Source organism: Ischnura elegans, chromosome 12 (assembly GCF_921293095.1).
Source record: "Ischnura elegans chromosome 12, ioIscEleg1.1, whole genome shotgun sequence".
Lineage (NCBI taxonomy): Eukaryota > Metazoa > Arthropoda > Insecta > Odonata > Coenagrionidae > Ischnura > Ischnura elegans.
In genome coordinates, this window is record NC_060257.1 from 56490383 (window position 1) to 56634561 (window position 144179).

The 144179-nt window shown below is 37.8% G+C and overlaps 6 protein-coding genes and 1 non-coding gene across 10 annotated transcripts; 5 read left to right on the forward strand and 2 right to left on the reverse strand.

Moving 5' to 3' along the window:
- The first annotated feature begins 5103 nt into the window (after positions 1-5103).
- On the forward strand, positions 5104-20230 carry LOC124168691 (CLIP domain-containing serine protease 2-like). Its single transcript, XM_046546958.1, has 7 exons — positions 5104-5460; positions 9123-9458; positions 13559-13869; positions 16380-16547; positions 16912-17069; positions 17447-17586; positions 19413-20230. The coding sequence occupies exons 1-7, from the start codon at positions 5104-5106 to the stop codon at positions 19731-19733; spliced, it is 1791 nt and encodes a 596-aa protein (XP_046402914.1). The 3' UTR covers positions 19734-20230.
- A 7771-nt stretch (positions 20231-28001) lies between these two features.
- Positions 28002-40658, reverse strand: LOC124168762 (ankyrin repeat domain-containing protein 54). Of its 3 annotated transcripts, none has more exons than XM_046547045.1 (8): positions 40567-40658; positions 40187-40423; positions 39932-40109; positions 35022-35099; positions 34754-34904; positions 34286-34401; positions 32437-32576; positions 28002-30343 (listed from the first exon to the last, which is right to left on the reverse strand). In XM_046547045.1, exons 2-8 carry the CDS (start codon positions 40382-40384, stop codon positions 29861-29863), a joined length of 1344 nt encoding a protein of 447 aa, XP_046403001.1. In that variant the 5' UTR covers positions 40385-40423; positions 40567-40658; the 3' UTR covers positions 28002-29860. The 3 variants fall into 3 exon arrangements, with proteins under 3 accessions (XP_046403001.1, XP_046402999.1, XP_046403000.1); XM_046547043.1 differs by having other exon boundaries at positions 35022-35132; positions 40567-40653; XM_046547044.1 differs by having other exon boundaries at positions 35022-35132; positions 40187-40405; positions 40567-40643.
- Positions 40659-40732: 74 nt separating this feature from the next.
- Positions 40733-57409, forward strand: LOC124168761 (chitobiosyldiphosphodolichol beta-mannosyltransferase). The gene is made up of 7 exons (XM_046547042.1): positions 40733-41041; positions 41277-41522; positions 45477-45615; positions 46543-46955; positions 48339-48515; positions 50559-50673; positions 54004-57409. The coding sequence occupies exons 1-7, from the start codon at positions 40837-40839 to the stop codon at positions 54242-54244; spliced, it is 1536 nt and encodes a 511-aa protein (XP_046402998.1). The 5' UTR covers positions 40733-40836; the 3' UTR covers positions 54245-57409.
- A 2601-nt stretch (positions 57410-60010) lies between these two features.
- On the reverse strand, positions 60011-61214 carry LOC124169481 (NHP2-like protein 1). Its single transcript, XM_046548106.1, has 4 exons — positions 61073-61214; positions 60872-60989; positions 60623-60760; positions 60011-60538 (listed from the first exon to the last, which is right to left on the reverse strand). Exons 1-4 carry the CDS (start codon positions 61073-61075, stop codon positions 60414-60416), a joined length of 384 nt encoding a protein of 127 aa, XP_046404062.1. The 5' UTR covers positions 61076-61214; the 3' UTR covers positions 60011-60413.
- A 163-nt stretch (positions 61215-61377) lies between these two features.
- Positions 61378-70850, forward strand: LOC124169118 (meiotic recombination protein DMC1/LIM15 homolog). The gene is made up of 8 exons (XM_046547611.1): positions 61378-61465; positions 61576-61679; positions 66502-66743; positions 67383-67550; positions 68296-68461; positions 69471-69653; positions 70391-70500; positions 70597-70850. The coding sequence occupies exons 2-8, from the start codon at positions 61587-61589 to the stop codon at positions 70664-70666; spliced, it is 1032 nt and encodes a 343-aa protein (XP_046403567.1). The 5' UTR covers positions 61378-61465; positions 61576-61586; the 3' UTR covers positions 70667-70850.
- Positions 70851-71072: 222 nt separating this feature from the next.
- On the forward strand, positions 71073-99944 carry LOC124168784 (ethanolamine-phosphate cytidylyltransferase). 2 transcript variants are annotated; one of them, XM_046547088.1, is made up of 9 exons: positions 71073-71199; positions 71982-72119; positions 73607-73719; positions 82416-82482; positions 87291-87516; positions 87926-88126; positions 90741-90958; positions 92319-92487; positions 97165-99944. In XM_046547088.1, the coding sequence occupies exons 1-8, from the start codon at positions 71123-71125 to the stop codon at positions 92464-92466; spliced, it is 1188 nt and encodes a 395-aa protein (XP_046403044.1). In that variant the 5' UTR covers positions 71073-71122; the 3' UTR covers positions 92467-92487; positions 97165-99944. The 2 variants fall into 2 exon arrangements, with proteins under 2 accessions (XP_046403044.1, XP_046403045.1); XM_046547089.1 differs by lacking the exon at positions 71073-71199 and adding an exon at positions 71290-71312.
- A 4885-nt stretch (positions 99945-104829) lies between these two features.
- Trnar-ucg lies at positions 104830-104902 on the forward strand. The gene has a single exon. It is a non-coding gene; the product is annotated as a tRNA-Arg (tRNA).
- The last annotated feature ends 39277 nt before the right edge of the window (positions 104903-144179 follow it).

Below are 144179 nucleotides of genomic sequence, written 5' to 3' on the forward strand. Positions count from 1 at the left end.
CTTAGAGAGATCTAAACTATATAGTTGTGCCTCTCGAACTAGGGATCCGCCTCGACATCAACCGACTGAACGTCGTACATTTTAAAACAGAAAGTTTGTCGCCGCACCCTGTAGCTACAAATTTAGCCAGTCATAATTTCTCGCTCATTTTCTCCGAGAACCAACATTACTGAATGAATAGATAGCATTAAAATGAAAAAAATGCATTGATTTCATGCTGAAATTCAATGTTCGGAGAAATACTGAGTGCAGCTATAAGCGAAGACAAAATGGATAATTTAAAATATTCACTTAGATTTTTCGGTCTAAATACAAGATATGTGAACCGCCAAAATCTGTCCGAAGAAAGCAATACTTTTGTTTTATTCTTCAAAAATAAGGTTGAACTTGGTAACTTTGGATGCTACCATGAAAGACATCAAATTATCAAAGACATGAAAGACATTGTAGAAATATGCCACAGTGGAATTTGCGCGGAATTGATTTGAATCGTCCAAATTTGCCAGCATATGGAAGATCTCGGTTCCAAACCTTGTAATGAAATGTATTACCTCACGTTCAATATCACCCTCCACACGTATAATTTTATGAACCACTGTGTGCTATCTTTTATTTAATTTGAATCTAAAATTCCTCTTATTTAAACATTGAAATGCAATTAATATTGAGATTTTTGCAAGCCATATTTTCGTAAATCGCGCTAATTTTTTAAATTATTGATATTTCTCCATCTCCAATAAATTCAAGATATATATTCAGAGGTGACTTGGGGTCAGGGTTGTTCTTCGCCCTTATCTAGAGCCTCGTGACAGTTCATCGGCTCTCTGTTGTGGCCAGGCCAAGGTATTTGATGGTCGTTCTGGAACGCGGTGAACGTGAGGTGATCTTTAAGGGTGGGCCAAGGCTGGGAACGTTTGACACACATCTCAGGCCAACCTGGAGGACACTTACACTATCGCTCTGAAGTCGCGTGGAAAGCAAAGCGTGTTTGTCTTAATGGGGGGGAAGGAGTTAACGATTTGACACATAGCTAATTGAGTCGGACAGCAGAGCAGCAAAAAAAGACGACCTTTACTGTTTATCTGTAAGAACAGCAATGATGAAATGTGGACCACAGAAAATGGAAAGAGTTTATAATAAATTACCATATAAATTTTTAAAATTCCGAAGTTCCAGCCTCCTCCAGGCAATTTGTGCTGTGCATTGCTAGTGTTGGTACCCTCGTTGTAAAAGCTGTTATGTGATGTTTACGGGGAAACTAGAAATAAATAACAAATTTTATCAGTTTGATTTTTTGTGCTTCTATTTCTAAAATATACGGGGCACATGTATATCCAGTAAAAATGGCCATTGCAATCACTTCGCTAAGAATAAATTTAACCTATTCAGGCGTGGTAAAGTGGAAGTTCGACATATTAAAGTATAAGGTAGGTGCAATTTTCCGCAGTCGTTTTAATGCATACAACGCCATCTTGTCTGTGGCAACGTGTCTTGTACCACGTGGCCAATTATTGTCGTGATGGCTTGTGGGCCAAAACGCGTCATACGTATTAAAATAACTGGAAAGGTGCATCTATATTTTATTTATTAAATTTTTCTAAGTGAAATTTTTATTCACCATTAATCGTCAGTTATATTATATTTGTTTATTCGATTTTAATTTTCGTGCATTTCTATTCTTTAATCTGATTTTTGAAAATATCAGCCAACTTTATGGTCCATGAATTAGTGGGTGAATATTAATACAGATGCCTTGTTGGCACTGAAATATTATTTTTCCGTTTACATCAGATTAAGAAAAATATATATTGCATAGCAATTTAAAAAAATATGTTAGACCATAATTGTGGAATAAAATTGGGTGATAAGTGTACACCATGTTTCACCTTGACTATTTTTGCTGCAGAAACATTGAAAGAGTTCTCAATTGGTTTTTGTACCTATAGATTGTTTCCATTTGTTATCCAGGTCACATTGATCACAAATTTTCTGAAAAAAATGCTTTCCCTCACTTATTTCATCATTGTGTGTAGTACAACAGTTTTTTTCCTACCGTGGACCTGGAAAATTCAGGCCGCCTTGCTTTCTCATGTACGTATAGATTTTTTCCCGCTAAATTTGTTAGGACGTACCTTTTCCCGTGGCTGAAATTCTTGGGATAGGAAGGGGGTATGCTCTCATTTGCGTCTGTGCAATTATTAACGAGGCATCTACTTACTCCGGCTGTGCGGGTCGTAACCTCGATAACCCAGGCCTTCTGTCCTCTTTTCCAGTTCCAAACATACTCCCTCATCCTCACCGAAGAAAGACGGGCGAAGAAAACACCCCTTTGCACAGACAAAATGGATACAAAAGAATGAAATATTGTTTTCCGATGGGCGCCATTTTGTATCGGCTTCAGACGTAGATAAAAAGGGTGACACGTCTCCTCTCCTTCGCAGTCTTGTCTCTTTCCGGGGAAACTCTCCACTACACACCTGTTCTGTTTCACCAGCCAGTAAGACCTTGAAGGTAACAGCAAGTTAGTTCTTTAGTTCTTTCAGGGTATACTTCAATACATTCAGACTGAGGTTTCTTGGTTAGTTAACTGTTTTATTTATTTATTTTAGATAAACTCGGATGGGAATCTCTGTCAAACCGTATACTGAAAAATAGACTAAACCTATTACATAAATTCAAGAGCAGTGTATTTTCTGACGAAGTTAGGTACATCTTACGAGCGCCAACGTACTACGGTAGATCAGATTATATAAATAAAATAAGAGAGATAGACTGTAGGACAGATATATTCAGAATTTCTTTTTTTCCATGATCAATAAGAGATTATAACGGCAGCGTTATGACTCACAAGTATATTAAATGACTAGTATTGTAGCCTTCTAAATTATGTATAATTTAATGCATGTTTCTGAATTTTTTATTTATTTATATTTTGTAACTCATTCTTAACTGTGTAGGATTCCATTATAAGTGTTTTTGGTTAGTTAACTGTTACTTACACCACTGCTTTTTTATATAAAGCGACCCGGTTTTCGATCATTAATCATCATCATCAGGTTTAAATTATTATATATTGATAATAATAAGTCCTTTGAGTCCTTTTCCTAACTGTGAGGAAGATGGAAGGTTCCACAGAAAATTTAGTTTTGTTAGTTTTTTGTGTCTTTTACTGTGTGTACCCTACCTGGGATATTTTCGTAATAATGATAAGAAAATATAATGTGTAGTATAATTTAATATAATTACATAATAGTATATGTATAAATAATAATTGAAGCTTGATGATGATGACTACTCATCGAAACTCTGGTCGCTTTATGTAAAATAAAGTTGTGATATTAGTAACAGTTAACTAATCAAGAAAAGTTAAATGAAATAACACACAAATCAGAATCAGTTAGTAAATTATATTCCGACTGATTGTGCGGTTAACAGTGTCAATTCCGTTTTAATATAGGTTTTATTGTTAATATTCGAGTCTTTCATTAAATATAAACTCATCGTAGCTAATTAATAGATAAAGAAAGGGTCTCCAACACTCGTCAAAGCAAACGTCTTTGCTTTGACGAGTGTTGGAGACCTTTTGACGAGTGTTGGAGACCCTTTGACGAGTGTTGGAGACCCAAACGTCTTTGCTTTGACGAGTGTTGCAAAGTTTTACGTCCATTGGAGACCCTCTTTTTATCTGTTAATCTATAGAGGCCGCAGAGCTCAATTATCTTTATTTATTTGTATTAATTTTGCATGTACGGATAATACTGTCAATTTCGTTACAATATAGGTGGAGTTCGAATCTTTTATACAACATAACCTCATCTTCGGGGATATTTCCGGAATTTATTTTCATAGGAAACTTATTGTAATATTATATAATTAATATTTTTTGTGTGTTTAATGCGTTATGATCCACATTTCCCATCGAATTTCCTAATTTATTGTACTTTGTTCACCTCAATTTCTCATAAGTCAGATGGAAACAATAATTTTTTACTGTTATTATTTATCCAATGTTTCTAATCTACGATGGTGCTGAAAGAGACTCCGGTAATGAATATGCTTACCATCATATTCCTAAGAATAGAATATTTTCCACTTTCTAAGCCGCCAATTGAATTTATTTGCGTGTGTAATTTTTATTTTCTTGCATTTTCGTTCTACTTACCGTTACTTTAGTTCTTTCAGGGTATAATTCAATACTAATTTAGTAATTTCAGGGTGTTTGGCAGGGGATAATCACTCACCAGCATGCCATTGGATTCCCACATGTACACCACACGGTCCAAAAAACGTTACGCATACTAACAAATTATACTACCACATTCATGCAAAGGCATAAACTTGGGAACTACTCATTCAGGTTATCCGTCAATAAAGCTAGAACACACAAAACATGCTTTTAGAAATAATAAGAAAATTCAGAAACGCGCATTAAGTTATACATAAGTTAGTTCACTACAATACTGGTGATCTAATCTACTTGTGAGTTCTAAAAAAGAAATTATTAATCAATCTGTTCTACTGTCTATCTCTCTTCTTTATTTATATGATCTGATCTACCGTAGTATGTTGACGCTCGTAAGATATTCCTAACTTCGTCAGAAAATACACTGCTCTGGAATTTATCTTATAGGTTTGGTCTCTTTTTCAGTCTACGGTCTGACAGAGATTCCCATCCGAGTATACCTAAGAGGTCAGATACAATAAGAAGACTATCGTAACGACTTTTCACATACATGGCAGCTCTTCTTTGCTCGAGTTCTAACTCTGTTTTTAAGTCTATTTAATGAGGGTCCCAAAAATTGGCAGCGTATTCTAAATGAGGTCTAAAGAGGGAGAAGTAGCTAATTTATCTCACTTTGTCGTTGCACTTTCCTAATATTCTTTTAACAAAACCCAATTTACGATTAGCTTGACCTGTTATTTCCCGAATATGTTTATTCCACCATAGATCATAATTGAGTCTAACTCCTAGATATTTCACGGATTCAACAGTCTCTAATTGGGTACCCCGAATGATGTAGCTGTGTTGTGGGGAGAAACATCCCGTAAACCACTCTGCAAAATAAAGCTAATATTACCTCAAACTTAAATTCTTTTTCCAGGATGCATTGGCTTCTGGTCCTTGTGTCTTACCTTAGCGCCCTCTTTGTGGTCACGTCGGGAACTCCAGTAAGCAGCGGTAACCCCACCTGGTGGTTGTGGCCGGACGTGAACGCCACGAGCACTTCTGGGACTGGTTCTTCCCAATACGTCAGATATCCTTTGCAACACCAGAACCGGCCGCAGAAACACCCGTGGGGCTCCAACCCGGGCTCACAGGCTTGGGGCCCGGGACACCCGCCGCCTTGGGCCTCTGGACACCCGCCGCCTTGGGCCTCTGGACCCCACCTCCGTCCTCCGCTGTTCTTGCCGTCGAACCAGCACAGACCACAGTACCCGGATTACGGGCATCACTATCAGGTTCGTGTCCTTTGCTCGGCACATAGGTACTCTAAACATTTTACCTGCCTCGGTAATAAGAACGTCAGTAAGGGGTGGTGTTCGGTGATTTTGAACCCTCGGTTGAGGCTTATGATGGGATCTTCCTTACCGCGGGGGTGGGGATTCGGGGGTTCTCCCCCGGAAAATTTAAGGAAATCACATGCCCGGAAATGGGTTTCGACGCCATTTTGACTCTTAAAACTATGAGAAATGAAAAAGAAGAAACTATGTGCTTTCACGTGAAATATTTATTCCCACATTTACTCAACCATGGTTTCAACGTAAGACGTCATCATCAGGTGAACTCTACAGAGGTCCGTCACATCAATTTATATCAGACTTGGAGGGGTTATCTTCCTACCTCCCCCTCCAAGCCTTGTATAAATTGATGTAATGGACCTCTGTAGAGTTCACCTGATGATGACGTCTTACGTTGAAACCATGGACCTCTATAGAGTTCACCTGATGATGACGTCTTACGTTGAAACCATGGTCGTGTAAATGTGTGAATAAATATTTCATGCGAAGGCACAAAGTTTCTTTTTTTTCCTTTTTCACAATGAATCGCTTTCACAAAGTTACGCCTCAAACCATCAATCTTAAAAACTAAATAAAAATAGCGATTTCGTAAGAAAAAATACAATGAAAAGTGAGAATTTCACAGGCTTTACAATTTAATTAAGGAATATGATTCTGTTATCTATTCAGAGAGCTTGTTCCTTGAAAATGAACTGAAATCTAAAAAAAATCCAAAATGACCTTTTCGAATAACCTTTTCAAATAAGAATCAGATTATCGTTTATCTTCCGACAACTAAACTTTGTTTATTTTTATGTAATATTTTTACACTGAGTATGTTGTAAATAAAGTAACTATTATAAATGTAGATTTTTATAATTGCTAAATACATTTGGTTAAAGCAAGCTGAGTTATTTTACTACACCTCTCATATACGCTTCACGATAGACGTCAAGCTTCGTGGGGCCCTCGGCCAACGCCGACCAGCCGACCCGGCCAGACCGACTCTGACGTCCGTTTTCCGCACAGTACCCAAAGCTACCTTGACCTTAAATGTCCATATTCCCCATATTACATTTACATCCATGAACACATAAGGAATATTTGCGATAGAAATCTGAAAAAGTCAGGATTCGTCAAGTGTATTGTGAGGAGTAGATTTTCGGATGAGAAAGTAAAAGAACAGTGCTATTTCGCACTCGTCTGACCGCACCTTGAATATGCAGCGAGCATATGGGATCCGGTGCAGGAAGAATTAATCCGTGAACTTAATGAAATACAAAGGAGAGCCGGGCGATTCGTCAAAAACTGCTACGGGCGTACAGACAACGTCACCCAGATGTTAAGCGAATTAGTTTGGAAGCCGCTGGAGACTCGGAAGCTGCTTAAATTGCTTGAGCAATTGAGTATAAGATATCTTTAAGAGCGACAAGGAGAACATCATATTAGAGCCAGTGGCGCCGACCCCATGAGGCCTGAGGGGGCCCGAGCCCCCTCAAAAATTCGTTATGGGTGCGAGGAAAAAATGTGTCAGGCTTGTCGATTTTCCCCGGAGTGTCCAGATATTGAGATTCGAGTCATCAGGGTTCTAATGTTGATCATATGACTCTTCTAAAATGCTTAAAAAACTTAAAACTCACTACTTATAATATTTTCCGGGGCAAGATTTCCGGTTTGGCCCCCCCAATATTTTTTGTAAGTCGGCATCCCTGAATAGAACCCCACCATATTTCCAGGTCCCACAGAAGCGATAAATTAATAGATATATTTTGCCGTGATGTGGGTAACAAATGGTTTTCTAATTAAAAATCAACGGAAAATTTAAACACACTTTTCTGCTCTCCCCTGGAAGTTAGCGTTTTCGCGAATCCTAACCACACGGCTTCTCCAATCAACCGCCTCTTTCGTTTTCTTGCTCCTGTTTTCTGTGTCGTATGCAAGGCGCACATGTCGTAAAGTCTCAGCTCACCCGCGAAGTAGTTAGTTGCTTGTCGATTTTTCGTGAACACGACTCGCGAGTGTTTCGTGAGTTGGGATCGTAACTCGGAAACTTGGCTTAACTAGGCCTCTCGCCACTCTTCCTTTACTATCTTTGGATAATTGCACCTTTTCATTGCAACGCGTGTTAACGGCCATCTTTTTTTACCTCTTCCGAGTGCCCCGTATAACCTCTTCTCTCTTCAATCGAGGTTGAGTTTATCAAATTTCTTCGTTAGAAAAAAAAATTGGAACCATTTAAAAAGATGCCTACTCACAACAACAATTAATCTTTTTCGCTAGTGTAAGAAGACTTTCTTTTTGATACTCACCTTTGGAATGCATTGTATATGTTGAAAATGATTGTGATTTATGAGCTTATTTTTATACTTGGTTTTTTAAATTATACTTACATAATTTATTTTGTTTGTAATACCCTTTGTTAAGGCCTTAGTGCTGTTTTTGTGTTAAATAAATAAATATCACAAGTCCGACAGAAACGATAAATTAAGAGAGGTATTTTTCACCGAATGGGTTGGTATGGGGATTCATTTTTCTCACGCACGATAAAAGGCTTTAATAAATGCTAGGCGTAATTTCTTTAGTGTATTTCCTTTTTATGTGTAAACGGCTGGAGTCCTAACATTCCCCGCCTCATGCCTATTGAGATGGCTTGAGGGTTAGTATGTATGTATTGTATTATTTCGCTGGAACTGTCTCTTTTTGCTATATTCTGACGTCTCCTGAACCCTTTGTTGTAATGTAGCAACTTAGTATGCCTATGATATTGTGTGGCGCTATAAGAAATGTCATCATTCTTTTGTTATTGGCTCGATGTGCGATCTTTCAACTTGTAATTTTTTGCTACGAGGTGAATTAATAAGTAATGCAACAAATTTGTTTTCTGAAACAAGTGTTGGTTTATTCAGTACTAAAATATACCAAGTTATTCCCAATATTCCATAAATTTTTACAAAGTTCCAATATCATTTTTATAATTAATATATATAATAAATTTCCAATATCATTTTGTATGATTCCATAATCATTTTTATTTTCTCATATTTAGTGAGAATATAAATGTGATTTATAAATTATTTTTTAATTTATTTTAATATTATTTTCATAGTTTTATAGAAGTGAGGCCAATACGGCTACCAAAAACTTAATCATAAAAAGGGCGAGATAGCAAGGCCTAAAACGATGCAAGACGCGCAAAGTCAAATTATAAACATTTTTTAAAATTTAAGGAAAACAATCACGTATTCCTGATTACGAACCTATAATATTTTGTTCACTATGCAGACGCATTAACCGTTACGCATGGTGACCAGTATAACTTGTTAGAGATCATTGAGGTGTCATCCGTGCAATCCTTTTTATGCCCATATTTTTATATTTCCATTTAACTGAACGGTACTTGTTTTGGTTGTTCTGTAGGAAGTGCTATTTTTTAAGTTTAATGGTGTTAAGTTAAGTCATCAAAATTGAGGTCAAGAGATAGAAAAAAAACAATGAAAATTGTCAGCATATACCATTGTATTATGCAGAATCGAACTGCTTGATTTATCATAAATAATATTTCTAGCCTATGTTTATTTCTATTGCAATTATAATTATGATTACTATTACTAACCGGCCCGCAGGGTCACCATGGAGGCGGTCAATCCCACTACGTTCCCTATCCCTATTGGCCTACACCTTTGACAAATCCCACCAGTACGACGTCCACTACCACTTCAACGTCCACTACCACTGCACCCACGACCTCCACCTCGACGAGCAGCACCACTAGTACGTCCACGACCACACCTCCTTCGACCACCACCAACCGCTACAACTGCACCTGCGTGCCTTTCTACCAGTGCAGGGAAAGCGACGTGGTCTCCGACGGCACGGCCATGTTCGGAGGTCACCACCATCACCACTACCCTTACTCAGTCACCAGTCCCGTCGGGGTCAATTGCATGTACGTCGTACAGGTAGGTCACGTAGGCATGAGAGAAAAAGTTGTCTTTTTTTAAGGTGGTTTCAATCGGCGAAATTCAAGAAATTTACTTTTTCTCCACTTCGACCATACTCGAAATTATAGTTGTATAATTTGTATATGTATAGTATAGTTTTACGTTGGGAGGCCAGAAACCCTTCCGGTGGTTTAGGGGCTATGAAATTTTATTTAAAAAATGGTAATTTGTCCGAAATGCCCAAAAATAACAATATTTCAAAACTTTAAGTGCGATGCGGCATGTTTTCCCGGCGTCTGACTGCAAAAATAATTTTCATGGTGTATTTCCTCAGCAAATGAAACAAAACTGGGGGGCGTCCCAGAAGAAAGTCGAAAACTTTAAAAATAAGGATCACCCTAGGGTTACATAGCCACAGCAGAGCAAGGTTTAAGGAATTGACGTGGTAAAGACATTTTTGATGAAATATTTTGCTATCCGGAAATTTCTTGATCGATATTTCTTTTGGGCGGAAAGAGTTGTATGTTCGTCGTGGAAGTGAGTCTCTTGTATTTTGCAAATTCAAACGCTGAGGACTTGTTTCAAATCAGCATCAATCGCAGTCATTGGCTCATTGCATAAAAGATTTTCCCATTTATCCACATTTTATAAAATTTACTGTAGTAAGTGTGAGTCAATTGATAACGACCTAAGGAGTGTGGATAAAAATTAATGTAATCTATTTTTTTCCACTTTTGTGACAAAAATATTACGGAATTTTGTCGAATTTGTTGCATATTTAAAAAAACAATGAAGCTGCCCTGATGTACTACTCAGACGAACCTCAAATGATGTTTGAAAGAGTATTTACAAATTCCTTGTAAGGAATATGTTTCGCCTTTCCTAAACTTGTGGCACGACATACCCAGTCATTGGAGCTCTTCTGGGGATTTCATTGTGTTGCATTGGGGTCAAATCCCAGTAAGCCACGTCTAAAATCCCTCACAAGGTAATTTAACGAGATTAAAATCTTTAGTCACCCAACGGATAGTTGCTGGTCGTTTTATCCTAATTGTGAATTTATCCTTTATCATTGTGAGGTGAGCGCTGATTTGACCTAGCAGACCAACCTTCGAATAGCAATCCTTATCACTTTAGTGTCTGGGATGCGAATAAATATTCGAATGTTTTTTTAGCCATGTTCACACGGTACATTAACTCGTACGAGTTAATGTATGGATGCATGAACTTTTTTAGTGGAACGGAACATGTACGAATGCATGAATCAAATTGGAACAGGTTCTAATTTCCGTTTATGCATTCGCACAAGTTGGTTGGTTACACGGTGCATTTTCGTGTTCATTCATGCGTGCATACATTTCGACATTAACTCGCATGGGTTAATTGTGTATCGTGTAAACAGACCTTTCTACTTTCGATTTTTCACCTTGTAGTGACCCTCCAATACGTTCACTTTTAACTTATTCCGATGCGTACTTGAAAAATTTAGCCTGTCTTCTGTTATTTTTCCCTCTGTAAAAATTGGTCATGCCTCACATAGTATGTAGATGCGTTTAAAGTTCAAACTCAAATTACAAAATTATCACTAATGTATCCTAATGGTTATGCATTTGTCGCATTCTTATAAGTATCACTGGTTGTCTATTTTAAGGCGCTCTTCTACGTTGGGGTACGAGTCTGCTTGCTCATTATTCGCGACAGCGCGCTGCAGCGGGAGCTAATTAATTGGAAGTTTGGTTAAATACTCAGTGAAGTTAGTATCAAAAATTATTTGAAGGCTTTTTTGTATCATATTTACTTTTCTAATTAATTTTTACCTCTGTTGGAAACAAGCAATGGAAATACTTGGGCATCTTTTTAGGTGAATATTTTTAGGTAAATCTACAGCGTTTTTTTCCAAATAAATTTCGACTTTACAAACGGAAGAAAAATATGTATTCTTAAGTTTGATGACCGATAAGGAAATAGGCACCACTCCAAACCATAACTAATGATACGTATCAAAGACGTATGAAAATCGGCTGTTTGTACACATAATATATTTGAGAGCGTTGAGTTGTGATTGTAAAGTATGCTTATTTAATTTTTTGTGCTTCTGCCAGGCAAAGTAAAGAAACTAATATTACATTGATTCATAAGTACATCAGTTTAGTGGAGTCAGAATATGCGATGACTCCCATTAAATACTTGGCGGTGAAATGCGGGATAAACGGAAGAAATATATATGATATGTTTGTTTTAATTTGGAGCTACTAGTAATTTAGTATTGAGGTTAAAACTTGAGCAGAAAAAGTATTTTGACCGACAGTAACTTGTATGGCCATTGCTTAGCATTCCACTTAGCACTCTTCTTAAAAAAAAAAAAAAAAAAAAAAAAATTTGGAATGTTATTGCGTTATTACACCTGGAAAGCTAAGGAATGTCAGGAAACATATGCCGCAAAAATCTTCTTTGCCGAAAATTCAAATGGTGATATTTCCCTTTTGACTCTTGAAAAATTTGTACTTTCGTCTTATGACTACCTCACACTTTTCTGATAACAATGTTGATACCTCTACGTGGTCATGAAATCATTAAGTTATCTTAGAGAAAGTCCATTCTTAAGTCTCACTCAGAATGACATTGGCAGTTATGACAGGAATGGCATACACAGACGTATCCATAGGCCAAAATATAGCCTAAAACACTGATATAACAACTGACGTAAATTCGCTCTTTTTTATGCACGATCCAAAATGTATGCGGCGATTAACAACAAATATATTTAAAAAAGAATAATTCCCTGAATAGAAACGCGTTGCTTCATTATGTGCGCGATTTTCGTGGCATTTTCTATAAAATATTTTGGGGTTATATAAAAAATTTTAAAAAAATAATTTAGGTCGTGATACCGTATGGCTTTAAATAGAAAGCCAGGGAGTACTAGCGGTTTTCGTAACATTTTTAAGAGGAAATTTAGGGATTTTTTAAAACTTGTTTAAAAAAATAATTTTGGTACCTCCGATTTTCGTGGAATTTTAAAGAATAAATTTTGGGGATTTTTCAAAACTTGAAACAAAATAATTTTGATCGTAATACAGTACCGTATGGCTGGACGGTCGAAAGCTAAGGAGTGCCTGTAATATTTCCAAACCTGCCGCGTGAACGCAGTGAAATATACTTGAAGTTCCATGAGAAGAAAATTCCCCTGGACCGGGAATTGACCAGGAATCTTTGGCTTTCCGGGCCTAAAGGCCGCTATACACGGTGAATGATGATGCGAATGATCATGATGAATGATCCTGCGAATGAAATCATTCGCCGTGTATAACGGAAAAATTCACGAATGAACCGTCATGCGCATGATCATTCAGTGAAAGTTAGATGTTCTATTTTGCTCGCATGATCCTGTGAATGATCATGTCATCATTCAGCATGATAATTCGCATGATCATTCACCTTCTATAGTGGCCTTAACCAGAAGCGCAGCTAGGAATTAAGGCTGGGGGGGGGGGGGTTAAGGTGCAACTAATACCAGGGTGTATGTGGGTATGGAATACCAACCAGGATAAGCGGTAGGTGCGAGATTAGTAAATTGCGGAATTTTAAGGTTAATGGTTCAAAATGGTGAGTTTTACGGCTTTCTGAGGGATATTTTATTAATCCTTACACTATTTTATTAGTAATTTCAATACAATTAAGTAAAATGGATTAAACTTAAAAATTTCTCAGAGCTCTGGGGGGGTTATCCCCCTCGCTGCGCCACTAGTGTCGTCAAAAGTTCACTGTACAAAGGTTCGAAGCAGTATTGAAACTAGTCAAGTTGACTACTGTAAATACCTTTTAAAAATCATTATTGACGTTTGATATCTGCTGAGGTGCAAAATCGCACTCATATTTCTTTCCTAATTATGTTTTATTTTGTTTAGTTTTTTGGCGACTCTTTTGAGTAAATAATAGGTAGCTCGAGTATATCACTTGACCACAACCCCGCTCGCTATGCCACTGATTGACTGCACACCGTACTGGCGCTGGGTTCTCCACCCCTCCTTTTGGACTGTCATCGGACAACTGTCGCCGGCTGCACGATAGTACCTGTGTGTGGGGTTGTTTATAGATTGTCTTTTTATCCCCGATAGGTGTGCTGTCGCTTTCCGCTGCCGACCCCCGCTCCAGCCACCACCACGACCACTGCTTCCCCGTCCTCCAATTCGTCGACGACCGCGCCGTGCGGTTTGGCGGACGGGGCGCGCCTCCTGTGGGCCGACGGTCTGGCCCAGCCGAGGATCATCGGACCGGGGGACGGCAGCTCTCACACGCGATACGGCGAGGCACCGTGGATGGCCGCCATCCTCGAGGACGTTGGCCACCCAACATCCCTCGGATTCGTCTGCGGAGGGACGCTGGTCAGCCCCAGAGCCGTGCTAACCGCCGCACACTGCGTCGCAGGGTGGGTAGACGTGCGATTCACAGGGTGTTTCAAGATGAATATGGAGGATATTGGGAGAAGAATTAATACGCTAAAAAAATTCAGGTCGATTGTTTACCATTTTGAGGTAACTCAAGAGCACTAAATGCAATAACAATTGTTTCTTTCAAATAGTCCAATTAGCCTTATTTTTAACCCTATAATGACCAAAATAACCTACCAACTGATATTTATCATTCTTTTGCATATCGTATTTATTTTACGACTAATTAAGAGATGTTATGAAATAAAACCCGGACAAAATTTTTTAATTTTTTCCCAAATGGGAACGCACCACAAAGTTCAACTATTACTTGAAAAATAAATGTACAATTGACCAATAAACTAAGCTTAATAGCGTTATATATATTGACCTTTTGAATAAATGAGCATTTGTTACTGGAGAGCGAGAAAAGAGAAAAATATCGAATAAACCGCATACTCACTGCAGAGGTAATGAAAATAAACAATTTTAAAAAGGTATAATTAACAACCAATGTATACACAAGTCATGCGATTCACTTTAAAAAATACTTCCATACTTTATTTACATAATAAAAGCTATAAAAATAATCACAGATACAAAATATAATTTTCATGAATTTTTATAAATCTGCTCCCAATTGGGAATATTTGACTGTAATTTTTTTTTTACAAATAATCAGCATTCTACCATTGATGCCAATGAGATATTGCTCACTCCCCAAGGAGCAGAGGATATTCATCGGATTTCTAAATAAGGTTGATATATCCAAAACACGTTTTTATTACATGATGGATATTCTGACAACATTACATATTTATCCTCTTTGTAACATCCATGACAAGTGAAAATATAGTCACATATATATCGATGCTGTAATATCCGTGGTATTAAAAAATTGTTTTCCCAAACAGTATCTATAGGTAGCATACTTTCTGTGTAGAATTGAAGAGTACAAATGTTTTCTTGTATGTTTGGGCATGGATACCCAGAATCAAAACTGTGGGGGGGGGGGGGGGGGGGGGGGCAAAACTAGCTGTGGTCGTTCAAATTGTAACTTTTTTGCACAGAAATGGTTAATGAAACCAAAGTTTTAAGGAAATTATGACAGCAATTCATTAGTTTTTATAATTATTTGCTTGAATAATGATCTTTATTTTTATTCCACGTCTTATACTAATATCATTTTTCTTCAAAAGGAAAATTTGTTCATAACTTTTGTTTTGAACTAAATTTATGTTCGCTTCTCGGGGGGTGGGGGATGAAGTTGCACCCCTAACCCCACTGCAGGGCCGGCCCTAGCAGGTGCGGGGCTAGAGGCGAACTTTCAGTGCAGGGCCCTTCACTTAAAATATTAAACTCTATACCCCATCTACAAACTCGAGCATTTTGAATCCCTACCACTCTCTGGCTAAGTATGTGTTCCCCTCCCAAATTCAGAGTTCGTATAATTATGCCGTTATGATACAAATAAAATTTATAATTATATTTATTCATAAAATTATAACGTAAAATAAACATAAAAAGTGCGCTTTTTCAATAGGTACGTATTTTAGCCGCGCCCGCTCTCACTCATGTCAAGTTCTCTCACTCGTTGTTATCACTCACACGACACAGTACTGTACTGACAAACGCAATTGCACAATAAAAATTACTGCATTATTATTCCTCTTTCATAATATTATTTTTTGTCTAGCACGGACTTAACAATACAGTAATAGTTGAAATTGCGTTTTCAAAACTATCGTATATTTTAATTTTTTTTTCACGAACTCCCCCGAAGCGCAGGGCCCGGGGCGGTCGCCCCGCCCTAAGGCCGGCCCTGCCCCACTGGGTACGCCCATGTGTCTGGGGATTACCAAAAACCATTATAAGCACACCCATTAGATGCTGTGAATCTACCTAAGAGATGTTGAAATGTGGACCTCCATGTCCACAGTTAGACATTGCTTCAACTTTGCAATATCTTATTACGGAGTCTTCCGCAGTGAGTTAATTGGTGATTGTTTTTCGGGTTCATTCCACATTGACTCATATTTGGAGGACGACAGTTTCGGGCACGTTCCAGCTCCCGTCTTCGGGTCTGTAGATGGGAGTTGAAACGTGCCCAAAACTGTCGTCCGCAAAATATGAGTCAACTCGGAATGAACCCAAATAACAATCACCAATTTGGAATATCTTGTTGGCAACAATGGCAGAATGCCAATTACATATTTGTAAAATATTGAGTACTCCAACAACTCTTATGGCCAGTAACTTTTCATTTTAGCCAGTGGCTGAGTCTGTGGTGAAATCTACCCTCACCTATCTAAACCAATGGTCTGGTTGAAGTGTGTACTGATAAGTGAATGGTATTAATGTGCTGCAATTGCAACCCATAGCCTAGTCTTCAAAGGGAAATCAAATACTTATTCAATAAAATAAGTTTTTCTTTATATAGTTTCATGGTAAAATATATGTACTACCCACCCATGGTAATGTATTCATATACCTATGTATATACTTTCAGTAAAGCAGCAGTGAACCTGAGAGTTCGCTTGGGTGAATGGGATTGGAAAACTCTGCTTGATGGCCCTGTCCCTCCTCAGCAAATCGGTGTTCAGTCTGTGATTCTACATCCTCAGTATTCTCCATCACCTAGTACATCTTCTAGCACAACTGTGAATGCTACTTTGGGGTAAGTATCAGCACATAGGAGGATTGTGCTCTTCACATGAATAATGTACCCTTCCTCTAAACTGTAAGATAGATGTGTAAAATGAATGCGTTGTCTTTCTGTGATGTAGCCTGTATGTTAGTTAATTGAAACTCTTAAAGGACCAGTTGAAATTTTGATAATTCTTTATTTCTCTTTCTTAATTAAACCACAAATCACACAGGAGTAGATATTATTTTCTTCTTTCTATCAAGTAAAAAATCTAGAGATTATATCCCTAAGATACAGCATGCACATATGTTAGTGAACATAACAAAGTATAGGTATTCTTTCATTTTTCATAATTTAATTATGATCATTGCTGATGAAGATTTTCTTTCTTTAGAGCTACTTACAGAAACAATGTTGCTCTCCTTATTCTGAATGGAAATGCTACCCTCAGCAGTTATGTTGCGGTTATTTGTCTTCCAAACGGTACCAGAAATGCCACTCCATATGATCCCATGTCATGCACTGCAACAGGATGGGGTGTTTCCAATCCCTGTAAGTTTTCATTGTATTATCTTTTGAAATTGTTGTGACCTCGACCTCTGGTTCTCATTAATTTACTTTGGTATTTTTATCGATTGTGTGTTCACTTCACATCAGTTGTTTATATTTGTTGTTAAGGTGATATTTATGCATCTCACATGCTGTTGATTTTGGAATTTTTAATTGATTTTTGGAATATTAACTTTTTGTTTCTTCAATTTATTATTGGTGGAAATATTATACCAGAATTTTAAAGAAAGCAAATGACTTTTTATGTGAATTAAGTTTGGGCCAGAATGAGGTAATATCTGGACATAGCATTATTGACTGATTGGATAGCAATAGAAATTTTATTTACTTTCCTTCTGTGCATATTTTATTTGCTTCAGGGTCCCATGACCTCTCTCACTCTTTGAAGAAGGTGCAAGTCGCAGTGTTATCTAACAGTTCTTGCACCCAGGCCCTTAACTTCTCCTTGGATAACAGCTCTTTGTGTGCCGGCGGCCAGAAACACAGGGATGCTTGCTTGGTTAGTACACATTACAATTGTGTGAATATTTCAGACAAAATATATTTTGGTCACTAAGGAAATTCATGAGTTAATAAGAGACTGTGATAAGGTTCTCGAGAGGATTTTACATCAAAATCCTCTCGAAAACTAAATGATGGTGACTATCAGAGGCAGATTCAGCATCAAATTTGAGGGGAGTGTGGAATATCACTCAGGAGAGAGGGGCATTCCCCCATGTGAAATTTTTTGTAGTGTGTGCTACGCTCAAGGATAAATACAACTCAAAATTCTCTTACATTTGGGACTTGTAGCCATGCATTTGTGTATGCACTTCCTTTACTCCTTCACTAGGGTACAAACACTGTTAAACAAAGAAAAATTTCAAATTTTTGATAAAATTTTAGGATTGATAAGGGAAGGGAAAGGTTTCCTGATTATTTCATTGGTAGCTTGAAATTTTCATCAAATTAGAATTTCTTTTGTATGGAAAAACCAACTGTATATCAAGTAAAAAGTTGAAGTTTAAAGTTAAACATACTAATTGTAAGTTAATGTAAAAATCAACTACATATTGCATATACAGTTAACTTCTCTCTCTAAAGCTTCTCAACAACTTTTTATGATGGCATCTATGGGTTAAACTGAGTAGACAGCATAATTGGGTAGAGAACGGTCTACTGTGCTTCAGGTTTTCTACTCTGCAGTGCCAAAGGTTAAGGCTGTTTTATCCCGCACCAGTAATGCCGGCACCTCTTTCAAAAAAGAATTCATATTCTATCTAATTGTGGCGTTACGCTGTTAAATCTTGGAGATTGTGCACGTAAGCCCCAGACATAGGGAACTCCAATCGTTGGTCACAAGCTGGTTCAGGGAAAGACTCCACAAACAAGAAATCAGCACTCAAGAAACAATTGTCAAAAAATTTAAGAGTAATTTTCATTCAATATCTATTAGAAGTAGAAGTATTCAAAATCAGAATTATTACAGAAAACAACGATGATAACTAATGATCCCATAGGAAACATTACCAAACTAAGTACAAGCTGTATAATTTTGCTAAAATCACCCATGTCAGTCACGCCATCCGTCCACCATGAGCACCCGAGCAAAAAAGAGGGCTTGCGTACTCCGAGACTCATCAGGGTGGAGGGGAGGGATTTTGCTAATGAGTGGAGGGGTAATAGGGCGATGTTCAATCAGCTGCGAATCTGCACTGAAGGCGCCCCTGTTGACTGGCACCACTGCATAACGTCCATCATCCCAGCCGGGGAAGGAGGGGGAACTGCGTACTGGCCGGAATTTTCCCCTCAATCTTATGGGTTGGAGACATCACCAAGTCGGGTAATGGCTGATAGAGGCAATTCATGGAGGGGAGAGACATAGTGGGTTGGGGTGTTGGAGGGAGAGAGAATTGTGATAGCTCAATGGTAGTACTTCTCACTCCAAACTGCATATGTACTTGTGCCTCAGCACCCATTTCCCCTTGATTGCCAAGGAGTAAGTATTCCTCCGCCGCACTACCTATATAAGTCTTGATCTCCAGGTATGGCTGGTTCGGTTGGCTGATTTGGTAGGCAGATTTGGTTGGCAGATTTCGGAGGGTAGAGTTTCGGAGACAAGAGTTCCGAGACTTAGAGTCTCCGAGCCTTTGAGTCGAAGGGCCTTTGCACGAAAATCCTTTGCGCGAAAAACCTTAGCACGAAAAGTCCTTAGCGGGAGAAGTTCTGCGGATAAGTTCAGATGAATTTCTGGGGGGGGATACCAGAAATTTTGGGGGGTACACTAAAAAATGCCACATAATAGTCTGGAAAACCTAAAATTTATCGTTTTAATATTCGTTACAGGGTGATGGTGGAGGCCCACTGTATTGCCGCATGACCAATGTCACAGCAGGTGTGAACCGGTATCTACTTGTCGGCATTATTTCATGGGGTGTGGGGAAATGCGGAACATATGGAAGCCCAGGGATCTATGCCAACGTTACAGCACTAGCCCCGTGGATAAATCAAGTCATTCGAAACTCGACGAGGCCTGCCAATACCACAACAACAACTACAACAACATCCACAACTACATCAACAACTACCACCACGACCTTAGCTCCACCTATTATTGTGCCGCAATATCCACATTATGGCGACCATGACTATTTTTCGTACGGGTGATCTCATTTTCTTGGATTATAATCACTGGACTTAATGTGGAAATTCTCATTCCAAAATTTTCAAGCAAGAAAGTATGAGAGCCTGCTTTCCCATATTATTAACTGCATGGAATTTTTTTCTGGTTTCCTACCAGATCAGATTTTAGGATCAACACCAGCTATATTAATACAATTAAGAAAAGGGATTAAACTTAAACATTTCTGGAAGCTTACCTGCTCTAAGGTATTTTGAGGTAGATAAATTTTACCTTATTCTCTAGAGGGTTGGTCTTAGTTTTGCACTCACTTAGCCATGATTCATGTACATACACACCTTCTTATCTTCCTTTACACTGCAAAAGGATGAAATTTCAGGTTTGATGGAATTTGTCAAATTGCAGTGGGATACTGATGGACAATGAAATATTCCCATCTCTAAATGACGCTCAGACCAGGGAGGATTTCAATTTTTCATATTTAGATTAATTGAAATAATTTTTTAAAGCGTTATTAGGTTCATTAAATCAGGGGCGCAGCTAGGAATTGAGACTGGGGGGGGGTTTAGGTGTAACTAATACCAGGGTGTGTGGGGGTATGGAATACCCACCAGGATAAATGGTTGGTGCAAGATTTATGAATTGCGGAATTTTAAGATAAACGGTTCAAAATGGCTTTCTGAGGGATATTTTATTAATCCTTACACTATTATATTAGTAATATTAATCCAATGAAGTAAAATGGATAAAACTTAAAAATTTCTCTGAGCCCTGGGAGGGTTTTATCCCCCAAAACCCCGCCCTCGCTGCGCCACTGCATTAAATACCATATATTTTGACACTTGAGACAATCACCCAAGGTTACAGCTTAGTTACTGAGTTTAAGTGACTCAGGAATCTCTCGGGATGACTTTCTGTAATATTTTAACTTCTTACTGTGAATGCTTATCATTTTAAGGATGTTTTTCTCCTTGTGATCAAATTTTTTGTTTCCTAAAAGTATATACCGTATTTCTCCGAATATAGTCCCCCCCCCCTAATTTTGAGGCTTCAGTTTCAGGAAAAGTTAAAAAAAAATGCGTTTGTATATTGTCCCCCCTCTACTTTTACCACAGGCATTTTTGGAAAAAAAGGGGGGCTATATTCAGACATATATGGTATACATGTATTACTTTCCCCTCTGTCTTACAGGATAACTTCATACTCAATTTCGGCTGATAATTTGCCTTCTGATTTTTTATATTTATGGTTTTGGTGCCATTCACATTGTTGTATTACTGCTCTTCGACTTGGAAATTACTTGAGGAATGGGTTTTATTGTATGTTATTACCAAATGGTTTCTGGTAAAATGATTATGTAATGAAAAAAATAGTATGCAATACATATCCTTACATATTATTTTTTTTCTTTCCTTTTCTTGACCTTGTTTAATATATAATATAGTATTTCTTGGAGTTTAGGTCATTTATAAAATAAGTTTCAGCCAACGTTTCGATTTATTTTTAAAAATCATCTTCAGGGCTATGTAAGAAAAAGTGTGAACAATATAAAATACAGAGAATAAAAAGATACACAATATTTATACATAAAAAAGGTACAATCGGGTTTTTTATACAATATAATAAATATATATATATATAACCCGATTGTACCTTTTTTATGTATAAATATTGTGTATAATATAAATATATTTTATATATATATTTATATTTCTTTAAATTATATTGTATAAAAAACCCGATTGTACCTTTTTTATGTATAAATATTGTGTATCTTTTTATTCTCTGTATTTTATATTGTTCACACTTTTTCTTACATAGCCCTGAAGATGATTTTTAAAAATAAATCGAAACGTTGGCTGAAACTTATTTTACAAATGACCTAAACTCCAAGAAATACTATATTACATATCCTTACAGTCAAGCAAGCCAGAGTTGTTCCATGACAGAAGAAAAAGGGGTAAGGAACACTGGTGACTGCCCCTGTCACCTGGCCAGTTAAGGCTTCCCCTTTAAACCCATACCTGGGAATATCAGAAAATACACTTTTTTTCCTTACTTCTCTTAATGGTGTACCAAATCCTTTCTTAACACGTTCCGTGCTGATGACGTAGCGTCTACGTCATGGCAGCCACTACCCAGTGACTGATGACGTAGATGCTACGTCATGATTCCCTTTTGCGTTATATTCCGCCCTGAGCCCCAGCCACCGCTGTTAGGGTATGGGAGAGGGTCAGTCACCACTCTTCGCCTGTTTGCCGTGCGGAAAGCTCCAAAAAAAATTTTTTTCGATTTTTTCTGTGTTTTTCTATTTTACCCGGTTTTGCTCTGCAAGGACGTCTTTGGGGGTGGCTTTTTACAATGTATTTTTTTATTACTTTCATTTTATAATGCAGAAAACAGTTGTATATTCTCACAATTGTTCTTATACCTTAAAAAAAAACTTTTACAAATATTCAAAACGAAATAATAAAAAGATACTTTTACATTTGATGAGGATAGGTAATTACTTTATTACAAGGTATTTTATCTTTCTTAATGACTTTTAACGCAATGATTAGATTGTATTTATTTAATTGGTTTTTACAAGAAGGAATACAGATATTTTTCCCTTGTTGTTATTTTCATTTTTAACGTCAATTAACGCTATCGTGGTAAATTGCTTATCTGGTTGCCTAATTTCGGGCATACTCCAGGTATGTGTATTTTTATCCTTACGATAACAATAAATGCTTCCGTTCTTATACTTTTAAAGTTTCAGAGTGAATTTTATTTGCTATGATTTCATCATGGCAAAATTTGTTGTTATCCCTATGTTTATTTGCTGCTATGCATGAAATAATATATTTGCATAGATTTTACAATTACTTCAGTAAAGTCCTGGTTCCACATTGCAATTTATTTTTACTATTTACATTTCATGCACAATAGCTAGACTTCCCCATCCTTATGTTCACTAGCATTTGAATTAGAGACTCATTACTTGATTTTTTCCATAATATCTGAAATACTTACAAGCTTTCTATTTGGCATCCTCCTCAACAAAAAAATGCCTAAGAGAACAATTTCCACTAACCCAGTCACATGCCGCCGAACTCGGAGAAACTGATCCGGCCCGAGGATATATACATCCGAGGATATAAAATGGGCAATACGTGTCCTGAGGGAAGTTTACTAGATGGAAATATTTAGCCATAGAAGAATTTCCCCACTTTTTGGCCTTATTTTGCGTGCTAGAATTATCCAAATCTCCCGTATCTCCAATAATTGAAAAGCTTGATCTTTATATGACTTGCATTGCTTCAGGAGAGAGAAGTCGCTTGATCAATTCATGTCAATTCTCCAAGCCCTTCAAATCAACAAGAACCTATCTACGGTCTCTGACTCTAACACTCCTCTGGCCCACTGATTATTCAAAATTAGCCCCATATAGACGCATTCAAGGAAACAATGGAAAAAGTAGTGACCCGCTCAGGTGACCTATGTTTGGAAGAGTCTATGATTCCATGGAGAGCTAGGCTGGGATATAGTGAATATATGAGGGGAAAGCGCCAAAGTTACGCAATGAAGTTGTTAATGTTGACGGAAGCAAAGGGTTTGGCGCTGCAGGTCCTCCAACTCAGAAGTGTCTGGAAAAGGGCAGTCGCTGAAGATGGTAAACAAATGATGGAGGATCATTTTGACTGAGGCTAATCCTTTCATATTGATAACTTTTATAACAATGTAGCCAGTTCTAGATTCCATCCAAATGGGAAACCTAACTTGACGGGGACACTGAGGACAGGCAAGAAAGTTATTCCTCTTTTGGTGCTCTGCTACGAATTAAATAAAGGTGAGGTGGTGGAGGCCTTTCATGAGTATAAAATCGGTATCCTAAGGTGGACGGATAAGAGGAAAGTGCGGATGATCATCGCTGAATTCAGTGCAAAAAATGAACGAATCTACGAAAAGGCGAGGGTGCACGCCAAGAAAGCCACAGGCGGTGGTTGAATATAGCAATTAAAATTGTGGCATCGATCATTGGGATCAAATGATGACTGACTTTCCCATTGAAAGAAAATTCATCAAATGGTACTAAAAATTGGGAATCCACCTACTGAAATCACTGTTGCTGAAACGTAATTTTTATTCAAAGAAAATTTTTGATAAATTCCTCTCATCGACTTTCTAATTCCAGTTATAGAATCTCTTATGACAATATCTGTACCTTCGATCCCTTTGAGAAGATAGTCATCCTAGCCTGCCTCAACCAAAACCAAGGGCTTATTAGGACATTTCCCCGATTATATGAAAAACACGATAGACAGAAAAGACGAAAACAGAAGAGATGTAGGCAGTGCTTCAAGAAGAATGTCCACCAGGATAGATCATATTATAGCCCCACCTGCCTATCTGATTCTCGATTGTGTCTTGACTGTTTCGAGAAGTATCACAAGAATTTGTGATGCAGAAAATTATTTACCCAGCGGGAAAAAATTATTTTTTATGTTTACCTTTTATATTTTCTATTTCAATATTTATTTAAAAAGATATTATTTTATGCAAAGTATTTAGTAACTGAAAAATTATTCTAAAAATGCTGGTCAATTTTTGATTTGTAAAACAATATGTTTCATTGCAACAATTCACTGTTTACACAAATTTTCCCTTTCATTTATAAACAAAGGTATATCATTATAAAATCTTATCCAGAGGATATCATATCGTTCATAATAATTTTTCCACCATAGGGAGCAACACTTTTGCTGGAAATATTTGTAATACTCGCAATATTTTCTTTTGAGCAATAAAACATTTAAAATCGTACTTGAATGTATCATTTCCAGATTATAAAAATAATGTTTGCTGCATTGCTATTTCCATTAGTTTTTTCCAGAAAGCATTAAAGTCTGAACGGGTTTTCGCTACAGTACTGACAAAGAGCAAAGAAATGTGGGAAACATGTAGGTGTGTTGCGGGAAGGTATCAAATGTTTGACAGGATACTTAGAAAATTTAAATTTCAAATTTTTAACAAATGAAGGGTTATTTAAAAAAAAAAAGTGCGAAAACATGTAGCAGGCATCACAAATCATAAGATCACGTCGTTAAAATAATAATAAAAAAATACAAATTTTTGCCAAAAAGTCAGCCACAGGGCATTTTCTTCAAAAAACGGTCAGCACGGAATGTGTTAACAGGACCCTATCGAATATGGGTTCAATGAAACTGTTCGTGTCACCCAGTTTTTAAATGCAAAAATTCAATTTTCACAGTGCGTAAGGGTGCATATTTTTATTTACCTGATGATGTCACTGTTGAAAAATGTTGGGAATGAAGAATTTTTTCAATAAAAAAGTGAAGAGTGCAAAGGTTTTATTTAATTCATTCATCTCGTTGTTCGATTCGTTCATCTCAACTACAGCAGACTCCCGATTATCCGACTGCGGTTGGTTTATCCTGGTTGCGGATTATCCGTGCATGATTTTCACTCTCACTCAATTTTTTTCCGCGATCTTTATAAAAAAAAAGAAAATCGGACGAAAAATCATCAGAATTACTGTATTAATGCTAGGATAAACTGGGCTTATTGTTTCTGCTCATGTCTGTTTACGCACATTTTCTGTTATTTTAGAGTGCTTTTCGGAATCATAAAAAGCTTTCTTTTCCTGATCCTGATCTTTTTAGCATTGATAACGTGATTGAGCTCATATTCCTAAAGATCAGTGTAATACCTGGTTTCCCAAAACCATGTATCCGTGGCTGCAAGATCACGGATTCTGAAAAGTGGTTTGTGCAAATGCTTAGAAACCACTGCGCAACGCCAGAAACTGCATTGTCAGGCAGCACACCGTGTGGTCCCGTCTCGTGCAAGTTGCTCGGGATGCAACTGCAGCGAGCCACGGATCCGTGATCACTAAGCCCGATTGCACACAACGATGCTTGGAAAAAAGGAGACCAGAAATCCCATGAAGGCAAGGGGCGTGCTGTCGCGCAGCAGCGGTTCCTATTTATTGTGCGGAGGGTGGGGCCGCACTTCGCGGCGCCCTTCTTCTTCTACCAAAGCTTCCAGAGTTTGTTAATCTTGTAATGTGTGTCGACAGTCGGGCTATCCTGTCCTGCCTGAGAGGGGGCTCCTGCCTCCTGTTCGCTATTGAATTGTACTGTGATTGTTTTGTGACATTGATAAAGGATTCGACACGCAATGTGTCCTGGAGGTTCATCCCGTCCGCGGCCAATCTCACCGACCGTCCATCCTGGACTTTACTCCGCTAATATGCCTAGGCCGGCCATCTTGGCCTGCTCTGGGTATATATACAACTCGGTTGCCTATGCAGCAGGCAACTCAAGATTTTGGGGAGTAATTTTGATTTACTTTAAAGGATTCGAACAGGAATTTAGCTGATTAATGAATATTTTAATTTTATGGAAACAATTGGGCATATCATTAATTCAACTAACATCGCTTTACCCCCACTTCTGCTGCCAAGTGCTAGCTGACAATCTGAGGCATTTTGCAAAATACAAGCTCTTTTCCACCGGATTTTCTTCAATTATTTTCAGTCCATCTTTGGGAGTTCTCACGAGATAAGAAGATGAATTGGAATTGCTATCAGGGAGAAACCAAATATTCTGAGAAAATATCCCTTTGCCTGGGACTGTAACAATAAAGATTTATAGCACCACTCATTAATTGTAACTTGATATATGCTTTCGGAAAAAAATACCGCATCAACTTCCGAGAAGCTCTGCTGCTCATATCGAGTTTTGCCAGAATGCAAAGTCTCCGACGTATTTTGACATTTATTTCTTTGCGTAAAATGCTTAAATAAACTCAGAAATACGTCGTGTTTGGTCCTATTCTTTTCTAAATTACGCGCAAATTACTAATATTTCAATTCAATAAAAGTGTAACATCAATTGACGAAAGTCATTCTTAGACACTGTGCTAATAGATGACTCATGCAGCGGTTGACCTCCACAGAAATGGGGAACTTCGAAGTTGGTAGGAAAAAAAAGGTCAGTGGGGGAAAAAAAAGAGAGGGCCGTAAACACGTTTCTATTGTTCTCGTGTAACTTGGTATTTTTTCGAAGCTAAGGTCTTCGTAATATGATCCCTGCGCGAGCTGTGACCTTTTTTTTATTTCTAAGAAGAGGAAAGCCTCAGAGGGGGGCGGGCTAGCGCTGAATGGAGAGGGATACCGGATCTTGGGAAATGCGCTAATTTCAGTATCCCACGGTACTCACACAGCAGTTGACCTCCAGAAATGGGGAACTTATAAGCAGGTAGCCAGAAAAAGGTCAGTGGGTGAGAAAAGGGGGGAGGGCGTGAAACACGTTTTTATTGTACTCGTAACTCGACATTTTTTTCGAAGCAGGGGTCTTCGTAATGCGATCCCTGTGCGAGCTGGGACCTTTTGTTTGATTTTGGAGAAGAGGAAAGCTTCAGAGTGGGTGAGGCGAGTGCTGAATGGAGGGGGATAGCGGATCGTGGGAAATGCCCTAAGGTTGCTATCCCACGGCACTGAGGTTCTCCTGGTGGGGGGAATCGGGGATTTTCGGATTTTTTCACCCGACCATTTTCGGTTCCCCTCGTAGAACTCTTTTCACCGCTAAAATCCACGAATTTGATGTACTTTGTCAACTTGCGTAAAACGGCGCTGCGAGCACTAAATGACTACAGTTCTCTACATTTTTCCAATTCAACTACCAACGACGTACGTGCGACAGTGTGTGACGCGAAATTCAAAGTATTCGAGGTATTCGAGACGGTACTTTTCGCATAACTATTCGAAACCTCGAATATCGAATACTTTCTATTATTCGAGGTATTCGAGTATTCGCGGATACTATTCGCACATCTCTAGGATATAGTATAGCCTTGCATCAAAATGAAAATATGCAGGTTTTTTTGCACCCTATTTTATTTTTTAAAAGAAATCGTGGGAAACATCAAAGGAGAGTGAACTCATGCATGAATATAATCCATAAACCAAATAATCAGGAGTCTGCTGTCTATATTTCATCTTCAGTTTCAGAAAATAACTTGGGCATGTGAATCTTGAAGATCATTTTTGCAATGTCTCAACGTTCTTTCATTAGAATAATTACCTTGGAGTGAAATCTGACCTTAAAGCCTTAATTTAAAAGCAGTGTAGTTGTGTTGGTCTTTGCCTCACAGCTACACAGAAGGCCCACAGATATAAAAAAAAGTTTTAGCTCAGTAGAAAGTGTGGTTGGGAAATTTTGAAACTTAAACTACATGTGAGTAGTTATTGATTTATAAAACGTCGTTGGTGATTAAATAAAATAACCTTTACTGTCAATGCTTCAAAACTTTAATCTCCTAAATATTCATCAAAACAGCATATCTTTAGGAAAATTATTATAAATTTGAACTCCTTCAATACACAACTGTGAGTTGATACATCAACAACAAAGAGGCAGTGACTGTTTACCATGAAACATTTGAAGGCTACACATCATCCTGACAATACTTCTGACGGAATTGTTCTTGCATACAGTATTCAGTTAATAGGATTTTTTTAATAGCATAAATAGTCTGGACAACTCCTACTTGCATGATTGCTGTTTCATTAGATAAAACACATGTAAATATTTTTTATTATTAAAACCTAGAGATTGTTACAGAGATAAAATCTTTTAAAATTGGGACAGTTGACAATACAAAAAAGTTATAAAACAAAATTTTACCCTAAAATATTCACAGCTAGCGTTTCACGGGACAGTCAACAAAATCTCTTCTGAGCAACAAATGAAGGAGAAAATAAAATATTACATTTTCCATGAAATATTGAGTAATAACCAACATTCTTGAGATTTAAGAAACAAGCTGTATTTGATGACTTACTTTCTTAAACGACTGCCTGAATGAAAAAATCTATATACAATACAACCTTCAACAAAAAAAAACAAAATTATAACTTCGAATTTCAATCATAAATAGCTACACACTCAAAAACTAGAGCAAGTATTCAACAATATGACAAGTTGTCAGAAATATAACAAAAATAAAAAGGCCAATCAGTCTGATATTGGATTGGATGGGAAGACCAAATTTTTTTTTTTCAGTTCACATAATTTAGGGAAAATTTTAACAAATAATGGCCTGATTACCATTACACGTACGCTTAAGCAATTAGCATAATTCATCGAAAAGTGTCAAGGTACAGCATATTAAGACAAATGGTAAAATGTTAAACCCTTTTTGACTAGCTGATTCAGTAATGCGGAAACAATTAGAAGATATACTGTCTAAAACAGTTTGATGTATGATATACAGCATTAAAATTAATGGCGGAATTTAAAGTTTAATATATTTTAGATTGGTGACATCAAATCTCTGAAGCAGCACCTAATAAAATTAAAAAACATGGGAGAAACTTCTAACCTATAAAATTTAAAAGACCATAATTGGAACGTCTATACTCAGAGAGGATGAAAGGCCACTAAAGAAGAATGAAAAAAGCCCGTTTAAAAAAACAATAGCCGAAATAAACCTTCGAAGGACTAAACAATACTTCTAAGACAACCAGAAGTCTAACTCTGTACAGATTATTAAATAGCTAAAATTACTGTTTTTTTGTACATTAAACATCACATTTGGTCTCATTCCATGGACCAAAAACGTAATGATGGATGCAAGATTTAGCTAAATACAGTGAATGGAAAATTTAGTAACATTCCAACTGAAGAAAATTGATCGCAAGGTGATTAAAAAATTATGCGATCATCATTTTGTTAAGGATTCAGTCTTTCAATGAGAATTAAGATATCAGTGCCTTGATGAAAGGCAAATGATAGCTGGACAAACAATACAATAAAAACATATTCCACAAAAAAAAAACCAATTTTTTGCAAAGGAAAATTTTCCCTCACAACCGCATCGGCACATGCATTCATTCCTGCCACAACCTTTGACCAGCTACCCTTTCAGTCAAAAAATTTGAACATAAAATTGATCAAAAAAAAAGTTCATACATAATAGATGCCGATGAAGTGATTTTAAATACGTGATTCCTTGTCTGAGCAGAGAACATTTGGCAGTAGTACAATTTATTTTTTTACAGGCCACATTGACAAATATGTACTCAGTTGTCGCCATTTGATATGGTCATCGCCAACCAGTTTACCATTTCCGCAGCACTCATTAGCTACGCTTCACCTTCAGGCGATGAGGCTGGGGCAGGTGGAGGGGAGATGGAAGCGAAAGGTGCTTCAAAGCATGGAGGAGCGAGACGAAATGGGTTGGTCATCAGCGTACACGGAAAATCAAAACGGGCAGGGGGTAGACGGAAGGGTACGACAGGAGACGGAGGGCGTAGCTGTGGAGTGCTCGCTCGGATAGGTGACGAAGCACCGGAAGTCATTTCCGAGTTGTTGGAAGCAGGCAATGATGGCAAGTTTGAGGTGAGGGAAGGAGGGGATCCCATGAAAGAGGACGTGGAAGGATTTTCCGACGGAGTGCCGGGCGACTGAATCGATAGCGAATTGAGGGAAGAGAGGAGCTCACGGACTTCGTCGTCGACTTCTTTGGGCGATGAGGAAAGGTTGAGCCGTGATGAGAATGCCGTGAGCAATTCAGCCTCAGTTTCTCTTCCTCTCTTGTTCAGATATTCCTGGAGCATTTCGATAACCTATTTCCGAGATACACCAAAACAGGGAAAATTAGTCAAAATGGCAATCAAGTATTCAATTTTACCCTTAACTCATTCGCATCCACGAGAGGTACTGGTACGCGGCTAGAAGCTGGCCACAAACACCACAAGCATATCGATACGCAGAATGCATAGTGATATCAATCAGTTGATCCTGCTGCTATCTTATGAGTTTTTTAAAAAGTTTTTGGCGAGACAGTGTACCTGATAGTAGCTGTCATCTGGTGGCTATTTAGAAAATTTTTTCCATTGTTAATCGCCTTAGAAATACTTTTCTTACTAGTAATTTTATTCGCCTGAAAATGGATTGATTTAAATCAGATCCGGTCGATTTAAATCCTAGGGGACGGATGCAAATGGGAATAACTCTACGGAGTCAACCGCAACCCAAAAATTGTTTGAAAAATCCACAGAGAAAAAAATCAATCGCCTTGTCTGGGCAAAAATCTCTACAAATTTCTACAGAGGGGAATGACACCTCAGTAGCTTGACTGGCTAAAGCTTGGCTGTAATCGGGGGATCCGGTTTGAATCCCCATCAAGGCGATTGATTTTTTTCTCTCAGTGGATTTTTTGCACAAGTCATCATAACCATAAAATATTTGAGCAACTCTTCCTCAATGAGGCACGGTGGCCTGATAAAACCAATTGTAGAAAGACAAGTGGAAGGAAAGATGGGTAAGGGACGGCCCCGAATGAGTTGCATCGGACATACACAGTTACAAAGGATACAAAAGAGAAGAAATACATCCCTATGAAAAGGCTAGTGGATAGGAGATGGGAATGGACAGCTGCGTCAAACCAATCTTATGATGATGATGATATTGGCCACTATGTATGAAGGTAAAAAAAATGGGCTTCAGCTCCTCCATTCCCATATTATCCTTTAATTATAGCTTTTATTACATAACAGTGCTATTTCACCGTGGATAAGACTTCCACTTGCGTTCGCTTGCATAGATTTATTAGATTATTTTAATGTCCGTGCTTAAACCAACTTCTGATCAAAAGTGATCATGGGTGAATATTTCAAGAGCATTGTTTCTATAAAGAGCATTCATAGATCGCCTTCATTAGCCTGAACAGATTTTCTGCAAAGTGGTCCTATGCAATTTTCATCATGACCGTCAATTGCATTTAAAATTATAGGAAAAATGCCCTTATGGTATACAATAATCAAGTGAGATAATCCAAAGAAAATTAGGTGTTTTAAATTTTTCTGCATCTTAAGCCTTTTGATGGTACACTGCCTATCACTTGTTATAACATGATTCTTGCTATATACCAAACTTACTAAAACAAGTGTCCACTTTATATATTTCGCATTATCGACACAATATGTCATGAACATAAATCAGTTAAAAATGATAATTTATTAAACTTTAAAATGGCACATTCACCTCATCATTAAAAAAAACTTCAAAAATTCATTTAGAACCTCGGCTGAAGTGGCATTCTACATTGGCTTTAGGGCATTTAAAATTTTGAAGATGGAAACGATTAAGAAATTATGAATACAACAGAAAATATGATAACAGTCTCGTATAGCCAGTGCATTAGATCATCTGCTGTACAAAAATATGTAGATTCAAAGGTGTTTCCATCATCAAAACAACTACAAATAAAAGGGAGCCTGCTTGCAAATCCATCAACATCCATCATGAGACCTTGATTCAGAGTGTTTTACTAGTTTAGACAAAATTTAAGCGTGATACCTCTTTTAATGATTTTTAAACCTGAACATGAAGGATGATAGAAAGCAGTAAAGCAAATACAAATCACATTTTATGGACTCATTGAAGTATGCTATCATATAATGCAAATTATTTTTACAGATAAATAAAATTAAATATGATTTGCTTTACTCATTTTTACACTTTGCAAATATTCAAGATTGAAGGTCATTAAAAACATCCTTCTCCTACTTCAAAAAAAAAAAAACATTATACATTGAAACTTTAACCTTAGTTAGTTTGACTAAAAAAATTGACAAGGAAAAGCAGTCTCAGATTATAATCCATCGATGTCTTAGTTGCAATTAATTTTTATTTTCATAAGAAAAAATGTACTCACTTGCTGAACTTCCAATTTTATTTTATGAGAATCACTTCCGTCATACTTGGAGGACGACAAACTCTTCAGCAATCTGAGTTTTGACATAGCCAGTTTCAAAGGGTTTCGTCCGTGCATGTCGTTAGAGCTAACATCAGTTCCTGCATCAGAAAAAGCATATTGTGGCATTTGAAATTTCAAATTGCTTATAAAGTTACACTTAAAAAAAACACAAAACCTAACATATCCATTCTTCATTAGAAGACACTATTGCTACCTGGTTACTTATTTCAATTATAAAACAATAGTTCTTGGAGTGTAGGTCAATGTATGTTATGCAAAAAAGTTTTAGCCAACGTTTCCGTTTATTTTAAACTATCATTAGGGCTTAGCTTTGCACATATTTATCAGTATTTATAACATTTATTTATTAATAAATATGCACAAAGCTAAGCCCTGGTGATAGTTTAAAACAAACAGAAACGTTGGCTAAAACTTTTTTGCATAACATACATTGACCTACACTCCAAGAACTATTTTAACATGAATTATAACACATACAGCAAACTCCTGATTATCTGGCTGTGGTTTATCCATGCATGAGTTCTATTTCATGAGTTCATTACTCGTACCACCTCTCCCCATCATTAGCCTGGATAATCAGGAGTTTGCTGTATTTAGATAAAACTTTCGTCAACCAGCTTCTTATATTCTTGAATCAATGAAATTGGAGTGCTGAAAGTTTAAACCCAAATTCTCAGTACTAAAACTGTTTTAATTTTACTTTACGGTAGTAATGGGGAAAGCAAGTTTTAATACATGAATCTATGTTTACACATATGAAACGAAAATCAAAAGAAAATTACATCTTCGAATCAGTATTGACACACCACTACAATTCAAATCCATGCTTTAATTTTTCAATCATTCCAAATCCAGAGATTGTCAATTGACGGAGGGGTTTGATGGCAAATTTTGATAAAGCACGAGTTTTTGGAGTAGATATATTACATGGTAAACAACAGAAGGGAAAAGTAACTTTAAACTCAGCATAATCAAGTCTATCAAATTTCAATAGTACAATTTGGTTTTGACCATGGATGAGCGAGTATTTGAAAATTCAAGTCGAGTCGAGTAGTTGGTAATCGACTCGAGTATTTTGAGTAGTATCACCTATGTCGAGTTGTTTCTGTTACAGAGCTGACGAGGCCAGTAAGCCAGTGATTAACTTACATATATAATTTTTAATACTGTTGTGCAAATGCCTTCACTCAGGGCTCTTCCAAGCCGTTTGGATACACATATTAATTAAATGTTCAACATATTACAAGGGGTTAATTCATTTAAACAGTGCTTCAAATATCTAAGAAACATAATTTCCATTCATCTCCTTATGCTGACACAATTATCATCAACGTTCCTTATTACTTTTTACATCAGGATAAGCATTCAGAATAGAAAATGTACCCGAGGATTGGAAAGAAGAGAATACCGTATTTGTCTGAATATAGTCCCCCCTTTTTTTCCAAAAATGCCCATTATTCAAAAGCATTTTTTTTTAACTTTTACCCAAACTGAAGCCTCAAAATTAGGGGGGGACTATATTCAGAGGGGGACTATATCCGGAGAAATACGGTATGTTGGAGTATGCATTGTTGTATTGCCTGGTTCAGAAATTACCATACTCAACTCAATACTTGCGAGTAGTTTTCAACTCGACTTGATATCAAAAAGTACTACTCGCACATCACTTGTTTTGACTATGACTAAGATTCACAAGTTTTGAGTGGCATGATTTCAGTGTTTGGAATCGAAAAAAATACATCTCTGGTGGATTAATTCCTGAAAATGTATATCAAGCATAACTTACCAGCTTTAAGTAGAAGGGTGACAACAGCAACATTGTTTGTACAAGCTGCCAAATGGAGAGGAGTGTTACCCAAAGCATCTCTCTGGTTGGGGTTAGCACCATATTCAAGAAGAGCTCTGTTGAAAAAAAATGATGAATACGGATATAAATGGGAAGTATTGAGTTCTATGGCCTCTTAAATGCAATACAAAGTAAAATAAACTCGAATGACCGGAAAATTGTATCTCCGAAAACTTGTCCCACTTACACAACAGCTCACTGTTGGTGTGTGGAAGGAGGAGATTTCACAACAGGGACCAAACCCAAACGTGCGCAAGTATACATACAAGGTGTGATCAAAAAAAGACCAGACTGATTTCACAACTTGTTTCTTTCAACAGATATAGCTTAATCGAGATGACATGATACTATGGGAAATTTTATAAGGGCACACTTGAAATAATTTGTCTACCACTAAGAAATAGGTACCTCACAACTTCAGCATATCCCCGACAAGACGAGAGATGGAGAGGAGATCGGCGATGGTTATCATAACAATTAGGGTTGATTCCGTTGTTTAGTAGTCGTCTCACTTCCTCCACATTATTGGTTGATGCAGCCAGGCGAAGTTTCCTCTCACCTATGGGAAATAAATATTTGATCAAACGATGCTGAGCACAACCAAAAGAGAATGACTTCCCACAGAATGATTTACTCACAGCAAAATGATATACAAACTGAAAGAGATTACGCTTACCATGAAGTCTTCCCAGGTTGATGAAAGCATGACGCTGTCTCACAACACGTATTTTGGTCTTCAAAGGCTCCTTGTACCCTGGATGGCATAAAATGAGATTCAAGCTGAGCTCTGAAATTACATAAGAGTAATGAAACTAAGAAAAGACCCCCCAAAACACAGGAACCTGGTCAAGGATCCAAGTGAATGGGATACCATCTGATTGAGCCATTTTCATAATACAGTAGAGCTTCCATCATCTGTCCGAGCCCAAAAGGAAAATTGACATCATCTTTTCGGAGGAATTTTTATTTAATTTCTCACTTACAGGGTCTGTCCAAGAAATAAGTCGAATAATAGGGTGGTTTCCTATTATTTTTTTATTGCCTAAATCGAAAGATTATTACTCCTGGAGTACGTATTTCATGGTTTTAGATTTTTAAATGACGATATCTATTTTTGCGATTAATTGAAAAGTGAAAAATTTCAAGCGCACGTAAGCGCGAGGGTTAAGTATGAATGCCAGGAAATCTCTGTGTGAGGTCATTCTGGTTCCCGCTGCTGCAAGTAAGGTGACCTTGGGGCAAGGCTTTGAGCGCTGATATGACGTAAGATGCTAGCAGGTAGCCGAGTACCCTGCTAGCTGGTAGCGCTTGGCTTAAATAAGGATTATTAAGACATGTTTCCCTGAGCTCTGTGCCTCATGCATGCATTGGTAATCTCAGAAAATGTAAGACTCCTACCTACTCGTATAGAAACTAAGTCCCTGTGACGTCACGTGGAGTGGCATCGCATGGGCGCCAATCTGGCCTTTTTCAAATGAGAATAAAATTGACCATTGCCATTCATCTAAACCGGTATTTCTAAAACCAAATAATTTGTGTATTATGAATACACCAATGGTGGGTAACGAATCGCAATCAATGCCTTTCCTTTTCTTTGATGAAGGAAACTACCCTATCCCATACCTTATAAGCCATGTTCATTGTATTTTTATCAAAAAATGCATAGTTCACTCCAAGTTTGCGGCACAAGGTCTAACTATGAACAGTCAAAGTCCCAAAAATAAACTCCTGAGCAGAGTGAAAGTGTCAGAAAGAATGTCGCCAACACTTGCTACCCTAAGGATGACAATGTGCCACTGCACAATCCTCAGTATTACAAATTTCTAGTGAAATGTGGTGTGGCAATAATACCCCAGCCACCTTACAGCCCTGAATTGGCGCCTTCACACTTTTTCTTCTTCCCAAAGATCAAGAGGGGACTCAAGAGCCACCATTTCGGGATATTAGAATCTGTCAAGGAAGCGAAGACGAGGTGCTTAAAGGAGGTCCCTGTTGTGCCTTCCAGTGTGCGTTCCGCAACTGGGTTAAATGCTGGCACAGGCGTTCTGATCATAATCATAATTTATTCAACATTAAACATAATACAATGTAATAGTCTTCGTCAAAGAAAAACTAAATCTAGAATATACAATTTAGAGTATTGCTCTCCAGAAATTCATTGAGTGAATAAAAAGCTTGAGTCACCATCCACGAGTGAAGAACACCTTTAAACTTTCTTAAAGTACAATTTCTTGCCTCTTGAGGTAAGTGGTTGAACATGCAAAGTTTAACATAGTCAAAAGAATTTTTTGTAGTTGACAGCCTACAGTGGGGCTGTAACAGATTATTTTTGAGCCTTGTGTTGTAATGGTGGACATCAGCACCAGTTTTATGGCTGTCAATATTCACTTTTACATTTATTAAACATTTAAATATATATAGACCGTACAAGGGAAGGGGCCATGTGGAAGACCGATATTAAGACCGATGTGGAAGGGGCCAATTTTGAAGAATTTTAGTTGCATTTATCGATATCATCCATTAAACTTTTTTCCTGAACAACTTAGTTCTTGTACAGACTCTGTACACTTTCTTTACATGTCTTGAGCCCATTCATTTGAAAAACTTACGGAGACTACAAAAAGGAGTGACATTTTTTATGGATATTATAATAACCATACCAGGAAAAGAAGCACAAATTGCTCAATTAATTCCCGATGCCAGCAATGGAGTACGTGCACTTTCAAGAAACAGCAGGGAAAAGTTATGAATTCAATACATTACATAACCTTGAATATGAATTTCAATTCATGGCCCTTATTATAGCTCATTTACTCATGGAATTTGGATCACTCTCCAATCAGCATTGCAAGTGTCAACTTTTGAAACCATTCAAATGCACGGTGAGTTATAGTATATTTATTGACCAACTGGAGAACCTCTTATTGTAATACATATTTAGTTTTGCAGTGGGTTTAGGTAGGAGGAGGAGCCACTCAGGGATTCAACAAGTGATAGAACGAAGGTTGGTTTGGAAAGGTCAGGGGAGAGCTCACCCCAGACTAGAGTTCGGCCACCGAGAGTTGTCCGATTGCAGGCAGAAGGGTCTAGTTCGGGGTAGGGGGCAAGGTTGCCATGTGAGAAAGGGAAATGCCCGCGTCACATGTAAACAAAAAGGGTTCCGTGAAGAAAGGAGCTGGAAGGGACGACAAGTGCGAAGGATCCAAAGGAAGAATCCTTTGTTTTAGTGATTCGAAGAAAGGGCTTGCTTTGGTGGCTTAGGCTTATATCTGTGCTTCATAAGCATGTGGCAATGATGTATGACTAGGCGAGGGTGTGAGGTGCGTTTGGGGGACAGCGATTGGCTGCAAACCGTGCTGGCGCAGGGTTCTCCACCCCTCCTTTTGAACTGTCATCGGAAAAATCTCGCTGGCTGGACTGTAAGCCACGGGCATGCTATTCAAGGTACCTATTTAGGGTGGGTGGGGGGCACAGTCATTTCCCTGTCACTTTGTAATTTGTGGATTGGTTTAGGGGTATCCTAAGGCTTCACCTGTGATTCGAACGCAGGACCCTCTTATCAATAGTCCCCAGGAACGGTAGAACAGAGGAGAATTTGGGAAACATGGATTCAAATTCCAGTCAAGGAAAATGATTTTAATTTCATGCAATTTTCACACTTGAGGATGACTCTGTACACGTAAACTGCAGCTAGTCCATGGTTATTAAATAGTATAAAAGAATGTAGGGAAGTGGGATCAAGGGAGAATTTGGGGTATTGCCTAAAAGCCAGTTACATGGTACATTAACCCGTATGAGTTAATGTCTAACTGTGTGAACACAAAAAAATTAATTGTGTAACCACCAAACTTGTGCAAATGCCGTGTGAGGTCACCTTGGTGTGGGGCTATGAGTGTTGCTACAATGCAGGCTGCTAGCAGGTAGCAGAGTACCCTGCTAGCAGGTAGCAAGTACCCTGCCAGCAAGTAGCGCTTGGCTTAAATAAGGATTAATAATACCCTATCAAACGAAGGAAACTTTCCGAGAATAGACAATGTTAATAGGTGATTATTAAGACATGTTTCCCTGAGCTCTATGCTGCATATATGCATTGGTAATCTCAGACGATGTAAAACTCCTACCTACTCCTATAGCATCTGGGCCCCTATGACGTCACGCGGAGCGGCATCGCATGGGTGCCAATCAGGCCTTTTTCAAATGAGGATCAAATTGACCATTGCCATTCGTCTATACCGGTATTTCTAAAACCAAATAATTTGTATATTATGAATACACTAATGGTGGGCAACGAATCGCAATAAATGCCTTCTATTTCTTTGGTGAAGGAAACTACCCTATTGTTTGTGCAAAAAGAATATTTCTAATTTAGCAACCAATGACTATTTTCATTGTTGTTAAACAAGGAGCACTGTACCAGCCTCCACTAAATATATAAAAGAACTAATTCCCCTTGGCACATGAGCCTATTGTTATTTAACAAGCTTCCACCTGAAGTTAAGAGAGTACAGACTATCTTTCCTTCATGCGTTTCTTTTGAAAAACTTCCTTTATTCCGTGGATGAATTTCTTCATCTAAATCACTTTATTAGTGTACTATTTTCATACCTCACTGGATGTTTCCCATATTTATAACAACTAATCACTGGACAAATAAATGATAATGATGATTTATTCTTATTTATATGACAAAATTTAACTTCACTTTCTTGAATGAGCACATATTACATTCATCATGACTGAACTTCCAAAAATTAACACTACAACAGTCCCCCTCCATCCCACAAAATAACCACGTTTCATTGGCATACACCTTACATAATCTTGACATAATCTACCTATAAATTGCTAATTATTGAGAGCTCAAGCATTGGGCACTGAAATTCTTATAGGATTTTACACATTTAGTGACATAATGGGGAATAAAACATCAAACCCTGCTATGATGCTAAACGAATACGGTCACTGATGTGCTTTTCCTTCTGAGATTTTTTTCTCAGCCTTAATTTCTCTCCAAGAAAGACTAGAAATAACAAGAACGTTGGCCCAAGTTTAAACAGTACATACACATCAACTTGATGAATATCATTGGTCATGTGAGGATCATTCGAAGAGATGACCTGTACTCAAAAGAAATAAAATATGCTTCCAACATATTAAACCACTACTACTCTTAGGGAGACATTAAGAAACCACTTTCAGTATGTTAAAAATTCACCTATTGATGCATAATTCCAAGTAAAGATGAGAAAATCTAATTGACACCCGAATTGTCAAGATAATCTATACTCTAAAATACTAGAGATAATATTCACTCAACTCGTAAGAGGCAAAGCGGATAGATGATGACTTCAATCATATCATCCATATTCAGGTGTATGCAACAATTTTTTGTTGGCATGCTATGAATACTACCAAATAGGTTAATGAACTTCATGAACTCTTATTTTGAGTAAAACTGAGAAAGTAAACGACTGTACACTAAATGAATGACGCAGATTATGCTAATTAATCCCATGTATTGAAGATAGCAGTCCACAATAAAGTATGTAACTGCGTCGTATGCATGGCACAGATTTCTCTTCATACCTCTATTATCGCTCCCGCTTTCACCACAAAGTGATGCATGTCCAAACGATTTCAGTGGAATGGCAAATTTAATTTGTGATGTAGACGGTGTGTTGGAGGCCGCCAAGCCGATTGCTCCCACGTCTCCCATCTGTAGACCTGGTGATGTACGCAGCGTCGGGGGTCGGAAAGTAAGGGCCTTGAAAAAGTAAAAGAGTTGATAAAAAATAAAGGCTATGAATAAAGTTGTATTAAGCTTTGAGTAATTCTACTTACCAATCGCCTATCTGATTCTTCCTGTCTTTCCTTATCTGATTCTTGTGACAGTGAGGGAAAAGCGTTGAAAGGAGAAGACGGCAATGTCGAGCAAGACATCTTCACGGGCGAATTGTTCTCCACTGGTTGGTAATCATGAGTCGCAGAACTATCATCGCTATCATTACTGGTTTCGACGCCTGAATCCACAGTCGTCATTATTGATAATCCTTGAGAAACCTAGAAAGCGGCGGAAGACTATATGTGCAGCAGCCAAAAACGAAAAATTAACCAGTTTCTTTTACATATGTATTAATGAAAGTCACACCGCAGATCTTAAATACCTATTAGCAATTGTCAACATATACTTTTTCAGTGAAAACTCAACCATTGATACTCACAGATTTTTGATGGACGCTATCAAAACAATGACAATTGACAATCGTTGTGTTATATTTTGGAATGTAGGAGGAGTTGAAATGATCACAAGAAAAGGCTCGTTGACCGGCAGTATGTCAGCTGTGAAAGGAAACAGCTGACGCGCCTCAAAATTGAGGAGAGTCTATGGCGGGGTGCCACGAGGGGATTGACAGCATAATCCAAATCAGCCCAAATGAGTGAATTACCGAAAACTTCAAATTTATAGCTTTTTGTGAACACATTCGTTTAGGATGAAGAAAAAGAGGAGTTGCTTTGTAGTTGTCCTAGGTGATGTAGGGAGAAGCCCGCGGATGCAGTATCATGCACTGTCATTGGCTAGAGAAGGGTTTAATGTTGATGTTGTCGGCTATCGAGGTTCAAAACCAATACAGGATTTAATTGATCATCCGAACGTTAAAATTCGCTACATATCATCATGCCCAAATTTTCAGAATTGTAAGTAGAGGTCTGCAGTTAATTTCTTTCTATGGGAGCTACAAGTTTTGTCTTTTGATTTTGTACTAAACTGCTGTAATGAGTTGAATAATAAGAGTGGATAGAGATGATAATTCAAGTTTCATCATTTTTAACTAAATGCCAAAGCAATGAATTCATCCCAAATTATGCTGTTCTTTCAGAAGCATGATATTAATCCTAAATTTTGTTAATATAAAGCTAATTCTATTTCTAGTCTGTCCCAGGCTCCTTTCTTATCTCCTGAAGATAATATGGCAAACTGTCACCTTGCATTTTGCGCTGCTACTAGCAATGATCAGCAGAAGGAGCCTGTGGTCTCATTCTCACCTACTCCTGCAGAATCCTCCCGGAATTCCCGCTATTGCTGTGGCTTGGCTTCACTGTAGGATGATTGGTGTTGGCTGTCATCTTATTGTCGATTGGCATAATTATGGTCATACCATTATGGCTATTGATCAAGGTAATTTTTTTAAAATCAAGTGATTACCACAATCAAGGATTGATTGAATGATAAATATCCTTGCTTACATCAAACATTGTTTGAAGTTGAATCTAAAAAAATCTGTCTTTGAGATTTTGATTCAAGGAATGGTAATTTACGTGGTACGAGGTAATATATTCAGGATTGTTTACCATTTCGTCATCTTCCATACCTCCATTATTTGGTTTACTTCTTCGTATCTAAGTATTCGATTAATATAGATGAAGTGATCACATGTCATGCTATCAAATTAGTGTCAGTAGTTTTCGTGAGCTGTTTTGTAAGGAGTTTTGTAACCTAGAAGAGTATGAGTTCATTGCTGGTTCTTGCTTCATGTTGTGTGCTTTGGATTCTCTATGGCATTCAACCTATAAGTACGACTGTAGGATCACTGGCAAAACTGTTATCAATCAAAACTCTAATAGGTGTAGGAACCTGAAAAGATGGAGAATTATCAATAAATCTGAGAAGTAGTATTGTGCGATACTTTTTATTGATGAATGAATTTTTGTATTGTCCTCTTACATGCTCACCAATATTGTAATTACCAGAGTTGAGAGGTAACTGAGTAATTGTTAGCGGTTACATATCAGGTTGGTGTGATGGCTAGAGCATTGATTTCTGACCCTGTGTTCAAGAATTTTCTCAACTTCGAATCTAAGACCCTGATATCAGTCCACAGTGTTTAGTACTTGAGAGAAAGTAAGGGGTTAAGTGTTCATGGGCTAGTTGTCTCCTATGAGGATGAATTGCACGCATTCACCGCGTAGGGAAAAAAATTGGAGGGTCGGTGTCTGTAGAACCAAAATCCTAAATGCATGCTTTAAAGTGACACCTTAACAAGGGTGCCGACTTAAAAAAAATATTGGGGGGGCCCTTACTGGTGGTCTTGCCCCAGGAAATTTTATAAATAGTTAAAAGAATTATATGATTAACATTAGAACCCTGAAAATTCGAATCTTGAGAACTCGACACTCTAGGGAAAATCAACAAGCCTGACACATCTTTTCCTCTACACTCATAACGAATTTTTGAGCGGCTTCATGTCACCAGCAGTTATAAAGTAACTGAACCATGATGCTGTTTCCCAATGTTGGCTCTACCTGCTACACGGGATGTATCTTTCTTTACCAATTAACAAATTTGATAAATTATGATTTCTGATCAGGTCGGATCCCATTGGAGGCATTCCGTACTAGATTCCCACCCTGTTGGGTCGGGTGGCAGAGAATTTTCAGAGACTGGCCAATCCCTGCTTAAATGATATGTGGAGGGTTTATCAAGTGCAGCTCTCCATCGGTTGGATGGGATGTTAAGCTGTGGTCCTCTTGGTGCCTTTCATTAAGTGCAGGCTAATGTTGACGCTGGGTTTTTCTCCACCCTTCCTTCCATACCATTCCCTCATGGCGCAAATGACCTTAGCTGTCGGCCGCCTCCTTCATATACTGTGTCATATACCGTATAAGCTTGTGTAAGAGGCGCACCCCTATTTTGAGGATCGAAGCTATAAGGAAAAAAAAATTTTGCGACATTTTTTTTTATCCTATCGTGCGGTGTTGCAGACGTATGCCTGGAATTTCGACAGTTATCGAAATGTCCTCTTTCAGTACTATTTGAAAGAGGAAATTTTGATAACTGCGGCGGCATAAGAGGGAGTAGAAAGAGTTCCGATCCTCTCTTTGCATACGCCATCGCTCTACGTTGCTTGTCCTACTCACGTACAATTTTGTTTAAAAGCTCTCGCAAGAGTATTGCAATAGAATTGCAGCCGTGGAAAATTTTAAGGCAAAACACGACAGGCAAATGGCATGAGCTTTCCCAAGAGATTGAACAACAATCGGGGCAATCTCAGCGCCGTAGGATAATAACCACGTCGTAGATTTAAGGCCCCTTGCACACGCACCGATTTTGGACGGCCGGTAAAATATCGGCCGTCCACATTCCAATAGTGAACAATGGGAGAGCATTGGAGCTTGCACACGTACCGACCACACGCCGGCACCGGCAAAATGCCGGTTAGCTGCCGGCTATTGTCACTATGGATCGCCGACGCCGGCTCAAAAACTTAGCAACGTATCGTTTGACCGGTAGAAATCCGGCGTGTGTGCAAGCATCGCTTTGCCGGTCAAATATCGGCCAATATTTTACCGGCCGTCCAAAATCGGTGTGTGTGCAAGGGGCCTAACGGAACTACACTCGGCTCTCCATCAGCTAATGCCTCTGCCGTTTTTTTCCTTTCCGAGACTCCACAGGAAAATATCAAGTTACTGGGGAACAATGGAAACGTGTTTCATTCCTACCCCATTCCACCAACTGACCTTTTTCGGTCCACCAGGTTCAATTCCCCGAGTTTCTGGAGGTCAAATGCTACGTGAGTCACCTTCTGAGCTCGAAGATATCTCGATATCTTTCAGCAATTGTATGCCACGCACGAGGTTCTGAAAAGAATTAGACCTAACGCGACGTATACCTTACAGTATTTAAGTTTTTTGAGCTCTAATTGATTGACACAAAGATTTATAGCTAAAATAAGGCTACTAATATTCAACATAGTCCAAACAGCACAATTTCGGAAGAAACAAGCGTAGCATAAGCGCATTCAAACAAGACGAGACGGACTGGAAACTCAGGCAACGCAAACTGCGTATATCACATTGCTGCGCCTTCGCCCCTTCGCTTTAAAGGCAACGACGTCACATGCAAGATCGGACGTGTTCTTCCCTTGCTCCTTCGCTCGTAGCTTTTAAATACGGAGGGGAGGGAGCCCTCTTCCCCTCGACCTCTCCTTCAGCGCTCTTCACTTATAAGCATTTCCGATTTCTTCTATCCACCATTAAGTCCAACAATGAGCACACTCGTTCGAATTTTTTCAACCGCAGGTTTTGACATCAATATTACTATATGCAGTATAAATTCCGCGGGATGCCCACTCGTGGCAATAAATTTAGTGCGCGCTCCGGAGCGAATCACCCCGCGCGATCCTTTCAATGTTCACCTCTGGGGTACCGACGTGACGGCGCGATGATTGCAAGAAATTCAAACAGGAGCATTTTAAAAATACGTCACTAAGGGAGAAACTCCCCTGCCTGCCTCTTGATTTAGACTCAGGGTTTCAGATGACTTACTCACGCTGAAAACCAAGGCCACTCAGTTCCCCTTGAACTTGCAACCGGTGAAGGGGAGGGGGGAAGATAAGAAGTTTGTGTAAGAGGCGCACCCCCATTTTCGGCAGCAATATCTGGGAAAAAAGGTGCGCCTCTTACACGTGCTTATACGGTATCTCAAATTATCTTTAAAACACACTCCCCTTGTGCTTCAGCAACCTTGACCATCCTTGTACCACACATATTTCCATCATTTACCCTCGTAGTACCACTTAATTGGAGTGGTACATACTATGATCCTTTTCAAATACAGCAGACTCTTGATTATCCGGTTGCGGTATATCCATGTTGAGGATTATCTGTGCGTAATTTTCACTTTTGCTCAATATTCCCGAGATTTTGAAAAAAAATGAAACCGAACGCGAAATTGCCAGAATTACTCCATTTTAATGCTAGGATACACCAGACTTATTATTTCCAATAGAATCCTCTTCATAAAACGAAGCAATCACGTGCTAGCTGCATTCACGGGAGCTCCGTGTTCCTGTTTTCCAGCGTGCAGTGCGTGACCACACTTCATGACCACGGATACACGTCCCGGAGCAGTTGCAACCCGGGCAACTGGTGCGAAACGCGACTGCGTGGCATGGTGGCACTTGGGCCTCCCTCTATCTCTCAAAGATGTTTGAAAAGAACCCATATCAGACCTCAGATGCTCTGTGCATACATACATCCAAGGCACTGTGGATATTAATGAACTGCTCCTACTCAGAAAGACAACCAATCCGATCATGGTAATAGTGGTGTGTTGACATTTATCTCCTTCAAGGTGGTGGAGTGAAAAAGAAGCAAGGTTTTGTTGTCCGCTTAGCTGGGTGGTTGGAAGGATTCCTTGGTAGAAGGGCTGATGCTGCCATGTGTGTCACCAATGCTATGAGGAAGGATCTCTTGGAACGATGGGGAATAAGGTAAACCTGTAAACTAAAACTGTTGGGACATTTGAGTGATCATTTCTCAAATTACTGTAAATTCTTAAGTTTAATCTACACGTCATACATGTCTTTTTAGTAAAATTTTTAATGTGTGTTATTTAAAGGGATTATTTTTAAATTTGTTTTTTTCTTTTCTTTAATTTATACAGCAGCTATTTTAGTATGTAGCTTTTCTGTCCTTAGAGTAGTAGAGTGCTTCAGTGAAACGGTTAATAGGAAGCGGTCTTTGCAGCTGCTAAGATTACATATATTTACACAAAAGTAATCATTATGTTATGTTAATAGACAGGGTGGTTAGGAATTCAATGATGCGCTTTGGAGGACATTATAGAGTAATTTATTCTTAGCAAGAAATTACTTAAGATTGTTTCGCCCAGTGGCACCATTTCCGAGCTATTCGCAATTGAAGTTAGCCAATCTGAGCACAGTGTGGGCAAATACAAACTTCCTTAGAGAAGCAGCATTGTCAAACTGGAAGTTGTCTCTAAGATGAAGCAGCAGGAAGGGAGACTCCCAATGCGAAGATTGTTGGTTCAAATGGCACTCGATATTTGAATTGGTTCGAGAGTAAAATTTAATCTTTTTGTTTGGTCTGGCTAGTGCTTTGAAACCACTTTCAATTCAACAACACTGCCTCTCTAAGGACATTTGTATTTGCCCATGCTGCGCTCTGATTGGCTAACTTCAATAGAAAACAGCTCGGAAATGGTACGACTGAGCAAAATTTTTAAAATTAATTTGTCGTTAAGAATTACTTACTCTATCACATCCATGGTACTGTAAAATTGAATTTCCAACCAGCCTGTATATATTAGAAAAATTTTCAACATTAGCATAGAGTGGAGCATAAATTGAATTTAAATATTTTACTGATGGACCTCTCATGTAATTTTTTAATTCCAGGGCAAAGACTGTGTATGACCGTCCACCAGCATCATTTACGAGTTTAACTCTCAAGGAGAAGCATGAGCTGTTTTTGCGTTTGTCAGAGATGCCTCCAGAAGAGCAGGGGTTCATTTCGCTGGCCCCTGCGATTGAGCCTTCGGCTGTCGGGGAGGCCTCTGCCTTTGGAGTCACTCTCTCCTCTCCTCCCGTTTCTCCAGTGGAGGCCCCTGGCCCTCCACCTCCAGGAATTATCCCTAGAATCAGCAATGGTCCATCGCCTTTCTCCTCGTCCCGTCCAGATGCCACTGTATTCACGGAGAGGTATGCTGATGGGCGTGTTGCCTTAAGAAGTGATCGGCCAGGACTGTTGGTGTCGAGTACGTCTTGGACGCCTGATGAAGACTTCTCCATCCTGTTGGATGCATTATCTGGTGAGAGAAAAAATAATTACCGCAGAGTCCCGATTATCCGGCTGCGGTTTATTCGAGTTACAGATTATCCATGCTTGATTTTTCACTCTTGCTCAATTTTTTCTGCGATCTTTCTAAAAGAAAATAAAACCGGACGCAAAATCATCTGAATTACTGTATTAATGCTAGAATACACTTGGCTTATTATCCCCATTAGAATCCCCTTCGTAACACGGAAGCGATCGTGTGCTAGCTGCATTCACGGGAGCACCGTGTTCCTGTTTTCCAAGCCACGCAGTGTGCGACCATGCTCCGTGATCGCAGATACACGTCCCGCAGCAGTTGCAACCTGGGCAACTTGTGTGAGACACGATTACGAGGCGTGGTGCTTGACAGTGTAGTTTCTGATCTCAAGCAACATTTTCAGAGGGGAAAGGGGAACAAAATCCTGTGAATGGGTTTTCCCTTGAGTGATAGCTATTCTCGGGTGTCTGCATGGTGGTAAACACTTTCAGGCCGGAGGTAAAAACTTTAACTTTTCTATAATCTGAAATTTTTTTTCGTCATTTAGGCTTAGAAATGTTACATTTTATCAAAAGCGATCACTTCATTCTAAAATTAAAATATCCTGAATTTTAATAGTGCAAAATTACAAGTAAATGAGTGAAATTTTTAATTAATAAATATAAAAATTCATAGCAAACAATAAAAGATATTATAGAAAAAAATTTGAAAGTCAAAGTAATAGAACTCACCAGTATCATAGAATTCCTTCTCAAGAGTCCAGAGTTCAAAATAAAAAATTTTCAGCAGAAATATTTTTATAAAATTGAAAATTTATTGATTTAGAGGTTGATTAGCAATGAATTAGTCAAAAAATGTTGAAAAAAGAGAATTGAGAAATTATTTACAACACCAATAATGCAATCAAGTGAAACTTACCTCGTAAAAATGTGCACGAATTTACCTCGAAAAATTTGGCACGGTGCTGGTGTAACGGGAAAGCTCGAAACATGGACGAAAAAGTTCTGTCAATGTCTGAGGAGCTACTGCCAATGGTCTTAAAGACCCGAGTCCGCAAAGCAAAGGGAAAGTGAAGAATGCAGCTTTCAAGGTTACAGCTTCCGAGTGCAGTCGACTGTCATCTATAAAGGACTCTCGGCCGAAAAGTGTTAAGCGGTTGACCACATCAGTTCATCTCTGACTGCTGGCATTCAGTCTCTGAGGTAGTTGTGCCTGTCAGAGATCTTTCAGGTTGCTATCTCTCTATCTATGGCACACCCTCCAAGAGATTTTGTTTTCATGCCCACTTGCAGGCCTCTAGCAGCCAACCTGATATTGCTCTTGTAACTATCAATGATATAGAACTGTCATTAATATATCTGTGCTTTTTTCATCTTACAGATTATGAAACAAGCTGCAATGGTCCTCTGAAGGGAGAACTTCCACCTCTGTTGGTTGTGGTGACTGGGCGAGGCCCCCAGAGATCTGAATACATTGCCAAAGTGGCTGCTTGCAGATGGAGACACGTGCAGCTCTTGACACCGTGGCTCCCTCATAAAGATTATCCTAAACTTCTCGGTATGATTTATGGTATTATTTTGTTTTACATATGAGGGGGTGAGAAACCAAGGAGTACCAGTGATTATTTTCTCAACAGTTAGTACAGTTGATTGGAAGAAATACACAAAAAACTTGGTTGCCAAGGGATACGAGTGAGTCTCTGTTCTTTGCTGTCATCGAGTGGAAGATCAAATGCACTACTAAATATCTAGTCGATCTCATTTGTTTTCTATACCTAATTTCTGTACCTAACTCTGTTTAGAAAAAAGAAATCATTGTACCCCTTGGCTTCTCACCTACTCATATAAGTTGTTATGTAAAGTAAACGCCAACGTGTGATTTTGTTCTCTCCCGGTGTAAGATTCTGGTGAAACCTTCTTGGATTTTCTACTGGGTGAGTTGCTCAGGACATGAGTACGATGGCAGAGGTAGCTATTGAAACATTAACCTACAAGCAACTCGCATGGTGGAAAATCCAAGAAGATTTTGCTAGAATAGGAATATGCATTCATTTACAGTATTGCATTCCTGAGGCCCATTTCACATGAATGCAGACAGTCTGCGTTACGCGCTACGCAAATGGGGTGCTGAGTGTGCTTGCCATTTTTCACAGAGGCGCAGACAAAATCTGTCCGGGTCCAACACAATGTCAGCTGTATGTAGCTTTCCAAGGTAGACGAACGTCATACTGCCAAGTGCAATTCAAGCAATTGCTGTTTACCAAGTTAGGAAAAAACGGAAGAAAAGTGCCTATCAAAGGAGGTTTTGGGTGCAACCTATTGCGGCACGAAGAATATTAAAAGCTGCTTTAGTGACCATATTTTCTGAACTACATACACGCTGATGAATTTCAATTATTTTCTCAATGTCAATTTCACCATCCATGGCGAAAAGATGCACTCGCACTGTTATCTCCAAGTTCGCTGTAATTCTACACATATCTGCTTGGTCCTCAATGGTCATTCGCGTTTATGTGTGAGCACAAACCTGTCTCTGTAGTCCGTACATGCACAAATGATCTGCGGGGTGGAGGGGCAACGCGGATTGCTCCTCTGCATGCGGATAGTCCGCACTGATGTGTAAGCTTCCATTAAAGTCAAGGGAACCTTATCCGCATGCGTAGTGCAGTTTGTCCATGTACATGTGAAATGGGCCTAAGGTTGGTAGTCTGTAGACCTTCTTTTCTCGTTATCCCTAGCCAGTTCTATTACCTCCCTAAGAGTCTTCTTTCCTGTATCCTTTTTATTTAACCAAGGCATTTTTAGCCTGGGAAATAAAACTTAGGATTGGAAGTCTGGGAAATTCAGTGAAATTAGGGAAAACTCCAGAGGTACATTAAAAAGATGTTTTGAGCTACCTTTACTGTTATCGTAATAAAAAATAATAAAGCAATTGCAAAGTTTAAGAAAGTTTTTTAAAACATGATTACACACATCTACAAGGCAATGCTATCTGATGATATAAAAAAGTTACAATTGTCGTTCTTAAATGTTTGTCAAAGTGGGTGGTCCCATAAGGGGAGGAGCACACCCCCATATGTAACTGCCACTGTTACAGTGTTGATGATGTTTTTTGGGTGTGCCCTACATGCGTATTGGGTTTGTTGCCCCATGTGTTGTGGCTTCATTTGGATATCGCCAAAGAAGAACAAGGCGATTGGCCATATAGTGAGACATTGCAACTAGATGGGAAACAGAATAGAAGGAAAGCCTGTTGGAAAACTTGCCATAGGAAGATCAAAGGACAATACAGGGCTCATAGTAACTTTCGATTTTCATGTACATCGTGGATGGAATTTGCCATGTAAAAATCATTGCATTATTTCAAACCAGAGATCCGTGATTCAATTCTGGTCCATCAGAATTTTTTCTCATGGCAGTTAATGTGAATGCCTCCTCTTTTCGACCAATATAAGTGGGTAGAGCAGAGGTGGTTGTGACTAAATTAACTATAAAATGCTATAGTTAAGCAGGAAATATGTATCACAAGAATATTTCCAATCCTGATATACATGTATGAAACTTTTAATGGGTGGTAATTGGAATTTTGCTCCTTTTCCAGCGTCTGCAGACCTTGGTGTCTGCCTCCATACATCCTCAAGTGGCCTTGATTTACCAATGAAGGTGGTGGATATGTTTGGATGTGGTTTACCAGTGTGTGCCTACCAATATAAGTGGTAAGATTCCTTTTTTTCACATCAAACCTTAACCCTTTCCTGCCGGTGCCTTCAAAAGGAAAATGTTTTCTGTGCTAGAGTAATGTGAAAAGTATTTTAAACCTCTCTCTATGGAGATCCTTCTTGAGGAAGAATTGCTCTGGTATTCTCATCCCTCCGATTTGGGACCCAACTCAGTGGGGTGCATAGCCACTGGACTAGACCCTCCATCCCTTTCTAAGCACTGGTCCATGGTCAACTTATTGCATTACCTGTGCTTTTTTAAAATAAATATTGTTTAAGATTTTCAATAATTTGCACTTATGAAAGAATAGTTAAATTTTTTAAAGCATTGTAGAGATTCCTCACATGTAAAAAACACTGCTGGAATGGAAGTGGGAAACCCTACCAACTATCTCTTCCCTGAAAACATGGAGTACAAACAAATGAGCCTCGGAAACTCATCGAATAGGACCCGTCTGCAAAGGGTGTGTGTCGTTCACAGCAGCAAGGTCGGCAAGGTCCTCGGGTGAAAGAGATGTCCAAGGGTCCTCGGGATGTAAGAGTTTAAAGAAAATGTTAGTGAATGGTTTGATCTGGAGTGTAGCTCTTTACGGTGAGGAAACGTGGAGACTAAGGAAGGAGGACGAGGGAAGACTGGATGTATTCGAGATTTGGGTGCGGAGAAGAATGGAGAAGGTATAGTGGACGGAAAGGAAGAGGAACAAAGAAGTGCTGGACATGGTGGGTGAGGAGAGGCAGCTTTTGAATATAATAAATCACGATATCTATTTTTTGCGATTGAACGAAAAGTGAAAATTTTCAAGCGCGCGAAAACGCGACAGCTAAGTAGGGATGATGGGAAAAGTCCGTGTGACGTATTTCTGGTTCCTGCTGCCGCAAAGTGAGGTGACCTTGAGGCGAGGCTTTGAGCACTGATACGACGCAGGCTGCTAGCAGGTAGCTGAGTACCCTGCTATCAGGTAGCGCTTGGCTTAAATAAGGATTATTATTACTCTATCAAACGAAGGAAACTTTCCGAACTTAGGCAATTTTAATGGGTGGTTATTAGTTTCCCTGAACTCTGTGCCTCATGCATGCATTGGTAATCTCAGACGATGTAAAACTCCTATCTACTCGTATAGAAACTAGGTCCCTGTTATGTCACGTGGAGTGGCATCGCATGGGCGCCAATCTGGCCTTTTTTAAATGAGGTTAAAATTGAACATTAACATTCATCTAAACTGGGATTACTAAAACAAAATAATTTGTATATTATGAATACACTAATATTGGGTATTGAATCACAATCAATGCCTTTCATTTTCATTGATGAAGGAAACTACCCTATTCTAGACATGCTCTTACTTCCTTCTCAAATTAGGGGTTTTGGGCTACCTATGTAGAGATACAGCTTTTGTCTCACCCTGATTGGTACAATTACAAATGCGGCAAATTTTGATGTAAGACACGGCCTCCGGCAATACTTTGTGGAACTTGTTGTATGATAGCATGATATGCAGAAACTCGGGTCGTACCATTGGATATATAGTGTTGAATATAACAGTTTTTTTAAATTATATTTTAACAGCTGCACATTTTGTTGCTCATGAACTTCTCCTTCTATGTTTTTCATCATATTGCTATCCATATTGAGCTAGGAGAGTAATACAGGCATAGTGCAGGCTGGTTATCGTTTCACGCAAGCAAATGTACTAACGTAACTGATCATCTCTATTAGGCCATGACACCTAATTTAGTGCTGCCACCTGGATTTCCTTCCAGATGTCATTCGCTTAGGGTTGGCACTGAGGTCTCGCTAAGCTGAGTCTCAGACAGGGCTGGAATACCTCCAATCAGTGCTACCTCAGCGGTCACTTCAAAACCTCCTGCATCGGCTACAGCTGGCATTCAGTCGTTTGCATTGAAAAATTTTCATCAGCCATGCCCCACCTTGGGTCTTTTGCATGTGAAAATGCATGTGCCTATAGCCAACGTTCGAAATGAATGTGTTTAAGCAGAGGAACTGAATTTTTTATGAAAATGTGAATTCAGTAAACTGAAAAAATAGCAAAGTATAATTTTATCACCTATGAATGTATATTTTTCACTTTTTATAAATAATTTTTGAATAGGGTGGTTTCCTATTATTTTTTTATTGCCTATTTCATATACATCGAGGATGGAATTTGCCTTGTAAATCACTTAATTTCAAGCCGGAGGTCCGTGATTCAATTCTGGTCCAGCAGAATTTTTTTCTCATGGCAATTAATGTAAATGCCTCCTCCTTTTGACCAATAGCAGAGTAATAGACTGAAGAAGACTAAATCGAAAGATTTTTACTCATGGAGTACGTACTTCACGCACGTTATTGAATCCTCATTGCACATAAGGTGAACAAGTGTTTTTTTATGAGTAAGAATAGCAAAAAGAAGGTAATTTATAAAAATCTTCAAGGAATCAAATGTTAAATCAGTGAAAGAATGATACTGATGGTGAATTTCCATGATTCTGTGAGTATAAATTTTCTCAGTCAGTGTTAGCCTTATGAGCAATGAGTGTGTCCTATGTGTGTTCAAGGAATATTACCTTAAAAGAATTCATATGTAAGTGACGCACATGCAGCCCTATGCAATTTGTGGCAATGGGGTGGTTTCCTATTATTACTCCTGGAGTACGTATTTCGCGCTTTTAGATTGTTTAAATGACGATATCTATTTTTTGCGATTAAATGAAAAGTGAAAATTTTCAAGCATGCGAAAACGCGTTGGATATGTATGAATGCTGGGAATAGCCCGTGTGATGTCATTTTGGTTCTGGCTGCTGCCGTGTGAGGCCACATTGGTGCGAGGCTATGGGTGCCGCTACGATGCAGACTGCTAGCAGGTAGCGCTTGGCTTAAATAAGATTATTAATACCTTATCAAATGAAGGAAACTTTTCTACCATAGGCAATTTAAATAGGTGATTATTAAGAAATGTTTCCCTGAGCTCTGTGCCTCATGCATGCATTGGTAAGCTCAGATGATGTAAAACTCCTGACTACTTGAATAGCATTTAGGCCCCTGTGACGTCACGTGGAGCGGCAATGCATGGGTGCCAATCTGGCCTTTTCCAAATAAGGTTGAAATTGACCATTAACATTTGTCTAAGTCGGGATTTCTAAAACCAAGTAATTTGTATACATATTATGAATACACTAATGGTGGGTAACGAATCGCAATCAATGCCTTTCGTTCTCTTTGATGAAGGAAACTACCCTATTGGCTCAGGTGTGAAAAATGGCCTATTTATTAAAGATTAGATTGTTTCAGTGGTCAACTTTTGAATAGATGAAATTATTATTTTTCAGCCTAGGTGAGCTTGTGAAAGATGGAACCAATGGTATGACATTCACAACTTCAGAGGAATTATCACAACACATAATCAACTGGTTTAAGGGTTTTCCATGGGAGGAAGACGCCAGCAGTGGAATAAAGGGGAAAGAGAAGAATCAGTTGAGATATGAAGCCTTCAGAAAAAACCTTGAAGAGTTTGGTAAGATGCGATGGCATGAAAATTGGAAACAAAACGCTCTTCCACTGTTTCTTTAAGTTTAAAATTTATGCTTTGTTATGAAGGAAGTAATCCTGTGAAACATGTTATTGTGAATAGGATTAGGGTATGATGCATTAAAAATCGGGAATTTTATGTTAATTTTTAAAAGGATATTCACTTTTGGATTTAACCTTATGCAATACACTACATATTTTTTAAAAGTTATTCTTTGGATCCAAGTGTTAGTCGGGAGTAAAATATAATTTGCTAATAATTTTTTGGTAAAATATCGGAACTTACAACTTTTTAATTGAGTAAAAAGTGTATTAATTAGTTTTCAATATGCTATCATCAATCCTAATGAGAAAGATTTTAATTTTTATTGATTTTATTAAATGCAAAACTGTTAACTGCGGAAATCTTTGGTGGGCAAGCACTAATTTTTGGGTGCTGTTAGTAACGTTACTAGTCATATAGTTTTGCCCTTGTATAACTCAAGGAATTGTTCAGTGGCTTTTGCTGAGTGTTATTGATTTGCAGGATTGATTTAATAAATATTTGGCCAGATCATCTATTAAGTCATGACAGTGTGTTCTAGTCAAAATTAAAGACCTTTTCCCCTTGTGTTTAAACATGACACTTATTATTTGTCAGTACCTACATATGTATTTCCTACTGAAGTCATTTTTTTTCGAGTCAATTGGTGGTGTGTCATTGGTCCGAATGATGAATTTGATTGAATTTTTTTTTTAATTGGTTGGGGATGGCCTCTCCCATGCCTGTCAGATATTGGAAATTCAATGCTGTTTCACGATAATTGTTTAATAGCAATGATTAGCAATTAAAATAACTAGTATCAGGTTTATAACAATCATAATATTGGGCTCACTAAAAATATTATGGTACGAGACACAAAGCCAGGGAAGTCTTAGAGGGCTTCAGCCCCCTCCCAAAATTTTTTACATTCATGGCAACTGCCGGTGGCCAACTCAACTACGGATGTATTCAAATTTCATGTTATTTTCTTTTATTACCTGGGCCTGCCTACTGTTAGTTTTTGTTGCCCATTGATTTTCCTTCCATCCTGTCCATATTGAGGCAGCAGCTTGTGTCATTTTAAAATGTGTTTGAAATTTTAATTTTTTTATCGAAGCTACAAATTTGCCACCTATAAAAATGTAACTTAAGTATACCAAACAATGTCAGTTCCTCCTTATTAAATATGCTTTGTTCATTATGATATTATGTATGGTTTGTGTTCAATAGCTAGGATTTAATTGAATCGGGCTTAAAAAAATCCATTTTTGTATATTACCTATTATTTTTGTAATTGAATTTCACTCTGGAATATCCAAATGCCTATTAAGCCAATGTTAATTAAAATCTCGTAACTGGTTCTTCATATGCTAAAGTCCACTGTAAAACCAGTTTTGGGGATTTTATTTCCTGTATTTAATTGGTATTTGGACAATAGTTTTATAAATTCTCTAGAAGTAAATTAGCAGCTCACCGTAATTCAACTGTTTTCAGGGTAGTTGTTCTACATTTGGGGCCAATGTTACATAAAAATTATCACTATGAGTTGAACAACCTGAGGGTTGATTTTTCTTGGTCGTTGTAGACCTCATACAGGCCTTTAGCATGTTATATAAGTTGGAGGACGGATCCTTTCTGTGACCCGCATGTGATTGACCACAATTTTTGGTCAATCGTAATTGTCTGTTTTAAATGGAGTTGTCGAGAGGATTCAGTCAGAAGTGATCCCTGGACCGTTTGTTCTGTATTATCGGTTTCTACCCAATTGTTCAACATATTGCGCTATGAAAAATTTTCCCTCAAGCTGCTATCAATATATCTGGTTTGTGTGTTAGAATGGCTCAAGATCAGAGTGGTGTAATGGCCAGTGTTGCCTTCACAACCTGTAGGTCTGGGTTCAAATCTCAGAGGTGGCAGAGATTTTTCTGAGTGCTGTGTGGACTGCAACTCCATTGCAACACTCAGTCCGTCGAATGGGACCTTAAATAGGAAATGAAATGGGCTTTTTTTTCTTTTGGTGCCTTTTGTTCAGAGCCGGCTAATGCCAACACCAGGTTTCTATCCAACCGACTTCCCTACCCTACCCTCGAGGTGTCAATGACTTAAGCTGTTGGTTGCCTCCACAAAATACCATACTGTGCCAGGGTTCCTCATGGAGGCCCCCCAACTATGCAATCTCCCATCTTATTCCAATAAGTTAGCAAGAACTCACCTAGTAATAAAGTATTCAGGTTTACCTATACATTCAGTTATTTCTGCAGTGGATTGAGTGCAGAATGTCTTCTCTGGTCTTCCTTCATATGAACCAAAAATCCGTAATATTTTTTTAAGTCAAGCATCGAGTAAGAAACTATTGATTAAAAAATAGAACAGTTCATAAAAACGAAGCCAAAATCAGAATAAAGGAAACCGACCCATCCGTAATTTGAGGTAACTTTTTGTTGAACACGTATACATCAGTTGATTTCTTAAGAACCATATTGTTGTGGGTTTTTTGCTGTTTTTTTTCTAGTTTCATTCCTCTCGTATATACATATACTGTTGCCTGTCCTTAATGTGCTCCCTTAATACTCCAGAAGTGTCTTAAATTTCAGTCATATTTTATATATTCTCTGTGTTATCTTTTGTAGAGAATGGCTTGTAAAATTTAATGTGAAACATATTGCCTGGTGGTCTCTTGACTCTTAATTAAGTGCATTTATGAAGTCTAGATTCCTGTGAATGTTTTGCATAGTTGTTCGACCCTTGTTGATGGTATATTTCCAGTTTAAAGATGTTGACTCTCAATTCCAAGCTCTGTGAGGTAGAGAATGATAGGAAATGATATTTTAATTGGGAAACAGTCAGTGAAAAATAGGCCTCTGTGCAAAAACTTGCCTATGATTACCATCTTCATGTGTTGGTGGACTTATTAGTTTAGGAACATGTGAAAAGTTAGCTCGTGGCTAAGAGAGTGTTGATTTGTGTGCTACATGCAACTGATCTAATGGTGTGAAAGATCTGCAATGATTGTTTTGAGATGGAATTATGAAAGACATTCCAAAAAATTGCTACTGTATAGTTCTAATAACATTCCTTATCTACTACTGTCCTGTTGTTGGTGGGATTTTACTGTAAAAACTAAACATCAACCTTATTTTTGTACCATTGATGAAATAAATTGATAAAAGAAATAAGTGATGGTTCCATTAGGCTTATCGATTCAAACCCCCTTTTAGCTCCATGCTTCAGCTATTGATAAGTTCATTGGTGTATGCTGTCAATTTTCAGGGATATTTGGGAGTGAGTGTTTAATGCTTTGTTAAAACTTTCACGGGTACTCTTCATGTTGAATAAAAACTTTTGGGCTATGTCGCCACATCGATTCTTGGGTGGCCCCAACGTTTCCTGACCGATTCTGGTCGCTTTCTCAAGGGATGAGGAGGCGACCAGCATTAGTCAGGAAACGGGGCCACCCAAGAATTGACACTGAGACATAGCCCAAAAGTTTTTATGCAACATGAGTGTTTAATGTTTCCTTGTTCTCTTGAATGATAATTTAAGCTGTCATTTGTCCTATCACATTGATCGATAGTGTCACTGGATTCACCAGGGACCATGAGTTGGCAGTGTGTCTGCAACAAAAATTTGCAGGGGTTTTGTGTTCAGGAATAGAAAATCTGATGGTCACTAATTGTGAAAAAATGGTAGTGCCTATCATTTATTACATTGCTGTTTGGCTTGGGTTCACATCCAGGTTTGGGCTCTCCATTGTTGCAGACTTCAAGATAGTTGAGCCGTCCATCATCCTCAGGTCTGGATGTTGTGTCATGAAATTGTCCAGTATTTATTTGGCAGATGCTGTCTCAGGTGACATTATTGGTCCATCCATTCCCACCTTTTTTTCTTGAATCACTGAGGGAAATTCCAGAATAGATCTCAATTGCCTCTTGTCAACCTTTCCCAAAATGTTTTCTCATGACTCAGGCTCCCAGCCCCATCCCAAGCAATGATGTGTTCGGCGACAGCTGATTTTTCTGGTTGACATAGCCTAAAATTGTCTCCTGTGTTCTTTGATCCTCATCACTATTGTTCTCCCTACCCACACATCACCTGAGCCAGCAACTGCCTGTACAAATGCAAAATGATTCCATGACCCGAAGTCCAGCCCTGAGGACAATGGATAATTCAGTATTTGAAACATCGGCAACAATGTTGAGCCTGACCCAGCTGCAAACCTGGCAATAATATATCAACATCATGTGATGGGAAAACTTCAGATTTGTTCTTCACTATCCAATGATAATGGCTATCTCTAAAAATTCATGTAAAAGCCAGTGGTTTCTACAATCCTTAAATTCAAATGAGAGATATGATGGCATGATTTAGACATGTTTTTCTTTTACAGAAAGCTATCTATAGGACATGCAGTTGCACAATCTAATGTGTGCACGAAGGTACTGTCAAAATTGCATCTTTTGAAGCAGTGAATAGCTAGAATACATGGACATGAGATGGCATAATGGCCAGTTCTAATTTCGTTTGTGCAATTGCATGCCATAATGAGAAATGTAAGCAGTTCTAACCTACGCAATGGTGGCCTTAAAAGACTGCTTCGTATCATGACCTATTGGGTTGAACTGACCTACTCTTTAGCAATTCCAGTTCGTTCCACTTGAAACTTTATTTTGCGATGTGTCATTATATCATAAATGAATTCTGGCATAGTTGAAGTGAGGGGAGAAGTATTAATCATAAAAATACTGACATATTAATGTTTCATTACTCACAAAAAAAACTTTTCACAGACAGTAGGATTATGGAGAAATCTATACATTTCTTGTAAGGTGAGCTCGTGATTTCTTATTGTAATTATCTGTTAGCCAAACAGTTGCCAGAGGCCATTTATTATTGGAATATTTTCTTCTCATTTATAAAATTTTCATTGAGCTCAGAAAATGTGAAAAACTGAAACCAATACCTTCATCATCAGTCAACAATCCTAAGATTTCTTTGAAGCAGCTCTCCATTCAATTCTCCCATCATCTATTCTTTTAATACAAGTATTTCTTCTCTTTCATGAACTTCTCTACCAATTCCTTCAGAACTACTGGTACATCCCACCGAAAAAATTATATATGCATTCAGTTCATCTCTCATCAAAATCCTTGGATATTATTTTTACCAAATTCGGATATTTCATCTCCAACCATTCAAAACTTCACAAAGGAATATTTCATAATGTATTCATTCAAGGAGAAGTTGAAGTGAGGAGAGGACCTATGGTCACATTCAGATGAGTGAGATCTCAAGGTCTCCATGGGAATAGGCCGCTAACCCACCAGGTTGCATATTCAGAGCCTTCCCGAATGGAAAAAGTGGAAGGGGCATTATGTATGCACTTTTGAATAATCTAGCTACACCTGAGAAAATATTTGAACTCCCACCAATTAACACTTCCGCTAGTAGCAGCAGGAAAGTTCTGAGAGAACCAACAGTACTCGCACTGAGCTCCTACACAGCAGTATCATTTAGGAGAAAATTCCACAGCCGCTGAGTTAGCATTCCCTCCGCGTTGTAACCACAACCGTTCTCATTGATGGCAGTTCTCTGCAATATCTTTCACAAACAATTGTTTTGATGGTAAAATAGAGGCTTGCTTGGCGCTTGTTTCATACTGCTTTCATGTTAAGTACAACTGAAAGTTGTGAATTGAGAAGATGAAAACAAAAAATTGAAAGCATGCTTAATATCATGCTACTTAAGTGTGTTCCAAGTGTAATATATTATTCATAGAATAACAATAATTTACCTGCTTAATAACTTTATTGAGTAACATTCAATAGAAGTACAATTATTTAACCTTTAAATGCAATCATTAAGTTGAACAGGCTTTGAGATTACAAGACCACTAGAGAGATATTTTCATGGTAAATATAAAAAACAAAAAACACAGGAAAAGATAATCTATATACGATCCAGATATATCCACACAAAAAACCATCTGTAGTTTCGTCACTCAAAATTAATAAATCTTCACATGCCCTTTGCAATGGCAGGGCGCCAAGTCAGTCGAATACTATGACATCATAACACCCACACAAACGTAAATCAAAAGTTATTTCATTCTACAGGTATTCTCAAAACCAGTTTAACTAAATGAAATGGCTAACACGTGCAGGTAATAATAACTTCACAAGTTGATACAACTTATATCAAAAGTCTTTCCATTTCTTGCTGAATCGCTTGAATCTGCGGTTTCAGCTGAGAACCTTCATTCACTGTGACCGAGCAGGCGATCACTGGTCGAGAAACGCCACAGGCTCTACCAAGAGCTAAAATAAACAAAATTGATGGGTCAGCATTGAGAATAGCTACTAACATACGCTACATTAACCAGATATAGGCTGAATTCTTACCTTGCTTCGATCGGACAAACACGTATGGCACATTTTTGTCTTCACACAGCAATGGTAAATGCAAAAGAACTTCTAACGGGACGGCATCTGCTGCCATGACAATAAATTCCGACTGACCTCTATTCAGGGTTTTCGTGGCTGTAAGGCAAATAGACGAAATTAAGAGACGCACTCGTGTGATATTACGATCAACATCCCAGTAAGGCAACGCGGGGCCGGTGAATTATACAGACCGCAAGAAACACATACCTTCGTTTGCCCCTTTTCGCAGTTGTTTGTAATTCATTGCCTGCTGCACCAAATTCAAAATTTTAGACGTGAGAGCGGCATCAGCCAAGGGATAAGCTTTGGGATTGACTTCTTCCGTCTGAGGAGGGAAGGCGTGACTGAGTTAAGAGCGTGAAATAATAAATGAACCACATTGTAATAGTAATTTTAGTTGGTACTAACCATTTTGGCGATGATTTAATTAATATTTCGAAGGATTGATGTTTTCGGGCCTCTCTGCGATTTAAATCGCTTCACGGAGGGAAAATTCTCACGTGTGCTCACAATGCGACATGCGCGTCTTCTACAACCGGAAGTTGATGTCGAGCCGGTAAAAACAGTTATATATATTTCCTATAAAATTGATAAAATTCTTTACATTTCTATATAAAAAATGATAAAAAATCATTTAAGTTTTATTAATTTTAATAATTTGGTATATTATTGGTCTTACCTTTATTTATAAGTTGTAGTTATGAATTTGACAGTGCGCGCGAAGTATTCAGTTTCAAACGCTTTAAACACTGATAAACACGCCAATAAAGTTTTCTGCTCTTGGTTTCTCCGTGACTAAAAGTAAGTTATCCTATTTCCGATACGTGAAATTTTTCATTTTTTATAATTCGATTGTTTTTAAGTAATTTCTGTAGCATAACATTTTAAGTACTGGTATTTTCTTTCTTTAGATTGAACCATCATGAATGACCAAGTGGTTGAGGAGGAGGTTTCCGATGTTGACGAGGAAGAGAGTTTCTTTCAGGACATTGATATGTTACAAGATCATGGAATAGTAAGGATATAGATATCTTTTATTATCGAGAATTGAGAATATATATTATTTCTGTATTGCAGTTAATTATTATTATTTATATAGAATGATATTGTCAAGGAATACCAATGAGTTTTTCTTTATTACAAAGTGATTATATATGACTCATGTACTAAAATCAGATAGATTACATCTAGTTGAGGAGGCCGACTTGAAAGCTAATGAGTACATCATATTAAAATTGACAATCCCCATTTCTTTGATGAAAATTGGCATTTCGATGAAAGTATACTAGGTATTACCTATTCTTAATAGCAATCTGTTTATCCTAAAATTAAGAATTCATAGAAAAATTTCATTGATCAAATTGAAGCCACACCCCAGATGGCACCCAATTTCGGCCCAACAAAGTCTTTCGAGCATCAACATTTTGGTCCAAGATTGGCTCCCTATCAGTGGCGCCGACTCCATGGGGCCTGAGGGGGCCCGAGCCCCCTCAAAGATTCGTTTGGGGGGGCGGAGCCCCCTCAATATTTCAAGAAAATAATTAAGTTATATTATGCTTTGTGAAATCACAAAAATATATTGGTAATTTTTATTTCCCATGTTTGATGATAGTTACCTTTTAAAATAAATTCAACAATGTGGTAAAACAAATAATTATAAGGTGAAGCAGGTTGACTGAATCAGGTGGTGTGAATCATGATAGTGTTTCGGTGCTGCGACACACTTTGAATTTAACCTCTTCCCGGGGCAAGACCTCGGATATGGGCCCCCCCAATATTTTTTATAAGTCGGCGCCCCTGCTCCCTATGTAGGGCAATCATTGGCAATGTAAAATCAAATGATATAATTTAAAAACAAATGATATAATATAAAAATTCCTTGGACACTATCATTTTCATTTGTTAAAATAATATCTTATTTAAAGAAAAAAATTATGCCTCTTACTTGGACAGAGGTTTCCGATTTGGTGCGAGGTGCTTTAGCCAATCCAATTATGGGACAGTATGGATAATATCATCGTATACCCTTACCATGTTTCTAGATCTGGCTGAAATGACAAAAATGTGAGATGTTTTGATGAATGTATTGTTAAATAATTGGTTTTTCTCTCTTACAAAAGGACTTTATGAAATGATAGGTTGAACTGGTGTACTGCCTCCCATGTGCACTTTCTTTTATTTTGCGAGTGGTTGATATCCTTACATCCTCTCCACATACCTGTTTAGATGTGTGGTGGTAGATGAATATCATTTATCTACTTTTTTTTCTTAACCCTTTCCTGCCAGCGCCTACAGTTGGAAAACATTTTCCGCGCAACGAATAGCATGAGAATATTTTAAACCTCTCTGCATGGAGCTCTCTTTTGGGGTGGAATTACCGTGGTATTTTCGTCCCTCAGATTTGGGACCCAGCTCAAGAGGGTGGGGTGTCCATCCCTTACCCTGGCCACTGGACTACCCACATAGCACAAAATATCTTCTACATGTCTAGAAAATATCTAGAATGTCTTCAGCTAATTTCTAGAAAATAACTTGTAATATCTTCTAGATATCTTCTAGATATTTTGTAGATATCTGAATGTCTGCTTTTCCGATGTCTACAAGATATCTTTGAGAAGATATTTTATAGACATTCACATTCAAATTGGATCCATTGGGAAAATTCAGGGTTAATGATTCGCTAATGATACCAGCCTACATAGGAGGATTTATGGGGGGGCAAGGGGGCACATGCCCCCTCCAGACGGTTTAAAATTAGGTAAGAATTTCAACACAGTTTATCATTATGATAGTTTTATTTAGTGTATTACAGAGCCTCAATCAGTGAATAGTAGTGAGTGGGGGGGTCTGGTTCCCCCCAATTTCCCCTCCCCCAAATTTCAAAAATTATTTTCTTTAACAAGGCAAGAAATGTGTTTTTATATTTCGGATTTCAGGGGGGTGGGGGGGTCCGGACCCCCCCAACAAAATATAAAAATTGATGATTTTTTCATTTTTTTTCTTTTATGAAGCAAAGTAAATGTGTTTTTATATTTCAGGGGGGTTCGGACTCCTGGACCCCCCCCCCCAAATTTAAAAAATGAATGATTTTTTTTTCTTTTATGAAGCAAAGTAAATGTTTTTGTTTTTCAGGGGGGGTACGGATTCCTGGAACCCCCCCACAAGTTTAAAAATTAATGATTTTTTTTTCGTTTATGAAGCAAAGTAAACGTTCTTTAATATTTCAAGAGGGGTAGGGGAGGTCCGAACTCCCTGGTCCCCACTGTGCAACACAAGAATATTCTAGGCGTAATAAAGGAGGATATATTATTTAAAGTATTCAAGAGATTGAAGATATTTTCTAGACATCTGGCAGATATTTAAAATATCCAAGACATTGAAGATATTTTCTAGACATCTGGAAGATATTTAAGATATCCAAGACATGGAAGATTTTTATAGATATCTAGAAGATATTTTGTGCTCTGTGGGTACACCCTTTAACCCTATGTAAGCACGAATCCATGGTCAACCTATTGCATCACCTGTGTATTTTTCAACCGAACATTTAATTTTAGTTTTAATAATTTACTCTTCTAATAGAATTGAATTTTTTAAAGCATTGTGGAATTTTAAACGGGTTTCTAGCATTAATTTATTTTTTAAATACATATACAGTGGAACTTGGTTATAACGGCATCGGCTGTAACTTCAACTCGGGTTTAACGTCACATTTTATACAGACCAGCCAAAATTGAACATTTTATGTTGTACAAAAACCCGTTTATATCCTCGACAAATATTGCGACGCTCGGGTATAGCGTCAAAAATTTTGCGATTCTTAGGTTGCAAAAGTGCTTCACTGCTGCACTGCTTCAGCACTCAGCGTGCTTCAAGACGTTTGTTGCACAACGGAGAGAATTTATATTTCTGAAAGGACCGTTCAAAAGAAGATCACAAGATTTTTTTTCGACAGTAAAAAAAGGTTTTTATTAGGCTATAAAATATTTCATTGTGAATATAATTTTTTTATTAACGTTTTTTTATTATACATATTCCAATGTACGAGTAGATTTCAATAAACAGTGTTGTATATTGCAGAACATTTGCGTTTTTACTTTTTCCTTTCACTCAGATTAAAGGCTGATTTTTTTATAACGTCACTCAGATATAACATTAAAAATCTTCTGGTCCCTTTGATGACGTTATAACCAAGTTCCACTGTATAGATTGCCTTTATTAGCATATACAAACTTGATCCTTCTAAGCCATATGGCTTGTCTTAAGGTTCCATTTATCCAACATAGTGGCAACATTGAAAGCATAGCATTTATATTACATTACAAGTAACAACTTCATAAACAAAAAAAAAAACAATAACATGGCAAAAAAGTTTTAGGAGCTTTGAAACAAAAATATAAGAATTTAATAAAATTTGTACATTTCAGATTCATTAAGGAAATTACAATTTTTCAGTTTCACTTATTAACCATTCTTTCACTTTTCTTTTAATATCGGCCAAAGATTTTAGATTACTTAGAGCTTTTGGCATGCAATTGAAGGTATGAGGTACAACCTACTTATGCAATCTTTTACCATACATGTTGTTGTAAAGACAATAATAACAGAGTTAGTAAATACAATGTAAGAAGGCTATAAAAGCCTGGAAGTTAGCTATTTTTAATGCAAAAATTTCGTTTAAAAATTGCTTGCGCACAGAACAAAATGAAGAATTCTTTTCAATATGTAAAAAAATTGAAGTATGCGCAAAATATATCATTGAAAAAACTAATGACAATATAACCACTTCGGAATGGATTCCTGTGGTGAGGATGATCATGAATGAGAGGGAGGGTTGGGCTTAGTTGCCGAGGAGTGGCCCTAAGGACTCGCTAAGCTGGATCTTAGGCCGGGCCTGAATGCAGGAGACAATTGCTGCCTCAGTGGTCACTTCCCTTCCCTTGCGTCGCCCCTCCGTTTGCATTGAAAAATCTGCGACAGTAATACCCGACGTCAGGTGTTCTGCATATGAAAATGCCTGTTGGCTCCACCCAACGTCCAGCACGAAAGGGTTAATAATTCCAGAAATTTAAGTCTTGTGAAAGATTCCGAGAAAAACATAGAGCTGCGCAGATGAATGTTATCTTAATCACAGGTTGAATAGGGTGGTTTCCTATTATTTTTTTATTGCCTGAAATCGAAAAGATTATTATGTCCTCCTGGAGTATGTATTTCACGCTTTTAGATTTTGAAATTATGATATCTATTTTTCGCGGTAAAATGAAAAGTGAAAATTTTCAAGCGTGCGAAAATGCGACGGCTAACAATAAGTATGAATGCTGGGAAAAGCCGTGTGATGTCATTCTGGTTCCCCCTGCCTCCATGCGAGGTGACCTTGGGGGCAAGGATATCTCCGCTGCTGTGATGCAGGTTGCTAGCAGGTAGCAGAGTACCCTGATAGCAGGTAGAGCTTGGCTTAAATAAAGATTATTAATACCTTATCAAACGAAGGAAACTTTCCGACCATAGGCAGTTTTAATAGGTGATTATTAAGACATGTTTCCCTGAGCTCTGTGGCTCATGCGTGCATTGGTGAGCTCAGACGATGTAAAACTCCTATCTACTCGTATAGAAACTAGGTCCCTGTGACGTCACGTGGAGTGGCATCGCATGGGCACCAATCTGGCCTTTTTCAAATGAGGTTAAAATTGACCATTAACATTCGTCTAGACTGGGATTTCTAAAACAAAATAATTTGTATATTATGAATGCACTAATGGTGGGTAACGAATCGCAATCAATGCCTTTTGATTTCTTTGACGAAGGAAACTACCCTATTAAAATTATTTTCGTTTCAGAATGCAGCTGACATCAAGAAGCTTAAAACTAGTGGAATATGCACTGTCAAAGGGATACAAATGAGCACCAAGAAGAGACTGTGTGCCATTCGAGGCCTTTCAGAGGCAAAAGTGGATAAAATAAAAGAAGCTGTAGCTAAAGTCAATGGAATGGATGTAGGAGGAGGTTTCATCACTGCCCTTGAAGTGAGCTCAAGAAGGCGTCAAGTTTTCCACATCACGACTGGCAGTAAAGAGTTGGAGTAAGTCTGTGTAAAATTCTAATTCATTAATATCTCTTTTGTTTAAAGATAGGTAGCTGGCATGTAGCCAGAAATTTGCTTCGGGAGAGGGGGTTGCTTTTATGTCATGTGGGTTGCCTACATTGGGTATTGTGTGCGTGTGTGTGTGTATATATTTTTTTCAATTTCCACATATCAGGAAATCATAAATTTCATTAAATTCGCTATCAATATTATTTTAAACATATTGTCACCATTGATTTTTAGTAAAACAGCCACACTTTGGTTTCTGCAGGCATTCAAATGTTTTGTAAATCTGCCTCATTATTCGTAAAATTTTAAAACTACATGGCACTGCGATGGTTGTAGATATAGTATTGTCGTAATTGAGAAAATTTTGGGTCACTGACCCTGATCTAAGTCCACAGCTTTTAAAACTTGTTCTAAAGTTCATTTGCTGTGTAATTGTTTATTTTTATTGTGGTCCTCTCTAAAGCGGATATGGAAATTAATTAAGCCAATTAGCTCGTCAGGACTTTTCTACTGAGAAGCGAAGGCTATATCTCAACCCATAACACTATAAGAGGGTTATGTAATCGTGTGAAGAATTTTTCAATAAAACATTTGATTCACATTAATTGTAATTGTTTTTATTTTCAGCAAGCTTTTAGGAGGGGGCATTGAGTCAATGTCAATAACAGAAGCTTTTGGAGAATTCAGGACTGGAAAAACACAGCTTTCCCATACCCTGTGTGTGACTGCTCAGTTGCCTGGGGGTAATGGGTATGGTGGAGGAAAAGTAATTTTCCTTGATACTGAGCATACTTTGTATCCTTTTGTGCAATTTTTATGATATTATGCATAAAGATCTCTGCATACAACATTACAACTCACGGCAAAATGGCTATGAAGCTGCCTACCGCGCTAGGCTGCAATATGCCCGTGTGGAAAATGAGAAAAAAAATCGTTCCAAAAGGTGTGCGTAAAACTCCCCCTAGCCTTATATAATTCTTAACTGCATGCCTGTCAATAGGGACTAGGAACTAAACCAGGGCAGTGATTGCAACCAGGTGGTGGACCCTATAGTGGTGGAGCTTTTGAACTTCCTCAACCCTCGTAGCAGTGATACACTCTAGATTAGAAAAGAAAAAATAAAAGGAGAAAGAAAAAATAAAAAAAATGGCAAAAAAAGAAAAAAAAATCAAAAATTAGTGATTGAAGTGGTTAAAGAATGAAAGAATTTTTGGGGATGAGTGGCCTTTATTATATTGAGGTAAAAGTATTAATTTTATTATCATTAACGTATATTGTTTATGAATCGGCCCGCAAAAATATTAGCACTCTCAATGGGAGCCGATGAATCAGCCTGCTGTCAGTGGAAGGGTAACTTAATGTCACTAACTGTGATTCCAATTGGTTTTATAGAATAAAAAATATTTTAGTCTATAGTTTTAGTGTCTTACTGACCATACATTTTGGTTTCAGTGCCACAGAATTTTTCCTTAACAGATCCTCTCTTGCATCATTTTCCTTTTGATCTGATTTTGTATGGATTGCAAATTCATGTCAACAGTAGACCAGATAGACTGCGAAATATAGCTGATCGATTTAATTTGGATCAGAATGCTGTGTTGGACAATGTCTTATATGCTAGAGCATATACTTCAGAACACCAATATGAATTGTTAGATTTTGTTGCTGCCAAGTTTCATGAAGAAGGAGGATTATTCAAGTTACTGGTATATAAACTTGATTGTTTCTGGCTTTACTTTTTGAAAATCTATTCTTAATAATAAAACGTTATTGTACTTTTCCACACGATTTAATTAATACAACCGGTTTCGTCGCAGAGGCGACATCATCAGGTACAGAAACCGTTATAATAACAGATATTTTGTTCTTGTTTATCTGGTTGCTATTACGTTGGTAGGGGAGGGTTGCGTTGGGGTGAAGCTGAGTGACGATTTTGTTCTTGTTTATCTGGTTGCTATTACGTTGGTAGGGGAGGGTTGCGTTGGGGTGAAGCTGAGTGACACTCCAACCCCAACGCAACCCTCCCCTACCAACGTAATAGCAACCAGATAAACAAGAACAAAATATCTGTTATTATAACGGTTTCTGTACCTGATGATGTCGCCTCTGCGACGAAACCGGTCACATTAATTACATCGTGTGGATAGGTACAATAACGTTTTACTGGTATATCTCCAACTTATGAATTTCAATTACCTATTCATATGAATGGTGTAGCAAGGGAGGGGTTTTAGGGGATAAAACCCCCCCAGAGCTCAGAGAAATTTTTAAGTTTAATATATTTCACTTAATTGGATTAATATCACTTATAGAATAGTGTAAGGATAAATAAAATATCCCTTAGAAAGCTGTAAAACTCACCATTTTGAGCCGTTTATCTGAAAATTTTTCTAGGAGAGGGCCCTCACACCTCCCGCTTACCCTGGGCGGTATTCAACACCCTTAGACCCCCCAGTGTTTTTTGCGCCTAAAACCCCCGTTAGCCTTGATTCCTAGCTGCGCCCCTGATTCACGCTATTGTCATTTTTGAATACATACTTGATGTAACTCAATGTAAATTTTTGGCTAAGTTTTTGATGCATGTGATTTTAGAGGGTGAAATATCTTCATAAGCGTTTTCTTTAAAATGTTTGTAGGAACCTTTATATTTTGAGTATGTTTTAGTATTTAAATTGATGCCTTTTCTGCCTTATTTATTAAACTCTTATCCTTCAGATTATTGATTCAGTCATGGCCCTTTTCCGGGTTGACTTCAGTGGTCGAGGTGAATTGGCAGATAGGCAGCAAAAATTGGCCCAAATGATGTCTCGTTTGCAGAAGGTCTCCGAGGAGTATAACGTGGCTGTCTTTATCACAAATCAAATGACTGCCGATCCTGGGGCAACCTTTTCTTTTCAGGTAGATATTAACCTTTTCTCTACTATACGTGTATATATACGTGAAACGTAAGTTTTAAATAAATTTTATGTAAATCCAAGAAAAATAATATTGGTATAAGACAAGTAATTAGAATAAAACTTATTATTTTTGAAGCAAATAATTTTAAAAAAACCAGCAAACCACTGTATTAATCTCCTTAAGATTTTAGTTTCATTAACCTTTTCTGTTCTGAAATATTACAGCTTGAAAAGCCATGGCTTGCCCACAAACATTTGCCTTGAAAGCCAAATGTTTGTGGTCTTGGGTATTTTTTTCCAAAGCAGTCAATGTGAATTTGCCTATTATTTTTGGTTTATTGGATTCACTTAACCGTTATCATCCATTGCGGTCCTAAAAGAGCCCACCAAATGTTTTCGTTTATGGCCTTGCAGTCTGTTTTGGGACCACTGAGACACACTTAGTTTAAAATCGGCTTAAAATGAGTTTCATCGCTCGAGAATTAGCTGGAGGTGCTGCTTATTATATTTTAAACTGAGGCCATTTAAATGCCCGGCCATGCAGTGATACGTCTGGGATTTAAAGCCGTCCTTTAAAGGCTTAGCAGATTTTGAATGTTTATAAGTATTGGCTTCAAAAATTTTCTTAGTATGTATTAATACAGGTGTGTTAAGATAATTATAGCTTTTAGATATCACCGAGCTATAATTTTCAGAAAATATTAAGCTTTTGACAAAAAATTTTGTCTTGAATTTCAGCCTGACCCTAAAAAACCTGTTGGTGGAAACATTTTAGCTCATGCTTCTACAACCAGGATAAGCTTAAGAAAAGGAAGAGGAGAAACCCGTATTGCCAAAATTTATGACAGGTAGAGAGAAAATAGTCGTCTCATTACATATGTAACAAGCATTTTTTTAGCTTCATTAAATTGTGAATGAAATTTAAATTCATGCATTTTTTTCAGCCCTGATCTTCCTGAAAGTGAAGCTACATTTGCGATAACTTCTGGTGGAATTGCTGATGCTAAAGACTAAATATGACTCTAATTGTACGAAGGAAGATAAGAAGATTTATTTCTCATTGCAAGTGATGTGTTATTGTTCAATGAAAACTGGCATGTGCATTGCGATGAATTTACCTTGTAATATTTAATTGCAAAAACGCATTTATGAATATATAATGTTTTAATTTGTAAAAATGTGTTTGAACCTTCTAGAAATAGAATATTATTGAATAGAAGTTTTTGTTTTAAATGAATTATAATTATTCCATTTTTGAAAAATGGAATGAAACTGGAGTGGAAAAATGAGAACTTGATCAAGTTAAATATTTCGTGTAAGGCTAAGGACCTATGTTGCATAATTTCGAAATCGCGGGTGTGACGCTATTACGCGCTGCCGCCGCCACCTCTGCTGTTGTCATAAGATGTTGTATCGACCAATGACAACAATTGTAACGAAAGCAGTAGCGAGCGGGTTAATGGGTGTTGGATGTGCGAGCATCACTCTAATATTTTAAAAATGGCAGAGGAAAGTAAAAGAAAAATTCGTGTTTGGTGCGATGGGTGGTAAGTAAATGTTCACCTTTATCATTGAAAGTATTTAAGTTGACGTATGAGCGGTAGGACAGGGCTGTTGACAAAAGCAACGTGTGGGGATAGCCACGTTTTAGGAGCTATAGGTTTTTCTATGTTTTTTATTTTTTAAATACCCTAGATCTTTCATTCATTCGTGTGCAACTTTAATATTAATAGTGTTTGTAGTCAATTTGATATTTTATTCGTATTGTTACTCTGGCATTATTGAAATCCTTCTCTGCGTTTGATCGGATATATTTTTATTGTAGTTGTAAGGGATGGTTTCTTATTTGTTCGAATATTTAGGTTTTGCATTATTCTCAATTCATGTTAACGTATATTTTGGAGCTGGATCGTTTAATGTATTATATAGGCTGTTTTTACTACGTCTCATTTCTTAATGTTCGCCCACGTCTGACGTTGATGAGGGTGTGTTATCAAGGGCAGTATACTTTTATCTCCATTTCTTTTCTTAATGCTAATCCCTTCGATAATCTTACGCGGTCGCCTCGCATTATCACCTCGGAAATAATCATAGAATCATGCATTTCCACTGATACCGCTAAACCATAAACTTGTATGCTGCTGACGCCTTTTTGAATGGTTTTTTTATATGAGCGTTTACTCTTATACAGTCGTAGAAATTAAATGATAATGTACCTTAATGCTCGCCGAATCTATATCAATTATATATTGAGTATGTTTGTACTTGATGTGTTATAAAACCTTCGTTGTTTATGTTTCTCTTGTTTACAAATCTCTTATTTTTTCAGTTATGATATGGTTCACTTTGGCCATGCCAACTCTTTAAGGCAAGCCAAAGCTTTGGGCGATTATCTCATTGTGGGTGTACATACGGACGAAGAAATTGCCAAGCATAAAGGCCCTCCCGTATTCACCGAAGAAGAAAGGTTATTCATATTTCTTATTACGATAGTGGAATGAAACATTTAAGCTTTGAGCTTTAAGTCATAATTTTAGGGGAATGTGCTAGATTTCAAGAATATGATTGAAAATGGAAAGCCGTTGAAATTGGCTGTAAGCATTCCTACTTTAGGAGAAATAATAATCAAGTAACAAATAAAGGTTCAGTAAACGATTTTCAAGTAGAATCGATTACAATAGAATCAGTTTTAGTGGCGGCATTGAGTTAATCACTCAGGAAGAGTCCTCAAATTGAGATTGATTAAATTCTCAAATGTTATCTAAGGTGCTGAAGTTAAGAATTATAGTGGTGTGTAAGTAGTATTTGTATTATAATTTTGTTTATGCATTATATAATTTTTGTGGATTCATTAATACTGATCTCCATCCATTTAATGTCAAAATTATATGGTCATGATGTTAAATTTCTTGTTTCCAAAAAATGTGTACAACTGAAGTTTAAGTCATCAGTTATCCTATTTAACAAGGACTCCAGTTTTTGCCAGTATGAAGGTATTCTAGCTCTGATAAGGACGCATTTATGGACTCATTTGAACGGAGTTGGCAATAAATCAGGGTGTTCAGTGACCAGCAGAAGGGGAATTTTTAATCCCTGGAATTATGTGTAAATTATTCATGAAAATTTGCTCCTACCTAGTATTAAAAAATCTTTTCTTCCTTACTCATTTTACATCTAATTTTGCCAGTTCAAAACCCATTTTCTGGCTCAAAATGTGTTTTGTCGTCATTGTAAGTGCAGTAGCTGAGTAGAATTTGTGGTCAAAGCAGCTTATTGGCTTGCATTGAATAAATTTAAATTTTAAATACAATGTGTGTTAAGTAAGCTTTTCCTTGTTGTCCTTGTAAATGTAATGTTATTAAAAGTATTGCAGTAATTTTGAGTATTTTAAAATTATTATCTATCGCATTAATCACGTAAGATTAATTTCATATATTACTCCTTTCACTGCTGTTCAATCTCCGAAAACCTTCTCCTCACATGCGGCGAAAAGGTTAAAATGCGTTTCGTTGGGCCATGGAGCAGGCACTTCCAGGATGGGCATGGTACACCCTCCGTTGGGTCGTAAATCCAGAACCCTTTCCTCGACGAGCGCACCCATGCTGGCCTGTATCATGGACCCTCCAAGTGTGGGGCCTCCCTCCCGAAAAGTGGCCGTTCTGACTGCAATTTGAAAATCTATCAAGCAATCAAGTTTGTCACTTTTCGGGAGGGAGGCCCCATGCTCAGAGGGTCCTTGATACAGGCCAGCATGGGTGCGCTCATCGAGGAAAGGGTCCTGGATTAGGGACCCTTAAGGGATTTGTTAAATTTCCCTTGAAAACTGGGAATTATGCATGAATTTTTCTGCTTTGATTGACTGATCACCCTGTAAATGATATAACCTGTTATGTAGTTATCTCCTTGAATGCATTAATTAATTTTCGGTTTTTCCTTATTGTTTTTTTATGATAGATACGAGATGGTAAGAGGCATCAAGTGGGTGGATGAAGTTGTGGAAGGAGCCCCATATGTTACAACCTTGGAGACGCTTGACAAGTACAACTGTGATTTTTGTGTCCATGGGGGTGAGGTAGAATAAATCCATTTTTTAGGCTATTTTTGGTTCAAAGTTCAAATTAACTTGTTTTGCATTTGGTCCGGATGGAATCAATTGAAGAGGCCCAGTTAAAAGTGCCAACCATCATTTTTGACCAAACTGGATTGGTAAAAATAAATGGGAGTCATATCAGTTTAGCTAGGATTAAACGTAAAATGTGATTTAACTTTTAAATACATACATTCTTAATATCAATGGGTTGAAATTGTTTGCTAAATTATTTCAAATATTTATGGTTTTAACCAGACTTAAAAATTTGAATATCTCAAAATACTAGAAATGACGGTTGCCACTCTTTAAAACTGTATCCTTCAATTGAAATTGCCCTTGACTGAAAATTTTTTCTCTTGAAATCCTTATGAAGGGTTTCATGGGCCTTCAAATTGGAAGATCTAGTTTTCTGCAATATCCTTAATGCTGTCAAATTTAAGCAACCTCATTCGTTAAGTAGAATGATGAAAAAAAGAAAAGTAGTGGGGTGATACTGCTTTGGAACGTATGTGAAGGCTGTAAAAAATATTCTATTGAAAGTAGGGATGGTTGGATCGGATACCACGGATCCAAATATCCGCGGATATTGCCCTTCATCGGATACATCGGATCCAAAGTCGTGGAATACATCGGATCTGGATCTGAAATTTTGAATAATAGCTTCAGTGAATGCACCGATAAGGGTGGAAAGAGTTCCGATTCTCTCTTCGAATGCGCCGTCGCATGCGATTCTTGTCCTACTCATGAACAGTTTTGTTTGAAAGCTCTCGCAGAGGTTAGGTAGGAGAATTTCAGCTATAAAAAATAAAAATAGCAAAATACGACTGGCACATAATGTGACTCTTCCCAAGAGATTGAACAATCAATGGGGAATCTCAGCTTCAGGAATTTGAAAATGCATTTGGATCCAAAAATATCCGATCCGAAAGATCCGGCTCCAAAAATCAAGGATCCAATCCGAATCCGGAATTGAAAAAAAATCTTGGATCCATCCATCCCTAATTGAAAGATTAAACAGGTACCATATGTTCAAACGCAAGCTGTTGTCTCGGACCACATTTCAGATTTAGTTTGTTTAAATATATGTGGAGAAAAGATTTTGTTCTCTTGAAATCCTTGAGAAGGGTTGTATGGGTCTTTACATTGGAAGATCTAGTTTTCGGAATATCCTTCATGCAGTCAAATTTATACAACCTCCTCCGTTAAGTAGAATAATGAGTAGTGGGGTGATATTTCATTGGAACGGAAATGAGGGCTGTAAAAAATATACTATTGAAAGATAAAACATATACCTAAAGTTCAAAGGCAAGCTGTTGTCTTTCAGATTCAGTTTGTCTAAATATCTGTGGACGTGTATTGGGAAGATTAGATGTTTTCTGTAGTTGAAATTTTGGCATAACCATATTTACCTATCGACCTTGAATCATTTGAACCCAAACCAGACTATAAAGTTCTGCGGCAAGCTGTCTGAGATTTGGTTATACACCAGTGTGGATTAAAAATTTCAGTAATGAATTATTCATTGAATGAAGTAATTAAAGCCTTTAGAACAGTGAGAGTTTGAGATTGAATATATTAATTCTTTGTTTTGGAATCCATATTGTGTTTCTTCAATAATTCTGAGATGCTCTCTTCATGGAAATGAGGGAAGCAATATTTCATTTCCCTTTGACAATGAAAGAAGAATTGAGTGTGTCACATTCTGACTCAGCCTTCTAACTTAGGCTTATCTTTAATCTGATTTCCCGGTTTTATTGCGTAATTGAGCTGAAGCGATCAGATTGATTGATCAGTGCACAGAAAATCACCATTATATCTTTAGTTAGTTGTCGCCTTAACACCTATAATTACAGTGGACTCTTGTTAATAAGAACACAACTTTATTACAAAGTTCTCGTTGTTATGAAGCAAATTAAGAGAAACGAACATTTAAAAAATTCAAGCGTGAGCGAAATTTCAAATTTGCCACCTTTCAAGTGGCACCGATGTGACGTGATATGGCGTAAAGGAACTCCCACTTTGGGAATACATAATCTGAGTATCATTGAATCTGGTGTGAAGTCAGAAACTGTTCAGCGTTTTGCCCTTTCTTCCTTCCCATGGACAGCGATTTTTTTTCGGCTTCGGCTGCATCGCAAACCCAGCTTGATCAGTTTGTCACAAACGTGAGTTAATGCACAATTGTGATGCACTGTTGCATTCTGCAGGATAACTGCACTCCTCGATGCCTTGCATAGGTTTATCGACTGACAAGCAAGGTCTCGCAATGCATCTTGTTAGTATATCGAGGATATACTGTATTCGGGATGATACCAACACTCAGTTATGTCATGCCGCATTCTTCTATTGAAAAAATGAATGTTCTTGTTTTTATACATGTTCGTGTAATTTAATCACATATATTATACACTTGACTCTGAAGTTATTTTGGGGTGCGACAATAAGTTTGGGAGATTGAAGAGAAGAAATTTTGACAAACTATGTTTTTTCGACTATTCTTAAAAGAAATGTGTATGTAAACTTTGTTTTTACGAATCTCCGGTTTTTTGGTCCCGTGAACTTTGTAATAATGAGAGTCTACTGTAGTTGCCACGTAAAAAAACACTGGTACTTGGGCATTAGTGTCCCTTCATATGCTCTTATGTTTCTCAGTTTTATATTCATATATATATTTGAATTATCTTGCACCTTGAAAAATGTTCATTTTAATACACATAAATTAAGGATTTTTCTTTGTTGTGCTTGGTTTTGCACATGATGTGGATAATTCATGCCCTAAGATATTTTTCTGTTTATTAATATAAAAAAATTCTGTTTAATTCTTCTGTGGAAATAGCTTAGAAGTTACTGTATGATACTTGGGAGCTTGCTAGTTCTCTCAATTAACGCTCTCATTTTGAGTAGACATGTTGTTTTGGTTTATTATTTGATTTATTTTTGGGGTAATATTTAACGTTAATCATTTTTGATTGATGGATACTTTCTTCAAATTACTGAAGTTAAAAGTTTTTATGGTGATAAATGAAAAATTATATGTAGATTTTAAAAACAATTGGAAAAGAATGAGGCCTTTAATGGACCTGTGACTTTGTAGGATTTAGCTATTTTAAAGTTATGACAGTACAGTGAAACCTCTATACAACGAACCCCTATACAACGAAATTTTAAGAAAACCCCTCTATTTCGAAGTTAATGGCCCGGTCCCGGTTCCTTCCAATGGATAATGCACGCAAAAAAACCTCGCGTAACGAACCTCTCTAACTACGAAAACTCCCTACAACGAAGTCCACACTTGGGCCCAAAACAGGAAAAGTGCCCCTCTAGAACGAATTATTGAGAATAAACGCAGTATTTTACATATTATAATTTTTCCTTAGATATTTACGTAATAAGCAGGAAGTAGAACTACAGCGGAGGGTGCCGTTGACGTGTCTGCTAAGGCAATGAAGATAGTATCGACGGCAACATCGGAAAAGGCGCAAGCTCAAACGAGCCCTTGGATTCACATGCATATTTTCTAAACGCGTGAGAGTGTAACACGGCCCCGATAAGTCATACTATGTAGTACTGGCTCGCCACCATCTGCTTGTCTCGTATCAACTCACTCTGCGACCCCTGTTCCGAAAGTACGTATCAAATGTCTCTTCGGAGTTGTTGCGAGCGAAGTTGGGAGGGGAGTTGCCTTTTTCTCCCCCTCCCCCCCAGGTAGCTGGAGGGTGAGAGCGGGTCGGATGACTAATGGACCGAGAGGGGCGGGGGCGTAACAGTGGCAGCCGGCCAGCTGTAACCCAGTACAGAAAGGTAACCTGAGAAGATTTCTACGTAATGTGATCTTGCTGATCTTGCTCGGTGAAGGCCATAGTCAACTAAGATAACTACTGATTACTCATCCACTCCTCTATCACCCTTCTCAGCTAACGGGGAGTGAAGCATTGGCTTTATTTGTACCTACTTTTTCTTATGGTGGGAACCGTCGGAGTTGACAATGTATGTTTACTATGGCGAAGTATTCAAAACTTCATTGGTTGGTGTTCACTGGATTTGGATTCCACGCCGATCGCCAAGAAATTTAATACTTGTGACACGGAGTGGGCGAATACGTTGCGGAAGACAGGTAAGACTGAAAGCATTTTATTTGATGATTCTCTACCAATTTTTCTATTACGTCATGAAATTATTTTGCCCTTTAAAATCACAGATGTTTTGAAGTATTGCATCTCGTAAAGTAATTCATCTGTTGCAATTGTATAATAATTAAAGGCAATTTATTTCACAATTTTGAATAAAATTATCAGTGATCCTTCAAGATATAGCATTTTAACTACGTTTTTGATAACAAAATATTGGTACTCAAAAACTGCAGCTCCACTTTCACGGCTAATTATTACGTTCTAGCGCTTTATCCTATTCCCTTCCGTAAATTCCCATCACCTTTGGCAATAAACCTCTTCCGTACCTTTACCCTACCCTTTCTCCTAGTGACATGGTATGACGAATGGCCTGAGGTGCCTTGCCTATCACATCATACCTTTCCTCTTCCCGTCCCCCCTTCCAACCCGCCACGTCCCTCCAGCGCACCCGTTCCCCACTTGACCAGTCACTAACTCCGACCAACCAAATTTTCATGCATGGTACATACCTGATGGCATCGCTCAGCAATGTCAAGTAACGTAAAAGAATTTATCTTTTACGTTACTTGACATCTTTTACGTTTTGCTCAAAACCAAATATTTTTTATCTATCGAGGAATCACTGATGATATAAAAAATTTGGCTAGTCTTCAACTTATTTTATCTTCATCGCAATGGATTCAGTAGTAACAAAGATGCGACTCTTCAGACTCGAATATCTTTCCTGTGTGCGAGGACAATTGAAGTCTGGAACTCATTCCCTGTTCGCTTTACTGATTATTAGGAGCTGAGAAAATATAGGAATAGTCTGTCCAAGTCTGCTTTAGTCATTACCTGTGGAAACGGCTGCACGAGTTGATTGTGACTGCAGGACTTGCTTCTACGGTACGAACTGGAAAATATTTTGAGATTATTCTTTCTTAATTTTTCTATAAATTGAGTATTTTTCTGTTATTTTTTTTCCTTCCTTATCATTATAATTATTCCTTAACAGTAAAATGGCCAATACCACCAAAAAACGCCGACAACTCTCCATTGAAACGAAGTTGCAAATTTTGGAATCGGTCGACACTGGAGAGAAAAAAACGGCAATTGCGGAGAGATTTAACATTCCGGCATCCACACTTTCCACAATTATTGCCAACAGGCACAAGATGGGAAATGGTATTGAGAAATTTGGTCCGGAAAGGAAGAGGTCTCGGTCATGCAAAAATGACGAATTAGACAGGAAAGTATTTGAGTGGTTTACGGAAGTGAGAAGTGCCAATATCCCGCTATCTGGGTCCATCCTACAGGACCGGGCGAAAACAATAGCCCTAAAATTAGGGATATATGATTTCCACGCCTCTAATGGATGGCTCTCAAGATTTAAGCGTCGGTGGAATTTGACGACTCTCAGGGTATGTGGGGAGGAAGCAGCAGTCGACGTGGCCGTGGTGGAGGAGTGGAAGAAAAATTTGCCTTCCTTGGTGGCTGGGTATGATCCCAAAGACATTTTTAACGCCGATGAGTCTAGCTTCTTCTATAATCTCCTTCCGGACTCCACGTTAGCTACCCTAGGGAGAAATTTGCCATGGGGGCAAACGAAGTAAAGAAAGATTGACCGTTCTTTTCTGCACTAACATTGACGGGTCAGAAAAGTTGAAGCCTTTCGTGATTGGTAAATTTGCTAGTCCGAGGTGCTTCAAGCATGTTAAAAAATTGCCATGCCGTTATGGGAATAACAAAAGTGCGTGGATGACGGCAATTTTATTTAGAGAGTGGCTCGCATCACTTGACGCAGTCATGGGGGGTAAAAATAGAAAAATTCTTCTTTTCCTTGACGACTGCACCGCTCACAAACACATCAGATATGAAACTGAGAAACGTGAAAGTCGTACATTTTCCCCCTTATTGCACGAGCAAAGTGCAACCACTCGATCAGGGGATTATTTCCCTCGTGAAGAGGGCATATAGAAGGCAGCTGGTTGAATATCTTCTACCTAGAATAGGAAACACGGAAGACATCAAGTCACTGAAGTGGAACATCCTGCAAGCCATTCAGCGTCTCTGTGTTGCATGGGATGGAGTAGAGAAGAGCGTAATCACGAATTGCTTCAGGAGGGCAGGCTTTCCCGGAGAGATGGACGTCCAAGACGACCCACAGCCGGAGGAGAGGGAGGAATGGGGCGAAGTCGCACAATTGTTAAACATTGAAGGGGTATCTTTCGAAGACTTTGCAAACATTGATGATGATCTCGCTGTTTTTGGCAAGAATGAGGATCCTGAAATAATCACAGAGACGCAGGATGTGAGCGATGAAGAGAGAGAAGAGTCCAGCAATTGCGTAGTGCGCCCCAGTTGGAAGGAAGTGGTGGACGCAGTAGATGTTTTGGAGCGAGTTTTTATTACTTCAGAAGATGGAATAGAAAATTTGAAAATTCTGCGGCAGGTTGAGCAAGCAGCCAGTAAAGAAATGAGAAAAAGGATGAGGCAGACAACTTTGCAAAACTATTTTAAATAGAATAATTTTGGATTAAAAAACTTAAAAACAGATACCGTCTCTTATTTATTAAAAATATTATTTAAACCCATTTTTTTCGAAATGTGTTTAAACTTCCTGAAATGTACTCATTTGCAAAGAATATGGAATGTTTCGGCTGAGGTAAGTCTCAAGAGAGCTGTCTGTATATACAGCGAGGACAGTAGACGATGTTGTATTTATATTTGTGAGGAGGTAAGTGAAGGAGAGATAAATCGAAAGGCAGATTACTAATACATGAATTTTGTCCTCCTTCTGGGTGTGTGTCAAATAAGTTGGGTTACTTGAAGAGCGGCAGACCACAGGGTCACGCACTGTCGGAGACGCATGAGATTTTGGTTAGGGGAAGGGGAATCACTGAGGAGAGGGATGGCTCCCCGAAGAAACGTGGAAGGGGAGGGGAGATAACAGCAGCATTGTAGAGAAACAGTCGCCTAAGTGCGTAGTTCTTCTTCCTTTCAGAGGGGAAATGTTATTGAATAATAGACATTTTGGTATGAAATGTTTGGGAGTGGTTAGTTGTAAATCCACTCCTTTCCTCCTCATTTCAGTGCGTGCGTGGGGTTAGACTTCTTGCTGTGTCCAACTGGAAACATCTCCACTCCAAATTGTTAGCATGAAATATTACCAGTGCAACTAGAGTTTTCAGATTATCGATCTTCGCCTGGTTTGGGCAGAAGTCCTTCAAGTGTCATAAAAGACGCGAAAAGGAGTGGGATCAGGTTCTTTCACGTGTTTTTATTCTCTGCTAACGTTTAACGTAACTGATTGCTAACGTAAGTCGTATTGAATTGGTTAGATAGTGCTTTAGTGACTAATTATCCCAGTTTAATAGTTATGGCCTGCAAATGGCACATACGAGAGATACGTTCGGTAAAGGACTGAAAAACCACAAACCTCACTTAAAATTGACTAACAATAAGTATGAAGAGGTGAACTGGATGAATTCCCAGCGATTCCAACTGTCCTTATACTCGGGGAATACTTTGTTGTTGTTTTTTGTCTATCAGTGGGTAAAGTAATTGCGTAAGCTTGGTTTCGCTGAGCGTATGACTGATGACGGTTCCGGGATTTCCTTCCTTACCTTCCCATTCTATCCTCTCCCGAGGGCGTCGGCGGGCTCCTTTGTCGCGACGACCCCCTCCTTTTCCCTACCTTTTTACCACCCCCTCCTTGGGTAACTCGGGCGTATAAGTCTCGGACTTGGTTCTCGGGCTAAAGTTGAAACCGTATGGAGATTTTTAGTCTCTCCTAAACACTGGATGAAAGGCGACAAAGCGTGGATTCAAATATTATCCTGGCTTACTCGAGGATAGCACTGCGTTTTGGCACCGAGGAATGGGTGTACCAGCGGAATACTGATCGTGTCCAGCTTCTATTAAGTCATACCTGAGAGGAGTATCGGTCATACTGAATGCATTATCATCTGAGATTGCCATTGTTACTTCGATTGCCGACTTCCACGATTTTACTCGTGGTAACTAACACGCCCCACCTAACTTCCATCGTCGTTTATAGATATTAGTACATACCGGTCACGAACATAGATATTTACCGGAATTTCAGTAGGATGCCAACAATGCACTTTATTTCGTAAGTCTTTGGGCAATATTGCTCTTTCAGGCAAATTTGCTGCACAAAACTGCCATTTGATATCGACTTCAATTATTACACTCAAAGAATAATGCCGACTAGATACTCAGGAAAATTATGGATCACTCTTTAAGACGTGATCCTTTGACATTAATTTAAAAAAAATTGTTTATCATCACTCTAGGGAAGGTTTTAATGGCGAATGAAGCAAGATTGATAAATTTACTCGACTTGCATCGTAAAGCACACGGAACACTTTGTGCCCCTGCGAAGACGCAACCCGCTCGTTACCCCTATACAACGAAACCCTCTACAGCGAAGTCATGATTTTCCCGGTCCCCTCAAATTCGTTGTACGGAGGTTTTACTGTACTATACATATAAATATTCTGGCACTAATTTGCTCATTTTTTAACTTTTACCTTTTCAGATGACATAACCATGACTGCAGATGGCATTGATACCTACCATTTAGTGAAAGCTGCTGGCAGATACAAGTTAGTATTTTTTATCTTTGAATTCAGTTAGAAATTGTATGATTTTATAATTTGGATATGTAGCACTTTGGCGGCTCATCAGGTGAAGTGAGTGAAGTACCGCTTCAAATATATTTTGAGAGAATACAGGGTGTTTCTGGAGGAATCTGCAATAGTTCAAGAGGTGTTAGGGTATACAATTTTAAGTGCATATATGTCCATAAACATAGGGTTGCAACACCTTGGTTGTGGCGACGCACAAATTTTTTGGATGCACTTTGCAGTTTCCATGAAAATTGTTATTCGTGGTTATTCAGCCTTTTTGACATTTTATTGAATTCTCTGGATCTATCAGGGCATTATATAATTAAAGGAGGACTCAAATGTGTAATTATAATTGTCTGAAACAATTAATCTGAGTGGTTGAGATTGGGCAATTGTATTGTTGAAACTCTCTCAAAAATCTTTTATAATTAACCTCTAAGATTTCAGACGAAGATAAGAAAGGAATTGTACGTGTCACTTAAAATGTAATTGCATTGAAAGATTCCGTTGTGAGGGTTAAAAAAATAATTTGTTTATTTCTGAAGGGCATAGAATTGAGAATACTGTATCTTATTTCATTATGAAGGCCAATTTACTATGGAATTCTATAGAAAATTTCACTTTTTATGCTCAATTATGATGTGGCTTATAGGAAATTGTATATATCTTGAAAAAATTGTTCTCCTATACAACTTGAAAAAATAGTTCTCTAAATATATATATTTGAAAAAATTGTTCTCCTAATTTTGCTGGTATCATTTGACCTTTACAGTTAAGTATCTAAGGGCCGTATTAATAGTCGACCCCCAGGGATCCCCTAGCTCTAGGTATCCCCTTACAGTCCCCCACGCCCAAATCTGGTATTAATAGTCGTCCCCTAGGCTGTAGGGGCCCCCTTGCAGTCCCCTACAATGGGAGCGGAGTGAGCCTTACCTTGCGACATGTGCACGAAGCGGAGAAAACAGGTACTACTGGAATTGTAAGCAGAAATCTTTAGTTGCTTTCGTATTTTATTGACTTCAAGTTTCTGCTTATTCCAATACGTTCGTTGCTGTCGTGTTCTCGTTAAAAAGTTACTCATTTACGCCTTTATTCGCCTCCATGTTAATTCATACCATACCATTTATTCATTCTGTCACATTGCTCATTCGCCCATTCAAAAATCGCTTCGTTTTCACCCATTTTCATTAATTTCACCATATCCCTTTCATCTCAACCTTTTCCTGTGTATCACTTCGCTATATATACGTTCATATTTTCCCATTTATCCGTGATTTGGGTTATCTTTGACGAGGATGGGCAGCCTAGAGGCCTTTGCTCGTCGTCTCGATAGATTGGCGAACCAACATCTGTGATTGAAGAAGTTTTACGTCCGTGATGCGCAAAATCCATTCAATTTTTTTAGAGATACAGAGTTCCTGCAGCGGTACCGGTTTCTTAAGGAAGCCGTGAGAGGGCCTCTGGTTGAGATGGTGCGACCTCATTTCGTTGGTCCTTAGTGAATCTCAGGTTAGAGAGTGTGTACGAGGTTCATTACATCTGTGTGAAATCATGCGTAGGACAAACTAAAAGGGCCATACAATGAGGAATAAAAGAACATGCTCCAACACTGAAGAATAGACAAGAAGAGAAATCAGAAATTGTTCAACATGTCTTGTCAGAGCCAGGTCATGAAATCAATTTTGATAAAGCAAAAATCTTGGCCAAAGAAATGCAATATATCGTAGTAGAATAATCAGAGAATCGGTGCAAATTACCAAAAGACCATAAAATATGAATCGGGAAGACGGTTACACCCTTTCCAGCACCTGGACACGCTTGTTTCTGGACCCCAGAAGGACCCCCCTTCCCCGTCTGGGGACCATTCAGCGACGGGCAAGCGCTCCCTCAGTCTGGCGCCACCGTATAAATATCGGGCAATCAGAAGCACTCTCCATATCAGCCTGGCTTGAGGACACCTAACGCACAGTTGGTAAAACGTCGCCATCAAAATGACAGTGCGGACGGAACCAGGAAATCTATCCAACTACGTACTAGTTGTATTATTCGATCTTCGGAATGCAATTACTTAAACCTTTAAAACACAAAGGCCACATTATCTGGTTTTTATTCCGCAACATTTCCTCCTCAGTCTCAGTTTTCAGTGTTTGCTCCACAACAAATTTGTATCTTGGAGCTTTTGGTCACCAGTGCGAATTAGGTACCTTGACCTACCACTATTCAACTTTGTAGTGTATTATGTTTATTGGCTGTTGCTAGATACCAAAACTTGTTCCAAATCCATTTCCCTTAATAACAGGCACCGGTTTCCTTATGTTCAGCCATTATCTCATGCATTCATGATAGGAATTAACGAGTTGAAGGAATAAATTTATATGCAAATTTAAAAAAATGTAAATATATTTTATAAAAATAAAATTTACAAATTAGGGGTCACTTTTCCCACTAAACTATTTCAGTTGTGCTTCCGCCAGCTTTCTAGCAGCCACAGCTTGCCTCAGTCTGTCTTTTTTTATTTTGTCCTTCTCCAGGGATCTTTTTATCTTCATTTCATACAATCTTCGTAAATAGTTCCTCTCCTCTTCCATCATTTCCAACCTGGCCCTTAACTCCCTCTCAGCAATGTCCATGGAAGTATTGGCTGAAAGCATCCAGGAAGCAATTATAAATTAACAACAATATATCATTTATCATTTTGTAGGAAAAAATAAATAAACAGAGCTGAAAGCATGATCATTTTTCAATTTTTTTTAATCACAGAAAATGTAGCATTGTGACTTAAACGACATATTTTTTCGAAAACTTTTATGTTAAAATATCATTTAGATGGTTATAAATTTTATCCCACAGCCTCCCAAAGTTTCTATTTAAATAATTTAGGATAGAATTTGCACCGGGTCCAACGGCTAATATCATTTAAGTTAATAATACAATATTACTAGCTATCAAAACACTAGCACTATTTACCCCAGGTACTTTTCAAGGGATATTAAGAACTATTATTCATTGTCATTAAAATTAGCAAATTCACATCTAATCACACCAAAGAAATTAATACAGTAGTTAGCAAATAATGCAAGAGCAAAAAAAAGCACCCGAATTTCAGAAACACCGTTTTTCAGGCTTAATAGGCAAATAAATATGCGCCCGTCAGCACGTAAAAATGCATACCGTAATACATTCCACGTATTACTCCAACCCACATTACTGGATCCTCTCAGAATGAATGCACATTTTACTTTCTTTACTTCAAATATTCTGTTGCTAAATAGGTACGCTGCAATGTCATTATGAAATCGACAGAAAATGCTGAATCCGGCAAGGCGAGAATGTACTTCAATATTGTGTTACCAACTACGTAAAATCAGTTAACTGCAGATAAATACCTGAAAGAGACATCCTAAACTTACCTTTACTTGCATAGCTTTTTTATTTACCTTTTCAGTTATTTTACATCTATTCTAACAACATTGCGGTGACAGTTGAACTCATTCCGTACAGCTAGTCACGCCTTCATCTTCGCCTCGCATTGAACGCTGTCCGTTCTCTTGTTTTCAATGGAACATTTGTATTTTTCAATCAAATTGCACAATATTTTCTTCTCCGTAGCTGAAAACGAAGCATTTCTCGCCGACATCTCAAGTTCTTTGTACAAAAACACCTATAAAAATAAAGTAAATAAACACCTCTGTTGTCGTTACGGCCCATAGTTACCACGTTCGGAGTCCCCTTACGAGGGGACTCCAAGGGGACGACTATTAATACCGATGTTGAAGATTCCCCTTGGAGCCCCTTGGGAAGGGTGCCCCTAGGGGACCCTTAGGGGAACGACTATTAATACGGCCCTAAGTATCTAACTTTGTTAGTGTATACTAGAATTCCATTTTATATTTGGGAATGTTCAAAAGGACATTGAGAATGCAATTTTCAGATTTAATTTTCGATAAGTGCAGCAAAAAACTCTTTTGCTATTTTAACACGTAAATAAAAAATGACCATGCCACCCCAACTAGGGGGGGACTTAAGTGTGGGAAATTTTCGAGATAAGGTGGGTGTAACGCCAGTGACGGCGACCAGTGGACTCAGCTGAAGGGAGGAAGGGAACCAAGGGCAATGACAGACAGATAAATGGTGGATAGTGTTTATAGTCTTTATTCGATTACATCCCGCGAGCAACTGTCGTATGCCAACAATCCCTGGGGGTCTCGGCATACCCCTCGTGACATTCTCGGAAGCCCTCATTGGCTTCCAATGTCATCAGTGCATTGCGCGTTTAGGTACAAAGTGCACTGCTGACTCCGTAGGTGAGAGGGAGGGACAGAAATGCAAGTGAAAAGGGGGAAAGTGGGTGGAAGAAGGAATGCCTACACAGGCAGAGGCACGTCTTGGGGAGAGGAAGGGAAAGGTACAGGTGAAAGAGATGAATATGAAGTCATAACTGGTCAGCAATATTACTAAGGGTTGGTCCTCTTGTGAGGTGGGGGCATGATGATGCCTGGGACTCTTTTGGTGTGCATGGCCTCAATGCTTGGTTGAAGGGCGTTTGTTTGCTTATGACCGAAAATTCCTTGTATATAAGGCATTTCTAGGGATAGTGTTAAAATGCATGGTATTTAGGAGAGTTATTATTAATGAAGTATTCTGCTGTTTAAAGTGGGTTTTTATGCAGCATAGGTTTCTAATGATTTAAGCTTTCTTGTGATTGATTAATGCTGAATTTGTCTTTCATTATTTGCCTTATCAATTCACCAATGCTATGTTAACCGTGTACTGTTTACTTGCAGAGAGGTGTCCAGGACTGCAGGTGTGTCTACGACAGATCTTGTGGGCCGTATGCTACTTATGACCAGGCAGCATTTTCGTCAGGGTGACAAGGAGTATGAGGTCGGGAAGGAGGGATCTTCGACCATGGGATTGGACTCTGCTGCTAGAAGTCCTTTCACTGGCTGTTCACAGTTTCTCCCTACCACCCATCAAATCACTCAGTTCAGTGAAGGGAAAGTGCCTAAGGTGAGACAATTTCTTATCATTTATTCCTAAAGGTGTATTTCTTCATATACACCAATAACGAAGTTTGCAATAAAACTATTTGGCTTAACCAGGATATAATGGGTCTTATGATAATGTGTTGATTCTTATTTTATTTCCACTTTTAGGATAGGTGGGATGATATAGTTAAACTACCTTTTTTACATGGGCAACATAAATGTTGATTTTAAATTGTAGGAGACTTAATATTACACCTCTCACTGCTGTAGTTGAATAACATATGGGCATAATGTTATGTCTTTAGCACTTAAAGTGTTAAGCTAGAATATGTTTACTGACTGGTCATTAAATCAGTCAAGCAAGAGGTAGTTTTAATTCAAAATTAGCTACAGGTTTTGGTCTAACCATTTATTTTGTTATCTCATGGCAGCCTGGAGACAGGATTGTGTATGTTGCTGGGGCCTTCGACCTTTTCCATGTTGGTCATCTAAACTTTCTGAAGCGAGCTCGAGAGCATGGGGACTTCGTTATTGTTGGACTACATACTGACCCTATCGTCAATCGGTATAAGGGTAGCAACTACCCTATAATGAATCTCCATGAGAGAGTGCTTAGTGTTCTGGCTTGCAAGGTAAGTAATCTCTTATTACTTTACTCATAAAGCAACGTGTTCTGACTGACTGATTCACTCACACATCTGTGCACAGCCCAATTTACTGGAGATATCAGCCATGAAATTTTCTGGATATATTCCCTGTGTCATTTATATGTGCACTAATGAAAAGGGTTTTATCATGAAACAATTTTTGAGGTTGTTTTTACCCAATTTTGTTAACTTTTTGACTCCTGTAAGAAAAGGATTCCATTCCGAAATGAAAACATGCAATTCCAAGGTGACTTGAACACTAGGTATTGTGTGAAAATTTGTATCATTGTGGGAAAAAGGACTTCTGTAACAAATTCTTTTGTTTAGTTTTTCAATGTGCTTCATTTTCATCATAATTCTTCTAATTAGTGTATTTTCTAGGTTGAAATATATCCATTTTTCTTTCGTTTTAAGCTATAATTAGTCCTTGTGATCAGGCACAAACGTGATTTAATACATAAACAGATGCGATGCTGCTTTTGTTATAACTGGAGTAAGTCGTCAACATATGATCAGATGTGTTCCGAGGCTTTGTTTGTAAGTTGAAAAAACCTAAGCAAGGCTGCGATTAGTGTAGTTATCTGCAGAATGCAACTCTGAATTACAATTTTGCATCAACTCACGATGGTGGTGATCTGATGTGGCTCTGCATGCGACGTGGCCGGGGCAGGAAAATTTTTGTTGCCTGCAGGAAGGAGATGCATAGGAAGCGCTGAAAAGTTCTTGACTCAACAACGGTTTAATTTATACTTCATTTAGACTTTGCCCAAAAAGCGTATTTCTCTATGCCACAACACGTTGCGTCACCCTCTCAATGGTGCCAAATTTGAAACTTTGGGCATGCTTCACTTTTTTAAATGTTTGTATCTCTGAAAGTTTGTAAGTTGAATGTTTGTTGTGGAGGACTTACTGTATCTACTCACTTGTGCTCATTGGGGGCTCTGCCCCCTGAGAACCCTCCCGGGAAAGGACCCGTAGCCTTTTCTGGTCACACACTATTATGTAACACTGCATCTCCCTCTGTGTCGAGATAACATTTTACGATATAGTGAAATTGCCAAAATTTGGCCAAAATTGAAAGGGCTCCAATGGTGTGAAAATTGTTTATTCAATGTATATTGTGTATTAAAAAATTACATTTTTGAGAAATAGATTTTTTGACCCCCCCAAATGCACCCAAAAAGTAGAGGCACCTAGGCAGTTGGCAATTCTGTCATATATATAAATTGGAAATGTAGTGTTTTGACAATTTACCTAGGGTTTCAGACGATTTTAAAGGGGGTTGATTCTATGACTTCTTATCTTATCTCGTCTTGTTTACCCCTAACATTTGTGTGAGTCAGTGAGTGGTCAGAAGTGCGTTTTATAGTATCTTTACCTTACCTTAATATAGTTTTACCACCTTTTGCTTAGGTGATGTATTTTTATGTGGAAAAAATGAGAAGCTTTTGAAGTTGTACTTTTAAAAAATTGTGTAAATACTTAAACTTGGTAAAAAATGCATGAATAGTTATTTTTTATGCTATTGGTTCTCGATACCGGTTCCGCAGGCCAAGAACTGGTAGTACCAAGAACCGGGTACCTGAACCGACCCATGTTTATTTTTTTTCCTCTTGGGTTAAGAGAAATCCATTTCATCTGAAATTTATTTTCCTTTAAAAAGTTGCTTGTTTGAGATGCACTTTTTAGACACCTTCTACGATTGCTTTGGTAAGTGGTGACAAAATTTATTTGCAATCAGATTGGACAGATCAATTGTAAAGCAAATGGCTAGAAAAATGAATGATGTGGTACAGAAAGTTGGACTAAAAAATAACAGCTTCAGTTAGGCTATTTGAGTTTGATATAAGTTGTATTTTGATTTTTTCCTCTCTTTTTTCGTTTTAATTACAGTGGAACCTCGTTAAAGCGAGTATGGGTTATAGTGAGACCCCCGCTATTACGAGAGATAGCTGATGCACCGTCAATTAATCCTATAAAAAGCATGTTAAAAATTTCGTTTTTACGAGGCCCTTTTGGTGTTGGCTCTCGCCATAGCAAGGGTTTCACCGCCGGAAAAACTTACACCAAGACTCCTTAATCTCTGTAATTGCTAGCGATCTGTTAGAAATGAAGTTAATGGAGTGCTCAGTCTCAAATTTTTGTGGTAAACTGTCGTTCGATAAATAAGTAGTTAATTTTGGTGAAAATATTGTGGCATTAGCATTCGCGAATGCTTGATCTTCTTTTGTTCCTCGGGCGGCAGAAAGCAGTCGTCAGCATACCCGCACGTCCATGAGTTGCATGAATAGAAAGCATTTGATGGAACAGACATTGGCCAAAAAAACACCAAACACGTCTAAGCGAGAAAATAAAGGAGTAATATGAGGTATATTGGCTATTATTTGCACCACCTCCGGTAAAGCGACAATTTGCTATAGCGAGTGTTTATTGGTGCACCGTGGGGTGTCGTTTTATCGAGGTTGCACTGTAATTCATGGTCACATAAACTTTTATAAGTATCGGTCAATATATTGGGTTTTATTTATGTTGATAATGAATGAAATAGTGGCAATAAATATTGGTTTGAAATGTGTTGATTAAATTTTGTTTGTTTCAGTATGTCTCTGAAGTGGTTATTGGTGCCCCATATGTTGTTACTCCAGAACTTATGAACCACTTTAAGGTGGATGTAGTGTGTCATGGGAGAACTCCTCTGTTACCTCTGCCTCATCCAGATCCATATGAGGAACCAAAACGGTTAGGGAAGTTTGTCACCATTGATTCCGGTTCTACGATGACCACTGAGAAAATTGTGCAAAGAATCATCATGCACAGGTAATTGGCTAGTGTTGATTTGGTTTCTATGTGATGGAGTGATGGTTTTGGCGGTTAATGAATTTAATTGGTGGGCATAATATTAGTGTTCATTTTTAACATTTCGTAAGATGCAATATTTGAACTGCTGAGTTCAGGCGCCATACGCCTGACAGGCACAGATGTGAAAAAAGCATTATCAACTCTTAGCATTGCTCTGTGGTACACCTTTAAAGTTCAACGCACCATTATTAACGTAGTTGAACACTTATATGATGTCTTTTGTGCTTTGCATAGACCCCGTTACATGCCGTCATACACCCCCAGACAGATCCAGGCTGTGTAATTTAACATTCCTTGCAGGCTATTAAGCATGTATCATTATATGTAATGTATTTTAGCATGTGAATTCTATAATACCAGTGTTTTTTCTTCTCTTATATTATTTATCTAATGATGCTTTTATTTTGCTTTACTGTGTCAGTATTTAGCTTAATTGTGCTGAATAATCCGCCACAGATCTGCCGGCATAGTTGCGAAAAGTAAAAGGCTGCATAGTGGCATGGAGAAATTATAAAAAACTCACTCTGTGCCGGTTAGATCCATCTTGCCCGATGGAAGGTTAAATGTTGAATTTTCGTAGACACGACCAATTATGTTTTTATTTTTGCAAGTAGAATTTTTTTTCAATTACTGTATTTGACAGTGTATAATAAGATTTGTTTTCTAAGACCTATTTTCCAAAATAATAGCTCAAAATAATCACCTGCATCTTATATATGAAGGTTCAATCTCCATGGGTTAATATTCAATACTGACTCCATAATATGTACTAATATTCGTTAATTATTAAATTTTATAATATTGTAGTTATTATTATTATTAATCTCATTGCTACTAGTGAAGTTATTTATCATTTATTTTTATATTATATATTACTATCGTTTTGCTTGCTTCTGCAATATCAAATGAGTTGGGAGTGAGATATTGAATGAGCTTGATATACATACACATATGATCAAGGTTGTTTAATTTGTTGATTCGATGTATATGTTTGTATACGATCTAAAAGTAACTAACTTAAATTGTTGGGGAGCTGTGCTTTTGCGTGGCATTTTTTTCTTGTGCGTGCCATATTGAAGTGAGGGCGAGTCTTATGTGCCCGGTGCATCTTATATGCTGTCAAATATAGTATATTATGTAAAACAATGTATAATCACCGCTAAACATATGAGGATTCAATGATGGAAAGAAAAAGTCATGATTTTTTCCTAATTGAAGTGAAATTTTTGCTCCACCACTGTTGAACTTAGTCAACATGACTGGTATTAATGTTCATGTTATTGACATTCCTGTTGCTAATAACAATTTGCATCTACAGGCTAGAGTATGAAACTCGCAACTCTCAGAAGGAGAAGAAAGAATTGGCTGCCCTTGAAGCATTCTCAAAGCAAAAAGAGCTAATGGAAGGAAAACTGATGGATGGCGGTGACATGGTTAAGGGGAATGGCCATGTCAATGCCCTATGATGAAGCATACTCCTCACAAAGGTAAATTTTTTCATGATGGCTGTTGTGCTTTCTGAGTGTGTCAAAACAAACAGCTACTGAAAATGTCAAGGGCTTATGCTGTGTACTGTGACTCTCAGAATTGTCGTTATGAACAGGGGCAGTCTGGCTGGGTTGGCTGGTCAGTGATCCCTGAGGGCTCCGAGCATAGGAGGCTCCCTTGGAAAGCTCATTCATTCTTTCACTTTTTATTTGTCCAGAGATTTGCGATATACATAGCATATACAAATGTGGGACATGTCAAGATATAAACGTATAAATATATACAGTAGACTCTCATTAATACGAACAACCTTATTACAAAGGTCTTGTTATTATGAAGAAAATCGTTGGCCTATCCAATCTATAGTAATAGAAATGTTATTACAAAATGCAGTCCCTGTCCTGGCGGTTACAAAATGAGCTTTATTTCAAAGTTCCGCAAATAAGCAGCGGCATTTAGGTGGATATTCACCACGCTGCGTTGTAATCATTGTGCTAAGTTTAAGTTCTCCTCGTGTACTGTGCCCTAGTGTCAATTATGGTTCTTTCTTCAGTAGGAGATACTTCAGTATGCACGCGATGTCACGTAATAAGCTTTATTCCTGTGCAATCATGGTGACCCACTCATTACGGCTTGTAAATTGATGTGCAGTTAGTCCTATTCCTATGCACATTCGATTTGCAAACTATCAGAGATATGGACATTCGAAAAATTCAAGTGTGCCCTAAATTTCAAATTTGGCACCATGCAAGTTGGCTGATGCGAAGTGATATGAAGTAGAGGATCTTGTACTTTGGGCATAGTCTGAACCAAGTGTCATTAAATCCATTGTGAGTTCAGGAACTGTTCAGCATGTCACCCATTCTTCCTTCCCACGGAATGATACCTTATTAACATGATACTTTGAAAATGAATTAAATGGTACTTAATTTTAATAAGTACTCATACAAAATTAGTTTTTGAGTTTTAAAAATCATGTTTTCAACAGCGAAAATCTAAAAAATTCCTGGAATTCCACCTTCTAATCATGATAACCAAAGAATCAAGAAATATAGTTAAACCTCTTTGTATTGTAATGGAGGGGACCAAAATTAGGGCAATTTGATGCATGGAGGTTCACTATAGAGAGGTTTCAGTGATAGGCACAATTTTTTCAGATCCCTTGGAAATGAAAGGCACTACTGTCTTTTAAACCATTATATTTATGTGTTTAAACAAACATGCATGCATTAGTGAACATGTATTTATTATTAAATAATTACAGATAGCGAGTGCTATCGCATGATTTTTGCCATGATTCGAGAGAAAACAATGTGATCTCTCTTAATTCAACAGTCACTTAAAATGATTAGGATAGTTGGATACCTTTTTTCGTATTTACTGTTAGGTATGCTCTCATATGGAACCAAATGGCTACAACTAATGAATAATGTGAAAATTACAGAACATTAAAGGTGTATACGAAAAAAAAATTAGGGTTAAACATTTATCGCTGAAAATGTCATTCCATGTACGTAATCGCTGCTGCATTAATGGTCTCTAGTTGTCTCGGTACGATTTGCGGAGGTAGTTAGGCCGTCTCGGGGGTGTCTCCTTGGTATGATAAGTGGAGGTTTTACGAGATAAAGAGGTTCACCACATAGAGGTTTGCCTATAAATTTACATGTAAATCTGACGGGACCGTAGGTGTGGTATGAAGTATGGAGGTTTATGATGTAAAGAGGTTCACTACATAGAGGTTTTACTGTATAGTAATTTTTCGGTAAGGGAACCTTCAATCTTCTCCATAAACGAGTTGGCAACCAAGTTTTGTTGAAATTGAGCTACTACAGTGAAGGTTGTTTCATTTTATTCACGGTACAATCACCCCTGTTCTCTTGTGTGTTTTGCGTACGCCGTGGAAGGTCCCCAAAATCTCCTGTGAACCCCCTATTTAAAAATCCTGGCTACGCTACTGACCACCCCTGAATATGAATGCTGGAAATCATGCGGACTCAATTGGAATTTGTGCTCTTTGGGAAACCCTTTAAAATTTGTTCTGAAAGCTTCTCGTTTGAGTTCTGAAAAGCCCGGTGTGTTCAGCATTGGCCGACAGGTTCAAATTCTAAGAAGCCTTCGGACGCCCCCATTCAAAAATCCATGCTGACTGAGATGGCCCAGGGAAAGTAGTACAGTAAAACCTCACCTTAACGAACTCCCGCTAAACGAAGAACTCCGTTCAACGAACAAATGCTATTGGTCCGGCCAATTGCCTATGTAAACACATTAGTGAAAAACCCCGATGAACGAACTCCTCTTTTACGAAAACTCCCGATCAACGAAATGAAATTTCGGCGCGATCGAGTGAAATTCACCTCCCAATAACCAATTTTTCCGGTTAAATTTTTATTTTCATATGAATAATTTAACATTCGTAGCGTTGGAGGGCAAATCAGAGACTTCCACTGAATAAGCCAATCAGAATCGTCATTATTAACCGTAACCATAGCCTTCCGTCGTGTATTTCCGCCGACCCCAACTCGCGGCTCGCGGCGAATTGCGAAAAATGTTAATGCTGACTTTCGTAAATAACTCAATGTTCCAATATTTACACGCTCAAAGATATGATATCTAGAGCTATGTACTTCGAACGCATTCTTTTGACGGTTGTTTAAGATACTTTACAGAATTACAACGCGTAAATTCCGAGAAGCATTTTTTTTCACTGGCCGCCATCTTGGATAACTTCTTTAAAATTTAACTAAATTACGGAAGATACAATGTGCGTGCTAGAAGATGAAAGCCAAAAATTGCATCTCTTAATTATCTTTAATATATGACTCAGTAGTTACTCTTGTTTCATTCACATTGTTTATTTCAACATCATCTAAAAAATAGGAGAAACTTTTGCATTTGCCGCAATCTTGGATAAAAAATATTCGCACTTAAGACACGAAAGCCAACATTTCCCATTGATCTAGACGTTACTTGAATTGAGTGCTTTATACTAAAGGTCAGTCTCTGTCTGTCGGCGATTGTAGCGATGTCCTAACGTGATGTGAAGCGGTGTTGATTTTCTCCTGAGAAAAAGGTTTGCGACGCCCGTCAATTGTTGCATGAAGAAGACGACACAGTCTAAACATGCCATGTTTAGACTGGGCCAATGGTGATGCCTCACCCCTGTGGTAGCAGCAAAAATCCATGAATGACAGCGGGATTAATTCAGCGGTGGTTGGCGGGAGTTGATGCACTCATGGGGAAAGTAGATTTCTTCCTCGATCGCTGCACGGGCCCAAACATAGGACTAACAATAAAAAATGTGCGTGTTATTTTCTTCCCCCAACTGCAATAGCTAAGTTGCGACCTCTCGACCGAGGGGTCATTTCTGCGGCAAAGCGGCATTACCGTCGGATTTTAGTGGAGTTTTTGGTTTGTCGAATGGATGTAAGGGATCGGCGAAATTGAAGAGGACCATTTTGCAGGTAATGCAAGGGCTTTGCAAAGCTTGGAAGCGTGTCGCACCTGTCACCATATTTAGTTATTTTGCAAAAACCGGGTTTGCAGTCAACAGCATCATTATCGTGACCTATTTTACTTCAAGAACTCCTGCATGAGGCCTTCCAAGCTGTTTTCTTATCGGGAGTTGTCAATCCGGTTTGCAGTCAACTGCGACCACGCGATGGAGAGTGATGACGAAAGCCGTGAATCCTGGCAGGGTCTCTCAAAAGTCATGAATATTGAAGGGTCGTTTGATGAGTTCACTAGAATAGACTCAAATTTCGTAATCCGCGAAGCCAGCGACCTGAGGGTTGCAGAATATAATTTCTCGAAAACTCATTTTTCAAAATCGTGACGTATTTTACTTCGAGAACTCCTGCATAGGGCCTTTCAAGATTTTTTCTTATCGGCAGTTGTCTATCCGGAATGCGATGGAAATGATGCTAGTACAATGAATTATTTACGAAGCCCGCGACCGCAAATATTGCTATGGAGTATTCTGGATTCGACTACTATAAAGAAATGCTGCCACCCACTGAGCTTTAATGGGTCGACGAAAGTCGCACTCGCGCCGTTATGGTAGAGCGATCTTAATTTCATGATGAAGCTATAATTGGCGCTGTTACTTTAACTTTATATTAGTAATGGTCAAATCTATCGAATTCTTAATTTTTCAGTGTAAACTTCGCGAATACATGTACTCTATTTCAAATATTGAGAATAAAGGGATGGCCTCGCACTCACCGCTACGCTGCATACATTTTTGAAAACCGATGAAAAAGCACGCGAAGTGATTGAATATTACGAACTGAGGCTTCCTAAATGTGGTCTATTGCCCGCGATTTGCATTGCAGCTGAAGAAATAAGCACTGTTTTGAAGTATGCGAAGGTAGAATGAAGATAACGCATGCAGACTTGCTTCAATTTCCGAGCCCCTAGAATGATGCAACGTGCGCATCGCCTCCGGGGAACGAACTCCCGATCAACGAAACGGCAAAATTTTGGTCCCTTGAGTTTCGTTTAAGAGAGGTTTTACTGTATATGAACTTCACATGCCTCTAAACCTGGAGTTAATGATTCTTTAGCTCTTGCAAAATACAGATCCTCTCTTTGTTTGTTCTTGTTGATTCTTTCATATTGTGTACCTACAAGATCATTTTCCTCTGTCTGAAATTGACGTTGGCCTCTTTGTTTTGCAGCCATGGACATTCAGTGGAATTCCACCTTCTAATCATGATAACCAAAGAATCAAGAAATATAGTCATTTTTCGGTCTGGGAACCTTCAATCTCCTCCAGAAACAAGTTGGCGACCAAGTTGTGTTGAAATTGAGCTACTACATTGAAGGTTGTTACATTTTATTCACGGTACAATCACCATTGTTATCATAGTTTTAGGTATGCTCTTTTTGTTTGGTTAACTTTTGTTGTTAAACTATTCCTGTTAATTATGAAGCGGAAATTTTATTCCAGTGAAATATAATTGTACATTGCATAATCGTATTTACTGATTTGTAAATAATTATTACATTGTAATAATAGGTCAATTTTGTATTTAAACAAGGTTGTTTTAACTGTGTGTGTATATATATGCTCAAATTGTTTGTCTACAGAATGTGTGATGCATCAAATTTCTTGTTTGTTTTGGCCATGTATCCACTGTGCTGTGTGAGTAAATTGATGCTCTTATTTAAAATAGCCGGAATAGTTTGAGTGCATGCCAGAAATCAGTCTTGTATGTTAATTATGGTAGTAGGATACTGAAGGGGCCAATCATTTGGAAACTTATGAAATCAATTAGTTATGTAATGAGTTTGGGCCTACATAATCAGGTTTGAAACATTCTATTTTGTCTCATATTAAAGTGCCATTTACATATCTGTTACTTTCCCTGTGAATAAGTGATGTGCATTTGAAAATACTTGTGTTGGAAGTGTCTGTGATAAAGCCTTTGTGAGTTGCATTTACCGTGTAACTGTGAGTACCATACCAATCTATTTTGTGGCTCCAGTGAGCATTTAAATTTAGCCAAGGCCTTATTTTTCTGCATAAAGCACCAAAAATTTGACTATTGACAGAGTCCTCTCTATCAGTCCTCATAACACAATGCCAGGCTGATTCCAAATCTCCAACTTGTTTGTACAACTTTATACATGATATACTGCGAATTCCGCTAAGCCACAAAGTATAAAACAAAAGAAAACCAAGCAGATACAATAAATAATGAGCAAGAAAACTTACCATGGTACAAATGCTTACAAATCACTTCATAATAAACAAAGAACTTAGGATTACATGAAAACATACATCCCTTTAAAAGTAAGACAGGTACAAGTAAAACGATATTCCACAGCAGCACAGCTAAACAGTCCGACATCTTTTGAATAATGTTTGAATGTGGATATCCACCGGTTCTTTAGTTTTGAACATCTGGTTGGTAAAATGATGAATGAAGCAATAATACCACTATAAATTTAAGATTTGAGGAAACCCCCCCCACAAAAATTCACATTCACTTCCTACATTAGCTAAATTATAAGTGGCAGTGATTGTTTGCAAGTGCTGTATTTTTTAATGTCATTTTATTTTGCCAATGTAGTTTTCTTTAGGATCTTTAGCCTCTTCAGCTCTTGTTACCCCTCTGAGCCCTTTTTATCTTATGTTTTATTTAAATAATTTAGTACCTTGTCAAGCTACCACCCATTGTTTTGTTTTAATTGCTGAATTTGGCTTTTAATGTCAGGCTGCTTTGCTTACCTATTAATTATTTTCACATGTCTTTGTACAGTCAGGAAAAATGACCGAGAGGCAATTTGACCATTTTTAAATGTGAGTTAACAATGCACTTAATGTTACTGTGATTTTTGGAAGCCTGTTTTGTAAGAGCAAAATTGATGATAGTTTGTTTAGAAGTCAGAGTAGATTTATGGAAAAATGAGTAATTTTTGTTTAAATTCTTTTTACTTACAATGGAGGACTTCTTGTAACGAGGGAACTGTGCATCACTTAATTTTTTTATTTATTCGAAATTTTTTTGTGAAGGGATCAGTTCATGTTACTAAACAGCGCATCATTATCTTCATTAGTTTATGGTTGAAGTTGGAGTGGCTATTTATTTTACCCTCTTGAAATAGAGTATGTATTTTGTGATCTTTTTAAATTCTATTGGAGAAAGGACTCCATTGTTTTAAAGCTAAGAATTTCTATGTAAATTGATGTACGTTTTTAAGAGTTATTCCGGTAAGATTTTTATGTAGAAATGTTCTCTTTCCAAATTATCTAAATTTTGATGTAATCTGTCGGGGTTCTGCAATTTTTATGGTTAACATGATTTTAAATTGAATATTAAATAATATGCAGTTATTGCTAAATTTTATAATTTTGTTGCTTAAAGCCAAGGCATTTTTGTAATGTCGGGGAAAAGTTAAGATTGCATGCTGTCTGAGCCTTCATTAAGATTTATGTGAAATGTATGATATAAATGCCTGGGATTTTTACTGAATGAACTGTGTCTGAATTCTTTCTATGTGTAAATTTAAATAACTTCGAAAAGAAATTGTGTGATTATACATCATGGTATTTTATCTGTAATTCCCTAATTGCTACTTGTAATTTCTGCTTAGTGAATGGTAATTGAAGTTTTAACCTTGCTTACATTACTTGCTTTAAATGTGAGGCACTAAATTCTTTTTGATTAATCTCACTGATCGGGTAAAAATGAATTTTATGTGATACTGTAACACCTTGATGAGAAGCAATAAGGGTATTTACTAAGTGATTTGTTGATGAGGTATGTATTTACACAATAATATTAAGGCATGAAAAAAGTTAATTTCTTATAGTTTCCTCTTTTCAAACTATTACATTCTCTGACATGCTGACTTACATGACCAGCTGTAAATTATTTGGAATGTTTTACACAAAGAATTTGTTTTCTAACAGACCTCAGTTGTAATTGAATTCAAAGTTTTAATCAAGTAATGTTTGAACTTTATTTCTTCCATCGTCTTCATCCTCCATCTTTTTATAGGGTTCCATCGCATCATTGTTGATGTTAATGCTTTGTAATACTCGTATAGATATGTATCAGTAACCTGATAAGTGAGGACTTTCCTTCACTTTTCACCGGAGTCATCCTTTAGCCAGTGTGCTTCTAACTCATTGACATTTTTCACGACTATTTCATTAATTCAATGAATTGCTCATGCTCAACTGTGCTAAAATATGAACACTCCTGCACCATGAATTTATGTTGTCACTTTCTTAAGAGTGGAAGGATAGAAATGTGTGTGTTGGTTGTTGAAAACCATAGTTTCGTAATTTTGCAGTGACCAATAATACCTCTTCAAAACATCACATTATCTGTGGGTGAATCTTTTGTTTAAAAATTGCATTTTCGTATAATAAACTAGATGCCACTGTCCATGTCAGTGATTTTTAAAAATTATGTACTTCAGTGCATTAGTAAAATGTAGCTTGACATTTCATTTAAACGTAGAACTATCATCCTGCTGGGCAGTGTTTTTCATAGCATTTATAAATAAGTGGTCCTTGTAAGAGTTCTCATTTATACCGCGGGACCTGATATTTTGTATCAATAGAAAAGTTCCCTTCTGGTTGGTGAATTTATCAACCTTAACTATTCTGTGCCGTAAGTGCACATCAAAGTGATGCAATATGGCTTTTTCAATGTTACAATTTCAAGTTTGTTTGCAGAAAATACCTTTGTCTCTTGAGACTTGCCTTCCAATTATTGCATTAAATTTTTCCGATTGTATATGATGAAATTTGTTTATCAAATGCTTTATAAATGTAATATGTACCTTTAAAAAATATCCAAATTCATTTGAATGGATTTAATTCTGATTTGATCAACTACTACCTGTTTTTTTTATTAATAAATTTTCAAATGTCAGTTATTGAGTGTTTTAGTATAAAAATATTTCATTAATGCCATTGGATTTCACTGAAAGTTCTTAGGTGCAGCATCATAATGTGGACTTTTTACTGTGTCATGTTGCATTGAGAACCATAAGCCGAATTCCAATTCACTGACTTTCGCATTTGCTATGATTGTTCACTTTGATGACGGAAAGTTTTTCGATTTTTCATTGGTGGCTAGAAGGAATCATATTTTACATAAATGCCATCATAGTATCATGTTCATTGTTTTGCATTTGTGATACATGTTTTACAATCTCATCCCTGATATGATATAGCCAAGCAGAATTCATGGTGCTAGTGTTCACTGTGTGTGATTTTGCATAATTGATTGTAGTAATTAGCATGTGCTTAGTCGAGACTTCTTGTTTCTAAAGGCCGTTTTACACGGCACATGGAATTGCGCAATCTGACGTACGTGCGAAGGCGCAATCAAAATTGCGTCGTGTAAAGCGGTGAATTGCTAGAACACATGCGAGAATTCGTGGACGCGAGACGGCAAAATAGCCCACGTTCGAATTTCGTTCATGTATTCGCGCAATTCCACACCATTTTAGAAATTAATGCAGCTCTAACCTGCGCAATTCCGTGTACCGTGTAAAACGGCCTTAAGATGTGTAAATAAAGTGAATGTGAGGTATGCTCTATTTGAATCTAGCTGGAAATAAGATAGCATATAGTTGATACAATTAAAATGCCTTGAACTTGTTTCCTATTAGATTCAATGTGGTTTGATAGAATTCGTTTTAACCTGCTTGTGGGAGTTGTTTTTCTTTCCACTGCTTAGTGCCATGCTATAGGCATAAATCAAAAGCAGGTAAATGACTCAATTTTCTACCACCTCAATTTCGTTGAATGTAGTTCATAGGTAAACTCTATTCTCCTATAATTTGTCCCCTGTGGAGGTACATTGATTTCTTCCACAGTTCCCTCAAATTTAAGATTGTACATTTTTTAACTTTGGACATATCCACTATCGTGAAATGAGTCGTACGTACTTCTTTCTGCGCCCTTTTTAAATTTGGGAAATTATAATATTGTTGTTGGCTAGCAAGCAAATTTCTTATTAATTATGTAAACATATAAATACATATATTCTATTTGAGAAATGCCAGGCTGTGCCTAGAGACTTTGTATGGTACCTAATGGAGAATTTTTTATGGAAATTTGGGTGCTTGATTGGGATATTATATACCTAATTAGTTGGTAAGGTTAAAGGAATTGTAAAGTTGTTTGCTATTATTGCAAGTACCCCTTGTACATAATACTGATTCCTGGTTCTTGCAAAACAGGAGTTTTCAATGTCAATTACAATTTCCTTTACATGATTAATAGTTAATTTGTAAATTTGGTTATAATGAATCAAGTCACTGTGAGAACTGTATAATCAGTAGCTAGTCAAAGTATAAATAAATGCTGCTAAGTTTAAGTCTGAAATATTTATTTGATATTACTTGTGGCCTGAAGTGTGCATCAACTATGAAAATATTTTTGTGGGCATTTTTTCTGAAGAAGCGGCTGTCAAATAAATGGATATTAAAGCTTCATGCATTTTCGTTAGCTTGTGATCAAGGAAGCTGAGTGATACTCAGATTTTACCTTGTTACACTTACTCATGTGGCCATTGGAAAGTTATGTGGTTTTTACTTAGTCATGTCAATTTAATTTTTTACTAATCAGTAATTGGTCAAATAGTTTGCTCCTTTAACTGAAAAATAGGGAATTCAGACTTAATATTAGACTTGAATCATTACTTTTAGCTTGATTCAAATTAAACTATGATGTATCCACTCATCCATTTTCCATTTGAATGGAAGTGAATTTGTGTGGATTCTACTAGTTAGATTTTCATGATTGTAGAATGCTAAAGTCGCGCAGTACCTTAGTGCTCATTCAATGATTGAGTTACAGATTTTAATTTGCTTTGTTTAGTGTCGGGAGGTAGGAATTGGAGGTTAGACATCTAAGAAGATGGTCACAATGGAGTTTCAGTCAGCTTGATTGATCACAAAAGATTGAGAAACTAATGGGTACACATACACATGTTGATATGGTGGTGGCATGGAAATAGAATGATGGTCGAAAACTTGTGGAAAATTTTTATTCCAACCGGGAATCAAACCACTGACCATCTGCTTTTTGGGCAGATGCTCAAGATACTAAGATTACTCTAATCACTAACGTTTTCAGTAGGGTATGCATTTTATTCCCCCAGATGTAGACCAGGAGATGAGTCGGCTTGGTTCCTGTCAGGGAAAAAATATAGGAGAGGAAAAGAAAGATATACACTCTCACAGACAGTAGAATATCCTCGGTCATAGACCATCATGTGGTCTTAGAATTTGCCGTTTTTATCTCACAATCTTTAATTCCAATGCCCAGGATTTTAAGTACTTGAACGTTCTACGGAGAAAATAAGTTCTGTGCAGAATGATCCACTGCGGTCCTAGGAGAATGACGGTGCAAACAACAACATTGATGCAAACATGTTGATGGACGCTTTTGCAGAGTGGTTCAGGCTTGGCTTCATCTTTGCACGACGTTTTCGCCGGCGTTGCAACACCGTCTTCAGGTTTCAAGTGCTTTTGGGCAAATCGTGTCAAGATTTTAAAATCCCAAACGTATTGTCCCCTTTGCTGGAAACACTTCAAACCTGTAGAAGCCTGCTACAGCACTAGCGAAACCGTAGTTCAAAGTTGAAACCAAGCTGCACCCACATTGATGCAAGCAACCAGAAAAATTCTCTCCAGAGAAAAAAGTGTCAAGATGAGAGTTTTCTGGGAGGCATACACAATAAAAATAGAAAAATCTCCAACAAAGCAACGGACAGAAGATAAGTGATACGTAGTTATCGGTAGCTCTAGAAAGATATGTTGGTATTTTATTGGAAAGCACTGGTAGTTGTAAATGAATTAAATGAGCACTGGTAGTTGTAAATGAATTAAATGCAATAACTCTTCATATTTTAAAAGTTTTAGTAGTACCGTATTTTAACTTCACACACATAAGGATTGTTAACAAATACAGATCAATAAAAAATCTTGGTAACCAACCAACAGAGACAAAACACAACTGAAAATTACAAATGTCAACAAGATAAGACAACCGGAAGACTGCTGGCACCCACCACCTATAAATTGATGCTCAATGGAGGCAAAAAAGTCATTAGCTCTTCGTTCACCCCATGAGATTGATCCGCCCCAACTTAAAGGCATACGCAGCCAGCAAGTAACCTACCTACGCTGATCGTAATTAAGCTCCAGTTCTTTGTTTAAGGTTCAGACCGATATGAAAAACCTTGCTTGATTATCCGCTAAATATTTCAACTGCCACAGCATTTCAGTCAGTGCACTGCTAAGAACATGAATGTTAAAAATGTTTCAAAGAAGTATTTACGACCTAACAAAATATTTAACGACTTTCCCTTCTGTAGGAGTTTGAAATCGCAAGATAATTGTTTTTGACGCTGACATACTACAAGCAAACTTAAAAAATGAAAATAATACCAAATGATTGTCAAATTAACTGACCGTGGGACTACTGACTTCACGTCACATATCACCGCAAAAGCTAATGCGAACCATGGAAAAACCTAGGAAACCTATTAAAAATTCAGTGAAATATAAATTTTCTAAAACAACTAAAAAATTCAGTGAAACCTTACTTAAAGCAAGAAAAGCCGATAGGAGACCGTGATCAACAGATTGGCGCCAGCCAACCAAAATAACTAAAGGAGTGCAAATAGCACAATGAACTTCCTTTTGGTAATATCCGGTGGATGAAACAATTAAAAGCAGAGAACTGAGCTGTAAGTATTAATTAAAAATCGTATGTACTACAAAATACATGCAATATATCTTAATAGATACGAACCTCCATGACGCATTGACTAAAACTACGTCTACGAGCCCTTTCTTCTTCGTTCGGCCGCGTGGCCCAATGGATAAGGCGTCGGACTTCGGATCCGAAGATTGCAGGTTCGAGTCCTGCCGTGGTCGTTTTTGATGCAATTTTTCGTTAGCGTAATCTCTGCCCATTATGGATAGCTTTTTTGTAAGTGATACTGGGTGATTATTTCAACGTTCAGTTCATTTTGAGAATATTTTTAAGCTTATATTTATCCTTACATAAACGAGAGTCAGATTGAGTGAAATCTGGGAAAGTACTCATTGTAATGTTTTTTATCGGCAGACCAAAATATTTTTGTGCCTTCATATGTTTCAGAAAATTTCAGCAAGCAATGATATCGTAATTGGTTGAATTTAAAACTACCAAGGTAAGGTTAATTTTTTCCGTAGTAATCCTATTTTATGCTTAAAATGTGAATGAAAAAGAATTTTGATGGAAAAACATATCTATTCCTTTTTAATCCATACGTATTATGAAAACGTTATTTTTTTGGTTTTTGATGATATATTGGAAATTTTTTATAGGTTTGCAAATTCAACTGATGGTGACCATAGCTGTCAGATCTAACTGCAATTTTATCTAACCAACAGAATCCTGCTTCCTTGATGACTGGAGGATCACACTTCTGTCGAAAATCACTGTGAGAACCTTAAGAAATCACTATCAATATGATCATTTTCATTTCCCAAAGTACGAAGAGAGGCCTTCTTACGAAGCAATAGAGGTTCAATGAACTGTAATGCCCTTGTATTTAACTCTACCCGTGGAGAAACAAGCATTCAACCTCGCATGTTTTTGCCCCTTGGACGTCATCTTTTCTCTAAAAAAGGGAATTTCGAATTATTATTTCGAACTATTAAATTAGATTAGATTTCGAACTACTATATTATTTAGAATTTCGAACTATTAGCGGTATGTAATATCAGTAGCTATAGTCATAAAGGGTATCATTAGAATTTGTTTTCGTTTTTCTTGCCTTCTGTGGCTGTTGACTTCACGATGAACGGCTGGCTTATCTTCCCTCCCCTGAACGGCTGGTTAGTGGTAATACACCCCCTCCCCTTATATTCTCATCGCTGAGCAGCTCGCAGGCTAATGGGAAACAGAGCATTTGGAAGGAAGGTGAGTATTCGTCCACCAACAACAACAGCTCAAGTCATGTTGGGCTACTTACAGGGTACCTCCTTATATGTTATTCTCGCCGTGAGGATACAAGCCTCAAATCCAGCAGTATTTTGCCTCTGGGAAGCCAGATTTTCTCTAAAATGGACATTTTCGAAGTCGGCTATTAGCGCCGTATGCTATGCCAGGAGGTATTTTCGTAAATGGTATCATTAGAATTTGTTTACGTTTTTCCCTGTCTTCTGTGGCTGTTGACTGCTCATTAGGCCGGCCCTTATTTTTCAGAATTGCGAAAAGTTATGTTTTCCTGGCCTCAAAATGATCCAAATGGTGTTCATATTCACGTGTTAAAATTTGGTTACTTTAAAATAACGGCAACACGTGCCCCAAGGGCCCCAAGTACTGAGGACCCTCAATTGAGTTTTTTGGGGCCGAAAAAGCGCTATTACTATGTAAAACGTAAAAGTAAAGTCCTTAAGGGTGTTCTATCCTAATTCAAAAATCCAAATTCAACCGTCGCCGGATTTTAGTTGCGAAGTCGGCCGCAACGGCCAGTGGAATGGGAAACCTCCTTGGGCGGAGGGGAGTAGTCGCTGAACGAAGGAAAAAAAGGAAAAGACGAGGGGTCGAGCTTCGCTCCGGCCGAAAAAAACACCCGGCGCTGTATCAAATTTCACTGCGGATGTGCGATATTGAGAGTGGTCGGGATTCTGAGGTTGATTTTTGCTCTCTGGTGGCATTAGTCCCATCTCAGCCACTCGGTTGACGTTTCTTGGAAGAATCCAAATACGCACGCTCTCGACGAGGCTGGTAAGTACGGCCGGCTTCTATGAAGAAAGGCGATTACTTGCATTGTTCTCTCCTTATTCGACTCCCCCTCGAACGGGAGAGCTGGTCAACGTTCTCATCTCAAAATTGTTAAGTGTTCTTCAAAGCATCGTAAAAGTCAATTACGCTAACCGAAATGCGCGTACTTCGTGAAACTTTTTTTTAACGTACAACTTTACATTTTTACGTTATTCCTCAGTTTGAATGAAATAGTAATCACCCACGTCCATTTGAAAACGTGTATTCAATACAGTTACTTTCCGAAACATGTTTATTCAGTAATCATAGCGCTACAGGGAGAACACTAATGAGAAATATGACAAATAATGAATGAACGAAAATTGATTTTCAATCATCTTTAATATTTATTGATTAATATGGTAAGAACATCATAAATTGCATATTGCATCAGACATCACATACAGATTTAATAAAGCCAATAACCCTGAATATATCGCATCGGGTGATATTGACTTTTTCTTGGATGTTTTTTTTAACAAAATGATGCCGTTCGAACTAGAGTTTTTCTGGTCTCTAATTTCTTGTAATTCTGACTGAAGTAACGTTTAATATTCAAAGTGTTCCCTAGTTTTGCTGCAACCGACGTTTTGACCCGATGCGACCGAAAGTGCTACAATTTATTCTCGCTACCGATCCATCGTGGAGACGATTAAAATTCATTCGCTCGAATTTGGCTTGATGAAATCGCCGATGACTCATCTTCCTGGAATACACCCATGTGCAAAGTGTGTATAATGAATCATCAGCATTTCGCCTCTTTTTGCGCAGAATTATTAGATATAATTGTGAAAATCACAAATCTCTACTTGAAGTCTGTTTCTGGAAATTATGCAAGAGATCGTGATACAAGCAGTTCAGTGAAGATGAATAACTGGCTCTTATTAGTCTCATTTTTCTCTCAGGTGCGTATAAAATTTCCCATGTTGATATTAGGGAGATTTGGAGCAAAGAAGTCTATCAAATTCTTTCCCGTACACTGAACTATCGGATTTTTTTCTACGGTGCATTAGTTTTTATGACCTCAGCACTAGACTAGAAAGTAAGAAAAGTGACTAGTAAGCTGCAGTTACTGAGTTCATTAATAAAATAACCAACAAATTTGAATTTGCAAATACACCATCAGAGTGCATCACGATCCTTGAGCAACTTATACCATTTCGAGGCCGATGTCCTTGAACGCAGTATCTATCAAAAAGCCAAAGAAATATGTTATTGAAGTCATTGCTGTGGTGGATGCTAGGAAATTTTACCTAAAAATTGAAATTTTTATGGGCAGGTAGCCAGATGCCCTTTCAAAGAATCCAATTCACCTCATGAAATTGTCAAACGCTTAGCAGAGCACATTGACTGCAGAGGAAGAAATATTACCAGTGACAGTTGGTGTACCAGCATGCCTTTAACAGTAGAACTTTATCAAAAAAAGATTGAATATGGTAAGGACGATGAGTAAGAACAAAGCAGACGTTCCTCCTGAATCTCCCCCAAGAAAAAATAGAACCTTACATCATAGGCGAGGGGCAGGGGGGGGGGGCAATTGCACCCCCTCCAGAAGCAAAAATCGCATAAGTCCTTAAGCAAAATCGGTACTGAATTGAAAAGAAAGTATTCAACAAATTTCCTTTAAACCCACGAAAAACGATATGCATTAGTAGGTATAAGATATGTACTTAACTAAAATAAAAATATTTTTTCTATGAAATGATATCAGAAACTAATAATGCGCTGTTATAATTTTCTTAAAATATTTTTTTCATTCACCTTTTCCATGCTAAAATGTCACAACTTGGCTTGCGCCCCCTTCTAGACTATGGCTTGCCCCCCCTAGTTATGACCCTGGGTATGCCCTTGTCTTACATCCTTCCCTTTTTGCTTTACTCCCGACATTTCCGCGTTGTAATACCTACGTTTCAATAAAATCCATGTAGTATTTATTTCTGCCATTATCCATGACGCAAGTATTACTGCCTCAAGTGGTAACAAAATGCTTCCTGGCTTTATATCATTTTACAATACTATCAAGGGGGTGTGGATTCAAATGATCAGCTTTGCTTAAATTATCGCTGGACGGCATGAAAATCGGCCCTGATACCATTCCTGCTATTTCGTTTTTAAAATGACCTCCTAAATCCGAATGTTAACTCTGTTTTTCTCCATCACTCACCATTTTCGGAAGAGCCTCCAATTTTTACCACTTTTCGGTCATTTGGAGAAATTAAAAGGATTATTTTAGCATTTAAATTTTTTCTAGGGGTTTTGAGGAGTGCAAAATTCTGAAAAAATAATATTAAAGGTAAAGATGTAGATTTGAGGGGAATTAGTCTCCGTCAATTGTGTAAAAACGCATTGAAAATGACCAATTTTGCCATTTTTTCGCAAATTTTCACGTATTTAAAAATATTTCCAGCTTCTATTTCACATCATCCTCCCCGAAAGATAATAATACAAAGCAGCAAGAAACAGCAGTATTAATAAAAATATTTTGCTGTTTAGCATAGCAGCAATAATTAAAATATGTAGCAATAGCTCGGAAGATTCACTTTACTACTCTGGCCCTCGCAGTGCCTCTCCCGCTCAGGCTTGGACGGCAATTTTCTTGATTTCGCAGCTAAAAAGAAAAAGTAATACTTTCTAGTTCCACGAAGAATGTAAAACTGAGATTTTATAATTTCATTGGATTAAAAAAGTATTCTTTCTCCTTAATCATGGAATTCCGCAAAGTATCAGCCTCTAAAATCAATTATGTATATTGAAGTTGTCATCATCTTCCCTCGGTATACCTCTAGCGATCGCAGAGTCAACTCTTTCAGTGTTCTGGACAAGGATCCTTTTTTTCCAAGTAATTTAAATAGTGCAAAACAGTAAAAAATGTTTTACTCCGGCTTTTTCCAGGTGAATGTCAGTATGTGGGCTTTAGTTGTGAATATTACCGTGATTTGGTACGTAATTAAATTACACGTGTGTAAAATCATCGTCATCGCTTCTGCTATGTTTGCGGTGAATTGACTAAAACATCGCAACAATAATTTCTTTCTTTAATTCTTTAAACTGCTTATAAATTTTTCTCTGGCTGCCAAATTGGCGGTCAGGGCTAGGATAAAGCTCCAAGTGTTTGCTGCACCACTTGTTACAGTAATTTGACCAAATACTTGGAGAAACTAATGTAACATATGGTACGAAGTTGCGCCTATATGGATGCCAATCTCTTACAAAAGGGCATAAAAATCTTTTCCAGTAGGACAAGAGCGCCAACACTGAAATTAATTTCTACGTAAGATGAAGGCTTGGTTTTTTTACTGTAATTAAATGCATTGTTGATAGAAATTATGATGCCATGTGACCCAGAAAAATGGAGACTGTTTATGGATTCGTCAAAGACAAGCTTTGAAGTGGTCCTGTTGGCCAATGGGAATGAGTTACCTTCTATCGTATCTGCATACTCTGCTGATATGAAGGAGACGTACCGATATATCAGTTGAATCCTTGAGAATACTAATTATCGTGATTATAATTGGTAAGTTTGCGCTAATCTGAAAGTTGTCGCTCTACTCACGGGACTGCAATCAGGCTTCACGAAATACTGCTGCTCCCTTGAATACAACAGCCGCGCCCGAGAAAACATTACATCTTACGGAAATGGCCTCTGCGAGAAAGCTTCACTCATGGTTATGAAAATGTCGCCCATGTTTCCCTGGTTCCGACATTCCGAAAATATTCACTTGCCACCATTGCACATCAAACTAGGACAGATGAAATACTTTGTGAAAGCAATCGACAAGACAGGAGCTGAATTTCAATTTTTAACTAAAATTCCTTGTCTTAGTGAGGCTAAAACCAAGGAAGAAATTCTTTTAGGTTTTTAGAAGACTTATTTTAATTCCCACTTTCTTAGCACTCCTTCATTACTTACTCATTCGATCAATTTTATCTTCATCATTCTTCGGTGGCACCACATTTCGAATGCTTCCAATCATTGACTTCTCTGCTGCTATCAACGTCCAAGCCTCACTTCCCTAGAGAATCACACTCCATATGTAGCGTATGATGAATTGCTTCCTTACTTCTATGCTTGTATTCTCATATGTGAGAAGATTCATCTTTTTGTAGTAAGCCCTCTTCGCCAGCGCTATTCTACTGACTATTTCTTTCTTGCTTCGTCCATCGTTGGTAATTCGGCTTCCCAGGTAAGAAAATCTCTTCTAGCTTTTGATTTCTTACCTTAATGTTTGTCCTAGCCTCCTCTCTTTTGCTCCGTACTAATATCTTAGTCTTCCTTTTGTTGATTTTCAACTGATATCTGGTCATTTTCCTTTCTATATTTGTCAAAGTCTTCTTAAAATTCTTCTCTGTCTCGGCTATGATTGCTATGTCGTCAGCGAATCATAGAATACTATTTTTCTCAGTCAATATTGACACCCAAACCCTTCTCCTTCCAATCACCTAAAATTATAAGGTTTTATTCACGTCTTACCTGTTTGATTACTGCGGTGATATCTTCAGACGCCTTAAACTTCTTCATCCTAGTAGTCCGTCGTAGGTATGTTAACATGTACCACTACGGTATCTACCGGCTTAGTCTCTAGCTTTACCATAATTATCCTTTTATTTTGGGCAGAACCTTTTTCCCTGAATTTCTATCGTATGCTCCTTATCTTTTACATAATTAACGGAAGGAGGAATATTTCTCGCAATTTTTCAAAGTAAATTAGTAAAGGCATTAGAAATAATTTATCCCCTACGAAATTAAAGCGGGCCAAATATTGGCAAAGTCGAATCCATTAGTTCGGAATCAGACATAACTTAGTCCCAAGAAGATAAATTGAATGAATAACACGCCATTTGTACGTTGAAGATGTTGTTATATCATTGAAATCTAGGTCACAATAACTTTTCTTATAATCGTGGAAAATAGGGTAGTTTCCTATTATTTTTTTATTGCCTTAATCGAAAGATTATTATTCCTGGAGTACGTATTTCGCGCTTTTAGATTTTTAAATGACGATATCTATTTTTCGCGATTAAATGAAAAGTGAAAATTTTCAAGCGCGCGAAAACGCGACGCTTAAGTATGAATGTCGGGAAATATCTCCGTACGTCGTATTTCTGGTTCCCCCTCCCGCCCGGTGAGGTGACCTTGAGACGAGGCTTAGCTCTGATACGTCGCAGGATGCTAGCGGATAGCTGAGTACCTTGCTGAACGGTAGCGCTTGGCTTAAAAAAGGTTTATTAATACCTTATCAAACGAAGAAAACTTTCCGACATTAGCCAGTTTTAATAGGTGATTATTAAGACATGTTTCCCTGAGCTCTGTGCCTCATGCTTGCATTGGTAACCTCAGACGATGCATAACTCCTATCCTCTCGTGTAGAAACTAGGTCCCTGTGACGTCATGCGGAGTGGAATCGCATGGGCGCCAATCTGGCCTTTTTCAAATGAGGATAAAATTTGACCCTTGCCATTCGTCTAAACCGGTATTTCAAAAACCAAATAATTTGTGTATTATGAATACACTAATGGTGGGTAACGAATCGCAATCAATGCCTTTCGTTTTCTTTGATGAAGGAAACTACCCTATTGCAAGTGTTTGTTTCAATATGGAAAAATTCCGCTCCATAACGTTTGAATCTTCGGATTTTATTTGTAAGTTGAATTAACCTGGATGCGCCCAAAATATTTTTTTTGAGATTAATAATTCATATTCTAGGGGAATGGTATGGGTCTCATTTTTACTACATTCTGAAAATATTACGTTGATCGGTTGTGTAGTTTCCGAGATACAGGCTGTGACATAAATGTCACATTGGGCGGATCTGTTGTCTTTTGGTGCAAGGTAATATTTCCCCAGAAAAAGCAAATATTTTTCGCATTTGAGCTGCACTGCTCATTTAAATGATAAAAAACACTAGAAAAAGATATTATTAATTACGTACACTATTTTTAAGCTTTTGTTTAAATTTAAAGTAAATTGTTTAAAAATTTAGCAATAATTTTCAGAGTTCCATTGCCCGCGATTCGTAAACTTTTCAATGTAAATTGTGATGTTTTAAGATGTACAAATTTTCTGGATTTTTTCAATGTTATTTCACAAATGTGGGGTATATTTAAATTTATAATGTTTATATTATAAACTTGTCAAATACACATCAAGAAAATTTATTTTAAATTTATGTAAAGTTTTCGGCAGGAGTGTTATGAAATTACAGAACCTTGAATTGACACAATCAATGGATTTGTTGAAGGTACATTTAAATAATATTTTTACATGGCTAATAAGTAAAACAGTTGAAAATGCATTTCTCAATTTTGGAAAATACATAGAATAAATATACATGTTTGAAAAATATTCTCACAACACATAAGAGTGTAATACAGTATAAAATTGAATGAAATTTGAATCAATTTGTTTCAAATATGTAAACTAAAGATTGATTTAGAGTTCAATGCCGGCGTATACGTACCATTGTGAGTGGTAAGTAGTAAAGCAATATATGTTCATATTACATGCATCGCATGCAGTGCATTTGACGGAAGCGCAATGTTCTCCAGCACGGCAACGCCATCTTTTGTTATAGTAAAACAGAGACTAATTGATCATTAGCATCGTAACATATTTCACTGTCTGCCTCTGTTGAAAATGAAGTAGTACGGCGGCTATACTTGGCTTTGCATCGATGTATGGTCAGTTGTGTTTGCACTATTACACGCCTAATTGTGACATGCAGGGACCAGATTTCGCTTGTGAACAGATTGTGAACAGCTACATCCAAAAGCCGAGGAAAAATATTCCACCACCACCACCAAAACTGATTGTCTTCCGCCGAATGAATTGCATGCAAGGATGGATACCAAAATACGCAATCATACTCCTGCCAAAAGAGAGTTTAATTAGTGGGAAAAATCCCCTTGAAACGTTCTTTGAATTTAGTGATTTACGGCAAAGCTCCCACAATTTGTCTATAATGTCGGGCATAGTATTGTCTGCACAGTGAAGGTATTTACTTATCACAAGGAACCTATTCCTTTGGTTGGCTGCGGCAAGCACTGAGTTGTAAACATCACCAGAATCTTCCCCAGAGCATCGCTTGGATGGAACCTTGTTACAACCCCATAACAGTTCCTATGAAAATTTTCATTTCCCCTGTACTGATACGAGGAGACGAAAAAACAATAAACGTAGTATAATTATCTGATTCTGCTGTGAGAAAAAAAATGTCATCCGAAAAATACCATTTCAAAAATTTCTACGCATGATTTTTCCCTCAATTCAGGAAGATCTGTTTCGGGAATAACCTATATCTTACAAAAAGATCTTCCCGTCGCCAATTGGCTGCTTCTATTTTTACTTTTTTCTGTTGGAGAAGTGATGTACGCTTCGTTGACTTCGAATATTTTGTCTTACGTGTAACTGGTACCGAAATTCTTCCGGACTTCTCTTGAAATTCATTAGTATTATCATTATCAAGCTGCAAAACAGGCTCCACTCTTGCCCGAAGTTGTCTTCCCGTTAAATATTCCACAAGTCCACCAGTCTGGTCATCTGCAATGTCCTCATCAGTGACAATTGCTGCTTCTGATGGCTCAAGGTATATTGATTATACTTCGTCAAAGTCTTCGTTTTCCGGAAGCTATTTGGCTTCACACAGTGTAATATCTCAAAGCTATCGATATCCCTAATATTAAAAATTTTAATTCAAAAGTAATTACCGGAATAAAAGTTAATAAATGCAAATTTATCGATTAATTGATAAATAATAAATACTTTGGCGGGAATACGAAGGAAAAAACGTTGAAAATGCAATAAATTCTGACTAGAGCATAAAATTCGGAACTTTGAAGATTTGCATAGGGATCCGCCCAATGTGACATTTATGTCACAGTAACATTTATCTGAGTATATTAAAGAAATGGAAAGCAATACCAAACATATTAATGTATTGTTAATAATATTGTATCATTATGTTGATACATACCAAAAATTGTCGCTGTAGCGCATATAGTTAATGAAAAAATTAAATATTTACACAAAGCGAACGTCAATTTTTAGTGTTTACGGAAGGCACCTAAGTACCAGGGGTACTTAAATGATAGGTCTTCACTCTCACTTGACAATTCTTACCCTGAATTGAAGCACTTAGCTTCCTCTTTCTTATAAGGTATAAAACACAACAATATACCGTGCCCGAACGACGCAAGAGCCATTAGAGTGGAGCGATACAGGGTGTGACATTTTTGTTACATTGGGCGGATCCAGGTTAACCCATTAATCCCCAGCGTTGCGTAAACGCAACATTATTGAAGTGAAATTATTATAAAAAACCTTTGCTTCAGGATAATTTTTTCTCAGGGTTTCTGAATTCCTGAAATACCATTCGCTCTTTTTCAGTTATTTTTGGAAAAATAATCATTAAAATAATAATTTTTATTTTACTTTGAAATTTGCCTATTTCGAGGCGCTGAAGTACTACAAACTTTAAATATTTTTTTACAAAGATTTATTGGGCGATCTTGCTAGAGGTAATGTTTTCTCTTAGTTCTAAGCTTCTATATTCATCATGCTTATTTTTTTCACGAACTTTCATCGCTACTGGTATAAATATGGTTGTTGTAAATAATGTTGCGTTTACGCAACGATGGGAATTCTCTGGTAGACCAGAGGGCTTGTCCCAAAGCATAACGAAAATCGTCAATATGGCTTTTAATCGACAACGTAGTCTTTTGGAGGCAGTTTAGATGCATTTTTGGCACTCACAGGTTGTGAGTTTGCATAGTAAAGGGTGAATGGTATCTTGAATTCCAACATGGCCATCGGTACGAATTTTACATCGAACACCCTGGTACTTCGTGGAGTCAAACTGTTGCGCGCACACGTGGAACCGATACAGGGCAATGTCATTCCCATGTCGTTGAGTGAAAGGATTACTTCGTAGACGTTAAATTCAGCTTCAGATGTATTCACTTTCAGAGATTGTAGAATGGGAGGGTGAGAAACCTATTAGTTGAAGCAGGATTGTGATGGAAGGTGGAGCGTTCCTCTAGTCGCTCATTGGAATTTTCTCCGTGCAATCCTGAGTTACCTATTTTTTCTTCTATCGCTTAGGTGATGTAAGGCTTATAATCTAGCTTCAGTTGGGTTCGTATCAATGAAATTGTCTTCTGAAATGCATCTTAAATTCTCATCCAGTAATTATATCAATCATACCACAGTAGTTTTTGCTCGGATTTTTGCTAAATAATTTATTCAGGGGTTTCCTTCAGATTTAAAATTGAAGAAAAATTTATTCGTTATTTCTACACGCCTCAGACGTATACTTTATAAGAAGCGTCAAGAAGGTAACTGAAGAATGTAAATTGACAGGAGAGGCGATTTATAATATTTTCTTAACTTTGGAACTACAATGGGGATTACATCTTCTCAGTTTTTCGAATATTGCAGGAGGTGCTGCAAGGTAAATCATATTTTACTCAAGCAGTATCAAAAGAAAAATCGTCCAGTAAACGCGCACGCCCAGGTAAAAGATGCAAAGAACAAACAGCGGTTCATCTAAATGTGAAAAAATAGAATCTACCTCTGTAGGAGTCCCGAATTTCTATGTGAAAAAGGGAATAGAAACATTTATTACTCAGTATGGAGGCCACTCACCAATTGAGCTCCGTCACTTATTTCTCAGCGGAAAATTAATTGAATTAATTTTGAGCTACTCAATAATTACGCTGAGGAGATAAATAACCATATATTTACTCAGAGTGAGGCAGATATAAAAAAATAATTGGAATGGTAATGTTGTCGGGGTATCATATATTATCATGATACACAAAGTGATACATTTTTGAAAGTTGGACTTTTTCTCAATAGACTTAACCAAAATTCCATTCAGTTAGGAATTTTCCTAACAAATGGTTCCATATTTCAGGTGGCACACAGCTAAAATGTTCATTCGTGGGGAACAATTTAGAGTAGGTTATACATTGTGATGTCTGGCCTCATCTACAGGCTATCTATATGAATTTTTGCCATATGGAGAGGTGGAACTTGAAAGTGATACGCCTAGGATTTGTAAGTTCACTAGAAGAAAGGGTTGTAATAAATTTTCTGAATTTTTTTGTTAGTCTCCGGAAATTCTTGCCAAGTATTTTGATAATTTCTTCATCAGTTACAATCTATTAGTAAATCTACAAATTATTATCTCTTAAGTGATAATTGTTATTTTTCAACGGGAAAAGAAAGAAGAAATCGAACGGAAAACTGCTCACTCAATCTTCGAGAGATTTGACAAAAAAAACCTAACGGGGATTTCTTCTATTCGTTTGACAGATCAAAAAATATTCTCTTAGTGCGATGGCAGGATAAGTCTGTCATCGCTGTTGCTTTAAATTATGGGAATATGGTACCCATAGTAAGGACGAAAAGATATTCCCGGAGATTCCCGTAGAAAATCGAAATATTATCAACGATTACAATCAGGGAATGGGAGGGGTAGATTTTCTCAATAATTATGCTATATGCTACCGTATCCACTTTATGAGCAAAAAATGGAGGTGGCCTCTAGTCCAAAAAGGGGTTGACAGTGCAGTGGTGAATCCGTGGTGATTTTACGCCGAAGTCACGGGCAAAGCAATTCCTCAGTTATAATTTCGGTCCGACATCGTAAAACTTTACTGAGACTAGAAATCGTTTCCAATACAATGACTGATGACATTTGGCATAAAAATCGGTGTCACCATGCGGGACACCTTAGGAAAAATAACATGTATGTGGGGTTAACCGCAGCATGCCCGTCAAGGTAGAATACGGCATTTCATCCGCAGGCTACATATAATTCCCGGCGAAGATGTCAAATTTGCAAATCAAGGATAATTATGTTGTTCAAAGCGCTATGGTTCATTCCGAGCAGCATATTATTGAACATAACATCAGAAAAGACGATGAAAAATAAAATATGCCACCCAAGTTTTTAAAATTTTTTTTGCTTTTATTTTCCGGAGTTTTCCCAGCGTTGCGTAAACGCAACATTATGCAAATCATATATTATGCTGAATATAATAATTTTGTCCGAAAATTAATCTTAATTAGGCCATAACTAACCGTAAAATACGAAATAACCGGAGTTAAAAGCCCTATGTGCAGTCTGGGGAATAATGGGTTAAGTATATGTTTTTATGTAGAGCGTTTGAAAATCATTAATCATTCTACCAAATAAAGTTGTTAAGCATGGAACGGCAACTAAATATTATCTATCGTACAGTGGTTTAAGTTATTTGTGAAAGAGGATACTCCTGCGTCACATGCAAAAGGTTTTGTGCTCTCATTCATACAAAGTACTGCGTCGAAAAAGCAACTTTGTACGCGCACGAGTGCATAGTTAAATACACTAGTGCATAGTTAAATAAGTATGATAATCGACATGAAAAAATCATTTGACTAACCTGGGATTCGAACCCGGATATCCCAGATGGCCGGTCAAATATGCTACCAATTATACCTCGAAGCAACCTTTCTCCTTGAATATGAAATTCTCCTTTTACTTGTGTCTAAGATTCGCCTAGAAAAAAATTACTTGGTAATGTAGCTGACCGGAAATCGGGAGGATCTGGGTTTGAATCGCGGCTAAGCGAAATGTTTTTTTCGTAGCAAATAACAGTCTTGGTATATATGTATTCTCATTCATGTTAAATAATAGTGGAGTATAAGAACTAAAATTCCCTTCGGAATTAATAAAATGGGAAACATATCAAGTAGAAGACCTAACTTCAATGCAGGGTTCCATCCCGGAAGGGTCATACAGTGTACTGAGGGGTAGAGAAAAATTGATCGGGTAATGCTCCTGAGAAATTTTAGTTTCTTCCCAAAGACTACAACCGCGCTGCGGTGATGTTAGTATCATTCTAAACTGAAGAATTTTTAATGAAATTACATTTATTTGTCATAAATTTCTAGACGCATTATTATGCCGAAGAATTTCAACAGTTAAATATAATGAGTCTACCTGATCCTGTGCACTAGTATTTTATATGAAGTCTCGCATATTTATATCGCAATGTGGTCGTTTACTCTGACACTAAATCGTAATTTTAGTTAATAATTCGGTCGATGGATGGGCAAAAAAAACTAACTACCTCGTTCAGTCATTCTCACAAAAATTAGAATTGAAAAATCGCGGAAGTTGCCGCCCACTTCCGAGAAATGTTGCATTCATCATCAGAGTTTCGGTTCATTACGACCTGTAGTGAGAACCATTCATTGAGAGAATCAATCGCTCAGAAGAGTGTAAGCAGCACGTGAAACAGGTTGTTGGTGAGAGATATACCGCGAAGTTAGTTTGCATAACTTCACTCGAGCGAAATAAATATCCCACATTCAAGTTTTATCCGTGTGTATTGTTTGTTTTCTCGTCATTCCTGCTACACAAGTAAAATTCTTGCCTTATACTTGTAAAACTGGTTCGCAGGCAGGATCTCGTGTATCTATTTTTTGCATACAACAAGCATATTTACGTAAATAGGAGATAGTTAACGATTAAATTCGGTTATCTTGACGTCATCGCTGTATTACATCGACCAAACATCAACCCCTGCTTAGTGATACGGTGGTTCAAGTTCAAATTCTTTCTTTTGGGTGACTCACGTAATAATTAATAATAGTAATTTTAATGATAAGAATATTTTTATAAGAAAATAAATTTTCGAAGTTTTCCCCCTCGGTTGCAAGTTATCGAGAAACATATATGTCGGAAATGCAAGACAAATAAACTAGCGTGATACTTTTCATATCGTGTTTTGATGACATAACGGTTACTTTTGAAAATATTTAGACACGAAATGAAGATATGCACGTTATATTACCTACTCGGTGAAATATTCATTCTTGATTATCGTCTGCGAGAACTTAAAAGGCAATGGTGTAACCTAGAATCTAATTGATAATGTGCAGTATATTCTCTATATTCATCTTATTTTCAATGCTTGGTTACAAAAAATTAATATATTATAGTCATAGCCAATACATTATCGAGATGTACTTACTTAAAAGCAGTTTCTCCTTCTGCAGTGTAAATAACATCTATTGTTGCAGGTTTGTAATGACTAAAATGGTTAAAATAATTTGATAGTCTATTTATTAGCTGCATCACGTTATTAGAGATTTTACGTGGATGAAAATACGTGTCTAAAGATATACAAACTATTATTAATGAAGCACACTTCAAAAGGATTTATATATTCACCATTATTCCTAGTAATTCTTTTCCACCTTCCCACATAAGATATGCTTCCTCTTTGATTTCCTTTCACTTTCCATGCATAAGAACAGAAAACTTGAAAACTCGCGCTAGCCCCGTTTCAAACATGCCGCTCGCAACACAAGAACACAGGGCTTCGGATAATAACGAAAAGAAAACTGTTGGCCTGCTGGGTCAGACGGGCTTCTTAGGTCGAGGAAAGCATGGAGGAAAAAAAACAGATGGAGGGGACCCAAGAGACGATGGAGGGGAGGTAGTGAGAGAGACTGCTGTGGGGTGAGAAGCTCTTTCACCGAGAGTGGGGGGTCATACAGCAGCGCCATAGAAGAAAAGATCGTAGGCGCTTGACGTTGAGAAAACACGCTCGGGAAATTGGGCTATAGCGTGGTTATTACAAAGATCACATTGATAAAACGTATCTTATTTCTAAGAAGAAGGAAGAATGTTCTCATTTCCCAAAAAAAAAAATTCAAATCGCGCTTTCTACGTGGTAGAATTACATCGAGAAAACAGGCGTTTTATTGTGTTTTTCAGCGCCAATAACTAATTAACAAATGCTTTTCAAATATTTTTTTTTCGCTTGCCGAGAACAATAATCTTAGCTTAAACCATATCCAAAACAAGATCTCTCCAGAGTGTATAATAAGCGAGCAAATGGCGAGCAACCTGAAGTCTGCAGAGCCGTTTTTCGCGGAGGTATAGAACACCCTTAAGGACCGAATTTCTGTTTGTTTTAACCTATCTCTAAGCGTTTAGGAGATATCGTCCGTCGTAATGCAATCCCCCCCTAGGGCGCCACCCCGCACCCCGGCACCGCTGAGGTATGTCCCGCACCACTTACTAGAGACTTCCCCTCAACCCCCTCCCCTCCCTCGGCAAAGACTTTGCTTCTGAACTGAGTTACCCCGTACAGTGTACGGGGTAACTCAGTTCCTCCGCATTACGTTAATGTTGTATAATTTTTTTATTTCGTCCCTTTGATATTTTTTTGTATTCGTGCTCAACCAGATTGCCGTTATTGAGGCTACGAATGATTTTTTACATTTAAATTGTTGTTGATAACTACAATTTTTATTGGTGGGGTAACTGAGTTGTTGGCGGGAAGAAAGGAAAACCTTGTTTGTCATATGAGTGCAGGGTTAAAAATCGAATGCAATAAATTTTATTACATTGTACATAAATACAGTCTCGCCAATATTCTACATCATGGCACCTTTTGACTTGTCTTGTCACAGCATGTTAGTCAGTGTACAGTTACAATAGCAGAGTATGAAAGATTTTTGCCATTTCGCACAAAATCAATGTAAAAACCTAAATTTAGCCTACGATTCATTTATAAATTATGAAAAACGAGATGTGATATCATTAAAAAAGAGAGCCATGGTGTTGAATTACAAGAAAGACTATATGAATTATAAATGGTGTACCTGACATACCCCGCAGTCATTCGCGTAAGTTTTCTAGGCACACTCACGGAAGGGTTAAAGACGCTACCTAGGACAAAAACGCCTAGCCTACTCTCACTTAAAATAATGACGAAGTGAATTACCACAAAGCATAGAACACGGTCTAAAGGCCGTTTTACACGGTACACGGAATTACGCACGTTAGAGCTGTATTAATTTCTAAAATGGCGTGTAATTGCGCGAATGCATGAACGAAATTAGAACATGGGCTATTTTGCCGTCTCGCGTCCACGAATTCTCGCATGTGTTCTAGCAATTCACCGCTTTACACGACGCAATTTTGATTGCGCCTTCGCACGTACGTCAGATTGCGCAATTCCGTGTACCGTGTAAAACGGCCTTTATAGTCGAGAAACTCGCGTCGCTTCGCGCAGGCTCGCTAAGGCCGCTAAAAGGCCGCTAAAAGGCCGTTACACACGGTGAATGAAAATTCGCGAATGAACCGTCATGCGCATGATCATTCAGTGAAAATTAGAACATGTTCTATTTTTCTCGCATAATCCTGTGAATGATCACGTGACCATTCAGCAGGATCATTCTCACGATCATTCACCGTGTATAGCGGCCTTTGGAATATCCGGAGCCGGCTTCGCCGTCTAATTTTGTCGGTGTTCGAACAACTTTTGTACGATTTATTGCAAAACTTTCTCTTTTATCCCGCTAAAGTACGATTTTGATCACGGGAGAAATGAAATTTTCTGTTAGAAAAATGATGACATTTGTTCAAACTAAAAATGTAAATAATTGGAAAATGTTTTCATAAAATATCGTGTAATTCGCAAATATCGTAGGTCGCAACAGAAGCTGATCACCCAACAATCGGTGCCGGAGTAGCATCTGGTCTTCCATGATCATCAGCGAAGAACTTTTATGCGAATTGGTCAGTGATGTTGAGGGGTTTGCGGTAATGTACTTAAGAGGGAATAAATATGTTGTCGTTGCTGATTGGCCATGCAATATGTATAAGAGTGAGAGACCCGTTTTTTCGCATGGACAGTTGCATGTTGTATTTTATAGAGTTCGCACTGTGCGTGATATTTATGTTTGTGTTAAAGAAAAAGTTACAGTTGACAACATTTTTAATTCTTATATTGTCCTGAAAGAAGTTTTTTAAAATGCTTGTCATTATTCAGTAACAGACATCCCTATTGTTCCTACTGGCACCAAAATTTCTCGCCTGTATTGTAATCATGTTTTGTACATTTTTGCAAGAAAACAAGAATAAAGAAGAACTTTATGATAAACCGTCTTCTCTATTACCCAATTACATCGCTTCCTTAACATACTTATTCCCTGATAGCGTGAAAGTACGAAATTTTCGCATGGGTTAACTAGGATCAGTGGCGGAAAAGAAAATTTGTTGGAAATTTTCGTTTCAATCCAGTTCAGATTTTCCCAAAAGACTTCTGCGATTTTATATTCTAAGAGGGGGGGGGGCAGCTGTCCCCTTTCTGCCCCCCGTTGGTTACGCTCATGTTAAAGAATTTCTCATAACGAAAAACGTCCACTTTTCTCGGCGATTTCCCTCTCGATGGCCATGAATGCAATTGAATTGTGCATCTCGGTGGGCCTCCCCCGCCGCCAATGTAACATGGTGACTAACGACCAGGAGGACGTGAAGAATAATGGCCACTGGGCACTCTCGAACGGCTGGCCCAGTTTCGCCACTGCATCAAGTATTATTTGGGGCACCGTGACCAAAAACATAACATCTGATGAACCTCCGTCCACAACCCAGGAGATGCTTTCATTTTCCAATAGGGTAGTTTCCTTCATCAAAGAAAACAAAAGGCATTGATGGCGATTCGTTACCCACCATTAGTGTATTCATAATACACAAATTATTTGGTTTTTGAAATACCGGTTTAGACGAATGGCAAGGGTCAAATTTTATCCTCATTTGAAAAAGGCCAGATTGGCGCCCATGCGATTCCACTCCACGTGACGTCACAGGGACCTAGTTTCTACACGAGAGGATAGGAGTTATGCATCGTCAGAGGCTACCAATGCATGCATGAGTCACAGAGCTCAGGGAAACATGTCTTAATAATCACCTATTAAAACTGGCTAAGGTCGGAAAGTTTTCTTCGCTTGATAAGTTATTAATAAACCTTTTTTAAGCCATGCGCTACCAGACAGGAAGGTACTCAGCTACCCGTTAGCATCCTGCGTCCTATCAGCGCTCAGAGCCTCGATCAAGGTCACCTACCAGGCGGGAGGGGGAACCAGAAATGCGTCGTACGGACTTTTTCCCTTCATTCCTACTTACGCGTCGCGTTTTCGCGCGCTTGAAATTTTTCACTTTTCATTTGATCGCGAAAAATAGATATCGTCATTTAAAAATCTAAAAGCGTGAAATACGTACTCCAGGAGTAATAATCTTTCGATTTAGGCAATAAAAAATAATAGGAAACCACCCTATTATGATAGGTAATAAACTTTGTCCTTTCCGAACTAGGTGTTGAAATAGGAGAAGGCATAAAACTTTAGCATGTTTCAGAATATGTGGATATGAAGCATGATTCAGAATGAGTGGATATGATGGAGAATGTAGAATGATATTAAGTCCTTGGAGTTTGGGCCAAAAATGCAAAAGTGATTTGTCTACGTTTCGGTTTATTTAAACCATCCTCAGTGCTTACCTATTTTTACACGATTGCTTATTTATATTTATTATAACTGCCTAGTACCTATCCATAATAGGGTAGTTTCCTTCATCAAAGAAAACGAAAGGCATTCGTTGCGATTCGTTACCCAATATTTGTGTATTCATAATATAAAAATTATTTGGTTTTAGAAATACCGGTTTAGACGAATGGCAAGGGTCAATTTTATCCTCATTTGAAAAAGGCCAGATTTTCGTCCATGCGATGCCACTCCACGTGACGTCACAGGGACCTAGTTTCTATACGAGTAGATAGGAGTTTTACATCGTCTGAGATTACCAATGCATGCATGAGGCACAGAGCTCAGGGAAACATGTCTTAATAATCACCTATTATAACTGGCTAAGGTCGGAAAGTTTTCTTCGTTTGATAAGGTATTAATAATGCTTATTTAAGCCAAGCGCTACCAGGTAGCAGGGTACTCTGCTACCTGCTAGCATCCTGCGTCGTATCAGCGCTCAAAGCCTCGCCCCAAGGTCACCCCACTTGCGGCAGCGGGAACCAGAACGACGTCAAACGGAGATTTTCCGGCATTCATACTTAGCCGTCGCGTTTTCGCGCGCTTGAAAATTTTCACTTATCATTCAATCGCGAAAAATAGATATCGTCATTAAAAATCCAATAGCGTGAAATACGTACTCCAGGAGTAATAATCTTTCGATTTAGATAATAAAAAAATAATAGGAAACCACCCTATTATCGCGTTACTGTTTCAATGCAAGCAGGCAGAAATGCTGTATGTGATCAAGTAATTAAATAAATAAATAACTTAAATTTCAAAAATAGATTTAAAGAAGTGATGGACATGGTGGGTGAGGAGAGGCAGCTTTTAGATGAGAGTGTGCCATGATTGCAACATCTTGTTAATGGAGAATGTAGAGGGTGTAAAGACCGATTTACACGGGGCAAGTAATTGTACAATCTGACATATGTGCGAAGGCTCAGTCAAAATTGCGTCTCGTGGCCTAGCCCCATAGCGAGCGGGCAAGAAGCTACGCATGAGTAATAGGTTTATCGGGTCACCAGGAAACCTTATATTATTAATGTTGGCAAAGTTTCTTTGTGAAGGGCGAAATTTGGAAAAGTATGAGATCAAAGAAGAGTTCCATAATACGATTCAGAAAACATTCGCAAAAAATGATAAATGCGATAGAATTTGAACATAAGATGAAAAATTTATGAGTTGACAAGGCTTAAATTGAAAATTCGCATTTTTATAAAGGATCTTGTGGCGATGATTTTGAAGCAGAGGAAAAATGTTGAATAATGCGAGGACATATCTCATCTCCGTCCGTGCAAGTCCGTCAGTATAAAGTCCGCGCACGCTAGTCATGAGTTTGTGAAGTCATCAAATTATCTGCGAAAGGATTAAGCCAGTCGATATTTTATGCTTGCTACGGTACATGTGCGGAGAGTTTGGCTCTATTTCTTTTTGAAACTATAGGCGAAGAATGGAAAAGGTGAAGTGGACGGAGAGGAGGAGGAACGACTAAGTGCTGGACATGGTGGGTGAGGCAGCTTTTAGATGAGATACGTGGGAGACAGAAGGTATGGATGGAGGGAGTACTTAGTGGGGAGGGGATGTTGAAAACGGTGTCAGAGGGTAGAATGTTAGCTAAACGGGGGTGGGGAAGGAAAATAAATAGGATTTTTAGATGGAATAAAGGGGAGTAGGCCTTATTGTGAATTGAAGAGGGAAGTGCTTGAAGGAAGGGGAGGCTCCCAGAATTCTTCTTAGGTACTCGAAGGAAACGGTGTTAGATGGTAGAATGTTAAATAAACGAAGGACGGGAAGGAAAAGAATAGAATTTTTAGATAGAATAAAGCGGAGTATGCCTTACCTTAATCGGTAGCATACTTTAATAATAATATAATAAATGATAATTGGTTGGAAAGCGCATTTCGCATGAAGTAAGAAAGTGATCATAGCACAAGAAGAGTAGGGGAACAGTTTAACCTTTCAAGCGTAAGAGAAAGAGAGATTGAAGTCTGGAAAATTACTCTTCCTACTCTTGTTTGAAAGGAGACACACTCGAAACCTTCAAACTGGTCACGATTCTCTCCAAAAGTGCCCAATCCGACAGATTAGTCCACTGCAGAGGGTCGTAATCGTGTAATCACGGAGTTTTGGAACCTTCGGGTCCACTTTGGTAGAAAATTAAAAGAATAAGATGTTTTTCCACGCAATATGATGCGAAGCGAGTGGTAATCATTTTTTCAGCTAACCTTTCGCCTTTTTTACAATTTCTGTAAATAGAATAACAATTTAAAAAATCAAAATTCACCGAATCTAGAAAAATATCATATTTTTAACATTATATTAACACTTTTTGAACATAATATGAAACTTTTATTAGCTAAAAAGACTTAAATTAAATATTTAACACTCCAAATAACTCCTCAATGAAAATAACTTAATTGGTTATAAATTTCTTAGAATTTTAAATAAGAGTCTAATATACTTTTTAAATTTACTATATTGAAATGAGTAGTAAAATAATACTTGTACTATTTTACAGCCTTCCTGGTAACCAGCAGACGATCAGACTTGGGTGATTTAGAGACCATTATGATATATCAGATATAACTGATGAACATAAAAGGAGATTATGGGAAAGTTAAAAGAGCAGCGGATAAGCTTGATTGGGCAAGTACAGAAGACTAGTTTGTGTTCTGGATGTATATAAGTTAAATAAATAAATAATTAGACGACTACACATAGGAACACAGGGAAAGGAACGCTCATAAATGTTTTTTACGACGTTTCGGTGAGGTGACCCACCATTCTCAATGAGGGAGACAGGAGTGCAGTTTCAAGGTAACTATTTCACTAAATAATAGATAATAGAACAATTATACATTATTAAATTTTATAAGCTGTGAAGTTCTCAATTTTCATAGCAGTTTTTCTCAGGAAATTGATATTATTTTAGTAACTACTATCTATTTGTTTATAACAGCCAGAAACGGGCGGGGGCGGTGTGGGCTCATTGGGGGCCCTCGGTTCGGGCTCGTGATGGGGCCCTTCTTACTCTAGGATTCGGGGGTCCTCCTTCAGAAAATTTTAGGAAATTGAAAGCTCGGAAATGGATTTCGACGCTATTCTGGCTTAAGAGAAATTTGTTCCTTGAAACTGCTCTGAAAACATACTTCTATATTCTTTATTATCGTTATTTATTATTCGTTCTTATATATACTTTTTTGAATAACCCTTTCAAAAAAGCACCAGGTTCTCTTTTATCTTCTGAAAGTTTATTATACTCTTAACTTTTATTTTGCATTTTATATAATCTTCTTACATTGAGTATGCATACAGTTTAAAGCGGCTAATGAAAACGTACAATTTAAAAATAGCAATAAAACTTTGGTTCAGGTAATCCGAGTTTTTTTAATCACACCTTTAAAATACGTTTCACGATAGACGCGAGCGTTGTGGGGGCCCTATAAGCTCGGGGCCCTCGGCGATTGCTGACCAGCCGACATGGCCAGACCGCCCCTGCCTTCACGTTTGAACATAATGATTGATCATCGCCTGCTAATTCAGAGGTCGCGGGTTCGAATACCGCCTGGGAGGATCTTCTCCCATACAGGGCATGGACGCGTGCGCGTGTCCATCAACAATTGTAAGAAAGGTCTATATAGTCCTAAATTCGGTTGATAAATAAAGATGAAATTATTATTACTATCATCACTTTAAAAGTAAACTTTTAAATAGGGTGGTTTCCTTCATCAAAGAAAACGAAAGGCATTGATTGCGATTCGTTACCCACCATTAGTGTATTCATAATATACAAATTATTTTGTTTTAGAAATACCGGTTTAGACGAATGGCAATGGTCCATTTTTATCCTCATTTGAAAAGGGCCAGATTGGCGCCCATGCGATGCCACTCCACGTGACGTCACAGGGACCTAGTTTCTATACGAGAAGATAGGAGTTATACGTCGTCTGAGGTTACCATTGCATGCATGAGGCGCAGAGCTCAGGGAAACATGTCTTAACAATCACTTGTTAAAACTGGCTAAGGTCGGAAAGTTTTCCTCGTTTGATAAGTTATTAATAATCCTTATTTAAGCCAAGCGCTACCAGTCAGCAGGGTACTAGGCTAGCCGCTAGCAGCCTGCGTCGTATCAGCGCTAAGCCTCGCCTCAAGGTCACCTCGCAGGGCGGGAGGGGGAACCAGAAATACTTCACGCGGAGAGACTTCCCGACATTCATACTTAAGCGTCGCGTTTTCGCGCGCTTGAAAATTTTCACTTTTCATTTAATCGCGAAAAATAGATATCGTCATTTAAAAATCTATAAGCGTGAAATACGTACTCCAGGAGTAATAATCTTTCGATTTAGGCAATAAAAAAATAATAGGAAACCACCCTATTATCTACTGGAAGACTCTAATTTTAAGGCAATATAAGTTTTTTTATTGTTTCTTTTACTGCTTTTAGATGTTTTAAACTTCTTGCAAAATAAATATGGAGAACCTGCTGATGAGCCTGTTTGGGCTCAGAAGGTCTCCATATTGTAAAAATATATTTTTTTATTCTTAAATATTGTAATTTCAGAGTATTTTCTCTTTTCTCTGATTATGAAGTGTTTCTTATATAGTGAAAAGTGTATTAAGAATTTGTAAAGGGAATGTTTTTAATGTATTATAATTTGTTAAAAAAAAATCAACTTGTCATTAAGGAATAAATATCTACACATATATTAGCCATGAAGCATTTTTGAAAGGTGCCCAAGCAGCAATCAATACAACATCCAGCCAACATTGTTGGCATTGGCATATGACCTCCGTGCAATATCCATGTTAAACCAATTAATGTTGCATGGATGTCTGTCGAATATCCGAAGGACACGCCAAACAACGTTGCAGCGATGTCCAACAGTGGACATGGAGGTCCATATCACAACATCTCTCAGATATCTTCACAACATCTAAAGAGTATATAATCATGGTTATGCTTATTATAACTTTTGGTAATCCCCAGATATATATTTAAATAAATGTGCTCTTCAATTATATACGGAACATATTTTACCTACTGGTATTGTTTGGAAGAAAATTATTTTAAGGAAATGAGTGCTACCTCTTGGATTGATGGGAAACGTGATAAAAAAGAATAAGTGTATGAACTTTTTCTGAAATAATTTTTTTTGTTAACCCTTATTGTATTTAAACTTAATCTTCTATTTCCTATACAGATTATTCGTTCTAGTATTTAGAACGTTGTTAGAAAATCCTATATCATAACTGTGATTTACATTTATGGCGCTGATCATACACCAATAAGTGGGGTAGCCTGGGGGGGGGGGGGGGGGGGGGGACACGAGGCAGGTGCCCCCCAAAACAAATTAATTTTAGCATAAAATTTTTAACCCTCATAAACATTAAATCTATTCCACCAATTATAGGAAGAAAAACTAATATTGAGTATTTTTTTTGTGAAGCAACTCTAAGGACCACGGCTCTGCGCTCGATCTTACAGCAAAGCTACTCAAGCAGAAATCAATAACCCAACAGCATCCCTACAACATTGTCGGCATAAACATATGAAATCCGTGCGATATCTACGTTAATCCCCTTAACATTGTATGGATATCTGCCAAATGTCCAAAGAACTGCAGGGATGTCCAGCAGTGGAAATCGAAGTCCATATTAAAACATCTCTTAGGTATCTTCACAACATCAAATGAGTAGATAATAGATGAGCCTATTATGGTTTTTGGTAATCCCCAGACATAAAAATAAAACATATCTGCTCTTCAATTCTATCATAGAGTAAGTATATACTTACTCTATATATGCTTACTCTATGATTCTATACAGAACATTTGATGCCAAATTCTAACAACACATATCTCAAAATTTTGCCGGTTTGAGACAGATTTCTTAAACATAGAGTAATGACATTAAAAAAATTAAATCCGGACAAAAAATAACTCTTTATTTGAAGATGCCGGCTTCTTTTTCAGTTTTATCAATCTTTGATTTTTTATTTGAGCGAACAATAATATATATAAATCGTTTCTTTTGCTCTCCTGAAAAGTTGCTATTTTTGAGATACGTGTTGTTAGAACTTAGCCATCGACATGCTACCGATGAATATTGTTTGAAACAAAAATTTTTTAATATCACAGATATTACCACTTGATTATCTATGTAGCGTTATTTTAAAACTCGTCGTGGATGTTACAAATAGGAAAACTATGTAATGCCATCAAAATATCAATTGTGTAATAACAACGTGTTTTGGATACATCAAACTTACTTAGATATCAGATGCATATCGTCTGCTGTTCGGGATGCAACTCGACCTTCTTTCACATCTGTAGCCATACATTGAATATACACTCCCTTTACTCATTTACAAGCGTACAAAAACTATTAAACTGATAATAAAAAAAATATTTTTTTTGTGTTTGATAAAATTTGGGGGAGAGGGGTGGTCATGCCCCCCCTAAATCCGCCACTGAGTATGTCACATATTGGGAACATGCTCGCTCACTCCGAAATTCAAAAGAATCGTCGTCTCGTTGCAAAATCAATCCGCCCGACTCTCGACCTGATTCGACTCCCTCCGATACATGTTCCGCCTTGATGATGCAAAAACATAGACACTCAAGGACAGGAAAAAGTCGAGACGCGAAATTCTTTTTTCTCGCCAGACATGTCAAGTGGACTGTGTGCACATTGGGACGTCAGCCTCTGGACCAATTCCATATCAGGAGCTGTTTTCCTTTTCGTTTTGGCTTTCCATCTCGTAGAAAGGGATATTCTTCATCCCATCGTTTTCCAGGGCGTCTTCTAATCAAAATTAAACTTTAACAAATGTAATCAACTTTTTTCCGGAGAGATATCGTAGCAGGGGCGGTCTAGGATGATTGGGAGCTCTCAGCTGGAGCTCATAATGGGGGCCTCCTTACGGGGGGATTCCGGTAATTGTTTTAGGAAATTGCATGTATGGATTTTGACGCTATTCGGGCTCTTCGAAACTGGATAAAAGTTAATAAAAATTATCAATGTCGCACGAAAAAATACTATAAAAAGTAATAATTGTACAGCTTATAAAATTTAAAAATGTATTATGGACCTTTTAACTATTTAGTGACTTTTTTCCTTAAAATTCCACGTATCCCATAGAGTGTGGGAACGTTTTTATATGTTCTGGACGCTGAATGCGGCATTGACCCAAAATTTTTATTGACATTATTACCGAGATATCTTGCACTAGCGGACTTTCCCTCACCATCAGGATTGCTAAGGGGCTAAACTCTACCAGACCAGCCCTAGTGGCAGGGGGTGCCTCTTGCACAGGGGGTCTCTTCTGCACTGGCATATAGCTAAAATCGTGAAGTCCTGCAGCCTAAGGGTTAAATCTAAAAAATCTCTACAATAGAGTGGTTTCCTATTGTTTTTTATTGCCCAAATCGAAAGATTATTACTCCTGGAGTACATTTTTCACGCTTAGAGATTTTTAAATGACGATATCTATTTTTCGCGATTAAATGAAATTTTTTTCTCATTTCCCTTTTCTCATTTTGTTCATGCATTCGTGCAATTTCACGCCATTTTAGAAATTAATGCAATTCTAACCTGCGCAATTCCGTGCCCCGTGTAAAACGGCCTTGAAAGACATATTTTTGTAAAAATTTGAACCAAGTTAATTTCAAATTAACAGTATTTTGATTCATGATAACGGAAGAAAAATATTTCTTTAGCAATTATTTACACTTAAAGGATGACACTAAACCCATCCAGGTTTCAACAAGTAACTGTAATTTTCAAGGAAAAAATGCCTCGAAAATGAAGGTAACGTAGGCGGCGCTAGGTTTCCGGGTTGTCCTCCGCGCCGATTAACCTTCAGGTTCTAACCTGTAGAAGTCGTCATCAGGTTCAAACCTGAAGACGCAGCAACGGCAGCGAAACTGTCGTCACGAAGATGAATCGACGCGGGGGATAACCCGGAATTCTATATGCGCCTAGAGCACCACTCTGCGGAAGCTTCCATCAATAAATGAAGGTAACCCGTCAAAACCTGAGTTGGTGAATCTTTCATTGAAGTGTGGATAATTAATAAAGAAGTTTCTTCTCCCATCGTCATGATAGAAAAAAAATCACTAGAATAAACCCGAGTTCATTCCCTCACAGCAGAAATACGTCTCATACACATCTCTGAGACATCTGGAATATCACATGTGATGTCTCATAAATATTCTCGAGACCTACGAAGACACCTCTGAGAGTTCTCCGAGATGTCTGTATATCCTAAAAAAATGGTCTCTGATACATCGCGTGAGACATCTCAGGAATGTCTCTGAGAGGTCTTGGTACATATCCTCATTATAGAATCGTGGCGGGTGTGTCTTGATACTTTTTACCTTTTTTGATCATTATTACAATAAAGTTTTGATGAATAATAATTTTTGAAATTAAGAATGAATTCCATATAAAATGTTGCGAAATTAATGACCACAACTTGGGAATTTCTCCGAAAAATAGATATGGAAGGAATTGACGGCGTTTAAATGTGTGAAGAATTATTATTTACTGAGCATCTCAAGATTACCTCTTTGAGACGTCTCCGAGACATTCATTGCCACGTGGGTTGTTAATACTTTGATTGTTTACTGCACTTGGTAATTTGGTCCAAGGAAGAAGCTCGCAAAATCTTCCAGCTCCTACACATCCGGGCTTCCCTCATTCCTTATGCAATAAACCGCCATACCAGCTACCAGCTACAGAAGCTGATCCCTATGCAGAGGAAATGAATCTCTTAAATCCTTAGTGAAAATGGGCGTGGAGTGGTAAAATTGGCATAACGAGGTCGTTCTTAGGCTGGTGCTCATGCCAGAGGACTCCACCCTTGGAAGCTCACTGTTCGCACGAACAATGACATGCCTCTGGATGCGTGGGCAGTGAACAGAGAATTCAGAGACTGCACACGCAACAACCAGTTGACAAAGTTAAATAGGACTCACACGTACCTCCCTCTCGACCGATGTTTGTAGAGACGGAATATTCGCGTAAAACTTACAATCATTATCATCACTGATCAACAATCTTTAGATTAAAAGATACAGTATCCGGCGTGATACGGTGGAAATCTTTGATATTCAGATTATTAAAAGAACTTGTCTGTTTCCACACTCTTTTATTTTCACCGACCATGGTTTCGGCAACTTCCGCCATTATCAAGGTAATGGCACAAGGCATGACCTTGATAATGGCAGAAGTTGCCGAAACTATGATCGCTGAAAATAAAAGAGTGTGGAAACAGACAAGTTCTTTTAATAAGCAGAATATCAAAGATTTCCACCGTATCACGCCGGATACTGGCACAAGGCATGGCCTTGATAATGGCACAAGTTGCCGAAACCATGGTCGGTGGAAATAAAAGAGTGTGGAAACAGACAAGTTGTTTTAATAAGCTGAATCTTGAGATTGGTTAGACGCAGCTCTCCACTTAATGGGATTGTTTATCCCTTTTTTATGATTGTATAAATATTTTTATTGGTACACTACCATGGTTTCGACGCTCCCCGTAATCCTCAGGCGAGGAGTACATAGGTCCATCATCTTAAATACCTGACGTAAAATGAATTTTCGTCTGAAGATTTTCACAGCTTCTTTTATCAATGCTGGTGGTGGTTCTCGGGTACGCTTGATAACGCCCCCAGTAGGAGGAGTGAAACGTTGAGTGAAAATGTTATCTACGCAGCAATACCCGAGAACCACCACCAGCATTGACATAAAATGACTTGTGTGGAAAAACAAAGTTGAATTTTTCATTCAAAATCAAGCATCTTGTGATCAAAGAAAGCTGAAGTTAAAACTATGGTGACAAAGTGGGTGAATTTCTCATTTGAATTCATTCAAATGGCATCAGAGGAAATCCTGAGTCTCCTTCATGCGACTGGTTAGCTGTCGACTTTTTAAAGATTACGGATGCGTGATAACATCTTTTCGGTTCAGAGGTCCCGTTCAAAATTTGCCTACATCTACAAGAAAACCGGAATTATGTCGAATTATTTTAGGTCGAGCAGGAATTACGCTCCTTCCTAAGAGTTTGATACGAGAAACGCAGAGTATATGATTTTCAGGAAAATTCCACACAATGTTCTTCTATAACAGGGAAGGTGATCTTAACGGCCTCAATAGTGAAACAGAAAAGTAATCGCTGATGGCCGTAACGTTTGAGATCGCGTCAAAGGTAGGAATAAAAAAATCATTAAATCATTGAAAGCTTAAATTTTTTAATCAAGTGATGCTAAAAATATTACGTGCAATAAACTAAATGCTACATGCTATATTGTGAACAATGTTTTAATAAAAGAATCCCATTTTTTCACTAATGGCTTTAAAATACGAATAAATGATTGATAACTTCCTCCCAAACGAACTATTTTATAGGCAAACAACATTTCCACAATTTCTTGAACATATATTCATTGTTTTTTTGCTCCAGATAACATTTAGACTATTAAAAATCACTTTTAAGTTCGCTAACGAATCCGCAAGAATTTCAAATTAAGCATTAGGCATCTTGCGATCAGGGAAAGCTGAAATGAAAACTATGGTGAGGAAGTTTTTGAATTTCTCATTTTGATTCATTCAAATAGTAACAGAGAAAATCCCGTGTATCCTTCACATGATTGGTTAGCTGTCTACTTTTTAAATAAAACAGAGGTGTGATAACATCTTTTCAGCCACTGTCCTTATGGTGTGTTCTGTGAATACCAAAACCACACCCTATGACAGCTAGCAGCCATTCCAAGGTTTATCTCGCAAATATCACACTGTCACTCGTTCCGTGTCGTTGAACAAGAAGGTTGGACAAAATCGCTGACCGCAACACCCAAATATAAAACCAGTAGAGTGCGGTTCACTAATACGGTAGATCGTCCCTTTACGATATTTATCTGTTCCGGAGGGCCGAATATAAAGCGAATTATATACTACGTACGATCTGCATTATTTCTGGAGCAGGAATCAGGGTAAAGAGTGTCAGGAAATGTGATTTTGCTATGTTAAAATATGTTCCGTAAAAAATAAGGCGTAGAATAACATAACTGATGACATATTTTGCGAGTTGCAAATGAAGAATCTTATTACATCTGAAAATAATAGCATAGAAGTAAGAAAAAAATCCATCAGATGCGACACAGGAGCATTTTTCTCTTTGGGAGCGAGGATTCGACGTATAGACAGCAGCAGAGAAGTCAAGACAAGTCAGTTCGAACTGTGGTGCTGCTGAAGATTGATGAAGATAAAATGGATCGACCGTGTGAGTGATGAGGAAGTGCTAAGAAGAGTGGGAAAATAAAGAAGTCTTCTAAAAACCTTTTTGAAAGTCTTCCAAAAAAGGAGAAGAAGGGGCAGTTAGTTTGCCACATAATAGATTGATGAAAACAATCATAGAAGGACAGGTGGAAGGGAAGAAGGGCAAGGGACGGCCCCGAAAGAGTTACATCGGACAGGTTATATAGGATGTAAAAGAGAAGAAATACGTCGTAATTAAAAGGCTAGCGGATAGGAGAGAGGTACGGAGAGCTTCGTCAAACCAATGATTGCTAACTGATGATGATGGCGAAACATAATCGGCGAAATTTGAAAATCTAAAAAGTGCACGAAAAATCTGCTCAGACCGTATTCCGAATCCATCGTTGGAGTCGATCTCCTTGCGTAAACAGTGGTCCTACCGCGCTCGACTTCTGCCAAGTAATTCAAATACAGTTGACTCCGTTTAGTTGGGCCACCGCATAATAGTAGCAGCCGCTCATTTTGGAAAAAATATCCAAGACCAGAACCCAATTCGCGAATGACGTTTTTTGAGGAATAAGTGTGTGTGGAGTTCACAGACATATTAAGACACATTCTCTTCCCCGATAATGGTTGCCTAACCTACAGAAAAATCTGTATCGATTATATATGAATTCCTATTTTAATTAACTTTTGTAAATAGAATTAATTTTCATTTCAGCTCATTAGTAGCACCACGCTATTTTTCGAGGAATCAAATCTTTTCTGCGGTTATTTTGGTACAAATAGACAATTAAGCGGCCCACACATTGGTAGATTTTTCCCAATACTTATGTGAAAACATGCAATTTGTTAAGCGCTAGAAACCAATTTAGTACTACTTTCTATTATTTCCTAGAAGTAATCCTTAGCATGTTTCCCTCTTTCATCGTCTCTCATACAAATGCCTAAGTTACAAACTCTATGCCCATACGTAGAGGGTTACGGAAAGTTTTATGGGAAGTAATGTCGTGTTTTCTCTCAGAATTTCAGATGCTTATTTTTTTCATTATTTCAGTTTAAATTATAGATAGCAGATCAATAATGGATGTAAATCCGGGATATGTCTTCTTTAAATTTCACCGTTCATACAGGCACATTTGTTGCAGGCATGATGCGCTATGCTAGCTACTAGAGCTATAAGGAATGGAGTTCAAAGAATTAAAATTTAAGATCTAGGAAATAGTATGAAGATTTGAGAAATTGAATTCCCTATTGTTATACAGTTTATTAAAGCACTTGGAGCAAGGGTTATGAGGCTCAAGGTAAAAACGAAATTAAAAGTAAAACAAACATTCTTTCTCCAAAAACAGAATAAAATGCATGAGATGGTAAAACATAAGCTTATCATCATTTGGAGGAAAAAGCATGCGTTCTGATTAGTTTTGTTAGAAATGAGTATAGAAGTGTCTGATGGGTGAGTTAAGATTGGCACGCAGCATTAATATGTAAGCCTAATAAGCATTCACGCTTTCATTCATGAATTGCCATGAGAAAAAAAAACCCTGGACCGGGAATCAAACTACGGACCCTTGGCTTTCCAGGCCAATGTGCAGACCACTACGCTATCCAGTTTCCTTAATTCCTACGCCGATAGCCACGATGAGACTCATCGTGCTAGATATTAGGCCCTCGCGGTCCATCAAGGATGGCAACGCGAGGGAGAAAGGACTTCCAAGAAGCCACAACCGGTTGAGAGCCTCAAACATGCGCTAAAGATGCGCAAAGCGGTATGCGTAATATTTCAAATCCTGCCGCGCGAACGGCGGTGAAATATTCATGAATTGCCATGAGAAAAAATTGCCCTGGATCGGGAATCGAACCACGACGCTTGCTTTCCGGGCCTAAGGGCCGCTATACACGGTGAATGATCATGCGAATGATCATGCCTACTTCTAGTACCATGAGCCTCAGTACAATTGCCATGGGAATTAAGGAACCTGGATAGCGTGTTGGTCTGCGCAGTGGCCCGGAAAGCCAAAGGTCCGTGGATTGATTCCCTGTCTAGGGGAATTTTTTCTCATGGCAATTCATGAATATTTCACCGCCGTTCACGCGGAAGGATTTGAAATATTACATTAACGCTTTCTTCTTTATTCTGTGGAATACTCGTGATAAAAATAATTTGCGGACTAATTCGGATAATTGGGACTACTATCTTCGCAAAAATAGGTAGAACTTTAAGCATATGTATGAAATTCTGCCGAAGGTCCATAAGGTCGTGTAATATATAGTTTTACTCATTGTTTATTCGACTACAACAATGAATCATTGCACATTGTTTATACGTAAATGTTTAATTTTCTAATTTGTAAACGCCATTTTTGTAGCATGTATTTCCGCGGGGAGGTTTTCGTTTTTGTTGTTCACTGTAAGTAATAGAAAAAATATAAACATTTTCTTACATGAAAAAATTGTAAATATTTTTTTCATATAGTATACGTAAATTTGATATTCATGTACTTTTCTACACCTCGAAAATTTAAATTTGGCCATTGAAAAAAATCAAAGAATGGGTAAAATTTAATTTTAATAAGCTATTTGTAACGCGAAAATATCGTTCTCTCTATAAAAATGAAACAATGAAATGCATCAATCAAATATTTTCCCCGTGACGAGATGAAGAAGACGGCAGTTCTCATAGTTTTTCGCGTCTTCTTCTTCACTCTTTTGACCGTGGAAGCTAAACGTTTACGTTTAAACAATGTTTAATGATTTATTATTTTAGTCAAATAAACAAATGAAAATGAAAAAGCAGGAGCAATTTCCACAATTTACATTTATTAATACGACCGGTTTCGGTTTTCAGCATCATCAGGTACCTGATGATGCTGAAAAGCGAAACCGGTCGTATTAATAAATGTAAATTGTGGAAATTGCTCCTGCTTTTTCATTTTCATTATGTCACGTTTCCACTCCATCTCGCCTGAAACCTCAGACTATATACAAATAAACAAAGGGGAAAACGATATATGACACGATCTTATGGAGCTGCGGCAGAATTTCATGCAAATGCTGGAAGTACACCGTTCTACATTTTTTGCGCCGATAGTAAGTACACTAGTACCGATATGCTTCAGTTCGTCGGAATGGCATATGATTACAAAGACTTGGCCGAGCTGTTTCTCACAATAGGCTCACAATGGGCGGCCGAGGATCTATAAACGCCTATACAACGTACAGTGTACACTTTCTCCACAGATAGTCATAAAAAGGAACTTGCGTTTTCGCAGGAAAAAACTCGCATGCTCCAAATGAATTTTTAATGGGAAGGAAAGGCCTCTCATGTTAGAAACAGCTATGTACATGACCCTATCCGTGACCTTCGACGTTGGGAATCAATGTCATTATAATTAGCAATCGTGTGATTGTGAAAGGAACAGACGTATTCCTTGGAATTGAATACGTTGGTCCTTGAAGGAAGCATGGGTGTGCTCTCATTACGGAAAATCATCAAAATGACAGCAAAGTTGCTATTATCGAGGGAACTAGGAGAAGAGAACGATATAGAGTGAGTCAGAAATTCTGGAATATACGGAGGTGGCTATAAAAATAGAGTAACTGACACCGTTAATAGGAAAAATTAACAAAAAGAGGTGATTCGTACGTACCTACGATTGGCTCTAGTTGTCTCTTTATTCTGAGTTCTTGTTTTTATTACCCTGCTGGTAAGTTATCAGATTAAATTGTTCAATCGGGCATGAATATGCTTCAGTAAAATTTTTGCAGATTAAATGAAGCGATGTAAATAAACAAGAAGAAACAACGTTTAAACACTTGAATCTTACCTTGTTACCTGTTCTGTGCAAGACTCATACAGGAAAGTCCTAATGAGTGTATATACGCTATCGATCTGAGTGATTATCAGATCAACAAAATTTCATTAGATACTCTATAGCAACATGTAGGACGCAATATGAAAAATATAAGACTTTATTCGAAATTGTTGGAAAAAGAGAAATAAAAGTTTGATCCATAAAAATGACGCACCTATGTTTGTATGCATTTTTCGAAGGCTGAAACCATGCAAAACTACTTTTATATAAAGTTTTTTTCGTAAAAGAATGGGGCGATATTGAACGCCGTTTAAATGAAGACAATAATTTAAAGTTTATATTTTTATTTTTCGAATTTGTCGTCTCAAACAGTTGTTTTACATAATTAATAAATTTCAATACGTGCGCCCATGGTTTCCCAACAAGAGAGAAACCTGGCGTCGACATTAGCCTGATCCTAACGAAAGGCGTCAAGGGGACCACGGCTTAACGTCCCATCCGACAGACGGAGTGCTGCACTTAAAGTGCCCTCCTCAAGGCACTCAAAATCTCTGTCACCCTATCCCTACTATCCTCCTATAAAATACTGAAATCGCACCATTATTTTACGATAACCAGGTATAATTAGCGCGTTTAATGAATATATAGAACTAGATATTTACTTATAAGAACTTCTACTTTGAAAAAAACCCAAAAGTTGATGAACTTGATGAAAGTTGATGACGTCACAAAACCATAACAAGCGTTTCACCGCATCTTAGCTACTCCTTGGTCTTGTGTATAGGCCTCATGTGTTTCTTTCCTGGATATAGACAGTTACTTATACCACTTATTTTATAAGAGCGCGACCCGGGTTTCAATGAGTAATCATCATCATCAGGCGCTAGTTATTAATTAGTGCCTGATGATGATGATTACTCATTGAAACCCGGGTCGCGCTCTTATAAAATAAGTGGTATAAGTAACTGTCTATATCCAGGAAATAATGGAATACCACAAAGTTAACCAAGAGTTAGTGAATTTTGCTCATGTGTTTCGTTTTTCATTAGACTCTGGCCTAGTGAAATGTTCCTCCTGACAGGGAAAACGAAAATAAAACTGTAATAACGTCACAATATCATTAATAGTGGGCGATAACTTTTACGTTCTTATTTTTAAATTGTTTGAAAATGTCGGAATGAGGAAGATTTTTTAGTATTAATTTATCTTGCTTTCCTATGTCATGAATTCATTTACCGAATACGAAGACAAGATAAATTCGGGCCCGATAGAACAACCCCTTTGTAGCAGCATATTTTGAAGTTCTTATGAAATTGTTGCGCAATTCGTTTATCAGACAAAAATCTTGAAGTTTGTAAAGTAAAAATTATGTACATGATGTTAGCTGACAGGAGAATTGAGTGCAGAGATTGGTCAAATGCAAAGCACTATTGACCAACCATGATAATGATGATGAATTCCAATAGTAAAATTTAGTAACAGAAATCAAGATAAATAACGACATCAAAATTATCCTTTAGTGTAAATACCACCAAAATTTCTGGGAAACGAAGGCTACTAATTATTATCATTTTTCAGAACTACTGGATGTCAAACGAGATTTCAAGTCTAGAGGGAAAGCTTGTCCCAAGGATATTACGACCGCTCGGTAACCCAACATCGACAGAAACATAAGCTGTTCTATGATAATCCATTGGATCAGTGTCGGGGTACAATAGCTAAATTACTTTCACCTAAAATTTTGCAAAAACGGGTAAATTCTTTAGTTTAGCACGTTTTTTCTTCTCTCATCCTTGTCCTCGATCTGAGCTGGGCTGAGAGTGGATTACATTAGATTTACCAAGGAATTCCCCCTAAGAATGAAGTATGGGCAAATGATATACGTTATAGCTACCATGAAATCAAGTATGCATGTTTCAGGATCGTTACTGGCTTAGCCGCAGCCAACAACTTAGCTCGTTATATCCGCGGAGCTAAAATTACAATTTCTATACGGGGATACCTTTAGTGCCCACTCATGTTCGTGGAGCTGGTATCCTCGACACATATTTTAAATGACTACTCAAAAGGTGTGTGGCACTATGAAACCCCCACGCGTTACCAAGGAATATTAGGGCTATTTGAGGTAATACGAGACATTCCTAGTTTGAGAGTGAAAGTTAGGGCAGAAAGTTCGTAGTGAAAGAGTCGTAAAAAAAGATTAGGTAAGACGGTCCTAAAAAAGAAGACGAGAGAAAGTCAAAGGTACTGAGTTTGAGACAGAGTTTCCGGAATTTTAAGAATCAACTATCGGAACGAGCACCTTCACGTGCGCTAGCGTCATGGACATGTCAAATGTCAGGAGTAATACGTGTCTTTTGCACGTCACCAGGAGTATGATTTGAGGAAATTTCGCAGTACTACCAGGAGAGAGATATTCGGCATACTCTGAAATAGTTACTTTAATGTCTCATTATTCATTTAGACAAGAGAATGGCAACTAATAAAAAAATATTTTTGGTCCATAATTGACAGTATCTTACAAGTATTTAATAGTAAGAAATAAACTCGGGATTTTACGAACATTTAGCGAGCCTGGATCAGCAATTAATTACCTTTATGATAAACCATTCGACACACTCTGGTAAGGTTATTGCAATGTCTCATTATTCATCAATATAAGAGACTGGAAAACAAAAGGAAAATATTTTTGGTTAAAAAGTGAGCCTGAATCTAAAGAAAAAAATACCTTGTTTTATGATAGGTCGTTGGCATAGACCCAGATAGTGTCTTGATCGATTACTATGAACTGTACTCGGTAACTTAAGGGTCAAGTAGTTTTCTGAATTGTTATTCTCTTATCCTCGTATTTGTGTATCATACTCACGCAAGATTAAGCCTAAAAGCACACTAAAAATAATGATTATATTACAAATCCCTATTTGTAAATTTATTTTGTTTCAATATACGGTTTTACATTTTTTAGGTATGAAAATGTGGTGGTTAATAGGTTGTTGAAAAGAATAGGGTGGATAGTTGAATTTGGGGAATGAAAGAGATAGCCTTAATTGTTTGACGCTACAAAGCCTGCACTTTATTTCGACAATAAATTAGTAATTAAAAAAATAGTATTTTATACGGTAATTATATCTTGCCCCCTCATATATTTCTTCTCGGATACTTATAATTACCTTGAAGAGGTTAAAATAGATACATGTATGGATAAATAAAAATAAATGAATTTCGGCAATGACACGACATAAATACAATTCAGTACATAACCATCTAGTCTAAATGGAATTATGACTTTGCCCGTATCAAGTAGGGTTGTAAAGAAGAAATCCGTAAAAAGTGATCAATGTGAAATTTTCTGGAAATTCACATGATAAACTTTCACCGGACAGGATATTGAGCCACAGGTCTTAAAATAGAAAACTTTTATTGCATTTGCTCTCTCAATATTGAAAACCCTTGCTTGAGTGGTTTTAATGGTTAAGGTGAATTAGGTTTCAAACGGATGAAATAATGGCTACTCTAAGGGCGAATTGATGATTTCGCTTTTGACATTTTTAAAACGTTAGAGATCCTCTCTGTTTTTCTCTTAGTTTCGTGGTCGCGAGCAGAGTGCCTTCAGGTCACTCCCAGCTTCTCCACCCGTCCTTCTGCCCATGGGCGAGACCTTGCACTTACAGCCCCTCCCACTCCGCTATATGGACCGTGAGGCACAGCTGACTGGATCTATCTGCTTCTCTCCTCATCCCCAACTACGTACGTTCGGACGCCGCTGAAGAATATCTCCTCCCCATGACCCATTCACGACCACCTCTTTCCAAATCTCGCCGATTTTTTTATTCCTTTTCGTCGACCGAAGCATTGTATCACGTTCGCCCGAACTTTAAGACTTCCAGCGACCCCGTGCGAATGAAAAAAGAATTATATTCAAAAACGCCGGGCTGAGAAACAAAGCATATGTCACTTTTTCATATGATATTTTCAAGATATACTCTTCCTTTTATACTTCATCGACTGACGCTCACAAAAATATGTCTTTCGCGCAATATTTTCTGGAAATTTCATACGAAAATCATTACAAAATACGGACAGCAAATGGTAATTTCTACACTTTAACGTAAACTACGAACGATGGTTTCGACACTATGTCATTTTGAAGTTGTATATAATTGAGTGTAGAAACCATGTTCAATAGTGGAGTTTCGGCAATGACACGGCATAAATACAATTCATTACATAACCATATAGTGCGGAACTTATTATTAACGCGCGGAAATTATCATTTTCTGTTTTATTTTATCAGGAATATGTCGCATTTCCACCTCGTTAAGCCTGAAACGATTTCATAAAACTCCAAGATACACTCTTCTTTTTATAATTCATAGACTGAGGCACTAAAATATTCCGTGCCATATTTTTTGGACATTTCGTATGTAAATCTGCTTATTTTTACAGGTTTTCGTGGCGATGTTTGCCCAACCTGGTAACATTTTGATTACCTCTATAAATCTTTCATTATCTGATCAATCGGTAAGATGCTCTAGTTGTTTTTACGTTGGTGAAATATATTCAATGCTTTTATGAGAGCTTTTATGATAATTAATCTTACCATTTTGCACCTCTCAAAAGGGAGATTCGCTCCATAAAATCCCTGAAGACAGAAGCGGCGTCCAACGTAGGAGGCTTAGTTATCGGATTTTAGGTTCTGGACAGATATTGTTGGGAATTAATTTTCTAAAGATTTAATGGAAATAAAATCAAACCGCCAATAATCCTGCTGTATTTCAACTCTGCACCTCATCTAAAAGTATTTAATACAATTTTTAAAATTGGTTAATATCGGGAAAGATGGGTACCGTGGGAAAGTTTTATCCACCAGTTGAAGTCTCCGGCTGAATGTTGGCTCAAATGTTCATCTTTAGATGGTTTTTACACTGTAGTGGTTGCTTAAAGAAAATGATAAGT

Excerpts from the sequence above, each read along its gene's own strand:
- LOC124168691 (XM_046546958.1), top strand. The coding sequence starts at position 5,104 with ATGCATTGGCTTCTGGTCCTTGTGTCTTACCTTAGCGCCCTCTTTGTG. Across the intron at positions 13,870-16,379 it reads GCCGCACACTGCGTCGCAGG|TAAAGCAGCAGTGAACCTGA; the intron begins GTGGGTAGACGT and ends ATATACTTTCAG. Across the intron at positions 17,070-17,446 it reads ATGGGGTGTTTCCAATCCCT|GGTCCCATGACCTCTCTCAC; the intron begins GTAAGTTTTCAT and ends TATTTGCTTCAG.
- LOC124169481 (XM_046548106.1), bottom strand. Across the intron at positions 60,761-60,871 it reads GCGAAAAGGGGCAAACGAAG|CCACGAAAACCCTGAATAGA; the intron begins GTATGTGTTTCT and ends TTTGCCTTACAG. Across the intron at positions 60,539-60,622 it reads GTTTGTCCGATCGAAGCAAG|CTCTTGGTAGAGCCTGTGGC; the intron begins GTAAGAATTCAG and ends TGTTTATTTTAG.
- LOC124169118 (XM_046547611.1), top strand. The coding sequence starts at position 61,587 with ATGAATGACCAAGTGGTTGAGGAGGAGGTTTCCGATGTTGACGAGGAA. Across the intron at positions 68,462-69,470 it reads GAGGATTATTCAAGTTACTG|ATTATTGATTCAGTCATGGC; the intron begins GTATATAAACTT and ends CTTATCCTTCAG. Across the intron at positions 70,501-70,596 it reads ATTGCCAAAATTTATGACAG|CCCTGATCTTCCTGAAAGTG; the intron begins GTAGAGAGAAAA and ends CATTTTTTTCAG.
- LOC124168762 (XM_046547043.1), bottom strand. The coding sequence starts at position 40,384 with ATGACGACTGTGGATTCAGGCGTCGAAACCAGTAATGATAGCGATGAT. Across the intron at positions 34,905-35,021 it reads CAACCTGGGAAGACTTCATG|GTGAGAGGAAACTTCGCCTG; the intron begins GTAAGCGTAATC and ends TATTTCCCATAG. Across the intron at positions 34,402-34,753 it reads GGATATGCTGAAGTTGTGAG|AGCTCTTCTTGAATATGGTG; the intron begins GTACCTATTTCT and ends TTTTTTCAACAG.
- LOC124168784 (XM_046547088.1), top strand. The coding sequence starts at position 71,123 with ATGTGCGAGCATCACTCTAATATTTTAAAAATGGCAGAGGAAAGTAAA. Across the intron at positions 71,200-71,981 it reads CGTGTTTGGTGCGATGGGTG|TTATGATATGGTTCACTTTG; the intron begins GTAAGTAAATGT and ends TTATTTTTTCAG. Across the intron at positions 90,959-92,318 it reads CAAAGAATCATCATGCACAG|GCTAGAGTATGAAACTCGCA; the intron begins GTAATTGGCTAG and ends TTGCATCTACAG.
- LOC124168761 (XM_046547042.1), top strand. The coding sequence starts at position 40,837 with ATGAAGAAAAAGAGGAGTTGCTTTGTAGTTGTCCTAGGTGATGTAGGG. Across the intron at positions 46,956-48,338 it reads CCTGTTGGATGCATTATCTG|ATTATGAAACAAGCTGCAAT; the intron begins GTGAGAGAAAAA and ends TTCATCTTACAG. Across the intron at positions 50,674-54,003 it reads TGTGCCTACCAATATAAGTG|CCTAGGTGAGCTTGTGAAAG; the intron begins GTAAGATTCCTT and ends ATTATTTTTCAG.